This window comes from Telopea speciosissima, chromosome 7 (genome assembly GCF_018873765.1).
Source record: "Telopea speciosissima isolate NSW1024214 ecotype Mountain lineage chromosome 7, Tspe_v1, whole genome shotgun sequence".
Classification (NCBI taxonomy): Eukaryota; Viridiplantae; Streptophyta; class Magnoliopsida; order Proteales; family Proteaceae; genus Telopea; species Telopea speciosissima.
The window spans coordinates 1,403,606-1,536,977 of NC_057922.1; the positions used below are offsets into that span (position 1 = coordinate 1,403,606).

General features: G+C 40.2%; 5 protein-coding genes across 8 annotated transcripts in view; 2 read left to right on the top strand and 3 right to left on the bottom strand.

The window, feature by feature from the left end:
- The window catches only part of LOC122666749 (pentatricopeptide repeat-containing protein At4g38010), a 1,975-nt gene extending 275 nt beyond the window's left edge, over positions 1-1,700 (bottom strand). Inside the window, exon 1 of the mRNA XM_043862813.1 lies at positions 1-1,700. This exon is cut by the window's left edge and continues 275 nt beyond it. Coding sequence (XP_043718748.1) covers positions 1-1,570 — 1,570 coding nt within the window. The 5' untranslated portion in view covers positions 1,571-1,700.
- Positions 1,701-8,253: 6,553 nt separating this feature from the next.
- On the top strand, positions 8,254-58,530 carry LOC122667549 (GDP-mannose transporter GONST1-like). 2 transcript variants are annotated; one of them, XM_043863860.1, is made up of 9 exons: positions 8,254-8,476; positions 17,239-17,470; positions 17,608-17,747; positions 31,531-31,660; positions 33,121-33,219; positions 46,609-46,763; positions 56,929-57,045; positions 57,969-58,066; positions 58,142-58,530. In XM_043863860.1, the coding sequence occupies exons 2-9, from the start codon at positions 17,252-17,254 to the stop codon at positions 58,198-58,200; spliced, it is 1,017 nt and encodes a 338-aa protein (XP_043719795.1). In that variant the 5' UTR covers positions 8,254-8,476; positions 17,239-17,251; the 3' UTR covers positions 58,201-58,530. The 2 variants fall into 2 exon arrangements, with proteins under 2 accessions (XP_043719795.1, XP_043719796.1); XM_043863861.1 differs by lacking the exons at positions 8,254-8,476; positions 17,239-17,470 and having other exon boundaries at positions 17,625-17,754; positions 31,537-31,660.
- A 3,103-nt stretch (positions 58,531-61,633) lies between these two features.
- Positions 61,634-64,199, bottom strand: LOC122667281 (LEAF RUST 10 DISEASE-RESISTANCE LOCUS RECEPTOR-LIKE PROTEIN KINASE-like 2.1). Its single transcript, XM_043863533.1, has 3 exons — positions 63,365-64,199; positions 63,154-63,228; positions 61,634-63,017 (listed from the first exon to the last, which is right to left on the bottom strand). The coding sequence occupies exons 1-3, from the start codon at positions 64,197-64,199 to the stop codon at positions 61,774-61,776; spliced, it is 2,154 nt and encodes a 717-aa protein (XP_043719468.1). The 3' UTR covers positions 61,634-61,773.
- Positions 64,200-66,508: 2,309 nt separating this feature from the next.
- LOC122667547 (small RNA degrading nuclease 5-like) lies at positions 66,509-106,985 on the top strand. Of its 3 annotated transcripts, XM_043863857.1 has the most exons (14): positions 66,509-66,704; positions 68,357-68,413; positions 68,504-68,569; positions 70,938-71,068; positions 71,700-71,803; positions 76,263-76,355; positions 76,462-76,532; positions 90,547-90,606; positions 94,739-94,794; positions 103,600-103,653; positions 103,803-104,077; positions 104,889-105,070; positions 105,168-105,463; positions 106,526-106,985. In XM_043863857.1, the coding sequence occupies exons 1-14, from the start codon at positions 66,594-66,596 to the stop codon at positions 106,647-106,649; spliced, it is 1,680 nt and encodes a 559-aa protein (XP_043719792.1). In that variant the 5' UTR covers positions 66,509-66,593; the 3' UTR covers positions 106,650-106,985. The 3 variants fall into 3 exon arrangements, with proteins under 3 accessions (XP_043719792.1, XP_043719793.1, XP_043719794.1); XM_043863858.1 differs by lacking the exon at positions 90,547-90,606 and having other exon boundaries at positions 103,600-103,660; positions 103,810-104,077; XM_043863859.1 differs by lacking the exons at positions 66,509-66,704; positions 68,357-68,413 and having other exon boundaries at positions 70,981-71,068; positions 103,600-103,660; positions 103,810-104,077.
- Positions 106,986-108,288: 1,303 nt separating this feature from the next.
- LOC122667628 (scarecrow-like protein 1) lies at positions 108,289-110,504 on the bottom strand. Its single transcript, XM_043863987.1, has 2 exons — positions 110,013-110,504; positions 108,289-109,937 (listed from the first exon to the last, which is right to left on the bottom strand). The coding sequence occupies exons 1-2, from the start codon at positions 110,284-110,286 to the stop codon at positions 108,469-108,471; spliced, it is 1,743 nt and encodes a 580-aa protein (XP_043719922.1). The 5' UTR covers positions 110,287-110,504; the 3' UTR covers positions 108,289-108,468.
- Between the last annotated feature and the right edge of the window lie 22,868 nt (positions 110,505-133,372).

Consider the following 133,372-nt stretch of genomic DNA (forward strand, 5'->3'; position numbering starts at 1 on the left):
TGTTGGAGAGAAGAACATAGACCCCACTGTCATGAGAGTCGAGCTCAAGCAGCTTGTCCAATATATGTCGGGAAAGCTCAACATCTCCATGGGCTTTGCAAGCACTAAGTAGAGCACCCCATATTAGCTCATCAGGTTGCATAGGCATGGTCATGACAAGCTCTAGTGCTTCGTCCAAAAGCCCAGCACGACCAAGCAAATCAACCATGCATCCATAATGTTCTATCCTCGGAGTGAGATTATGGTCTTGATCAATCATCAGATAGAAGTGCCTGCGGCCTTGCTCGATAAGGCCAGAGTGGCAGCAGGCACTCAGAATGGCTAGAAATGTCACCTCATTAGGTCTCAGCCCAATTCTAATCATTTGATCGTAATATTGGAGGGCCTCCTTGCCAAGACCATGCATCGCCAGGCCTCCAAGCAATGCATTCCACGTAAGAACATTTCTCTGGCGCATGGCATGGAAGATGTCCAATGCCATCTCCACAGACCCACACTTTGAATACATGTCAACCAAGGCCGTTCCAATATGAATATCCCATTCAACGCCACAGCGTTCTATATACTCATGAACCCACCTTCCACACACAAACGCTCCTAGGCTTGCACAGGCAGAGAGGATGCTAGCTAGTGTCACCTTATCAGGCTCCACACCAGAGCCTTGCATGGCACGAAACAACTCTAGCGCCTCTTTGGGGCGTTTGCATTGCACTAAGCCACTTATTATACAAGTCCATGAAATGATATCCTTGTCGGGAAGCTCGTCAAAAAGCCGTTTAGCCTCATTCATGCATTCACTTTTGACATACATACCCACAAGAGCATTGCCAATCTCCAGACCCATCTCAAATCCTCCCTTGAAAATCAATCCTTGAATCACTCTACCTGTACCGAGATTCCCCAATCGCCCACAAGCGACAAGAACATTAACCACGGTCGCCACATTCGGCTCCACATCCATCTTCATGAATAAATTCATGGCCTCGCCAAAGAGCCCCGCCTTCACATATCCAGAAATCAGAGCATTCCAAGAAACGACATCTCTTACAGGCATTTCATCAAACAGTTTGGTTGCTTCGTTGCAGTCGCAGCATACACCATACAGATGGAGGAACGAGTTCTGCACAAAGAGATCACTTGAGAAACCCATCTTCTCAACCACACCATGGACCTGTTTCCCCTCTCCAATCCCCATAACCTTGGCACAGGACTTGAGAAGCACTGGGAAAGTGTACTTGTCAGCCAAGAACCCATTTTGCACTATCCGCTTATAAGCTAAAATTGCAGCCCATGGCGTGTCGCTCCCAGCAAAGCCAGCAATCAAAATATTAAAAGGAAAAGAACTTAGATTATACCGAATTTGATTCAGGAAGTCGCAGGCGTACTCAAGATTATGAACAGAACTGGCAAGAAATTCAATGCTCTGGTTCACTACCATGCCGTTACTGTGTTCATTGAGTCCTGAAGTTACTAGTTGTGCATGGATTTGCTTGAAGGATCTAAGGCTTTTGCATCTGCGAATGAGGCTTAAAAATGGCGCCACGTTGAGAAAGCCTTGAGTCCTACGCATGTTAAAAGCAACTGGATGCGGTCCTCCATATCCCTTCCCTAGTAACTCAGCAGCTCACTTCAGAATCTGGACCGGCACATATCTAGTAGTAGTACCATTGTCCTCTTTTAGCTGCTAACCGATCATCTTGTATACAGAAACGGCAACGGGACCAGTGAGGTGGAGACATGATCCAACAACGGTGTTAGACGGTTTCGATTGGTTCAAGATTTTTTGTTTTAGTAAAATCGAAACAAAAGCTCCCGCCTGAGGCTCACTAGGGCCCGGAAGCTCCCGATTCGGACGTGGCGCGGGGTCATGTACGAGTCCAGGGGGGATTTAGTCGACCTAAAGTTGGATACCCCTCCTGTCTCTATCTATATAATAAAAAATTAGAACAAAAATGGAAACCAGCTGTTTAATAAGAGTCCAAACTCCGGATCCTCTATACACAACGAGACATGCAAAGACCGCCTTACCCCCGCTTAAGCAGGGGTAAGGCAGTCTTTGCACACCTTATTGTGTGTAGAGCGCACACAGAAGTTAGAGCAGGTAAAAGTAAAGGATGTTGATAAACGGTTTCACATGTTCAAACCAAAATCATTTATAAAATGTTTCGGCTTAAGTAGTTTTGTAAGGTTTTTTTAATAAAAAACTTTATATTTCTTTTAATCAAATGACTACTTCTTTTAGTTTTTATTGAAATCTTATATATATTTTTTTAAATAATTGTTTGTTTGTACCATTACATATTTACTAATTATTTGTTGTTAGTGTTACCACTAATAATTATTGTCATTACATATTACTAATATTTGTCTTGATTTAAATTATTTAATTAAATAATCTTAATTTTAAAACCATTAAATGGTTTTATGGTTTCAATATAAATGGTTCGGTTTAATTTCGATATACGGTTTTCGGTCATCAGAACCGGTGGGGGTTTTCATTTTGCAAAAAATAAGATTTCTAATGTCACGATGATTGTGACGTCAAAATCTAATCACATGTTAGATAAATACTATTTAAAAAAAAAAAAAAAACTGCTCGGTCATAGGGACTTTCACCCTCAATGGAGGGCAATACAGAAGGAGAGAGCATAATTCCATTAATAAGAAAAAAAGAAAAAGAAAAGACATGAGACTATGATTATCAAACCATGCAATATCAGGCCCGAACCGATCCAGTTTTTGTTGTTAGATTTTCGTATAAAAATATGGTTTTATTAACTGAAGGTACTACCAAATATATGAAAGAAATGTAGGTGGGTCAAAACCATCATAAAAAAGAGAAACGATGCTCGGAAGGGAGATTGATCGAGATCAAGACCTACTTTGATACCATATAAACATTCACCTCAAAAGTTCAAACCATTAGATGTAAGACTCCAAGATATATGAGGCAACGAAAGGCTTTGGAATAACTCTGAAATATTTCAAGAATAATAAATCTATTTTGTAATTCAATTTTTGAGAATAGACTGTTTATTTTCTTTTGAATAGGTTAGGTTGGTGGTGGAAGACCTTCAAGAGAAGAAAAAGAAATGTAGTAATGTCTTATTTTTAATTTGAAAATATTACTTTATCGATCAAATAACATGTGGTCATTAAAGAGCAAAAGTGAAATCAATTTCAATTTTAAAATTGAAGCAACTCTTTAGTTATTTCAGAATTTATATTTCATTGAAATAAGGTGCAAAAATCAAAGCACCGTTTAATAACGTTACGTGTATTTCTATTCTGTGTCTCACCAAATCAAACAATTTTTGAGATTGAAATAAAAATCATACCAAATCAGAGTCAAATATATTACCTTGCTTCAAGTAGTGTTTTTGAAAAATCAGGATCAAATCCCATTCCAAAATCTAAGTTTAGGACTACTTTGGGCTTGACTTGACTGGATCTTCACCGATCCTAATCGATTGATCTGATTGGGATTGGATTTGGAATTGATCGGACCGAACCAGATCCCTAGACCAGGTTTTTAAACATTGCTTATTTGCTTGCTTCCAACCATTATGGGAACGAACTTAAGGGCTAAAATTGTGTTATATTTTTCTCATGAAGTAAAATATTTATGGAACTATATGGGGTCAGGTCATTGTTGGCTGCTGTTGTGGATCTTTATGGTTGGAGAAGACCAACTAAAGAGTTGTGGTTTTCTATCGACCTTTTAAAAAACGAAACGCTAATAACGACGCTGGTGAGCGTCCACTCACCACTGTTACTCCATCTAAAGTCCAAACTCCAAACCCAGTATCTGACCTATGTATATAGGATAGCCTTTGGTCATCATCTTTGGCATAAATAAATAAAATAATGGAAGGGATTCGTTCTCTAACATAAAATAATTAATTAGATCAATCACCAATTTAAAATGGAATATAAATAAAGTTAGGGGGAAACTTATAAAAAAACAACAGTGAAACTGAAACCTACCACGTACGCTAAGTAAAAAAAAGGGAAAATATCATCCCCTCCCCCCCTAGGTATCCATAATATCAACTCGGTACCTAAGTTTTGAATAATGATAATGTCCTCCTGTACTTTTGAAAGATTCTATCAACCGTACCTTAAGTGGTTACCGCTGTTAAAACAGCATATGAAAAGATGATATTATCCTTCTTCTTCTTCTTTCTGGTTTTCTAACTTTTTTTTTTTTTTAAATATTCAAGCCACACTTTTTTCTTCTTAGTGAATGGGGTTGCAGCGGGTGGGGGTGGGATGGGGTTCGGCTTGCCGTTGGGGAGGAAGAACAGGTGGTAGGGTGAGATGATGAATCCATTTCAATGGATCTGCCAGGAAGCTCTATTTCGTTTAAGCTCTATTATGAATACTTAAAGGGAAGGGAGATGATATTTCCCCTTAAAAAAATAACTAAGATAACAAATTGTCATTATTATATGTCAGCAACTATGAATGCCATGCAACGAAGAAGCTTTTTTTTTTTTTTTTAATTTGTTGAAAAGGAAATTCATTGACAAACAGAGTCATTACAAACAGGGATTCGACTCCTCTACTTCCATTGCTCCTACTTCCATCCTACTTCCATGAACTAGGATCGTGACACCTGGCCTGATAAATATCTAACGGTTGAGAATCTTTTAAATTCAAATTAAAGTGGATTTGGGAGGGAGTAGAGAGACTCCCTTAAACCCGTTTCATTCCAAACCAGAACCGGTCGGTTCACTCTTTCCAGAACCAAACGGATCATAACCCCAAACCGAGAGTTAGGGCTCATTCATTTAAGAGAAATTTCCTACTTCGGCTCTCTTGTTCTTCCACAGATGGGACTGAGACTAGACACCTGAAACGACTGAAACCATTCCTTCAAATCCCTCCCCCCACCAGATTTTCAGCTTCACAAGGTTCCCTCGCCGGAGGAACCACTGAAACGAGACAGGAAACCGGCCGAGAAGGGGCCAAGGAAGAACAACAAAAAGAGAAAGCAAATCAATGTGACCCAACTGTGTTAACCCTAATCTCCTTTAAGAAAGAGAGAACGGTTCCAAGATCGAAACAGGAGTACAATGATAACACGAGGGAAGAAGACTAAAAAATTTGTAGGAATCAACATATTTCGATTCTCAAACTGCAATCAATGTGACTAAGAGTGATGCAAGAGAAAATTGGGGGGAAAATTAAATGAAATTTTCAATCTCCGAGTCCAAGCAACGGACATTGAAGGCGGGAGCCGTATCACATTTTTTATTACACTCTTTTCTCTTCTGTAAAAATCTAAAATATTGAATACCAAGCTTTTCTCTTCCAAACTTTTTATTGGCTGGTCAGAATCAATTGCAAATTTCAGCGGTTTTCTTCAATTTATCTTCTCAATGACTCAAAACCCATGACCCAAATTTAGGTCTATACAGATCATGATTAAAATATTTGTGGTTCAATCTAAGAAGAAGACGAAAAACAAGAAAATATATGAATTTGAATAACTTTTGTTTGGGTTTGGATGAGGGAAATCTTTGTGAGATTCATACCAGATTATGTTTCTAAAAGACTAAACCATTTTAGGCTTCCGCTATTTCACTTTATGTCTATTCACTTTGACTCTTTAGAAAGGAGGGAGAAAGCCCCAATAGTATGTACATTCAATAGGTATTAAGCATAGAGAGGGAAGAAGAGGCAGAGCAGAAAGAAATTGATAACTACGAACAGAATAGATCTGAGTCTGAAGTTCTGAACTCTGAAGAAGTGGATATGATCTTCTGCTGTCCTAGCCTCCAATGATAAATTGAATAATTTAATGGATTCTTCTTCTTCTTCTTCTTTCTTCAGTCTTTACCATTTCTCCCTCGATTCACCATTAAAGAAATTCATAGTCTTCAAAGTCTCAAGTCTCTTCCATCCAAAAACGAAATGGGCAAAAAATAAAGTAAGGAACAATAGAAAAGGGATGAAAGGAGAAGAGGAGAAGAGGAGAAGAGGAGAAGGGAGAAGTTTCTTCATCGGCCTACAGCTTGGTGGAGAATATGAGAAATGAGCTCCGTAGAAGAAGAAGAGTGAGAAGTGATTTGGGATTTTCGGGAACCCTAACTCTCGATTGGAAGTAGAGTGAGCAACAGGGGTCAGACGGCTTAGTGTAGGGAGAAGTTTCTTCGTCGGCCGAGCAACAGGGGATTTGAAGGAATAGAGTTTAGAGATGGCAGCTTGATGGAGAAGAGGAGAACTGAGCTCAGTGGAAGAAGAAGAGAATAAGTGATTTGGGATTTTTGGTAACCCTCACGACTCTCGATTGGAAGTAGAGTAAGCCGAATCATTTTGAGAGTCAGTGAACCGGTCGATCGGGTGGGTTTACAATGGTTTAAGTAACTTATCCCATCTCCCAACCATTTTTCACTTTAATTCTAACAAAGCAGCCTTGCAACCGTTAGATGGTTGCCAGGCCAGGTGTTACCATCAAAAAGCTTAGAAGTAGGACGGAAGTACCGGTCTTGGAAGTAGAGGAATCGAATCCTTATAAGCAGTGACATCTTTCAAACAAAGATTCAGAAGCCACTGAGAGGCAACATGCCAATTTATCGGGGACTCAACCGACAAGGCCGATCGGGCCAAGAAGTCTGCAACAGCATTAGACGACCTTGAAATGAAACTAAACGAACAAGATGCAAAGGAGCTTTGAAGCTGCAATATGTCGAACCCCACACCCTTAATCTCATAGTCAAAGCACCTTGAATTGATTTGATTAATTAATGGCGTGCAACGAAGAAGCTCAACATCCAATTCCAGGTGACATCCCCCTACACAACAAAATAGGACCACTGATAGATTCATATTATTATGATTTTTATTTTTTTATGATTGTATCTTTCCATGACCAGATTCATCATGGTTCTTGGGGTGTGTATCTTGTCAAATTTCAGCCAAATCAAAGGTTTACTGGTTATTAGACCAACTGATAATAAATCGAACCCCATATCAAACTCACAAAAAATACTAAAAAAAAACAATAAATTTTTCCCCATTTGTTTATATAAATAAATCAGTATCGGATCAACATGATGAACCCAATAAGGAAAACCTGAACAAAGCTGGAACCAAATTAGACTTAAAACCATAACATATTTAAACCAAACTTTATTTACCAGCCGATTCGGCTTGGCCCAATATTAATCCAAAACTGATTCAGCCCAACGATACTGGATCAAACTGGCCGATGTACACGCCCTACTACTGGCTTAGAATCTCTTATTTTTTTTTATTTTATTTATTGGGGGTAAAAGCTTAGAATCTCTTATCACAATGCAAAGAAGTGTGCAAATCTCATGTTGGGCGTGTAAAATATAATGCTGGTTAAGAATATCTTATCTCGATACAAAGAAGTTTGCAAATTTCATGTTGAAGTGTAATATTTGGGTTAAAAAAAAAAAAAAAAATAACATTAGAGTGTAATATATAATAAAGGAATCAGTTCTCTGTCCGAAAGTGTGGCATAAGTCTATTTCTCTCCTCCTCAAAATAAGGGGGCTAAGGTGTGTTTTCATATAGAGAAGAGAGAGATTGGGTGTTGGCGTAGGCCACACTCCCTCAAAATATAATAAAAGAAAAACAGAGCTGTGTGGAGCATACACTAAGACACAAGGAAGAAGAAATGATCGCCTTCCTCCCATGAAATGAAAAAATCACACCCCCTATTAGAAGCTCCCGTGTTGGTGTAGGGACCATAAAGTTAGTAGCAATCCCCTTCTCAAAAAGGGAGAAAAAATGCGAAGCGGTCTAATGGTTCATTCCTAATTTGTAATTCCTATGCACAGGCTACCCGGCATAGGACTGGACAAAATTACCGCTCAATCCTAGTGAATTATAATATCCCATTCAAATGTCTTTGCACGCACTCTTATCGGCTTTTGCCTTGTGGAAATAAAGGGGAGGAGTTTTTCCAAAGTAAACAGCATGGAAAAATACACGAAAAGTAAAACCGAACCGTTTTTTAGACAGGGGCAGCAAAGTCATTTACTGCGTGGAGTAAAGAGAGACGGAGAGAAGTGCCAGGCCACGCCACGGCGGCTTTCCCAAAAATAAATTATTAATTATTATTAAATAAATAAAGGGATATGTAAAATTATATGATTCCGTCTCTCTTTCTCTATCGCTCTTCATCGCTCGGCTTCGAGTCCAATATTTATGGCCGTTTGAAGTTCAAATCTTTCTTACCTTTGACTTTGTTTATCTCTCTTTCGTGTAAGACTTCTCCGGCTCAAAATCAAATACCTTCGTGCCTTTTCTCTCTCCACCTTCTGTGTCTTCTATTTCTGCTTCTGTCTGAGGGTGTTCCCCTAGAGCCTCACGATATTGTTCCGCTTCAAATACTTTCAAGGTGGCTTGAAATGGGTAATAAAGCTTCAAAAGCGAAGAACATAATGGAGTTATAGAATTAGTCGTCTGTACTCCTATTGAAACAGCTGAGGTTAGCGAGGCAAGTTCTTCTCTTTCGTTTTTCTTGTTCCTTTTGTGTTATATCAATTAAGCTTTACTGTTTCTTATTGTTCATATTCTTCTGAGTTGACACTACAAAACTTTTTATTCTTCTGAGTTGATACTGAAAAAACTTTATTTTTACTTGTTTAATATTCTTCATTTATTCACTGAACTTGTTTTCCTATGTGGTGATATCTGAAGGATTAAACCCTATCATGTATCTCTTGCGTTCGAATTTACCAAACAAAAAATTATTGCAAGGGAGGATTCAAGGTTACCTTAGAACTGCGATTGAAGTTCCTCCCTCAGATAATAGTTCTTCCACACCTGACCATTGATAGAAATCGATGTGATCAACTCTTTGATCCGTCGAACTCCGATGTGCACACACTTTCTCTTCACAATTTAGGGTTTCTCAAACCCTGATCTCCACACACTCGCACACCATAGGGAGAGAGACCGAGATAGCTCGGCTAGGAGGGCGGGGGAGCCGGTCAAATCCTAGTCTGACGAGGAAACAAGTTTCCTTATTGCTATTTGCCTACTGAGTTGTGCGCAATCTCTTGGAGTTACCAATTCCTATATTGCTTCTAAGAGAGGGAAGAGGTAGAATTTAAAAGGGATTGCTTACCTAATTAAAATACATTGTCCATATATATTAATCTAATTAAAGATATAGACAATAATTAATTAGATAATTAACCTATTTAATTTTCCCATTTAATTAGTTAAGCACAATGAAACTCTTTTAATTACCTATACGGTCATCCACTAAACAATATCACATAATGAATTATAGGTCATGTAAATAAATATTTCCTGACCCCAATTCATTGTACAAGTCTGTACCGAGGACTCTATGATGATGATCGGACTCGAAAAAACAATTTAAAAAAACTTTTCAAAAAATAATAATAATAAATTGAATAAAATAAAATAACTTTGTAAACCATTTACAAAAGCAACAATGGATCCAGATTCTCGTCCGATCAAACAAATATATTCTCTATCCTTGATATTCCCCAATAAAGTGTAGTGGATTCCATGTTGAGCATCTCTTTCGTTCACGACACACAGGACATCAACCATTGATGTACAAAAGTCCACGATATTTCACCATAACGATAAGGATCTCTCAGGTCAAAGGGTCTGCAAATTAACTAGTGAAAATCTCATCCTACAACAATTGGCAGTAATACATGAGAGATTATCACATGATTCTTATTCTATACACATATTGTATGTGTACTTACATTTGTACTTTGGAATCAACATTCCTAGTAGCACACAATGCGACGACCATATGAATAGGATGCCCAATCCTATCCCTAGTCGAGAAACAATTTTAGGTGAAAACCTAAGGACAATCTTATAAGCCCGTGAAAGAATTATATGTCACTCATAAAATGATATTGAGTAAAACAAGTAGAAAATAATTTGGGTTTGATGGACACATAATTCCAACAATATCTTGGTCTTATTTGTTATGGTTTCATAATTTTCACAATATTTGTTGACTGTACTGCCGACCTTATATTTTTCAAATTGGTGGCAGTTTGGCCGTCCATTTACAGTGCAAAATGTCATTTTATGCGGGTTTCTGTTTTATGCTTTAAGATTTTTTAAAGCTCATCTAATTCATATGATTTTAATAACAAATTATTGAGTAGAGAAGAAATTTGCCCCCTTAAACAACACTGGACACTGTGTAACAAACCCTTCCTCTTGAGACAGTTTGATCATTTATTTATGGTGCAAAATCTGTGTAGAAATGTCATTCCAGGTAGATCCATGATAGAAGCTATCTACTTATTGAGGAGGCTCATGGAAGATATGGAGATAGCAAAAAAAACCTCCATATGGTCTTTATAGACCTAGAAAATGCCTATGACCGAGTCCCTAGAAATCTAATCCAACATGTTCCAGTGAAGAGAGGGTTGTCAAGTAATTATGTGGATGTCATTAAAGAAATGTATTAGGGTGTGGTGACTAGTGTGAGATTTGTGGGAGGTCAGGGCAAGGAATTCCCAATTACGATTGGTTATATTAGGGTTCAGTCTTAAGTCCTTACCTTTTTGTGCTTATCATGGGCAATATAATCGAGAGCATTCAAGACGAGGTCCTATGGTGTCTGCTCTTCGCCGATGGTATCGTTTTGGTGGATATGACAAAAGAATGGATTAATCCTAAGTTAGAGCTTTGGAGGTCAACCTGTGAAATAAGAGGCCTTAAGATTAGTAAAACGAAGACGAAGTATATGAGGTGTAATTTTAGTCACACTATAATGGATATCGCAGGATTTAAGATATGAAGGTGCGATGATATTTTGAGGATGAAGAGAGATAGTCGCAAACGATTCCTTTGATTTCACGGAGTCTATCATAAATAAAGAAGGTGTTTTATTTTTTTTTTCTATTTTAATGTGTTAATAGAGGATGATATTTCTATTGTTCTCAAGTTTTAGAAGAAAATTCAGAAATCAAAGAAGAAATCAAGAGGAGAAGAAATCAAAGAAATCAAGAGGGAAAGAAGACAGAAGAGAAATCAAGAAGAAGAAGAAAGAAGAGGGAAAGAAGAAATCAAGAGGAAGAAGAACAAACGGAAGAAGAAATCAAGAGGGAAGAGAGTCGAAGAAGTGTCGTGCGAGGTGCATGCAGCCTCCGCGGACGTGACAATTCCTTTAAAGCTTAAAGGAAAGTTCTATAGAATTGTTGTTCGACCGGCCATGATGTATGGGGCAAAATGTTGGGCAGTTAAGAAGTGTCATATTGATAAACTATGTGTAGCAGAGACGAGGATTTTAAGATGGATGTATGGAAAAACAAGGAAGGATAAAGTACGGAATGAACATATAAGATTGGACTTGAGAGTTGCCCCGATCGATGACAAGCTCCGAAAGAGACGTTTAAGGTAGTATGGTCATATTCAATGGAGGCCTAGGAACGCCCCAGTAAAGAGGAGTGATATGATTCCGATTGAAGCAGCTAAAAGAGCTAGGGGCAGACCTAAAATGACCATAAGAGAAGTGGTGAGGGAGGACATGCATAGTCTAGGTCTTTTACCAAGTATGACCTCGGATAGAGCCTATTGGAAGGCAAGGATCCATGTCGCAGACTTCATTTAGCTGAGATTCTCCTAACGTGCTGGCCTGTGCCTCTTTCCTCTTACTATCTTTCATTTGTCTTATTTTCTTTTTCATTTCTCACCTCTTTCCTTTTTTTTTTGGTTAGAACACTGTTTTCCCTACTTTGTTTTGTTTGGATCCATGTATCCAACCCCATTAAGTTGGGATATGGTGTTTGTTGTTGTTTTTATTTTTTGGAAGGGGGGATGTTTACCTCTGGTTGGCATAGGAATAGTTACATTTTACTGTCGTTGTGCAGGCTCTTGTTAGGGTTATGCTGATGGTGGAGAAGTGGTCTTATTGTTGTGGCTTGGGAGCTCTTGGTTTTTATTAACATTAAGCCCATTTTTGTATGAGAAGTTGATTGAATGATCTTTGTCAAATGGAGGTAGATGCTATCATTCCCAATCATGGAGGTCTAGAATCTTAGGCTGTTAGGCAAGAAAACCTAATACTTGCTTCCCTTTTTTCTATGATTCTCTTTGGTGTTCTTATCTACTTTTGGTGATCTTTAAGAGAAGTCTAAAGTTCTCACCATATGATCGCCATTTCTAGAGTTGGTATCAATTGTGCTCAATGTGATCATGTTGCGGATCAAATCCATTGGGAAAATGAATCAGGATCATGTAGTGGATGATCTTTAAAGTGAACTGGACATTTTGAAGAAGAATAATATGTTCTTGGAAAATTGGGAAAATCAACATCATCAATTAAGTATCAATTGTGCTCAATGTGATCATGTTGCAGATCAAGTCCATTGAGGAAATTAATCATGATCTTGTAGTGGATGATTTTGAAAGTGAACTGGTCATTTAGAAGAAGAATATCTTCTTGGAAAATTGGGAAAACCAAAATCATCAATATACAATTTACTTAATGGTTGTATACAAAATTTCCTTTGTGAAAACATAAACTTCCAATGGTTGTTACTTTCTACCTGATTGTCCACTTCAGGTAATTTTGTGCTCATTGGGATGGGAGGTATTTATCTGCGATGTTTAATTTAGTCTTTTATCAGGATTATACTGCATTGGACCTTAAAAGTACCCATGCAACAGTGATGTTAGTAGTAGTATTTTATCTTGTCAAAACAGGGTATTTGGTGTAATAAGCTGGGTTTATCTTCTGGTACTTGGTGTAATAAGTTGGGCCTTGTATCTATCTTACAGATCTGCCTTTAAGTTTGAATACTGTTTGGTTACATGGCACTGTGGGAGCACATTTCCATTTGATCCACCTAATTGTAATTCATTGGGCAACATGTTCATTCTCTCCCTCTTTATGCGGTATTCAATTGAGGCAACAGAAATAGTCATTTTGGGGTTTTTCTGTTTACTAAAATTCTTTCTTTTTTCTTGTTGGATTTTAACTGGTCATCAAAGTTATGACTTAATTTTTAGTACTTTTCTTCCTTCTTTCATTTATGCAAAACTTATATTGTTAAAAGAAGAAAGAAAACCCTTAAATGCTAAGTCTTCTCTACTCATATCTATTAAAATCACTGTTAATATAGTCTGTCTTTGTCCAACTTATTTTGAAAATTTTGGATTCCAAGATTCTTAAAAATCCTATTAGTTGTGCAAGTATTGACCTTCATGTTTACACTTTATCAATGCTGGGGTTATATTTTATCCGTATTTTATAGGTTTCTAATCATTGATTAGAATGGAAGGGAGAAAAAAGTCGTATTTACCATCAACTGCTAATCCTATAGGGTTATTATACAGTCACGAGGTCGTGTTATTTCGCCACATGGCAGACGTGGATGGGCAGGTGAGGCTCCACGTGATGGAGGACCTGAAACCCATTTCACAGTTGAAGCCTCAAATAAGCACCAAGGTGATCAAAAAGTGTATTCAAATTCAGAGTTTCAGAAAATTACAATAATATTTGTTAGAATGATGTACTCCAAAATACCGTGGGGGTATTCTGGTCCTTTTGGGGGTATTTTATGTTATTAAGAGTTTAGTTGGCTATGTGGGTTTAGTCCCACATCGCCTAGCTTATGTAAGTTGTAACTTCCCCTTTATTATAAATAGAGGGGGTCTTTCTCTCATTAAATCAATCAATTCTATATTATTTTTCTTCCGTCTCTCTAACCCACGGTTCAACCAACATGGTATCAAAGCTGATCTGATCTAGGTTAGAGAGAAAAACCCTATTTTCTCCCTTCTTTTCCTCCAATCAATCTCTCCTCTTTTTCTCCCTTTTTTTCTCGTTTTTTCCTGCTCCTGTTTTTCTCCTTTTTCAGCACAAAAACAGGGGCAACACTAATGAGGTAAACATCATATCGATGATTTAGTGCTGCCCCCTTTCTCTCCTGGTTTTTATTAAAAAACAGCTGGAAGCCTCTTCTGCGATTTTGGGGTTCCTCCTTCTTTGAGATCAGATCTCGATAAACCTGATCCTCTAATAGAGGAACACCCTAAGCAGCCTTTTTCCAGCCCTATGTTACCCTATTCCTCCATCAATTATTATTTTTTCCAGCCTAGATCTCCTAATCGATCTCAACTTGTTAGGATTTTGAATCGATTTTAGGGTTTCCCTTTTCAGATGCAGCTAATTTTTTGGGGGTGGTTCCCTATTACTACAAGCCCTACTCGACCTAAGTTTGGACCCTTTCTGATGGCTGGATTTGTTTCTACAGCAAAAATTCCTTAACCTTCTAATTTGGTTACCTGCCAAAAACCCTGACTTTCAGGTTTCAGTTTTTGCTAATTTTTGGAGGGTTGATCACTCCCACTTCAAGGACCAATCGACCTCAATATTGCACCTATCCAAGTTTTTTGAAGACCCCTACCCCAATCGATCTCTTCTTTTCATGGTTTTTCAAAACCCTGATAAAAATCGATTTGGGCCAGGGATGTTTGCTGCTGTTCGAGTGCTTTGGAGGTGGTTCTAACATTAAAAGAGAACTCTCCTTCATCAGTTCAAGGCTTGAAGAAGGTCCTTTATGCTGGTGTTGCCCTGCTCTACTTCTGCGATTTTTTGGAGTCTCTTCCCTTTGAAGATCAAGTCTCACTCTTACTGGAGATGGATTGTTCACCTTGGAGGTTCCATTCTAGCAACCTTGGTCAGCATCTATTACATGTCTACATCAGCAATTACAACCCCCTTTCCCTAAATCGATCTCATTTCAGGGTTTTCTAAAACCCTGACAACAATCGATTTTAGGGTTAGGGTTTTTCCTATCAAGCTCATATTTTGAGGAGAGTCTTATACATATCAGAGGAGTATTCAACCCATTATTCAGCATCTTACATCATGTTTTTTAGAAAACAAATTACGGTTCATTCTGTTGGCTTGGTTTCTTCAATTTACAACCTGTTTCCCTTACTCATTACTCTATGGCTGGCTGCTTCAACTGCCTATGGATGTGTCTGGTTATTTATCTTATTTTGCTGGTTATTTTTTTTTGAGCTGCACTACCTATCTGGCTGGTGTTATTGATTGGCTTCTGTAAGCATGACTGGTTGATATGTTACTGCTGCCTTCATGTGGAATCCTGCTGCCTTATGATTGTGACTGAGTTTCCTTTTATTGGAGATCGAATTTCTTTCGTTATTGAAGACTCGAATCTGCTACCCTGGAGATCAGCCTATTTGGGATTACACCAGTGTTCCACGATTTTTTTGGTTGCACCTACAAACCTATTCAGTCATGTGGAGCCTTTCTGGTTAATATCCGGCATACTTTGGAGCTTGCATACTAGCGTTGTTACAGATTCAGATCTGATCCAGTTTTGTTGAGGCTACTTCCATTCATTGCTGTCCGGATATCTTCTTAGTACTGTCTAGCATGTGGGCGTTTCTACCATGGAATCTTTTGCACAATTGCTCCTCCCTGTTTGAAGATTAAACAAGCCTTGACAATTGGAGCATTTCCTTACTTCGAATCAGATTTGTATCTTTTTCAGATCTGAATATTGGGGTTAGGAGTTTCTCCCCTGCAGGGGTTTCCATTCAAAGTGTTTGTTTGATTGATGGAAGATGGTTGGAGCTTTCTATGTTACCCAAGTTAATCCTACTCCATTATCCCATTGCTGTTTTTCTTTCACCACCTCCCAAAACATACCTTTGGCATTACCCATAACACCCTTGGAAGTTCATGGTATTCTCTTCTTTACCATTTCTTCTTTTTTCCATTACACTTGGCAGCCACTGAACCATTCTGGAATGTTATGTTTTGCCCTATCTCTAACCTAATCTTTCTTATGTCCACGTGTACTACACGTGAGGGGGGGGATTATATACAGTATACCTGCAGCCATTGCAGAGAGCAAAACATGCAGGGACACTTGGTGCAAAACATAGAAGGTCAGAGGTTTCACCATTGCCAATAAGTATCTACCTTGTTATTGGGTTACGTTTGCCGTAAGAGGGAGGCTGGTGTTAAAAATTTGAAGATGTTTGGTTATTGCCTGCCCATATGAGGTCCTACAGTTTGGTTGTTTCCGTTGCTTGATCTTTATTGCTGCCTGACTCATCTGCTTGCTGCCCTAGTTACTTACCTTCAAGATTATCAGTTAGAGATTCATCCCTGGACAATTGTTGAAGATTGGTAATGATTGATCAAGTCTGCCCAAGTTTGAAGGTCTATTTTTTTCAAGTTCTTGAAGGTCTATTTGGGAGCTGCATTCCTTTTGGAGCTGGATTCTGCTACAACTTATTTTTCCCATTTTTCATTCAAGTTGGGCATTAGGACCTTGTATGCGCCAACTTGAGGGGGAGTGTTAGCATTGTTATGGAGAGAGTTTTTTTCTTCTTTTAGTCTAAGCTGGATCTTCCTTCTTTCTTATTTGTACAATCCAGCTTGAGAGGGAGTGTTAGAATGATGTACTCCAGAATACCGTGGGGGTATTCTGGTCCTTTTGGGGGTATTTTATGTTATTAAGAGTTTAGTTGGCTGTGTGGGTTTAGTCCCACATCGCCTAGCTTATGTAAGTTGTAACTTCCCCTCTATTATAAATAGAGGGGGTCTTTCTCTCATTAAATCAATCAATTCTATTATTTTTCTTCCCTCTCTCTAACCCACGGTTCAACCAATTTCACTATAATGGAATCTGGTGGTTTTTCTGTAAATCTTGACACTTTTTACGCACTTCCCCTTCTTGTCTTCGGCTGAAACTTGACCATTGAGATGATTTGGGTTCCTCTATCATATGTTTCCACCCATGGTTGCTGATGTGGCAAGTTGTGATGGATACAAATCATCACAAATAGTCATTGCGTATATAAGAAGGAATTGTTTTTATATTGTTATGATCATATAAGAACTTCATTTATGTTTTATTCTGATAAACTTGCCATTACCTTTTATAAGATGTTCTATATTTTACCTTAACAAAATCTGTGATACGGTCAATGGGAGGGTGTAATTCTATTCTCTTGTGTTTGAAATGCTGACAAATTGTACCTTGGAAGCATGGGTTAGACGAAAATTGGAGAAGTTTCATAGTTTTTGGTTTTTTCATGTCTTGTATGCCTTTTGTTGCTTTTAAACATGGGAAGGATGATAAGTCATCCTCCTGTGAATCATGCTAGCATGATTCCATCCTTTGTGTATTATCTTTTATGCATGGTTCACAGTTATACCAGCTTGATTGCCAAATTAAGAGTGCTGCTTTTCTGAAATAGAGCACCTTCTGTAATGAAGACTCTCAGCAAAGATGAAATCGACTTGGAAGATGGGAAGGTGGACAGAAATAAAGAGAAAACAATACACAGCAACAGGGTAGTGAAAATTCACAACCATGCTTTGTTGTCTGGTCTTGCTTATTGCATATCATCCTGCAGCATGATATTGGTTAACAAGTTTGTGCTATCCTCCTACAATTTTAGAGCTGGTATATCTTTAATGCTCTATCAGGTGAGAAACACCACCAGTCTTATTCATTTACAGTTGTAGTTTGTAATTCTTTTATGTTCTTGAGTGACTCCGCCTGTTATTTCTTTTTACTGAAAAAATAAAATAACAAGTTCTTGATGTTTTCCTCTTGAATGCAGAATTTGATCTCTGTGGTTATTGTATCAATCTTGAGTTTTTTGGGCATCATATCAACAGAACCCCTTACATGGAGATTGATTCGGGTCTGGTTCCCTGTGAATGTTATATTTGTTGGGATGCTTATTACAAGCATGTTTAGGTCTGAGATTTATTTCTGTTCATGTTAATTTAACTATTTCTTTTTCTGCTAAATATATTTTTCATTTACTTGGTTTGAGTTTGTTCAGTACCGTGTAGGATCCAAGGTGTTGGATGTATGTATGCCATAAGGATTTCTCCAATAGTTTTTACCACCCATTTGTGATATATTTTTCATGTGTTTGGTTCAAGTTTGTTTGATATACTATAGGCACGCAAATCGGCATGGATTGAGGTTTTGGTTTTGAGGCCGGTTTCGGCTGAAACCGAGATATCTCGGGCTTCAACCAGGTTTCGGTTGAGGCCTAGGATATTTCTGGGCCAATCGATACCTAAGTTTCAAGGCCCAGAAAATGATTTTTTTTTGTGCCGCCTATTTTTACCATTTTACACCTATTCCGTGAATTACTTTCACATAAAAATCACCCAAAATGGTACTTGTGGTTTGGATCCAAGTTTGCTAGTGTACACTAACCCAACTATAAACACTAATTACATATAATTTAGCTACTGGGAATTTAAATAAGCAATTAAAACAATCAAAACATACATTAGGTTAGGGAAATATAAGTATGCAACACTCACCACTAAATACATGGAGTGTCTTGGTGGATCCAATCCACGAGCTTCGTGCCATTGCAGACACTCCTCCGAATGCAGCACATATGTATTGATTTCTTCCACTCAATTCAAGTTTCGCATGACATATTTTATGCCCAGCACTATTGTCTATATACTAATTCTTTCAAAAATTAGATTTGAGGAAAAAAACTATTACCTTTAAGCTCCAATCACGCAAATCCAAGCTGTAGAAGAGTTAAATGAGTGAAGCCCGATAAAAAACCATTCTCAAAGGCCTTCAGTGCCTCGCTTGAATCCATCATGCTTTGCCTTCGGCACTTTCATGAGCTCTCAGGGCTTCGTATCAACCCTTCCAAGTCTCTATTATTCTTTGCTGGGGTTCCTGACCATGACAAAGTTGGCTACCTTGCTATATCGGGCTTTCTTGAGGGGCATTTACTGGTCAAGTATTTGGGGCTCCCTTTGATTCCTGCCAGGCTTTTGGCTCATCATTGCACCCCCATGTTGGATCTTATCAGGAAAAGACTTCAACAGTGGAAAGGCAAGTTATTATCCTATGCAGGCAGGTTGGTCCTTATCAAATCAGTCTTGGAGTCCTCTTATATCTACTGGTCTGGCATCTATGGTCTCCCTCAATCAACTATTAAGTCCCTGGATTCTTTGCTGGCCTCCTTTCTTTAGAAGGGAAATGATTCTTCTAGATTCCTCCATCCTTTAAGTTGGGCTGCTGTTTGCCTGCCTAAGAAAGTAGGTGGTTTGGGAATAAGAAGAATTAGAGATGTGAACTCTGCTAGCATCATCAAGCTAATCTGGAAGCTTGTCTCAAAAAAGAAAAGTATCTGGGTCGACTGGGTTTACTCGGGCCTTCTCCGTCAGGACTCCATTTGGACAGCTTCAATCTCGTTTGATGCTTCTTGGGTTTGGCGCAAGATCCTTGCTACTCGTCACCTGGTGCTTCAGTACATTCTCTCTTGTATTGGTGATGGCCGCTCTACTTTCCTTTGGTTAGACCATTGGCACCCAAAGGGGATTCTCTTTCACTCAGTCACTCCCAGGATTGTTTATGCTTCCGGTCTTCACAGGCTTTCCCTAGTTGCTGATATCCGTCATTCGTCTGGCTGGGCTCCTCCCACTTCAAATGCTCCTATGCTGAATCTTATTTGGGATGATCTTTCTTCAATCTCCAGAAGACTCCTAGGTCGTGGTGATTGCGTTTCCTAGTCGTCAAACAATTCAAAGTCCTTCTCCTCTAAAGCAGCTTGGGAGATTATCCGTCAGAATGGTCCCTTGATTCCCTGGAGAAAGCTTCTTTGGTTCAAGCATCATATTCCTCGTCACTGCTTCACAGCTTGGAGGGTGATGTAGCCTAGGTGGAATAAGTCTAACTTAGGACCAGGTTGTGTGTTAGGGTTGGCCGAATGGGGCAGATTAGGGTAATAAGGGTAAAATTAGGGTTAGGAATTGGAGTTTGAGTTAGGGTTTTATTGGGTAATGGTATGCAGGTTTTTAGGAGTCTATTGGTATAGGTTTTACTTAGGTTTGAATAGGAAATAAGATTTCAGAATTATTAGGGTTAGGGTTTTGGGTTTTGGGAATGAAGGGAACAAAGGGATCTACGGTTTCTAGGGGGAGACAGGCCAAGGGATTCTGGCCGAGTGTCACAGTGGTGGGGGAAAGGGTTCGGTTGAAGTTTGGAGAGGTCTGGATGGTTGGTTAGGGCTGGGCAGAGTTTAGGAGTTTTAGGGCTTAAGGAAGAACTAGGGTTTGCAGGGAAAATAGTAGCAGGTTAGGGTTCAGCAATGGAAATAATAAATCAGATGTCACTTACTGGTTGCAGGTCTGAATGTGCAGAAGCAGCAGCAACTTGAATACTTGAAGAAGCCTCCTGACCTTCACAGTGCAAGGAGTCACAGGAGAACCCACCGTTAACCACCTTGAGTCCACAAGGATATAAACTCGCAGAAGGAGCAGATGCAGCAGTTCGAGTGCAGCAGTTTCAGATCTGAAATCAGAGAATTTTTGAAGTAGAAGTTGTGGGGGAGCCTCCCACGATTTATCTATTTATAATAAAAAGAGATGGCCAAAAGCCTTACACAAATATGACTTGGAATCCTAGTTCCAAGTCCTAAAACCAGTCCTAATCAGACTAGGACTAGTGACACTAATCTGAAATCTAATTACAACTGAATCACTTGTATTCTAACTAGGAATACAAGTTTCAACAAATAAAATAAATAATAAAAGAACAACCTATCCCTCTAAAATCGTGGAGGGATACTAAGCACACTAAAAGACTGTTTTACCCCTACTTAAAGAAAAACAAATTACAGAAAATAAAAGGCTCCAACGAAAATAGTAAAACAGCCACTTCATGGTTTCGGCTTCTTCTTTCTAGTGCTTGGATCTGCATCAGCTCTCCCCGGCTTAGAAATATTCATCTCCGATGAATGGGTGAATGTCATGTAGCGATCATATAACTCCGGATCGAGCCTCTTGAAATCATCCGCAGGTATCCAAGTACTATCCTGGCGTGGGCGACCTTTCCACTTGACAAGGAAAGAGTGATAACCGGCGCCTTGACGAGTCGTCTTGTGGATATCGTCCAGAACTTCTTCAATCACATCTTCTGGAGGTGGCTTCAGTTGGGGTAGCTGCAGCATGTGCTCTGAATCGCCATCATCGGAATGATGCCCCGTGTACAAGTATAGATCAGCCACGTTGAAAACATTGCTTATGCCCATATCATCAGGTAACTCTAGAACATAAGCATTAGGTCCAATACGTTTCAGCACCTTATATGGACCCATCTTCTTTGGATGGAGCTTACTGTTGACACCCGGTTGGTGTCTCTCTGGATTCACCCATACCATGACCATGTCTCCTGGCTTGAACTCAACGAACCGGCAATGCTTGTCGGCAGTGGACTTGTAGCGATCATAACTGAGTGCTATTTTGCGTCGAACATCTGCATGCACTTCGGTGATATGGCGAATGAATTCATCGGCTTCAACACTTACCCGAGCTTGAGGGGGTAAGGGAATGACATCAATCGGGCGGTGGTCATGTTCATGGAGCTGTTGTATGCAAACTCAGCAATGTCAAGGATAAAGGGCCACGTCTTCTCATAATCTCGGACCAAACACCGCAGCAAATTACCAAGGCTCCTGTTGACGACCTCTATCTGTCCGCCAGTTTGGGGATGGAATGCAGTAGAGAACAAAAGCTTGGTGTTTGTCTTCAGCCATAGAGTCTTCCAGAAATAACTCATAAACTTCACATCACGATCGGATACAATGGTACTGGGTAGCCCATGGATGCGAACAATCTCCTTGAAGAATAGCTTGGCAATGTGGGAAGCATCAAGTGTTCTGCGACAAGGAATGAAGTGAGCCATCTTGGGGAATTTGTCAACCACCACCATGATGGAGTCAAATCTTTCTTTAGTAGGGGGAAGACCAAGTACGAAATCCATACTGAGATCAACCCATGGCTGGTGAGGGATCGGCAATGGTGAATAGAGGCCCATGTTTTGCTTGGTCCCTTTAGCTAGTTGGCAAATTCGACACTGCTTGATAACATGCTCTACATCCTTGGCCAAGTGAGGCCAATAGTACTGATCAGTCACCTGTAAGATGGTTTTATCCTTCCCGAAGTGTCCTCCTAAACCTCCTACATGTAACTCCCTGATAATGTGGTTTCGTAAGGACGAATCGGGAATGCACAGCCGGGTTCCTAAGAACAAGTAACCATCATGTAATGAGTACTTAGGGTGTTGTCCACCCTTCTTCAAATCAGCATATAGGTCTTGAAAGTCCTTGTTACTAGCATACTCGTCTCTAATTTGCTCGATGCTAAGTGCATGGGCTGAGAAAGTGTTTGTTGGCAGAATCGTGGGCTAGAAAAGAGAAAATGAGAGAATAATTGCTTTTATTAATTGATAGGTAAGCCCCTCTATTTATAATAGAGGGGAAAGTTACAAGAGACTAAAATAGGCGACGTGAGACTAAAACCCACATAGCCGATTTACACTTAAGAGCATAAAAACTACCCTAAAAGGACCAGAATACCGTGGGGGTATTCTGGAGTACATATTCCAACACTCTCCCTCAAGCTGGATTATACAAATAATTAAAGAAAGAAGATCCAGCTTGAACTAAAGAAAAAAGAACTCCATAATAATGCAATAATGCTAACATGCTAACACTCCCCCTCAAGTTGGCGCATACAAGGTACTAATGCCCAACTTGAACAAAATGGGAAAAATAAGTTGTAGTAGAATCTAGCTTCAAGACGAATGCAGCTCCCAAATAAACCTTCAAGAACTTGAAAAAAAATTGATCTTCAAAACTTGGGCAGACTTGATCAGCAAATCGGGACTGGAATGTCTTCCAAAAAAGGCAGCTTTCCCAATCTTCTATTGCTGTCCAGTGATGAATCTCTGAATGATAATCTTGAAGATAAGTAACTAGAGTAGCGAGCAGATAAATAAGTAGCAGAAAAGATCAAGCAGCGGAAAAAAAATCAACCCAACTGTAGAACCTCATATAGGCAGGCAATAACCAAACATCTTCAATACTTTAATACCAATCTCCCCCTTACGGCAAACTCATCCCAATAACAAAGTAGATACCCATTGGCAATGGTGAAAACTCTGATCTTCTATGTTTTGCACCAAGTGTTCCTGCAAGTTCTACTTTCTGCAATGGCTGCAGTATATTGTACATAATCCCCCCCTCACGTGTAGTACACGTGGACATAACAGAGATGATGTAAGAGATAGGGCAAAAACATAATATTCTAGAATTTTCCAAAGGGTGCCAAGGGTAATGGAAAGAGAAGAAATGGCAATTTCGAGAATACGGAATACCGTAAACTTCCAAGGTGGTTATGGGTATATGCCAAAGGTATGGTTTGGGAGGTGGTGAAGTGAAAAGAAGCAGTGGGATAATGAACCATGGACAAAGCAACACAGTAATTTACAACCTTCTCTCAATCGATCAAACTAAGTCCAAAACATCAATCTCCAATGATCAGATCTGAATTAAAAAAACAGGTCTAATTTGTAGAAGGAGAAGGTACCATTCTGCAAAAACTTGATCGATCTTCACACAAGGAAGTACTAGTGTGCAAAATTCCAAACTATAAACTCCCACATGCTAAATAGAACTGACGAAGATATTTGGACAGCAATGGACGTAAGAAGCTTCAACAAAAGACTTGGATCAGATCTGAATTTGTGAACAATGTTAGGATCAAGCTCTCAAAGGGAGCCGGATATGAACCAGAAAAGCTTCACATAACTGAATAGGTTCGTAGTTGCAACCAATAACCTTGGAACACACTGTTGTAATCCCAAATAAGCTGATCTCCAGGCTAGTAGATACGAGTCTTCAATATTGAAAGAAATTCGATCTCCAATAGTGGGATACTTAGTCTCAATAATAGGGCAGCAGTAGTCCACATAAAGGCAGCAGTAACATGTCAACCAGTCATGCTTACAGAAGCCAATCAATAAAACCAGTAATATATGTAGTAAAGCTCAATAGAACCAGCAAATATAAGATAAAGAACCCGACAGATCCATAGGTAGTTGAAGCAGCCGGCCACATAGGAACAAGTAAAAAAATAGGTTGATAATTGAAGAAACAGAGCCATAAGAATGAACCTGAATTTTTGCCAAAAAGAACTGATGAATTTTGCTGAAATATGGGTTGAATACTCCTTTGATGGTTATAAAACTCTCCTAAAAAAATCAGCAAGAGAGGACTGCCCTAACCCTTAGATCGATTATAGTCAGGGTTTTGTAAAAAAAACCCTGAAAGTGAAATTCGATTGTAGGGAAGGGGTCTTCAACAAAAGTGATGATGACTTGTCAAAGGTGATGTCTTCTGGTAATAGATGCTGACCACAACTGCAGGAATGGATCTCCAGTTCGAATAACCAATCTCCTTGGTGATTGAGACTTGATCTTCAAGTGGGAGAAACACCAAAAATTGCAGAAAAAATGGGGCAGCAGCTAACTTGTGTAATAGAACTTCTTCAAGCCATGAATAGTTGAAGTAGAATGTCCCTCTTGATGGTAGAAACACCTCCAAAAAACTCCAACAGCAGCAATCAACCCTAACCCTAAAATCGATGTGTCAGGGTTTTGTAAAACCCTGAAAAGAAGGATCGATTGGGGTTAGGGGTCTTCAAACACTTGGAAAGAGGCTAAAACTGAGGTCGAGTGGTCCTTGTAGTTGGAGTAATCATCCCTCCAAAAATCAGCAAAAACTGAAACCTGTAACCCTAATGTCGATTTGAGTCAGGGTTTTAACAGGTACCCAAAAACAACAGGTTGAGAAGGTTTTGCTGTAAAAACAAATCCAACCATCAGAAAGTGTCTAAACTTAGGTCGATTAAGGCTTGTAGGAGTAGGGAATCACCCCTAAAAAATCAGCTGCATCTGAAAAGGGAAACCCCAAAATCGATTGGAATCAAGGTTTTGAAAAAAACCCTGACAAGTTGAGATCGATTTGGGTATGGAGGCTGGAAAAGTTAATAAAAGGTGGGGAGAAAGAAAGAAAGGGAAGAAAGACTATGGAATAGGGTAGAAGAGTGCTGGAAAAGGCTGCATAGGAGGCTCCAACAATGGAGGATCAGTCTTCATTAGGTAGAAATCAGATCTCCAAAAATTCTGGACAGCTCCAATATCGCAGGTATGGCTCCAGCAGATTTCGAACAGAATTGTTTTAGTGAAAAAAAAAGGTAGAAAGGGAGGGGGGCAGCAACTAAATCATTGGTATGTTGTATTTACCTCTTAGTGGTGCCCTTTTACAAGGTTGAGAAGAAGAAAAACAGAAGAAGGAAAAGCCGAGAAAGGGAGAAGAAGGGAGAAGTTGATTGAAGAGATGGATTAGGGTTTTCTTCTCTTTTTCTAACCTAGATCAGACTAGCTTTGATACCATGTTGGCAGAATCGTGGGCTAGAAAAGAGAGAATGAGAGAATAATTGCTTTTATTAATTGATAGGTAAGCCCCTCTATTTATAATAGAGGGGAAAGTTACAAGAGACTAAAATAGGCGATGTGGGACTAAAACCCACATAGCCGACTTACACTTAATAGCATAAAAACTACCCCAAAAGGACCAGAATACCGTGGGGGTATTCTAGAGTACATATTCCAACACTCCCCCTCAAGCTGGATTATACAAATAATTAAAGAAAGAAGATCCAGCTTGAACTAAAGAAAAAAGAACTCCATAATAATGCAATAATGCTAACATGCTAACAGTGTTCAAGGTCAGGACTTTTCTACTCAGTGCATCAGCCACTGTATTTTCCTTTCCTGACTTGTATTTGAGGGCAAAGTTGAAATCCTGTAAATATGCAACCCATTTAGCATGCTTGGTGGTAATGGACTTCTGTGAGTGGAGGTGCTTGAGTGCCTCATGATCAGTGTACAGGACGAACTCTTTGCCAATAAGGTGGTGTCTCCAATGCCGCAAGACCTGAACAACAACGTAAAGCTCTATATCATAAGTAGAGTACCGAGTCTTGGCATCATTAAGTTTCTCACTGTAGAATGTAATAGAATGCCCATTCTGCATAAGAACTCCGCCTAGACCAACATGGGAAGCATTAGTAGCAACTTCGAAAATATGGTCAAAGTTGGGCAGGCGTAGCACCGGAGCTTCAGTCATCTTCTTCTTAATCACTTGGAAGGCCTTTTGAGCGGCTGCTATCCATGCGAACGGACCCTTGTTTTGTTTGGTGCATTCAGTTATGGGTGCCATGATGGCACTGAAATTGCGAATGAATCACCTGTAAAAAGAAGCCAAACCATGGAAGCTTCGCACTTCAGTAAATGTCTTCAGAGTAGGCCATTCGACAACGCTTCGGACCTTTTCCGGATCAGCTTCAACACCCTTTGAAGAAATTATAAAACCAAGGAAAACAACCTTGGGCAGCATGAAGGAACATTTCTTTAAATTGATAAACAACTTCTCTTGCCAGAGTACTCTGAGAACTTGTTTCAGGTGGTCTATGTGCTCATCTGGGTCTTTACTGTACACCAAAATATCATCAAAATAAACAACAAGAAATTTACCGATGAAGGGACGAAGTACTTGGGTCATGACTCTCATGAAGGTGCTAGGTGCATTCGTCAGGCCAAAGGGCATGACCTTCCACTCGAATAATCCATCTTTGGTCTTGAAGGCTGTCTTCCATTCGTCTCCAGGCCGGATGCGAATTTGATGGTATCCACTGCAAAGGTTAATCTTGGAGAAGACCTTAGAACCAGACTGCATGTCTAGCATGTCATCAAGCCTAGGAATTGGAAACTTATACTTGATGGTGATCTTGTTGATAGCTCTGCTGTCCACACACATGCGCCATGAACCATCCTTCTTTGGTGTCAACAAGGCTGGAACAGCTCAAGGGCTTATGCTTTCTTCAATAAACCCCTTCTTGAGAAGCTCTCCAACTTGTTTATTAAGCTCTTCATGCTCAGAGGGACTCATCCTGTAGGCGGGTAGGTTTGGTAACATAGCACCAGGTACCAAATCGATGGCGTGTTGAATGTCTCTGAGTGGTGGCAGTTCTTCTGGTACTACATCTGAAAAATCCTGCAATAATTCCTTGATGGGTTGTGTAAACTCCTGTTCGGATGGGGCAGCAACTTCTTGAGTCACCAAGGCAAGAACCAGACCTGTATCACGGCTGGTTTGTTCGAATTCCCTTTGTGGAACAGCTAGCAATTTATTTTCAGATTCTGTCCCCTTTTGATTAGTGCGCATGACACGACGTTTCCGTATTTCTGTAGGCAAATTAAGTGGGTACCACCTGATTTCTTCTCCTTTATATTGAAATACACACAGATTTTTTCTTCCTAGGAGAGCAACATCATTGTCATAAAGCCACGGTCTCCCTAATAGAACATCAGTCATTCTCATCGGAATGATATCACACCAAATTTCCTTTGAATATTTTTGGGCTTGTAAGGGAACATAGCATCGCTTGTTCACATCAAACTTATTCCCATTCAATAAGGAGATTTTGTAGGGCATCGGATGCTTCTCAAATTTCAGATTCGCCTTCTTCACAAGATCTTCAGACACAACATTAATGCAGCTACCACTATCAACAATTATCTGGGCAGTGCGGTCACCTGCTCGCAAGCGGGTATAGAAGATGCAACTACGTCGCCAATCTTCACCTTTAGATTCAGCACTCAATATACGTGCTACTACGTGTACACCTCGGGTATCGTCAAGTTCATCACCCAAGTCGTCAAAATAGGCAGCCCCATCATCATCATCTTCAGGGGGTAATGCATAAATACCCTGTTCATCAAATTCATCAGGGCTGTCTTCTTCCTTGTCAGCTACATTGATTGGTCTTTGTCTTTGTGGGCAGTCCTTAGCATAATGTCCCTTTTCATTGCAGCGATAACAAGTATTTAAGTCACTAGTGGTTATTGGGGCTTTGCCCTTGTCCACACGTAAAGAGCTGCCAGTGTAGGGGGCTGTTCGTGTAGAACCAGCAGTGGTGTTATTACCTCTATTGTAACCATTGGTTGGTTTGGATGCTGGAAAAGATTTTCTGGTGTCGACAGCAATGGAACCAAACCTTCTAGTGGTGCTTAATAGGTCTTCAGCCTTCAATGCCTTCTCAAAGCAGTCCTTGATGTCCAGAACATCCACAACGCCAATAGCTCTAATGATATCAGATCTCAATCCCAACCGAAATCGAGATAGCATCTAAGTAGCACTTTCTATGGTGTCAGTACGAGATGAGAGAGAGTCGAACTTTTGCATGTACTCGGATACAGTCATGTTCCCTTAACGAAGGGAGTTGAATTGATCTTGCATCTGAGCTGTATAGTGTCTTGGTAAGTATTTCTCTTTCAGATCATACTTCATATCCTCCCAGTTGGTAGGTGCTTTGCCTTCACGTTCCATGTCCCTCTCTGTCTTACGCCACCATTCTTGAGCAGAGCCAATTAATTTAGTACGTGCCAGTCGCATCTTTCGGTCTTCAGGCAAGTCATACCAGTCAAAATAGTCATCTAGGGCAGCAAGCCAGTCATAGAATTTCTGTGGATCACCATGCCCATCATACTCTTTCAGTTCGAGCTTGACCTTCTGTGTATCAAATCTCCTATTATGGCCTTCATCTCCAGTGAAGTAGGTCTTCGAGGTGCTTCAGTAGTTCTATCCCTGTCTTCTCTGTAGTCATCTCTGTCATACCTACGTCGATCCCTTTAACCTCAGTCATGTCTAGACTGATCTCTGTGGTCCCTGTGACGTCTAGGATGATCTCTGTGATGTTCATCCCATCCCAGAGTTCCATGAACTTCAGAATGTACTTGTAATCGATCCTCCTCTACATATAGAGGGTTGTTTACAATAGGCACAGGCGCACAGCTGGCCTTTGCTCAACAATCTGTAACCGATCACTGATCTTATGGAGAATGTCGAGAATTGCAGCCATTGGATCAGGTGGGGGTGGCCGTGGTGGATCAACAACAGGGTTGCTTTGTCCTTCCATAGCTTTGATACCAATTTGATGTAGCCTAGGTGGAATAAGTCTCACTTAGGACCAGGTTGTGTGTTAGGGTTGGCCGAATGGGACAGATTAGGGTAATAAGGGTAAAATTAGGGTTAGGAATTGGAGTTTTAGTTAGGGTTTTATTGGGTAATGGTATGCAGGTTTTTAGGAGTCTATTGGTATAGGTTTTACTTAGGTTTGAATAGGAAATAAGATTTCAGAATTATTAGGGTTAGGGTTTTGGGTTTTGGGAATGAAGGGAACAAAGGGATCTAGGGTTTCTAGGGGAAGACAGGCCTAGGGATTCTGGCCGAGTGTCACAGTGGTGGGGGAAAGGGTTCGGTTGAAGTTTGGAGAGGTTTGGATGGTTGGTTAGGGCTGGGCAGAGTTTAGGAGTTTTAGGGCTTAAGGAAGAACTAGGGTTTGCAGGGAAAATAGTAGCAGGTTAGGGTTCAGCAATGGAAATAATAAATCAGATGTCACTTACTGGTTGCAGGTTTGAATGTGCAGAAGCAGCAGCAGCTTGAATACTTGAAGAAGCCTCCTGACCTTCACAGTGTAAGGAGTCGCAGGAGAACCCACCCTTAACCACCTTGAGTCCACAAGGATATAAACTCGCAGAAGGAGCAGATGTAGTAGTTCGAGTGCAGCAGTTTCAGATCTGAAATCAGAGAATTTTTGAAGTAGAAGTTGTGGGGGAGCCTCCCACGATTTATCTATTTATAATAAAAAGAGATGGCCAAAAGCCTTACACAAATATGACTTGGAATCCTAGTTCCAAGTCCTAAAACCAGTCCTAATCAGACTAGGACTAGTGACACTAATCTGAAATCTAATTACAACTGAATCACTTGTATTCTAACTAGGAATACAAGTTTCAAAAATAAAATAAATAATAAAAGAACAACCTATCCCTCTAAAATCGTGGAGGGATACTAAGCACACTAAAAGACTGTTTTACCCCTACTTAAAGAAAAACAAATTACAGAAAATAAAAGGCTCCAACGAAAATAGTAAAACAGCCACTTCATGGTTTCGGCTTCCTCTTCCTAGTGCTTGGATCTGCATCAGAGGGTCTTTACCAACTGTCTTCCAACTCAAGCTTTACTTCGGAATTGTCAGATTTCTGTTTCCCCCCTATGTGGTCTTTGTTGGAATAATGTGGAAGACTCGGATCATCTTTTCTTTGATTGTCCTACTTTTGTTGCCATTTGGAAGGGTATCCTCAACAAATGCTGGCCTGCTTCTAGACAAATCCACCCCTTCGCAAGAGAGTGGATTTGGATTGATTTGACTTATGGGGGCTCCTCTATCTGTGATTTGGTCGGAAAGATGGCTTTTTGTGCAGCTTTAAAGCACATTTGGATGGAGCACAATATCAGGAAATGGACCTTCCAAATCTCGATCCTATCAGCAGATTTGGGAATCCATTTCCTTTGAAATTAAAGCCAAGCTGGCTTCAACTCCTCCCTCTTCGTGTCCTGACACCCCAAGGAACAGGCTCATTGTCGTTTCCTGGGGTCTATCTTCTGTTTCCCTTGTTGCTTCTGCCCCTCCTTCCTGAGGTCTAGCTATTTATTTTTGTTGTTGCTCCCCTAAGGGGATTTCTGTAATTATTTTTTTCTTTGGTAATGAATATTTATTCACCAAAAAAAAAAAAAAAGAGTGAGGAATGCCAAAAAATAGGAAGAAATCAAGTGATAAGGCCAAAAACTACGAGTTTTTTTTGCAAAATCCTCCTTGGCAGTGTCAAAACTTGCGAAACTCCCAGCTCTTGGTCAAAATCAAGTGTCGAAACTTGTGAAACCTGGTACAAACCAGTTTCGACCCTGGTTTCGTCTCGGACAAAGTCAAAACCGAGTTGTAATGGTCGAAACTAAAAACCACGCTCCCAGAACTCTATGTGGTCCAATATGTAATATGTAGTCGTGTACCATGTAACTTGTACTTAAGAAAGTGTTTATTTTATATGTAACATGTACCATGTATTCATGTAATGCTATGATAATTATGAAATGCTTTTCAATATTATGTTTTTTCATTCCTAATGCATATTTTAGCTGTTTTAATTGAATTTTGAATGTTCTAGTACTAAATTATTTGTAGAATAGGTTGTATTAGAGAAAGTATATAGCATGGTACGGCATAAACTAGCAAACTTAAGGTTCGAAACTAAACTACCATTTTGAGTATATCTTTTACAATATAAAGGTTCAAATATGCTTAGAGATGCTTAAATAGGGTTTCCCTGAAGTTCCCGGCCAAAATATGGTCATTTGACCACTGAAATGGCCAACCGAAATACCGAAATCCACCCAGGCTGAAACCAAAATTCTGAACTTTGCTCATAATCATGGTTCGAAATTTCAATGTCAAAATTTCAGCGACCTATTTGGGTTTCAATGTGGGTTAGGGGTCTTCAATGTTTTGTATTTCTATCCAAAATGGATCATATGTTGGTGCCATTTCAAAATCCCTGAATTTGAATATCTTGATTGATGCATTACCTAATGATTATATTATGATATTTACTTTGGCAATAGTCTTTTTTATTCTTTGACTTTCAGATGGATGCATAAAAAGCTTGGACAAACTATCTGTTTTTATATCATCTGCATATAAAAAGATTGTCTGTTGTTATATCTCTTTGCTTTGATCCTTGTTTGCAGCTTGACGTACATGAATGTTGCTATGGTAACAGTCCTGAAGAATGGCACCAATGTGATCACTGCCGTTGGTGAAATGTATCTTTTTAAGAAGCATCATGACAGCAGGGTCTGGGTTGCATTGTTCTTAATGGTACCTTGAATGGCTGAAATTATCATCTTTGATTTAAGAATAAATAAAATATTCTTCTTGAAGTTGCATTTTGCATTTGAAAGCATCTTATGATTCCCTTCATTTTTTAGCATGTGTTACTTTAAGCCACTTTATTCTTGTACGGGCTGTGTTATTTGGTCATTGTGATTTTTTGTTTCATTTGTTCCTGTACATGCAGTGTGGGGATAAACTCAGTTGATAAAAACTGTTTGTTTGCAGACTTTTAGCACATTAAGTATCTCATTTCAGTTAAGAGGGGGAGGGGGGGATACCAGCAAACAAATCTGGTGAGGCATAAGAGATTTATTAAAATAATTAGAGGTTAGTGGTAGGTTTATGCAACTCAATTGCATGAATTGGATAGACAATTGAGAGTGGAATCAGAATATAGGGGAAACAGAAAAGAGGAAAATATAAAACAAAAATGATTACAAAAAAAAAAAAGAAACAAAAAGAAATACTTTTAATGCACAAAGATCTTTACATTGAGATAGAAACAGAATAAAAATTAAAAACAGGGAGCAACTTGTTCACTAATCCCAGCTAGTCAAAAGTTAACTCCTGACCATGACGTCAAACCTTACTCGTTAAAATAGAAGATGAAACACCTTTTCCAAATAAATGATCCCATTGAAAAGTGGTGATTTTTCCAAGAATTGCATCCTGAATTATACACATGCTTTCTAAAGTGCGACCTAATAATTATTCCGTGTGCATTATATTGTTTTCTACTATAACAATATCACATGCTTTCTAAGTAAAGTGTATCCACATTATATTGTTAATTCTACTACGAGTAGCAGCATGCACATAATAATCCGAGTATATGAAGCATCTGAAATAGGAAGTAAGGACATCTTGAAGAGAGACTTGAGAGAGTATGATGGCATGCAGGTTTAGTGTATTAGAATACCATTTGATCTAATTGACACTAATGTATGGTTAGGAAAAAATGGAAATAGTAATAGAAATATCAATAGAATACCAGCACGAATGTATTAGGAGACTTTGAAGGAGAATCAGTGGTTGGAGTGGCTTAGAGAGTTGATGTGGCTAGTTGGCTACATTTTTCACTTCTGTCTATCTCCTATTTTCTGAGATTTGCCTGAGCTTGAATTGTACAATTCTCTTGCACTTTCTATTAGCTTTTCTTTTGTTTCTTATTCCTTCTCCAACCCACTTCCCCCCCCCCCCCCCAAAAAAAAAAAAAAAAAAAAAAAGGATTACAAGATTAAACCTCAAGCTGGCATTTGTATGGTGATTGTACCAAGGTTACACTAAAGCTTTGTCATCATGTCAGCTGCCTAATCTCTTATATCCATTTTGAATATCATAGTACATTGCAAGGTCTCTCAGTCTCTCTTTACTTGAGTTGTGTTTATCCTTGTCACAAAAATGATCTGGTAAAGGCAAGAGGGTTTATCGTTTGGTTTGTGCAGATCATTTCAGCAATTTCTGGAGGAATTACAGATCTTTCTTTCCATGCCGTTGGCTACATGTGGCAAACTATTAATTGCTTCTTGACGGCATCATATTCGGTAAAAATATTATAGTTTATTCTAGAAGTTTACCTTGAAATATGAGTTGGTCATGCCTCTTAATTTCTTACACGTTAACCTCAGTATGTGATACTTTGTTGGAGCCAACATTCTTGTTGTTTATTTCAGTCTATTAGATTGATTTTGGAAAGCCATATTCTTCTTTTTCTGACTTCACATTTCAAGATTTTTAGGGTTTAGGGTTTAGGGAGTGTATGGTGGGTTGTGCACATCACTTTATTTATAACAAGGAAGAAACTTATTGGCCACACAAAGGGCTACTTTCAGAGAGGTTTTAGGAGAGATCAGGGTTCTAAACAAAGGACTACTTTTGGGTCACATAAGTACTAGTGAAGGTCTAGTTTCAAGAAATTAAAGGTGGCGTGCATTACTTGTGATAGGGTCAGAAATGGGTCTAGTGGCATGGGGTTGTGATTTGGTTAAGGTGACCAATTAAAAGTTAAAACAAAGTGAGGATTGTCTTGATATCAATTCTGCTCAAATGGGCCTTCATAGAATGTATGGATGTTGAAATTATTTATCCATCCGTGTCCTCATTTGGATAGTCCGCCGTGTTAGAGCTCCTATATGATATACATATTGTTTCCTCCCTTTCCTACAAGGTCGGCCTTTTAGAGGAAGCGGTTCCAACATGGTATCAAAGCAGGCAGGGTTCACGGTATCGAGTCCCTTTGGGAGCGGGTGGGTGTTGAAATTATTTATCCACCCGTGTCCCCCTTTGGATAGTCCTCCGTGTTAGAGCTCCTGTATGATATACATATTGTTTCCTCCCTTTCCTACAAGGTCGGCCTTTTAGAGGAAGCGGTTCCAACAATGGGCCAATGACCCAAGGAAAAGGGAGAAATTTTTTGACAAGCCCGACTCTGTGAATTCCAATTATTCATGGTGTATAAGGGGCACCTTAATAGAGTATTATTCCATATGAAGAAAAAAGGGCTGCTAGCTAGAAGCAAAAGTTTTTTTTCCCCCTTGGGGGTGGAGGTGGGGTTCTTAGCATTGTTTTTGTAACGATTTAAAAACCAAGAAACTAGTACCTACAAAGGTAAAAGAGAAAGAAGAAGAAAGGAAGAGAAACGGGAGAGAACATGATGGGAGGAAGAGAAATCCTCGTGCTCACAGAAGGATTCAGAATAACCTACAGTGAGCCTAGGTCCACCTACTTATAACTAATTAAAAAGGAAATTAGAAGGACAGAAATAGTCTTACATAATTACAACTAAACCTTGAACAACTAAACACAACTAATAATGGCATTACATAAAACCCACTACGCTATATTGTTTAACCTTCTCCCTTAAGCTAGAGCATACATATCTCCCATGCCTAGCTTGGAACAAACATAAAGAAATGCAGGCCTAAACAAAGCCTTAGCGAACATATCACCAAGTTGATTTCCAGAAGTAATAAGTGGAATAGAAATCAGTTTCTTCATAACAACACTCCTCACAAAATGACAGTCGACCTCAATATGTTTAGTCTGCTCATGGAAAACCAGATTACTAGCAATATAAGTAGTAGCATGATTATTAGAAAAAGAAAAAAGAAAAAAGTAGTAGCATGATTATCACAATACGTCTCCATAGGATATTTCAGCCACATCAGTTCAGCTGCAGTATGGGCCATAGCCCTATACTCGGCCTCTGCACTCGACCGAGCCACTATAGTCTGCTTCTTACTCTTTTACATAACAAGATTACCGCCAACAAACGTACACTATCAAGTAGTAGATCTGCGATCATCATCAATACTAGCCCAGTCAGCATCAAAGTAATCCATAATGTTAGTATGACCATGATACTGATAAATAAGTCCTTTCCCGGGTACACCTTTGAGATATCTCAAAATGTGACATTCAACATCCTAATGAGTCTGCTTAGGATTTTCATAAATGGACTAAAATACCAACTGTGAATGAAGTATCTGGTCAAGTAACAGTTAGATAAATAAGTTTCCAACCAGCTGCCTGTACTGATGTTTATCCACAAACTCTTTTTTTTCACATGCCCAAGTTTTAGATGAGGATCCATAGGATTATCAATAGGCTTAGAGCCCAACATTCCAGTCTCAGAAAGAAGATAAAGCACATACTTCCTATGAGACAAATTGACACCCTTTTTACTTCGAACAACTTCAATTCCCAAAAAGCATCTGACTTTCCCTAAATCCTTCATCTGAAAATGTTGATGTAAATACGCCTTGACATCTTCAATCCCAAAAGTCATTTACTAGAGATAATAATATCACCAACATACACGACAAGAATAACGACCTTAACACCATGACAACAAACAAATATAGATATAGAGTGATCAAAGAAGCACTATGTGAACCCAAAGCCACCAATAACCTACTAAATTTATCAAACCAGGCATGAGGGGACTGTTTGAGCCCATAAGTAGCCTTGTGGAGACGGAAAACCTTTGATGTATTCTCCCACTAAGCCACTAAGCAACATACCCAGGAGGTTGCTCCATATACACCTTCTCCTCAAGGTCACCATAGAGAAAATCATTCTTTAAATAAAGCTGAAACAAAGGTCAATTAAGATTAACTGCCATAAATATAAGCACATGAACAAAATTAAGATGAGCCATTGGGGAAAAGGTCTTAAAGTGCCATAGGTTTGAGTGTAACCTTGGCAACCAAGCGAGCTTTTGACTGCTTAACAAATCCAACAAGAAGATATTTGACAACAACACCGCACAAGCTCCTTTCTTGGGGGTCAGTCAGTTAGAAACCACATCTGACGATTCAACAAGGGATCCATTTCTAAATGCATAGCATTCTTCCAACCAGGATGCAACAATGCTTTCTGGTATTTTTTAGACACAAAAAATGTAGATAGAGACAGGGCAAAGTTGTGAAATAAATGAGGAATAAGAGAGACAATAACAAACTTAGAAATAGGATAAGCAATATTAGACTTTTGAGTACAAGTTCGAATACCTTTATGAATAGCAATTGGTAAGTCAGTGGTGATGGAAGAATCCCCAGGCAAGGAGTTTGATAAAGTAGAGGGCGGTGACAAAGGATTAGTTTTAACCGTCGAGCCAGCTTTGATGATGCGTGTACACCTGCAATGTTACTTGTGAGGAAGTAGTAGGTGAGTCAGTAAGAGGGATAACAACAGGAAAAGGTTTGTATCTATCCTAAAACTCTCATTAGAAAAGTACAACGTGGTTTCAAAGAAGGTGACATCAACATTACAAACTAATGACGTGTGACAAGATAATAACATCGATAACCTTTTTGAGTGCGAGCATAACCAAGAAGGAACACATATTGGTAGCATGTGGAGACAATTTGTTAAGACCAGGATAAAGAATGTGAACAAAACATGTACATACCATGGAACAAGAACTCGCCGAGATCTAGGTAATATCTTGGCTTTTTGAAAGCCGAGAGGAGAGGCTAGGCGAAATGAGAAGATTGCATTGTCTTGCCAAGATCTCAGTGGTTTCGATCATTTTGGTGGGAAACCTTAGTATATAGATAGTTATTTCATCAGAAACCAGGACAGACAGTTATTTATGCCTAATATCATTTATGTAAATGTTTTTATATTTGTTATTTCGTTTACTTAAGATATTATTCACAAATAAGTGTTTGTCCTGGTTTCTAGCATAAATAACTATCTGTCCTAGTTTCCCACTAAGTCAAACTCCTATTTGGACTTTGATTTTGGAAAATCTGATAGTGCCATTGTGTTTAAATAGCCCAAAATAGGTTGTATACCAAGTTTCATGACCATATTAGGTCAAAAACCCATCGAAACCATCAAACTAGTTAAAAAAAAAAAGAAGTGCACCAACTCGCCGAGATCTTGGTCCAACTCGGTTTTTGGCCTGACCGAAACTAGGTCCGAAACCGAGTTCTCGAACCATGATAAGAGGAAGAAGAAGAAGAAGAAGAAAGGAAAAGAGATGGGAGAGAACACAATGGGAGGAAGAGAAACCCTAGTGCTCAGAGTAGGATTCAGATAACGTACCGTGAGCCTCGGTCCACTTACTTTTTTTTTAGATGAATAAAAATTTAATTACGAAGAAAAGGGGGAGAGGGATATACAAGCCCGAAGGCCAACTAGCCCGAAACTAGAAAGGACTAGGTAGGGCGCAAAATAGTAGAAGAGAGACCCCAGGAGACAACAATACACCTGTTCCTTGGGGAATCTATGACACTAGTAGGGGGGAGGGAGTTAGCTTTAGATGAGACATCAAAGAAGATGGCCTTCCAAATCATGTCTAAAGAGCGGGAGTTGGACGTCCATCTTCTAAGGTTACGCTCCATCCAGATGTGGGAAATAGTAGCACAAAAAGCAAGCTTTCCAACCGTGTCACAGATCTAGTTTCCACCAAAAGTCATATGAATCCAAATCCATTCCCGAGACAGGGGAAGAGGCCTTCTACGAGCAGGCCAGCAATGATGAAGAACCCGGTTCCAGATGGAGGCAGCAAAGGGGCAAGTGAAGAAGAGATGGTCGATGTCTTCGTATCCATTCCAACAGAGGCAGCAAGTAGGGGAGACTTGCATGTGCCTGTGGATGAGGAAGGCCTGAGTTGGGAGGCAATTTGCAAGGGCGCCCCAAGCTGTGAAGCTCTGCCTAGGGATGTGGCCTTTGTACCAAACTACTTTGTGCCAAGGACAAGGGGTCCCTCTATGTCTGACCGTGTCCCAAGCAGAGTGGGAGCTGAAAGTGCCAGTGGGGGAGGGAAGCCATAAGATGGTGTCCCTTCTGCTTTTGTGGCCCGGGGGAATAAGGGAGAGGGAACTCCAGAGATCAGCCAAGGAGGGAGGGAGGAGGGGGGTGGTCCAAGAGCCATCAGTGATGACGGATGCTACAGGGGACAGCCTGTCCAAGCCGGACTCATAGATGGTGCGGGGGCTGACTAAGGAGGCCAAGACACCCGAAGGGTGCTAATTGTCTAGCCAAAGATAGGTCTGCTGCCCGTCATCAATCCTGCAAGAGATAAACCCTTTGGCAATGTGTCTCACTTGAAGAATTCTGCGCCAAATTCAAGAAGAGTCTGTGCTAGGACTGATAGTCCAAATTGAGTCTCTACGGAGAGGCCCCGCATACACCCAGGAGGTCCAAATGCTAGATTTGTTGGAGAGGAGTTTCCAAAGCAGCTTGATGGAACTTGCAAGATTAACATCTTTGATCCTTCTGAGCCCCAGACCTCCTTCAAATTTGGGGAGGCAAATGGCAGACCAGCTCTTGGGGTGAAGGAACCTGGAGGAGTCCAAACCTTTCCAAAGAAAAGCACACATGATGGATTCGGCAGCCTTGATAGTAGCCTTGGGAAGGCCAAAAACACCGCTCCAATAAATGTAGCAAGACTGGAGAACCGATCTGATGAGCTCGAGGCGGCCTGCATAGGATAGAAGTTTGGCTTTCCAGAGCTGCAATCTCTTGTGGAGGAGGTCTAGGATGTGGTTGCAGTGATGGGCTGAAAGTCTGGCTGATATTAGGGGGAGGCCAAGGTAGCGGACAGGAAGGGTGGCGATGGGTAAGCCTGTGATGTTAGATAGGGTAGTTTTGGTAGAGTCAGGAACCCCAGCAAAGAAGATTTGGGATTTTAGGAGGTTGATGCGAAGTTCGGAGAGGCCCTGAAAAAGGTGTAGGGAGGACATAATATGCTCAATGGAGGAGGGTATGGCCTTGGAGAAGATCATAGGATCGTCCACAAAAGCTAGGTGGGTCAGGTTGGTGGGTTTACACTTGGGGATGGGGGAGATGAAGTGAAGGTCAGTTTTGGACTGAAGGCTGTGGGAGAGAACCTCAAGGGAAAGACAGAAGAGGAAGGGGGAGAGGGGACATCCCTGGCAGATGCCAGCAGAGGAGGGGAAGAAACCCGCAGGGCTGCCGTTGAGGAGGATGGAGAAACGAGGGGTAGAGATACAAAAGTGGATCCAGTTGACAAAGGAGGGGGGGAAAGACATCTTAAGAAGGACTTGGGTGATGAAGTCCCAACGAATAGAGTCGAAAGCCTTGTGAATGTCGATCTTCAGAAGGGCTGAAGGGAAAGTGGTGTTCCAGTGGAAGCCTCGGACAATTTCATAACAGAGGATGATATTGTCCGAGATACTTCGCCCAGAGATGAAGGCGGACTGGTTGGGGCTAACAAGGGAGTCAATGACAAGTTGAAGGCGATTTGCAAGGATTTTGGCAATGAACTTATAGAGGAGGTTGCAGAGGGAGATGGGTCTGAAATCAACCATAGAGGAGGCACCAGAGGATTTAGGAATGAGGCAGAGAAAGGTATGGTTGATGTTCAGAATCTGATGGGGGTTGAAGAAGAAGCTCTTAATGGCGCCCATAAGCTCGGTTCCGATGATGTCCCAGCAAGCGGAGAAGAATCCCATACTGAAACCATCAGGGTCGGGAGCTTTACTGGCCTTATGGGAATGGACAGCAGAAATGATTTCGGAGTCAGAGGGGATGGAGCAGAGGGAGTTGAAGAGGTTGGGAGGAACGAATTTGTTGATGAGGTCCTCAGGGATGATGGGAAGGGGGGAGGGAGGGGGACAAAAGATACCAGAGAAGTAGGAAACAACTTCGGATTTGATGGCATCGACAGAAGAGAGAACCGAACCATCAGAGGAGGTTAGAGAGAGGATGGAGTTAGAGTTGGTTCTGGCTTTAAGGGAGCGGTGGAAGAAAGCAGAGTTAGAGTCGCCAAGGTCGAGCCATTTGATTTGAGATTTTTGCTTGAGGAAGCTCTCCTCCTGAGAGAGAGCGGAGGCGAGCTCAGAGGCAGCAAGGGACTCCTCCTCAGCGAGAGAGGGGTTAAGGGGATCTACCTGAAGGCGGAGCTGGATGGAGGAAAGGGTGGCACGACTAGAGGATACACGGGAAGAGATATTACCGAAGGTGGAGGAGTTCCAGGATTTGAGGGCAGCTTTGACATTTTTAAGCTTCTTAGAAAAGACAAGGAGAGGGGAGGAGAAGGACTGGACTGGAATATCCCAAGCGGCCTGAACTAAAGGAAGGAAATCTGCATGGGAGGACCACATGTCGAAGTATTTAAAGGGCTTGGGGCCAAAGGAGAGATAAGGAAGGACGAAGAGGGAGGTGGGGGAGTGGTCAGAGAGACCAGGGAGATCAAAAACGGCGTAAGAGGAAGGAAGGGAAGAGAGCCAGGAGTCATTAACGAGAACACGGTCAAGCTTACAAGCTACTTTGTCGACGCTAGAGCGCTTATTGTCCCAAGAAAACTCAGCACCTGACCAACGAAGGTCGTTGAGACCAACATCCTCAAGGCAGGAATTGAAGGCATCAACCGCTTGATGGTCGATGGGGGAACCACCAAGCTTTTCATGGCTAAAGCAGACGACATTGAAGTTGCCACCCATGCCCCAGGGGGCGGAACCAACAGAAAGAGAGATGGAGTGGATGTCGTCCCAGAGCGAGAGCCGATCCGAAGGATGGTTGAAAGCATAAACCATAGTGAAGAAGAGAAGATGATTGTGCTGGTGATCAGAGATACTAAGATGGAGATATTGGGGAGAGGCAGAGGAAGCCGACAAGTGGAATTTGGAGGGGTCCCAGAGAACCCAGATCTGGCCATTTGGAGAGTGGGAATAGTTGGAGAGGAAGGACCAGGAGGGAGCTATGGAGTGAATAATGCGAGAGGAGTTGGTTTCAAGAACCTTAGTTTCCAGGAGGCAACAAAGGGAGGATTTAGAAGATTTGATGCGGGCACGAATTTCAGCCTGTTTACCCGGGGCGTTGAGGTCACGGACATTCCAAATGGTCCAAGGAATCATGAGCGAGGGGGAGAGGGGGCAACCAACCAGCTGTGGGACTAACCCGGGAGCCCGGGGGGACACTGCGGGGCCTCGAACGGTACTCACGCAAGGGAGGATAGCGAACCAAGGTGGGGGGAGGAGGCAAAGGGGGGGGGCGAACCAAAGGGGGGGTGTCCAGCCGCAGTAACTAGACCGGGTGTGGAAAGGTTCGGTTCAGGTTCAGGGAGAATATTTAACGTGGGTTGGGTATGGTGGGCTTGGTATATGGTGGGTATGGGTAGAGATAGGTGGTTATCAGGGCTGGGTTGGTGGGTCGGGTTAGGAGGGGTATTCTTGTTAGTGGGGGCGAAAGGGGGAATATGGAGAATAAGAGGGGTTAAAGGGAAGTGGTCACGTGGGGGGGGGGGCTTGGTGAAAAGTTGATTCTGGTTGGGGTCAGAGGGTTTGGTGAAAAGTTGAGTCTGGGTGGGGCCAGGTGGTTTGGTGAAGTTTTGTGAAAGGCAAAGTGTGACAGGGGATAAAGGCGTATATAAGTTGCCAAAAGAAGGGGGATCAGGGAAAGGAGGGGGATCAGGGAAAGTCTGCACATCGGACTCGCAAAGCTCAGGAGGAGCAACGAGGGCTGCAACGTCACCATCAACATCGGTTTCCAGGGACAGGAGGGCTGCGAACCTATTGTGGTCAGGCTGGCGAGCATCGGGAACCTCTCCGTTGTTGGGATTCTCGCCAAGGTTCACTGCTGGTTCAAGGCTTCTTCTCCGGCGATGATTCCTGGTCTTCTTCTGGCCTCGAGAAGGTTGCAGAGGTCGCTCCGTCACCTAATCTGGCTTCGCCAGAGATTGAAGCGTGGCTAGGGACAAGGCGACAACCTCTTCTTCAGATATGGCAGCATTTGGGTCTTCATTGACTTCATCCGAATAGACTTTCGGCGCCTCTACTGCAAGCAGAGAACCATAAGAAGGATGACTTTTAAGTTCAGGCCTGGGAGAGCTGCACCTGTGATCATCTTGTTCGTTGGGGGGCTGCAATGGCGAAGAAGATGGAGCAGGGGTGCATTGCTTCGATGGATGACCAAAGGATTTGCACACAGAGAGTAGTGGGGGAGCCATTCATAAGCAACTCTCTGAGTGAAAACATGACCGTCTTCTTCTTGGATGGTGACAAATTCTGGCGGAGTGACATCAGCAGAGACTTCAACACAAATGCGGGAGAAGGAGAGGGGTCCATTTTTTTCGTTCGTTCATCAGAGAAGAGGGGGTTGCTGATAATCGAACCCACAATGCTGAGGCCTGAGGCACACCAGTAATGTAGTGGGAGTCCAGGCAGGTTTACCCAAACAGGGATGGATTTGAGGTCGATCTTGCAGAGAGAGGAGCAGTGATCCCATTGCCGGAGAAAGATCGGTTTCTTGCCAATTAACCAGGGACCACCCTCCAGGGCTCGAGATCTATCGACATCATCAGAGAATCTGAAAATGAAGATGCCACTGGAGAGGAGATAGGTGAAGACTGCTCCGGCTGAGCACCATTGCTTAAGCAGAGACACTTTCACGACATGGAAAGGAGGTCGTGCGCCGAGGAAGTGCCCCACAAGACAATTTTGCCATTGCTGATTTCGTCATCAAGCAGGCCCTTCGGACAGAAGCCTACCTTAGAATCATCAACAATGGAGGGGGGGACATAGTGTAGGGAGTGCCTGTCGATGGGGGTGTTGTTGGATAAAAGAGAACTCCAGGAAGGGGGGTTTGAAGCAGCGTTTGTGGTTGTTACAGTAGGTGAAGCAGAGGTGGGAGCAACAGGGATGGGTGAACTTCGGTGAGTAGGGGAAGGTTCAGAGTGCTCAGGGAAGGTGGGAGTAACAGGGCAAGCAGTGTGAGGGGAGGCGGCAGACAGGGCTGCCGGAGGGGAGGCAGCAGGCAGGGCTGCCGGAGGGGGGGCCGGCATGTTCACCTCATCGACCAACGTGTCCTTATCCGGCTTGTTCTTGGTGGTGCATTAAGCAATTTTCAAGGTCCACTTACTTATAACTTAATAAAAAGGAAATTACAAGGACAGAAATAGTCTAACACAATTACAACTAATCCCATAATGACTAAGCCCAGCCAATCATAAAGACATTACATAAAACCCCTTACACTATAATGTTTAATAGTTTTGATATGCAAGTTTAGAATAGTTCTTCTCCAAAACAAAGTTTCTTTTTCCTGTAACCACAACAAGAACTTTTCTGGTGGAGAACATTGAAGGGAGGCCAATTTTATGTCCAGCAGAACTGTATGAAACACAAATTTTACTTAGTCAAAAAGTCAAAGTAACCCAGCTTGTTGCAAGTGGGCTGATTCTATTCTCTTCGAGTGAGAACAAGATTTTCATGGACTATATTACCAGAAGCATTGGCAGGACATTTTCAAACTAAATCTTTAGATGCTCGTCCAATCAATATGGAGATAATTAGCAGGGGCTTGACTACTTTCTGGTATTAGGATGCGGGTTTTTTTCACTTTTCTTCTTTGTTTTTATTGGCCAAAAAAAGGAACTTTCATTGAATGTTGAAAGTAGGTTCAACCGTTCAACTTAAGTGTTTATATCTCACATGTTTACCTTCCTATCCCCAACCTTCATAAAAACATGTACAAAAAAGAGAGGTGCATAACTTACTGGGTCCAAAAGAAGCACGATTGGTGCCAACTAAGACTTTACACAAAAGGCTCAATTGCATATATCTTTGAGCATCTGCACATGTTCAAGGGATCAATCTGTACTTTACCTTGAATAGTCTCTTGTTTCACTCCTTCCATAAGACCCAAGAATATGTAGGTTGTTTACCATGTTTAGAGACGAGGTCACGTATCAGGAATTGTTGTGCAATAGTGTATTATGAAGAAATGTCAATAACTATACACTATACAGCAGATCAAAGGTTGGGATGTATTATAAAAAGCATGGGGACCATTGTAAGTTAAAAGTTATGTTGATAATTGGGAGGATAGATAGGCTTGATTGCTTGAAGAGGCCCTCATGTCTCACAATTTGGTAAAAATAGATGTGGAAACATGGACTGATTGTCCCAAGGTTTAACCTCGTGTAAAGTGCAGACCATTATGTCTTCAGGGCAAAAAGGATTAATTGTGGCAAAGACATTTATAATTGCTTTAAAAAGGAGATGGGATTATAGGTTATTATCCAAGCCCCCAGCATGCTGATTGAAGGGTTTTTATCTCCAAATTTAGATGAGACTGTAGACTTTATAAAATCCGTCAACATTGGGGGAATGGCTGATGTGTGTAGTCATAACTGTGTCAAAACATATTTCAGACATACCAAACTATGTTGCACCTGTTGAAAGAAGGATGTAAATGCTGTAAAGATTGTGAACTTATAGATTTTACGGTTTTCAGTGATGTTAGCGGGAATACCCTAGTGCTCTATCATGCTTGTACTTGTACTTACATGGTTCTCTGTCTAACATGATGGCTTTCTCTGTGAAAATTAATTGTCCCTCTCTTTGCCGTCTGCCTGAAATTTCTTGACTGGTGGGCTCCATCCCCTGTTTTAGAGATCGATCCTTTCCCTGAAATTCATGACTGAAATTCCCTTCTTTTTATAACTGAGATGTTTTATCCCCCCAGGGGGGGTCTTACATTTAAGATTGCTGGCCAAAAAGATTACTTTTTTTTTTTAGAAATTTTGGCCAGAAGGAAATTGAATTTATGACTTAGATGACAACTAATTACTGACTTTAGATACTGCATCTGCATTATCACTTTTAGAACACAAGTTTCCCAACCCCCCCCCCCCTCTAATGTAGAAGGGGTTCAAGTAAGAACCACTCTACAGTAGGATCGATAAAACCCACAAATCCAACATAGAAACAGAACCAGAAATTAGATGGATAGGGTTTTAGCCAAACCAGCCAACTGATGGACACCTCCTTTGGATCGAAGCTAGAGAATGCTAGGGAGAGGCTGTCTTCAAAATTTGGTTCACTTTTGATGGCTCGATGTGAAGTTATCAAGGAACCACCAAAATAGAAGGTTAAGGAAAAACCTTCCAAATCAGGCTGTGTTGGTCTCCAGCAACAACCGAGTGTGAAACTTGTTGTGTAGAACTTGTTCTGCAACTTCGAACCAATTTTGATGGTTGGAATGTAAGATGGAAGGTCGAAGATAAAAATAGACTGTAATGAGAAGATGGAAATTTCAGGCCCTGGAATGGAGATGGAGATGAGTATCGAGTGGAGGGAATCAGTTTCAAAACCCAGCAAGGTTGGTGGTGAATGGAGGGTGATATGGAATTAGAAGGTTCAGTCCAGAAGAATTGCAGAAGTGTCACATTCAATCGATGGAAAGAGTCTTCAACCCTGAGAATGGATCTCTAGCAGCAGCAGCAACAACTTAGAATAACTTGGAGCAGCAGTAACAGATCTTGGATGGCTTTCTGTGCAGTAGAGAAGCTTCACAGCAAACCAGATTCGATGGAGAAGAAGAAGAAGAATGGAGAAAATAAGAAATAGAAGGTTGGGGGGGATAGATGGATTTAGCTCTCCCAGCAAGGCTCCTTCAGTCCTTAGGTTTCGGCTCTCTCAGCTAGGCCCTCTGCCCTTCAAGCTTCACAATCAAACTTGAGAATAACCATGCTTGCAGCAAGAAAATAACTTTCATTCATCTTAGTAAAATCGTGGGGATGGCTATGTCAGCTTTATAAATAAATAGAAGCAATACTTGCTTCCCAAGAAAAGACAGAAATAGAAACTAACTTATTGATTCAATCTTAAGAATTAGAAACTACTCTAACTAGGACTGAAATATAAATAGAAACATAATAAAATCTTCTAAATCTTCTTAAGTCTTCAAAGCTCCTTGTGGGGCCCACTTGGATGACTTAATTGTTGCAACCGAAGTCTCCAGCCTGTGGTCCCCATCAGTTCAACTTATTAGTTTTAGAAGAATGACAAAATTGCTCTTCACTTAAGGACTTGAATAACTAATACTTAAAAGACTAATCTGCCCCCACAATTTTTCAAGAAATATTCTCACCAAGCCAAAAATAAGGGGCTGTGACACTGTTCACGTCAACAGTGTTTTGGCCTCTTTATCTTCATGTTTTGTCTTACATCATCACCCCCCCCCCCCCAGAGGGTTGGATGATTATTTACTCTATTTACTAACCAAAATATACAGCAACTGTATACTGTAATAAATAGGAAAATTAATAAATGAAAGAAATTCCATTGATGTTGCAGGTCCTAAGCATTGACAAGGATAACTAATTTAAGGAAATAAACTACAGCATGGGTCATGGGGTCAGCATGTTGAATGAAAAACTTGTATCTGTACTGTTGTTTCAAGCTTGAGGAATGAAGATTTGTATCCTTGTTTCTTATCTGCATCATATCTAAACATCTTATCTGAATTCAGCTTTATAACCTGTTTAGCGCTTGCTACTGTAGCCATGTTTGAAACTGACACTTGTACCTTCTGCCTACATAGCTCTGAAGCACATGAGTCCTAAGCTTTCTAAGAAGTTTCTCTAATAGTATCTGTTTTTCTATTTCGATGACTTGATTGTGGATGCAAATGGTTTTAATTTGTTTTTGAACGATGCTTTTGTTTTTATACAGTTAATGCTACGCAGGGTCATGGATACAGCAAAGCAAGTCACCAAATCTGGAAACTTGAATGAATTTTCAATGGTGTTGCTCAATAACATTCTTTCTTTGCCTCTGGGCATTCTGCTTATTTTTCTGTTCAATGAGGTGGATTTTCTCTATAACACGTGAGTTTTTTTGTTTTTTCTAGTTTTAATATTTAAAACCCATAAAAAACAGTTACTTGGTTTAAACTTCCACCCCAAACCTTTCTTTTTCCCCACAGTTTCTTCGGGGCCCATTCTAACTAACACATAACCAGTCTTTATCTGATTTATAGTCTGATATATCTATCTTTTTTGAATGTAAGATGATTACAACTTGACTTGATCAATCTTCTTCTTCACATCGTCACAACAATGACATACGGAATGTCGGAAACTGCAACCCTAAAATCCATTAATGGTGACATGGCTATGTGAATTTAACAGATCACCACTCTTGGCATATGTTTGATTATCTCCATAATGAATCATTCCAAGTTCTTGCTTTAAGGTTAAAGGATCCTAATTTTGGGTCTATCTAATGCTTAGAATATGAAAGAGTACTTCTGTTTGTTTGCCTCTTTTTTTTTCTTTTTCTTTTTTTTTAAACCCGAACTTTACCTGGGACCCGGGCCGACCCCTAGCATTTTATTAAAACCAATAAAAGAATAGGAGCATACACGGGGGGGGGGGGGGGGACATTCCACCTTAACCCCAAAACAAGGAGCTGTCCACACTGGGCCTCTCAAACAGAACCCTACCCGAAGAGCGAGAGCAAAACAGCCCTATTTCCTGAGAACTGGAAGACCCGCCTTGTCCTCACGAAGAATAACCTGAAAGCCACCTGTAGGCAAGCCACCCTGCTGAAATGTGACAGAAGTCCCAGAGTCGCAGGTCATGGTAGGTCAACCTAAGGGGCAACACATAAATGTTTTTATGTTTTGTGTTATTATGTGTGTTATGATAAATCCTAATCAAGCAAGTTTAAAAAAAAAAGAGAATTTAGACCAGAAAAGAAATGTAAAAATACGACCACGTCAAAGCATGCTATCAAAAAGGAAATGCCAAGTAGCTTATCCAAATGAATGTCTAACTGTGTACAACAGGTGTCTTACACAACACATGTAGATGTGCCTACATTAGAGTGGTCTTTACTCTTTAGGATATAGAAAGTAGTTTTAGGCTAACTATTGTTAAGAGGTTACTTACTATTGCGATGCAAACTTCTCGCTCTGTAAATTTTATGACTTTCTAGGGTTTCAACAATGTGATATAGGTATTGTGTTGCTCCCTCCATCAATGTTATTGGATGGTTATATGACTAGCAATGATATATGGAGCTGAATGCTGGGCAGTGAAGAAACAATATATAATAGTGTGGCTGAAATGAGGATGTGGAGATGGATGAGTGGTAAAACTAGAGATAGAATAAGGAATGAACAAATGAATGCTTATTTAGTAGTAGCTCTGATATATGATAAGTTGCGAGAAAATCGTTTGAGTTGACATGAACATGTGCAATCATAGTTCTCAAGGCGGTGAAGGGGTGCCTAAGTACTTAGGCGACCAAGACCCCCAAGTATTATTTTTTATTTACCCTCTTTTCTAACATTATTTAGTATGCTACAAGATATATCTCATATCATCAAAAATCAACATTAAGCCACATCAAGTCATCGAAAATCAACATTAAGTCCTCAAAAATCAATATTAAGCCACATCAAGTCATCAAAAATCAACATAGAACTAGAAGACAACAGAACTGAAGAAGCAAGCTATTGGAAATTTGAAACAATCAAAACATACATTTGGTTTATACTGTTCTTGGAATTGGTCATTGTCCTGGTACACCTAATCTCACATTTGGTTTTTATTGTTCTTAGAAAATATGGTATTATCTATAAGTAATTAAACTAATCTTGATTTAAAGAAGTGTTCTTGTTCTTTAAGAAGTTTGACTGGTCAAATGATTTTCTTTTTACATGAGACTTCTTGTATTAGGTAGAGCACAAAACCAGTTTTCCAACAAATCCAGGATTGCTTACATCTGATTATATTGAAAGAGTTATGTTCTGGTCAAACCTTATTTGGTGTGTGCGAATGCTATAAAAAACGCTCTGGATGAAAATAATTTTTTTAGATATCAAAATAAATGAATATTTTACTGCTCTTTTGCTTTTTAGCAGTGTTTACTATATTAAGATTTATGAAATTTTAAGATTTGAGAAAAAACTCAACATTAGAAAATCAAAAATTTCACCTAACATCGAAAATTCAGTTTTTGTTCTTGAACTGGGGGGTTGACTTTTTCTCCTTTTGGAATTTGATTGTTTAACTATTTTTATTGGATTCAAATAGGGGGATATGTGCTTATTTATGAATAATATCATAAGTAAATGAAATAATAAATGTAAAAGCGCTTTGGCAACTCTGTGTGCAATGGAGGCAGTTGAATGCTCCAATACGGAGGGGTGATTTGATTCAGATTGAAGGAGCTAAAAGAACCAAGGGTAGGCCGGAGAAGTGAGGATTGAGAAAAGACATCTATAGCTTAGGACTTGTAACAAGTATGGCTTTGAAAGAGCTGATTTGGGATGGGGGGAGATCCATGTAGCGACCCCATTTAGTTGGGACAAATCTGAGTTGAGTTGTGTAATCAATGTGAGAGGAGAAAAAAGTAAATTTATGGAAACTCTTGACCCCCCCCTCTCTGAAATTGACAATTTGGGACAGAAAAAAATGGAAGGACTGTCTTTGTAGCAAGGTTGTCAAGGCATCGCCTAGGCGTCCAAGCGGTTTGTTTTGGGGCACCTGGGTTGGTGTCGCCTTAAGTATTTTCTCCCCTCGACCACCTTGATTCGCCTATCGCCTTGACAATTATGCTTTGCCGGATGTAGTAGAGAACTCATTTAGATCCTTAAGTAACTGTAAACTTGTAACAGATTCAGAATTAGAGTATAATGCTTGGCTGATCAATGACTGATCCCAAGCTTTGTATTTATAATAAATAATCAAGATTACGTGGACAGAATTGCCCCTAGAATATTAGAGTTGGCTGTACATAAAGAAAAACATAATGAAATGATGAAAAGTCTAGAATACCGCCACAGTATTCTGTCCCATACCAATCCAACACTCCCCCTCAAGTTGGTGATGTGTCACACATGCCCAACTTGACTAAGATAGGATGAAACACTTTACCACTCAACCCTTAGTGAACACATCGACTAACTGATCAGTAGACTTCACAAAGGGAACACAGATGAGACCGGCTTCAAGCTTCTCCTTGATGAAATGTCTGTCAACCTCCACGTGCTTAGTACGATCATGCTGGACAGGATTATGAGTAATGCTAATGACAGCCTTATTATCACAATAGAGCATCATTGGGAGATGGACAACAACACCAATATCTTGCAACAATCTTTTAGGCCATAACAGTTCACAAATCCCTTGTGCCATGGCACGGAACTCTGCTTCAGCATTGGATCTTGCCACAACATTCTGCTTCTTGCTACGCCATGTGACAAGATTCCCACCCACAAAAGAGCAATATTCAGAAATGGACTTCCTATCGATAAAGCCAGTCCAATCAGCATCAGTGTAAGCTTAAACTTTTAGATGACCAGTGGGGGATATTCCTTTTCCTGGAGCAGACTTCAAATAGCGTAGAATGTGAAGAACTGCCTCCATATGAGAGGAGTAAGGATCATGCCTTAACTGGCTTACCAAACTCACGTCAATAGCTATGTCTGGCCGTGTATGAGAGAGGTAGATTAGTTTGCCAACCAATCACTAATAGTGACCTTTGTCAACTGGTTCGCGTTCTTTCTCCTTGAGCCTTGCAATAGCTTCCATAGGAGTGTCTGCAAGATGACACCCTAGCAACCCAGTCTCGGACAATAGATCTAGAATATTTCCTTTGAGAAAGGAAGATGCCCTTTAAAGATTGAGCAACTTCAATCCCCAAAAAATATTTTAGAGGTCCCAGATCCTTTATTTCAAATTCACGGCCAAGAAAGTGCTTCAGTTTGTTGATCTCATTACCATCATTTCCGGTTACCACAATATCGTCCACATAGACTATGAAAATGGTTATCTGATCACCAACTCGTTTGATGAATAGGGTATGATCAACATTGTTTTGTTTGTATCCCACAAAAACCATTGCCTTGTGAAATCTGCCGAACCAAGCTCTAGGTGACTGCTTCAACTCATAGAGAGCACGCTTTAATTTACAGACCTTACTCCTGGTCTTGTCATCAAAGAAGCCTGGTGGAATGTCCATATATAGCTCTTCCTCTAGTTCTCCATGGAGGAAGGCATTCTTCACATCCAGCTGTTGAAGATCCCATCCAAGATTAACAACATAAGATAATATCACTCTTACAGTGTTGAGTTTCGCCACTGGTGCAAAGGTCTCCTGATAGTCAACTCCATATGTCTGAGTAAAGCCCTTTGCAACCAGACGTGCCTTATATCGATCCACAGTCCCATCAACCTTCTGTTTGACCACAAACACCCATTTACATCCCACTGATTTTTTCCCTGGGGGAGGAGCCACAAGATCCCAAGTATTATTTTTTTTCAATGCTCTCATTTCTTCCAACGTTGCTGTCTGCCACTTTCCATCTGTAGAAGCTTCCTGCCAATTTTTAGGAATGGAAACAGAAGAAAGAGATGACACAAATGCACGAAAGGATGAAGAAAGAGAACCATAAGAAACAAAACGAGAAATGGGATGCTGAGTGCAAGTTCTAGTACCTTTGCGATGAGCAATAGGTAGGTCGGAAGGAGAAATCTTACCAGGATAAGTAGTGTCTGGATTCAGAGTCGGCAACTGGATAGGTACTGGTGCTACAGTGGATTGAAGCTAAGCTGCCCTTTTCTAGAACATCCCCTTTGATAGGTTAAAATGTTAGAGTCATTAATCCTCTTTTGAAATTCACCAATGGTTCTCTGGACTGGAGTCGGCTCCCCCTGAGTAGGAACTTCACCATCACTATTTTCCATGATATACCCCTGTATAGGATTCTCTTTGGCTAAAGGGGCAACAGGCAAAGGAGTAGGGGAAGGAGTAGGAGCAGCAGCTAAAGGAGTAGGGGCAGCAGACAAAGGAGGAGAAATGTCAAGAGAAGGAAACATATCTTCACCCCCTAAAGAGGTGGTGAAGAATAATAGGAAAGGCCTTCTTGGAAAATGACATCCATACTGACCAGAGTACGACGGGAAGGGGGATGATAACACTTATAACCTTTCTAGGTTGGAGAATAACCCAAAAAAATACACCGTAACCCATAGGGTTCAAGTTTGCTAGGGGACTTTGTATCCCTAGCATAACACACAGCCAAACACTTTGGGTGAAACCACAAAGGAGGAATTCCCAAGTAAAACCTCAGCCGGACTACGGGAGTCAAGAACCCTAGTAGACAATCGATTAATGAGATAGGCTACAATGAGAACAGCATCCCCCCACTATTGGGAAGGAACATGTCGAGCAAACATCAATTATCTGGCCACCTCTAATAAGTGAGGGTTCTTCCTTTCAGCCACACCATTTTAGGTAGGGGTATTGACACAACTAGCCTGATGAATAATACCATGGTCAACAAGATATTTTTGGAAGTGGCCTTCCTTATACTCTGTTCCATTGTCACTTATCAAAATTTTGAGTGGTCTGGAATTGAGTTTGAACCATCTTACGGAAATGTTGAAAACATGAAAAAACCTGATTTTTTGTGTGCGTAAGGTATACCAATGTGTTTCTAGAGTGACAATCAATAAATGACACAAACCAACGATGTCCAGAAATAGAAGTCTTAAGACTAGGACCCCAAACATCAGAATGAACCATATGGAAGATAGAAAAACTTCTTTTATTTGAACTAGAATAAGTTGAACGTGTCTGTTTGGCCAGAACACAAGCCTCACAAAAAAAAATCATCCTTATTACAACCCTTGACTAAAGCAGGAAATAAATGAGATAAAGTTCCTAATGGGGGGGGTGACCTAATCTAGAGTGCTATTGGTAAAGTTCAGAAGAGACCAATGAGTGTTAGTGGAGTGGAGAATATAAGCCTGGTGTAGAAGGACGACCATCATCAAGCAGGTATAATCCACAATGCACTTTACCACATCCAATCATCTTCCCTGTCACCAGATCCTGAAAAACAAAGTAAGAAGGAAAAAAGATTACTTTGCAATTAAGATCACGAGTAAGACTACTAATGGATAGAAGGTTAGTAGTAAAATTAGGAATGTGTAAAACAGAAGACAAGGTAAGAGAAGAGGTGCAGTTAATGGATCCTTTTCCAGAGATGGAAGAAAGGGAACCATCAACTACCCTGACTTTGTCTTTCCCAGAAGTGGGAGAATAATGATGAAAAAGACTAGAAGAACCAGTCATGTGGTTTGTAGCACCAAAATCTATGATCCAAGGATTGGATGCTACAGAAGCACAGTGACCACCAAATGGGATACCTGACCGGGCAAAATATGAACCTGAAGGAGCAGAGGAATTGGCAGTAGCAGATGTAGTAGAAGCGGCACCAACTTAAGTCTTTAACATATGTAGGAATGCCTGTAGATCATCCTGGGAAAGACCAATGTCAGTAGCAGGGGCTGTGGGAACAGTCTCAGTGTGATGAGCCTTGTTTTTTTATTTTTTTCTTGACTGCCCGTTTTGCTTCAAAGCCAGCTGGTTTCTCGTAAAGCTTCCAACATTTCTCTTTGGTATGGTAGGGCTTGTTACAGTACTCACAGGTAACAATGCCTTTAGTAGAATCACCAAGAGAAGGATTCCCAACAGTTGTAGGAGTAGCCGGAGCAGCGGTATGGAGGGCTGATCTGTCGATAATAGGAGGGTGCAGCATAGCAGCCCTACAGTTTTCTTCAAAGGAGACCAAAGCATAGGACTGTTCAAGTGTGGGAAAAGGAGAATGGTCTAACACTTGGACACGAATCTGGTCATACTCCACATTCAATCCAGCCAGAAAATCATAAACCCGTATCTCGTCCACATGATTCTTATATGCAGCAATATCAACAGCTATAGTGGGTGGAAATCAGAAAAATGGTCCAAATGTTGCTAGAGCCTGCGGAAGGTAGCATAATATTTGGAGATAGATAATTCTCCCTGAATAGTGTGAGTGGCCTTTTTCCGGAGTTCATAAACTTGTGCATCATTACCAAGCTGTCCGTATGTTTCCTTGTAGGCAGACCAGATCTGATGAGTTGTATCAAGGAGTAGACAACCACTTGCAAGGTCTGGTTGTATTGAGCCAATTAAATAAGACATGAGTACACCATTATTGGAGATCCACCTATCCTGAAGAGAACCAGGTTCAGTCGGCATAACAGTGGTACCATTAATATGGCCAGTAAGTCCACGGCCAGCAATGGCAAAGAATGCAGATCAAGATCATATCAGGTAATTGGAGCCATCCAGTTTGATAGGATTAGGAGGAAAATTATGGTTTTCAGTCCTACCATGCCCATCAGCAGCAGAATTGCCAGTAGAGACTTCAGAGTCACCCATAAGTGCAGCGGAGAAACTCAAATCGCAGAGAAGGGCTGTTGTGATGAGAAACCCAGTAAATACTCCAAGAGAAGGGCCAGAAATTGAGGGAGACACTTTTTTAAGGGTGATAATATGTGTCTCCGAAAATCAGCAGCAACAAACAGGCCAATCCCCTAGATGAATTTTTTTAGGATTTTGAGAAAACCCTGATTTTGGTGAGATCGATGTAGGGGAGAAAGCTTCAAAAAAATCACTGGATGAGGCTGAAACTTGGCTCGAGTGTGTTTCTATGAGGGCTTGATCACTCTTCCAAATATCAGCACCAACAGAAATCAGCAACTCCAAGATCGATATGTGTCAGGGTTTTGGAAAAAAACTTGAGAGGGAAAAATCGATCTATGAGGAGGTCTTCAATACGGCTGGAGATAGATACTTGTCCAAAAATCTGCTGCAGTTCTTGATCTTCAATAAGATGAATTGATTCCTTACAGTTGAGATGGAATCAATCCAAACAATTTGAAGCTTCAAATATCCCAGGCAGGGTGTAGGTTCCTATCGATCAGAATTTTTTATCATTGAATGAGGTGATGGAGGGCAGCAACTGGATCGATTGATCACCTCATCAGTGCTGCCCTATTGTGAGAATAAAGAACAAAAGGAGAAAAGAGAGGAGAGGAAAGGGAGATCGAGAGAGAGAAGGGGAAGAAGAAACCGAAAATAGAAGAGAGGAGAGACCCTAATTTGAAACCTGCTCTGATACCATGTTAACAGATTCAGAATTAGAGTATAATGCTTGGATGATCAATGACTGATCCCAAGCTTTGTATTTATAATAAATAATCAAGATTACATGGACAGAATTGCCCCTAGAGTAGCCAACTCTAATATAGAGTCGGCTGTACATAAAGAAAAACATAATAAAATGATGAAAAGTCCAGAATACCCCCACTGTATTCTGTCCCGTTCAATCCAACAAAACTGTAGTTGGACATGATAGTAAATAGTCACCTAGATTAATGTTTATCCTCTGGGGTTAATTTTTATTGTTCAGTGCTGAACTTACCAGTAACCCTTTTTTTTTTGGGTCCTTTGATTTTGTTGATATTTTGTCAGGTTAGAATAACTTTAGTTCTTTAGTTTTCACATTTATCCTTCACTGAGAGAGTCCTTTCTTCAGTGTTTGCTATTGATGAATTTATTATCATTTGTGTCTGATCTATACTTGATTCCAAGTGATAATATCCAATATCCATCAAGGCCTTGTATGATTAAAAGCATTCTGATTTACAATCACTAAATCCAGTTTAATCAATTTTAGTCTGTTCTTTCTTGGAAAATCTATTCTATCTTCGACCTTCTTATTTTCTTTCCTTGGCCTGTCAGTCCTCCTATTGACTTTCACCTGTATTCATATTTGTATTTCCTCCTAAACTTTAACTTTCTTCATCGGGACAATTAAAAAAAAAGAACTTCCTTCATCCAGTGTCTCCTTTTTTTTTTTCTTTCAAATTTGTTGTAATATTTGAAACTTTGACTATTTCCATGCTTTATAATGTCCGCATTAGAAACCTGAATGTGCTTGAGGGTCTTTCGAGGGCTGAGGTGTCTCTCAGGCAGTAAAGCCTATATTCACAAATCTTCAACATGGGTTGGTTATCAGTGTTGTGAAGGATGTGAATGTTGGGTTGTGATAGTACCAAGGTTTTATGTATCCTTCTGTATCCGCCAATACTAACCGATACGTATCGTATCTTTAAGGTACTGTACCGATACAATACCTAATAAAAATTGGCATTAGTACATGTAAGAAACCTCAATAACCACAACAACATAGCCTTATCCCAACTAAATGGGGCCGGCTACATGGATCCTTGCTCTCCAAACAGCTCTATTCAAAGTCATACATGATACAAGGCCTAAGCTATGCATGTCTTTCCTCATCACTTCTGTTATGATTATTTTAGGACTGCCCCTGGCTCGTTTAGTTCCTTCAATGTGAATCAAATTTCTCCTCCATACTGGAGCATCCCAAGGCCTCTGTTGCACATGTATGCCACCTCGAACGACTTTCTCATAGCTTATCATGTATCGAAGCTACTCCCAAATCAGCTCTAATATGGTCATTCCTTACTTTATCCTTCCTAGTTTTTTCACACATCCATCTCAACATCCTCATCTCCGCTGCACTTATTTTATCTATTTGAAGCTTCTTAACTACCCAACATTCTGCACCATACATCATAGCTGATCATATGACAATCCTATAAAATTGAATACATTTGTCTCGTCGTTCTTTGTTCTCCTTTTTATACATGATATATTTTATATATTACCTATTTATAGTGTTTAATGCTTCAAAACTGTATATTGCATATATCCTAAGCATTTCCGTACATTTCTTTAATATTTCCATACATATCTTTAGCGTATCTTGCATCTCTCTTATATGATATGATATATCTCTTAAAACCACCCTTCCAATATGATACACGATACCGATACTTTAAACCTTGGATAGTACTATGATTAGAGAGTATCCGACCCTTGAATACTTTCAATTTAGTTTAATAACTAATTCGGCCAAATTTTTCCTTATTCCATAAAAATATGGTACTGTGAACCACATAAGCTGAATGGATTGTGAACTGGGCTACTACCATAACTCCACTAGCTTCAAATGAATCCATCTGCCATGAATGCTACTTATGAATTTATGTACAGTTCTATTTTAGGCAATATATTTAAAGGTTATCTTATTGGGCCTTACATATGTGTGAAGTGAATTGGCAGGCCACTTTTGAAGATGCCTATGTTTTGGCTGGTGCTGACATCAAGTGGATTTTTGGGCCTTGCGATCAGCTTCACTTCAATGTGGTTTCTTCATCAGACTGGGGCGACAACATATAGGTAGTGTTGCACATTCTGTTGGCATTTGACTTTTATAAATTTGATGGCTGTGACCTAAACTTTCTGCTTGAAATTCTCTAGTTTGAAATCACTTAGGTGGCAATGGATTGACTCAAATTGGTTTAGCTGTTCTGCTTAGAGTGTAAAGCTAGGTATCCACCCCAATCCTGACCCATTTATTTGTCAGTTTGAGAAATTCCAGCAAAACTTGGGAAAAGTGACAGGTTTTAATCCAATTTGGTAGGTTCTTTAGTAAATTATGGGTCAGAATAGGTTGAATGCTGAGAATAAGAGCTGAGGATGTCATAAAAAAAAAGAGCTGAGGACCTAACCTAAACCTAACTTGTTTGCCAATGGTGTTGAAATTATTATCTCAACTCCACTAAGCCTTATTTATCCCCTAAATTAAAAATAAAGAAATAAATAAAATTTCTCTACTAATCATTGAAATTGCCATCCTGAACCCGAATCCTCTGTTGCTAGCCCTGCTTGGGATTGCCCATCCATGGAGAGTTACAAGAGATATTGATGATGTGTTGGACTTGTACTAACATTAGGACTATGGTTCAAGGATTTGCTTCATGATTGGTATGTGAACTTCCATGATCCATATTTGAGGTTTCCATCAAACAAATGGAAAAATAAGATTCATGGAAATGGAATAGGACCAACTGTTTAGGAAGTCCTGCCTGAAAACCTCTTGAGCTAAATCCAGTGTCATCCAATGTACTTTCTCAGCCAATCGTTTGGACAATGTGGCAGATTGGTCCTGAAAGATAAACATAATCCATGTAGATATTTAACTATTTTTAAGCTACTTTATATGAAAAATTGATTTCTACTCCCGTTTAGCTAAACTGTAAATTAGTTGAGAAACAATTCTAGCCAAGGCCTTTCTGGTTGACTGTTTGTTTGTTCTGCAGCCTTGTGGGGTCGCTGAATAAGATTCCTCTCTCCATTGCTGGGATAATGCTTTTCAATGTCCAAACTAGTCTGGAAAACTGTGCAAGCATTCTTTTTGGTAGGTTCTCAAAGATCAAGTGATCAACAATATCTCCGTGTCATATTTCTCACTTTCTTGAATTGCATTTTGCAGGTCTTTTGGCAGGAGTGTTTTTTGCCAGAGCCAAAATGTTTGAGAAATCTCAGTCCTGAGATTGAGACTGCTCTATTTCTCCACGCTGCTTTGCAGTGTAGTTGCAGCTTCTGCACCCAGTTATCTTCGATGCATATGACCCTATATGGATATACTGGCAAAGATTTGCAGATCGAACCAGTAAGGATTCAATCAAGACTTCGGGGAGAAAGAGTTTGTCTTTGAGATGAAAATATCATAGTTACTCATCAAAGATATCCTCTTTCTTTTGACTTCTACCTGTGTTGTACAATGTGAGTACTTAGATCGCGTTACCTTTATTTTCTTGGTTTTGCTAAGAATGCTGTAATTTGATCATCTGCAGAAGTTGGGTTTATGAGATTTTTTTTTGTATGCTCTCTGTAGAAGACCTTGTTACAAAATAATTAATTTATATTATAGGAAAAACAACGTTACCTGGTCATGTGGTTCCTGCGCCCAGACACAGAGGCGCTTGAAATTAGCACTCAGCCCTTGGTGAAATTTAAAAAAAAAATCTCATCCTAACAAATGCTCCTGAGAATGCGCACACTCCCATTGCGGGCACTACACGACCTGGTAGTGATCTCTTGACCTTATATTATACATTATTTTACCACATAATACCTTTCCCCTTTCTTTCCCCCCCCCCCCTCCCCCACTAAATGAAACAACAGCAACTCAGCCTTTTCCCGGCCTAAATGAAAATGTGCCATAATACCTTAACATGGTTTAGGTTATATGGTGTGTAGAGGGTGAAGTCCCAAAAGAATATGGTAAGATGGGAAATATGCGTACATTTCACACTTAATCTATCCAACAGTATTTCGACCCCAAAAAAAAAAAAAATCCATCCAACAGTATTAATTGTAGGTAAATCGGTGTGTTTGTATTGAGGGTAGTATTGAAAATTTCCTACACCTCCAAGTCCCATCCCAACCCTTAGTTTGTTGGAAGCTATAGTTCGTCCCTGATTAATTTGTTACTTTTCTGCTGGTGGTCTCTGCCCATTGGGGGTTGGCGGGGAGAATTAAAATCCTCTGTAGTACCGGTGGGGCGGTGGTGCACATCCAATGGCACAGCTGAGGCCAGATGACCGGAAGGGATTTGGGTCCTCTGTAGCGCGACACAAAGTGTAGCGCACCATCCAACGGCCCACAGTGCTTGGGCACGCAGCCCAACACACAGGCGGGGTGTTGGGCTATGTGCCCAATCCCTGTGGGCCGTTGGATGTGCGCTACACTCTTTGTCGCGCTAGAGAGGGAGGAGAGCTAGCATAGCGTTTGTTCTTCTGGTAACCAAACGGCTCCACCATCAATGATCGTGAGGAAGAAGGAGAACCTCCCTAGAATGCCAGGTAAAGTTGATAGACGAATATTCTAATTGGCTTCTTAATGGTAAGGGATAGGGTTCTCTAAGGAGCATAGGAGAACGCACCAATGATGTCATGTGTGACAAGATGGTATTGTATATAGAAGACGAGGATGATCATTTCATATAAGAAGGAAAGGGGTGTTTCTTCCCACCTGGTGATCCGGATAATGAGGTGACTAACTTTTGTCCCAGAAAACTTTAATACCACAAACTGCTGCTACTATGAGTGTGAGATATACTCTTTTTTTTTTTTTTTTTTTTTTTTTTTTTGCTCCTTATAATGATTCTGTGAGTTTTGCAATGAGCATGACCAGGACCACCACCAAGGCCATAACCTTGCGTGGAAGCTCCGGCAACTCAACAGCACCAATAATTTGACACTCTAAAAAGAATGTGAGTTGTGGGCCCAATATATTTGATCATTAGAATGTGACTTGGTGAGTTATGGGCCCAATTTATTTGATCATTGAATGTGACTTGGTCCGGCCATGGAAAGGTTATGGGGAATTGAAGACCGTATGGAAAAGGTAGAGATGGTGGTTGGAGTCCATTAAAAGACTCTCTCTCTGGCAATAATGCAATATCAATACCCATACCGATATATTCGTATCAGGCTGTATCAGTTGAGTATCAGATGAAATTTTCTTTTAAAAAACAAAAGACCACTTTTCTATCGATACCACTAATATGTATACCAATACTTCATTTAGGAAGACCAAATGACCAACTTCCTAGTTGACACGTGAACAGATTGTCATGTAAATCCACAAAGGCTGCACAGATTGTTAAATAGAGGATTAATATTGTCATGATCATAGTTTTAGTGCATGGTATCGGAACGGGTATCAGTAACACACAAAACCGATAGCCTAATTAGCTGTATCAGACAAAATTACCCTTAAATTTTCTTTTTAAAAAAAGCTTTTTTGATCATTTTACCCCTTACCCGTCCCGTCCTACTGATACGGTATCGGCACGATATCAATATCGGTGACTAACAAACCAGTACGTATCGTCCGATACAATACCGATACTTAGAACCATGATCACGAACTCATGATACACCATACTAATGAGTCTTTTGGGCTTTCCTTGAAACTTTTCAGATTCCCTTGAAAGCAACCCTGCAATGGCTCACATTTGTACTTTATTTTTACTTTTTATTATTATTCAGCTTCAAAATTAAAATAGTCAATTGACTCTCTCTCATCTTCTATGGACCATTAATGAACACACTAAGATATGCACAGCCCAGCAGTGTTCCTTGACCCTTTCAACAAGGCAGAAAATGAATGATGTAGGCAAAGGGCTTCTTGGGCTTAGATTCAGACCTTCATAGAGCAAAGACAATTGCACTGGCCAGCAATCTTCCTTGATCCCTTCTACAATACAGACAAAGATAGAGGGAAGGGGCATCCTGGCTTGGATTCAGACCTCCATGGATTGCTTTTAGTAGACTCTCAACATAATATAGATGGCGTTTGACTGCAAAGGATAACTCTATACCAAACTAGAGCAATTGATTAGTGCAATTGGAACCCAACTTCAGAAGAATGCCATTTAGTTTGAAGACAACATTAATGATTAAAAATAAACTTGCTTAAATATCACAAAACAAAATCATCCTTATCTATGACTTGTAGGTTGTATTACCATGACACAATTATCTGTATGGTCTCCTAGAATAACTTCTTTTAATTGGGAAACACTTTTATTCTTTTGCTTTTTACAGTGAATGAATACCTACAGATTTGCAGTAAATGATCCCTACAAACAATGTGAAGTGATTCTTTTTTTTTTTTTGGGAATTGGGAGCTTTATATTTATATTTTGTATAGATGGGGAGATCGAACCGGGGAGCGGGTAAGGTACCACCCAGAAGACTCGAACTCGAGACCTCCTGGTGCATGAAGCGCACCACGGCTCACCAACTGAGCTGGCAGTTGTTGGTATGTGAAGTGATTCTTATCTTAGCACAAGAAGCAAACAAACTTTGAAAAGAAAAAAATGCTCAAAAATAGCAAAAAAGACTAAAATTTAAAAATAAAATCATAAGGACCCTTTTGATGGATGATCGACTCCCCCCCCCCCCCCTCTTCAAAATGACTTTGGAGAAGGGATAGCTAACGCACCCGAATATGTTACATTTTCTGCTTTCCACTTGTGTAAGAATGTACAACATTACAGCCAGCCCCAGATGCATCACTAGAAGAAGCAGCCACACTTGAACTTTCTTCTGTTCACCTGCCCAACATAGGCCCAGATGCATCAATAGAAGAAGCAGCACCAGCACTTGAACTTTCTTCTGTTCCACTGCCCACCTGTGGCAAAACTGGCATCCCACTTCCCCTACCAGGGTTTGTGAAGCTAGTAGACGGCTGGACTGGTGAGGGAGGAATCGGAATCTCCATATTTCCCTCTAGCATCTCAATCACTCTCCTCATTGATGGTCGCCTAGATTGATGGAACTGAATGCACCATAAGCCTATTAACTCCATTCTTCTTCCCATCTCCTCTTCTTCAATCCCCTGACACTCATGCCATTTTGAGCCAACATTGCCACCCTCACTAACGTTCATTACATGGTGCTTATATACCCATTCAGGGAAGTACATCTCACTTGATTTACTAACATCACGCTTGAAATTCCTCCTCTTCCCCACCATTTCCAATATCACCATCCCAAAGCTATAAACATCAGACTTATCAGTCACAGGACCACAACTCGTCCACCACATTTCTGGTGCAGCATATCCCGGAGTCCCTGCCCCATGTGCAAGTGAGGCATGACTCTTCTCCCTATTCAAAACTTGTGCCAATCCAAAGTCTGCAACCTTGGGCTGGAATTTATCATCCAAGAGGATGTTATGAGGTTTAATGTCACAATGTAGGATCCTAATTCGACACTCTTCATGAAGGTAAGCTAACCCCTTTGCCGTTCCAATTGCAATATCAACAAGTTGACACCAACTCAACTTTTCCACAGCATCCTCATTTTTACCATGAATGTACTTGTCAAGCGATCCATTTTTCATGAACTCGTACACAAGAGCCTGTTTTGATTGCTCAAAGCTGTAGCCGAGAAGCCGAACTAGATGGTTGTGGTGGATTTTCCCAATGGTTAGGACCTCATTGAGGAATTGAACCTCGCTATGATCAGTCTCATCGATCAATTTAACAGCAATGGGGAAACCATTGGGAAGTTCGCCTTTAAAGACGGAGCCGAAGCCGCCTTGTCCTAGCTTGTGATTGAAGTTGTTGGTGTATTTCTTGAGCTGTTTAAAGGAGAACCTGGTCGGCCTTCCTGATGTATAATTGAGCAAGAAGGTCTCTACAGAAGCTGGAGTGGTGTAATCTCCTTGAAGGTAGCGATTCAGAACCTGCTCATCTTGGCCATTTAAGAGTCTTCTCCTCTGTTTACGCTTTCTATCTAAATAAACATAAAGTATAGACGCAACAGCCAATCCACCTCCCAGCCCAATACCTACCCACCAAAAGAAAGCAAAAAAAAAAAATCAAAACTGACCCAAATAGCATTTGAGTGTTTTACAGTAGATGAAGTTCAGCCACACAAACTTAATCCAAAAAAAAAGTTCAGCCACACAATATTTATCTCATACCTAAACCAATGATCAAGTGCAGAATCCAATTCTTCTGTCGATGCTGATAAACCCCATCAAGTTTGATCAATTGCCCTTTTGTGAAAAATATATATTAAGAATTTAGGTTTAGAAAAAATAAATAAATAAATAAAATTAATAAACAAGCCAAAACGAGAAGACAGATTCATGGATGTGTTTTCAGTTTTTCATATACAATTCAACTACTAACCATCGGAGCAATTGTTTGTGTGAACTCCATCACGACAGAAACAAACCTCGTTGCCTCTCCTCCTGTCTTGGTTAAGATAGCCACATCTCCCGTCGTCTTTCTCAGTGCATGAATTGCAGTTGTTATCCCACACAACCGTAAATCCCTGTTGAAGCACCCTTCTAGGATTTCCAACAGCAGTTACGTTGTTTAAGACCTCGACGGGGATGATAGCTTTGTAGACTCTGCAATTGGAAACCTGATCCAAGTAGCCGTCATAGTAATAGCACAAGTTATTGCTGCTAGTCGTCTCAGCACACTCCAAACAGGGAGCCTTGGTTAGCTGCTTCAAGGTCTCAGTATCAGGCTCTTGAGAGCAATTGAAATAAGTGACAACCCGATAACTGTCGGAACTCAAATAGAGAGCCCCAACAGTGAGCCACTTCATGGAATTGGAGGTTTGACCGGAGAAATCAGGGATTGGGCCACAACCCAGAAGGGCGACATCGACGATCCTGACGGAGTTGTTGGAGTAGACATCGTGGGTGAGGTTCTGGAGGAGCTTGTATCTGAATCTGGGGTTCTCGTCGTCGGTGAGGAAGACGGTTTGGTTGTTGCAATGGGTGGTTTCATAGGCACCACGGCACAATGAGTTGAGGCCGAATGGGAATTGAAGGATTGATCGGCCGCAAGTGGACGGGGAGCACTGGGCATAGTAGGAGGAGATTACGGAATTATTAGCCGAGAAAACAATCTGGATATTATTATTATAATTATTGAGAGCAAAGAGGAGGAAGAAGATCCTCCTCATGGGGAAGAGCAGGAAGAAGGGGTGGTGATTTTCCAGTGTCTGCATTTTATCTCATCTCTTGTTGTCTTAACACCAAAATCTAACCCTATATTGAAAAAATGGCCACACCAGAAAATGATTTGATCCATGGCCTTCGCTTACACAGCAGCTCAAAGACGAGCCACCAAAAAATCCTAAATAAATAAAGCCACGAACCGATCCCAAATCCAATCCATCCATTATGATCGATTCACACCCAGAAGGGTCAATTCTCGAGTTCTTGGGATCAATTCCAATCAGAATTAACTGAGATCGATTCTGTCCCCGATTCCTTTTTTTTTTAAACCCGGGGTGGGGTCTCATTGTGAAAATCAACGCAACCGTCACAACTCACAATTCACAAGGTGTCTGTCACAGTGTCACTCGATTCCTACAGAAGAAAAATACACACTTTTTTTTTTTTTTTTTTTTCCATCAACAAAAAAAGATGATTCGAATGACTACAATGCTTTTTAATGGTATCACCTTCCATTCAAAGACTAATTTTGTATTGTCTTTTGTTGTTTTTTATTTATTTGATCGTTTTATTTTATCATTCATTTATAATTTTTTAATGCTTAGAACCCATATCATAACACTCCATTTTTGCTAACTATCATTTCAACCCCCCAATAAAAGTAATAGTTCTCGATTTACCTGTCCATTATCGGGTTTTAATAGAACTGGTTACGTTTTGAGCCACAGGCCATATCATGAACCTTTATAATGCTTTGCCAATATTTTTGTCAAGTTTATTTATTGGAAAATAATGTTTTTTTTATTTAATTCATCAATTTCAAAAAGACCTGGTGAGTCGTGCAAGTCAAATTCGATCCAAGTAAACTGTTTTTTTTTTTTTTTTAAATAATAAAAAAATATATATTAATTATAAAGATAAGATAACAAATAAAAATTCTAGAATTTTATTTAGTTATAGATCAAGTTTTTTTTTTATGAATATTATAGATTGGTCTAAAATTAATAAAGACTTGAATTTGGTCTCAAAATTGACAACCAACCAGCATAGTGTGTCCTCTTATTCTTCAAGGGTTGGAATTTACCCAATGGACATTGCCACATGCCGGAAATAGGCTTACAAAAGTTGTATCCACTGAATGGACTTGCATCCATTTTTCCTTGTCCTTAGATGCTCACGAGTTACTATTATTATGCACCCTCAATTTTGTTTTTTTTTTTTGTTTTATTAGCAACTATGGAAAGAGAACTATTTTTTCGTAAAAACTATGGAAAGAGAACATGGTTAAAAAATTGTTGACAAATCTTTATTTTCTCTTGAGTTTACTTCTTCTGGCATTCACATTCAGGTGACGACGCTACTAATCTATCATTTTTAAGTAGCATTATGTACACAATTAATTAAACCAATCACATTGTATGGTAATGAAAATAACTCTCAGAGCTCTTTGCAATTTGTTCATCCTACCTTTAGTGCACCTTGTGATCCTTGTTACAACCTCTGACGTTTACATCATCAGTGCATCATGTAATACCATAATATATACAAACAACAATAATATGTTGATTGAAAAAAAAAAAAAATGAAGCCCGCTATGTCCCTGCACCAATGTGGGGGTCAATGAGAACACGCATAAGAGCATCAACATAGATGAGATTTTTATTTTAAGAGTGACAGGATAATATTTTCGTACGCTCTTGTTTATGAGTGCAAGTTCCACATGATGAAGCAACGATCTTTTTCTCCACTAATATTCTCTTTTTATCGTGGGCGAAGGAAGACACGGTCTCGATGAAAAAAAGACTGAAAGACCTATCGAACGAATCAACAAAAATGTGAAGATTAGTAGATCATCCCCCTATTGAGAGTTGTAATTAATGGATAAAGTTTTTCTTCACATCAAGGTTTACCAACCCATCTTAAGGTTCAGAAATTCCTATACAGGATTCTAGGATGGCAAACAGATCCCCATTCACCATCGATCCATAGCTAATTATTTAAGAAAAAAAAAAAAATGTGTTTTGTTTGTTAGTTTTTCTCAAGAGAAATATGATCAATAGATCTGGATCCTTTATTTTCGAGCTACCCCTACTTTCATGCGCTCCACACACAATAAGGTGGCAAAAAGACTGCCTAACCCCTACTCGAGCATGATGAAGGCAAAAATTTTCAATTGCCAAACGGTATGATGAAAAGTAGGGAAAGTCAAGTTCTCCAACTGAGGGAAAAAACAAAAAAAACCAAACCTACAATGGGAAAGGAAAGACAACTAGAGAAGTACTACATTCCTAAAGGGTGAAGCCTTGATAAATTGCAGGTATCGTCGTGATATATATGTATATATTATGGTGTGGCCTCTCACTGTTTCCTCGTACACCCCTTTGGCACAATCCTTTCCCTCCTCTAAATTTAAAGACGGGGTTCTCTCGGGGCCAAGACCAAAGATGGCTTCTGCGTGCCTCAAGCGCGAAGAGCAGACAACCAACGATGACAACGATATTATTATTAGAAAGAGCAATGGCACCACAACTTACTTCGATGTGTACGGACCTCAAGTACGTCTTCCTCTCTCTATCTCTGGAAGAGTATCTCTTTTTTCCTTTTACCTTAATAGTTTTCGTTTTGAGAAAATGGTTTTCTCGTTTTTTTGTTTTCTAAATAATTTTTCACGTTTGACGAAACTATGGAATAGTTGAAATTATCACAGAAGTCCTGCAATAGTGTTGGAGCAAACCCATTTTATGATTTTACTTTTTTTTTTTTCTTTTTTCAAACATGCCATGGAAAATGGATAACATTGTCTTCTCTATCTCTCTTGTGATGGGGATAGATTTTAATGTACAAGTAAGTTTATCTTGCTGAGATTCCCTTCTGGGACTGGAAGCAATAGAGAAGCATTTGAAGATTAGGATGTTCCATTTGCAGGCTAAAATACTGTGATTATGTGAAATGTAACTTCAACTGGACTTTGGTAGGCTGGAGCTTTGCTAGAGCTAAATCACCGACCATTCTGTTACCTTTAGCTGTTTGGAAGTGAAGAAATACTTTGCAAAGACTTAGGGCATTGTTATATTAGTTAATTAATGGAGTGACCCTAAGAAAAAATTTGGGAGTTAATATGTAATGCTCCTACTTGTGCAGATGAGGTTTGTGTTTCACTGACCAGAGTGAGGGTATGTTTCTTATGTCTTCTAGTCCCTTTTCTAATAGATATGTAGAGTCGGTCATAGTGAATTCACAACTAAAAGCTATGTGAAGTCCTAACTGGATGATTGAATTGGGATAGGCTAAAAGTAGATACTGGACAAACGTGCCTATGTCAGTTTTGCAGTCCAAGCTCCAAGAGAAACTAGTGAGGACTTGACTGAAGACCCTGGTGAATATCTTGTTATCATTTATAGTCAATCTTCGATTATTCTTTTAACATGGCCTTTCACCTCCTTTAGGAGCTTTTACACTCGCAGAAATATAATTTGAATGGGGTGGACTCGGCATCTTGGGGTATCCAATGGTTGAATAATTTGATAATAGAAAGGTTTATGTGCAGTCGATTTTTGTAAACTCAGCTTGTTTAAATGATACTAGTAATTGGTACCATATCTGTTCCCTTTTTCCTGAATCAAGGTGTAATTACATGTCATTATGATTTCCTGTAACATTATTCCCTCTGAGTGTCATGCTGATAATGGATGCATCATACCATGCAGAAGTGTCACCACTGCAAGAGAAAGTCCCCTTCCATATGATGGGCCAGTACATGTGATGTGGTACAATGAATGATCTTGTTGGTATCCAAAAGCGATGCATGCTGTAGTCATCAACATACAATTGGGTTTCAGAAAGTTTGGGTTAAAATTACTGAAAGCTTTTGTTTTTTTATATGGATTGAGGCCAAAATGTTCCGTGATTTCATTGAAGTAACCGAAGTCACATGTAATTTAGAGTGCTTTAACTGAAATCACCAAAATATGGTTATATTATACCCTATGCTTTGTATGTTGATTTTTTCATTTTAGGTCATTACTTGGATAATTATATCATATTGCATTGATATGGCTTATACATTGCATATTAGCATATTATATAAAATTATCATTGTTATATTACAGATACTGCCCGCCTAGGCGCCTATCCAATGCCTTGTGTTGTATGACTATATTTCGTCTTATCCACTGATGAATATAATATTTAACCTGATGTTTCACAGGGGAAGGCAGATGTTGTTTTTAAAACTCCTACAGCTGACTCATTATTGAATCTACAAGTAGGTTTCACCCATTCAATTTTCTTAAAATTCTTATCAGTTCCTAATTGAAGTGGAAACCTCTAAAGTGATTTTTTTATTGTGAAACAGGACATTCAGGGACTTGTCACCTGGGTGCTTGGTGAAGGATTTATGCCATCTTGGGTCTTTATCAAAGTAAAGAAGCTTATTCTCTTACTTTCTTATTCTTGATTCTGATACAAATAAAGCTGTTTTTCTATAAGGTTAAGTCATTGTAAGAAGAGAGCAAATATCTTGAACTATACTGATGAAGAATCGTTGTTTTTGTCATCACTGAATAAAATTTAGAGAGAATACTTTGGTCAAGAAGGCTGTGTAAATGCTTTCTTGTGATCAGAATTTCAGGAGAACTGTTGATTTCTAGACAGAAGACTAGCATCTTTTGTCATATACAGAGAAATAGTTTCAGTTTTGGAAAGGGAAATAATGATTTAAGTTTAAACATGAGCAATCAGGTGGACTCCCACTGTGCATATAGCTCTAGGCACCACCAGCTGAATCTTGCAGCCACCTAACCACCGTGCGAGAGTCTCTCTCAGCAATGGTACTCAACAAGTTAGTGGCGATGAAGATCTCCATCCCTTAATAAAAGCTTTAAGCTCTACCATGGTGGAATCAGACGTGCAAATAGGCCCAGAGGAGACTAACAAGGTACTTCCTTGGTTGATCTTAGCCTCCAAACAAATTGGATCTCTTTGGAGACTAACAATATACTTTCTTGGATGATCCTAGCCTCCAAACACATTGGATCTCTTTGGATGGATTAAAAATATACTGACAACATATTATAGCAAAAATTCTACTCATCGAAGATTTTCTAAGTATTCAACATTGCGACCACTGGTTGCATGTTTCAAATCTGAAAATCCATGTGCATTTGGCTTATTTATACTAGGTCCTATCATTCTTAAGGTTCCAAAGGGAATGTTTTATGATTCTCCATGATGGCTATGTTTTAATATTCTGGGTAGAAAATTATAATCCAAACGTCGAAAAAGGTGCATCTATAAGATGATGAATGAAGACTTTTTGCTAGTCTGATGAGTTGACAAAAGTAGGCATATTCTTAAGGATGAGCTCTGTCATGGCCCCCCCCCCCCCCCCCCCCCCCCCCCCCCCCACCCCCCCCCCCCCCCCCCCCCCCCCCCCCCCCCCCCCCCCCCCCCCCCCCCCCCCCCCCCCCCCCCCCCCCCCCCCCCCCCCCCCCCCCCCCCCCCCCCCCCCCCCCCCCCCCCCCCCCCCCCCCCCCCCCCCCCCCCCCCCCCCCCCCCCCCCCCCCCCCCCCCCCCCCCCCCCCCCCCCCCCCCCCCCCCCCCCCCCCCCCCCCCCCCCCCCCCCCCCCCCCCCCCCCCCCCCCCCCCCCCCCCCCCCCCCCCCCCCCCCCCCCCCCCCCCCCCCCCCCCCCCCCCCCCCCCCCCCCCCCCCCCCCCCCCCCCCCCCCCCCCCCCCCCCCCCCCCCCCCCCCCCCCCCCCCCCCCCCCCCCCCCCCCCCCCCCCCCCCCCCCCCCCCCCCCCCCCCCCCCCCCCCCCCCCCCCCCCCCCCCCCCCCCCCCCCCCCCCCCCCCCCCCCCCCCCCCCCCCCCCCCCCCCCCCCCCCCCCCCCCCCCCCCCCCCCCCCCCCCCCCCCCCCCCCCCCCCCCCCCCCCCCCCCCCCCCCCCCCCCCCCCCCCCCCCCCCCCCCCCCCCCCCCCCCCCCCCCCCCCCCCCCCCCCCCCCCCCCCCCCCCCCCCCCCCCCCCCCCCCCCCCCCCCCCCCCCCCCCCCCCCCCCCCCCCCCCCCCCCCCCCCCCCCCCCCCCCCCCCCCCCCCCCCCCCCCCCCCCCCCCCCCCCCCCCCCCCCCCCCCCCCCCCCCCCCCCCCCCCCCCCCCCCCCCCCCCCCCCCCCCCCCCCCCCCCCCCCCCCCCCCCCCCCCCCCCCCCCCCCCCCCCCCCCCCCCCCCCCCCCCCCCCCCCCCCCCCCCCCCCCCCCCCCCCCCCCCCCCCCCCCCCCCCCCCCCCCCCCCCCCCCCCCCCCCCCCCCCCCCCCCCCCCCCCCCCCCCCCCCCCCCCCCCCCCCCCCCCCCCCCCCCCCCCCCCCCCCCCCCCCCCCCCCCCCCCCCCCCCCCCCCCCCCCCCCCCCCCCCCCCCCCCCCCCCCCCCCCCCCCCCCCCCCCCCCCCCCCCCCCCCCCCCCCCCCCCCCCCCCCCCCCCCCCCCCCCCCCCCCCCCCCCCCCCCCCCCCCCCCCCCCCCCCCCCCCCCCCCCCCCCCCCCCCCCCCCCCCCCCCCCCCCCCCCCCCCCCCCCCCCCCCCCATACATGATTAGCTTTCATCACAATGTAATGTGGTTGTTACTTTTGCAAATTGCATATCATTATTCAGTCTAATAAATGAACTCCCCTATTTGAATTGAAATTTCGATTATAATTCCCTTTTGTAAGTTCTGTTGTGGTTTTTGGCGGAAACAGTGATTTGCAGTAAAACATCTCACTGTCCTCACCTCAGCTAATGTTCATATTCTTTGCAGAACAAGCCTCTGATTCCGAAAGTGGTCCTGCTTTATGTTCCAGGCCTTGACGCTGCGTTTTACATGTCCCAGTCCAGCCTACTTCTTGGCCTTAAAGAAAATTGTGGCAATCCAAGGGAAGTTTTAGCTCTTAGCCTCTTAGGTATGTTTTTGAAACTTTTGTAGTTTCCTTTTGTTTCTCTGATATTATTTATGTTTATATTTAATTTAATTATTTGAAAATTTCTAGGTAATACTGACAGAAAGAATCCTATCCCACACTCACACACAAAAGAAAAAAAAACATTATTTGATTTGTCTATCGATCAAATCTGTAATAGATAAGAGACTCATTTCCCACTTCAGAGACTCACTTCCCACTTCTTAGAAGTATATCATCTTCAGAGCATTCAAAATTATAAAAATAACCCATATTATCATCTTTGAATACAAGTTTTAGTGGTTCTTTTGTCATTTCAATTCCCTAGCAATTGCAGTTGTAAAAATGAGGTAGAGGTAGGATTTCTCAAGGGTGTAGCTAACACTTAAAATTTGATTTTTAGGTGTGCCTTTGTTGTTTGAATGCTAATGACTGGAAAATGTAAGAAAGGAATAATAGATAGGTTCTTGTCTTCTACAGTTCTGATGGGTATACGGATTAACTGGGGTTGATTTGGGAGTGATTTTTTCTGTCAGGATTTCTAGATATTTTTCCTTCAGTTTCTCAGTGCCATTTCTGTTATATATATTTGCTGATATTCTTTCTTTCTTTATGTGGGGTGCTAGCTGTGTATCAGATGGAATGCAGACAATAGATGCGCTTCTAACTTGCAAACTGAAAAGAAAGCGGGAGGAGATCAGTGCAGTTTCCAAGTGTCCTGAACAAGGTCCATGACATACTTCAAAAGGATCTCATTAGTCCAAAAGAATGGCTTATTTGTCTATACATACATGAGAATGTTTTTATGTTCTCCTCAAGGAAGCAAATTTAAGATTTCCCTTCTTTTTTTGTGAGGCTGTTCTTCTTGCATTGTTCACTAATCGAAGAGTTACTCAGCTGTATTAAATAGACTGAGAAATATGAGGCATCTAGAAGTATGGTATCTGTTAAGAAAAAAATTATTGACAGAGTAGAGAAGAAATAATAATTGTCAATAAATTTTTGTGAGGCTCCTCTTAACACTTCCTGAAAGTAGAGAAGTTTAAATCTTTTCTAAGGGTTACTGAATACTGACAATTTTTTTTTGGGGAATGAGGCTCCATTTGAATTGCTAGAAGTTTAGATCAATGTGCTATATAGAGTGTAACGGAAATGGGGTGAGATATTGGTTGAAGTTGGGTAGCCTCAATAAGAAACTTCCTCTGATTTCAGATCTTCTGTACGGGGATTCTTTGGTGCCTTTTGTTCTGGGTTTATCAGATTTGATGGAGTCTTCATAGTGAGTTTTTCCTTTTGCTGTTTCAGTGAATTCCATGGCTCACTGTGTGTATTTTTGGGTACAGTTTCTGTTTTATGTTAGTAAATTATTATTTTGCTTTCTATAGAGTATGATGATCAATTGTCCCATTTTAATTTGGAATTCAGCAATCTGTCACTGCCAATTTTTATGCCAAATTTATATAGATAATGCTTCAGTTATACTTTGCAAGTGATATCAACTTTTTTTTTTTTTTTTAATAGAAATATTAAACATCCCTTCCTTTCATCTGAATATTTTTTGTTCGTCTCTTTTGCCATCTCATTCCTGTCATTCTCATCAAACTTCCTCAAGGTTGGAAAACCTGAAAAGGTTACTCCGTTACTGGTCTCGGTCATTCCTGAAATCCTTGGCTTGTGCGAGTCAAAGGTGAGTTACAATTTTGAGATAATCGGATAGGAACATACGAAATCTGAACTAACCTTTGCCATCCCTTACTGGAGACTTGCATCATGGTCTGTATGATAAGACGAGAATACTCTCCCACAACCATATGGCTTATGTTATGTTTCATTACAAGAGAAAGGAGGGGAGAGAGACACCAGATCAGCCAAGCCAACCATCCCAAATAATTTACTACCAGCGAACTGTCTCAAATTAATCCATAAATCAACTCCATCTTAGTGGGGGTGGTTACATCTATTCATAGAAAGAAATAAAAGAAATCAAAATACGTACTTGATTAGGACTCGAGACAGCTAGCTTATCTTCCAAGCTAAGGACTCTTAACATGGAAACCAATTTAGGTCAGCATTCCTAACGTCACTGACATAGGACTCTTTGGACAGCTAAGACTGATTTCGTAAACTTGGACTCTTGACATGGGATACAAAACTAACTAATTACTCAACAAAATACTAATTTTTGTGCATCCCCTTTACAGCTAGGTTTTGGGCTTTATATTTGTCACACCTCGGCCCGGTTCTTAAGGGTCAAGGGTGACGGGATGTCTCTAACATCCAACCAATCCCCCAAGGATCGCGAGTGCAGTACCCTATTTACAATCATTACTCACAAATACAGTAATCAGAGGCAGTGGAAACAATTAAATAATAAAGATAACAACAGTAATAAGAGAAGTCTAAGTGATATGCCATTTATATAAAAGATAAGTTTGTGAATACAACTATAATTCTCAAAAGTACCACAAAGTAAGAGTATACAAGAAACTATACTATAACTATATAAAGTGTTTATAAAGTATAAAAGAGTGGGGAGGTAGCCTGGACTGTCAGGCCAAGATCAGGAGAATGCACAATCATCACGTGCGCACGAAGTATCGTGCACTTCAAACTCCAGTGCCGCAAATCCAACATTAGAAGTAACTAAATCACCTGAAAAATAAGAATATCCACAGGGGTGAGCTCTCCACTGAGCCAAGTAAGGGAATGCATGCATACAAACACAATAAATTCATGATGCATGTCCTAATCTAGCATGCTCTTAGCAATCTAGCACAGATGCTAAGTCTCATGAGGTTTAAGTACTACTAGTGGTAGATGCTAACCTTGGTCCCGGAACTAACACATCGGTCACCCGAGTGAAACCATTCTACCACGGTGGGGACCCGCCAGTTTCGGAACTAACACATCGGACCCCAACAGACCCCCAAAGACCAACCCTGACTGTTTATTCCCACAGCGGAGTACACACGCTAACATGGGACAGAAGATGGCACCCCGGCATTATCCCTTCGGCTGTACCACGGGTTGTCCAACACCTCTTCCCCTGTTGGTAAGGGACGTAGTACTGGGTGATGATTAATAACCTAGCCCAGTGCAATCTATTCATGATGATACAAGCATGATCAGCTGAATTATAGAGTACTGAATTCCACCATCAACAATTCACAATAATAATAACATCAATGCAATGCAATGCAATATGCTGATGTGCAATCCTAAATCATATGCATTCTAATGCATCAAAATACAAGCTAAGAAACTATATGCATCAGAGTAGTTTCAATGATGCATGATATGGCATTCAGCATAACAACAAATTAAGATGAAAAACACGCCCAAATTAAGTTCAAAGTTCCCTTACCTGAGATAGTCGATAAACTTAGTCAGATGGAAACCCAAAAGCCCAAGTAATCCTCACAAAAAATGGAGTAAAACGGTCCTAAATAAACATCAAAACATCATATATCAGTGAGGGTAATAGTCTAGGTCAAACCCTAAGGAATCAGTCCAACAACCACATAAAAAGGGGCAGCCGGATGCAGACTTCCAGGGAGCCGGTTAACCGCCCCTAGGCCTGCAACAGCATCCGGCTGCTTGGCCGAATTTGGGGATTTTGTTCCAATTGCATGGATCCTTGCATGCAAGGGTCCAATTTGATGATTTAGACCCAATTTAAGGTGGGTCAATAAAATTTGAGTGTTTCAATTCGATTTCACAAATCAATTTTGGGGATTTGGTCAATTTAACCTAATCTACCATTCTAGGGTTTGTAATCTAAACAATTAAGTTGGGAAATGGGTTGCTATGGGGCTGCTTTCAGGTCACAGCCAAATCTGAACCAAAATTTGGTTCAAAACAGGGTTACATATGCTGGAATTGGTTAAATAAGCTTAGGGAACCAAGCTTTAATGGCTGCTAAAGGTCTAGGCTGAAACTAGAGAGTATTTGGAGAAGAAATAGATGGGAGAAGCAGAATTTTCTGAGACTTACCTGATACATTAGTAAGGATAGAAGTTGCAGCCTTTGATTTTATGCTCCAAGGTCCTTTAATGGAGGTCTCCAAGCTTCCAACTCAACTCCAAGATCAAAGACTCCAAGGTAAGCCCTCCTTTCCCTTCTTCTTCTTCTCTTTTCTCCTTTCTTCCTTTTCTTTCCCTAAGGTTCTAAGGCTGGATCGATTCTTTTAGCTTAGGAAATGAATGAATAGTATTAGGATGTTGTATTTATAATAGATGGTAACTAAGTCATGTTTGCCTTAGTCAACATAGAATTAGTTTTAAGAAACACTTTCCTAATCTGATTTTTATAAAATTAATTACATATTCAGCCTATATCTAAGTCATACAGGCTATGTCATGTGACACAATTAGTGATCCAGCTGAGGTAGACTATGGGAAGCTGAATCCTTCACTGGGGACTTGGGTCCCCCAAGAGAAAATTACCATTCTGCCCCTACTATACTATTTAAGTAAAAATACTATATTTATAAATACAAGAGGGAATTCTTACCCATCAATAGGCCAAAGACAGTGTGAGGTTCCGTAGGCTATCAATCCAGCATGCCAAGCTTATGTGTTGTCTTTCGCTAGACACCTCAGACTCCTCTAAGGCCAAGGTAGTTGGCTATTCGATATGTCTTTATAGACGAGTCATGAGATTAGGTCTGAATTTCTTAATCGAGACGGCCCACAACTTAGAGGCTAGCATGGCCAAATATTGAACCAGAACCTGAAATCACACAGGTTCCAAAAGTTTTTTTTTTTTTTTTTTTGCAGGTTTCACAATATTTCAGTACATTACATTGAAAATACCTAAAGCTAAAGCCCAAACCAATCTATTTCTAAAATCAGCGCCTATTTTTTAACCGGGACAGCATTGGAAAACTGATCACATATCTGAGTTGCTGAACGAAAATATCAGGGTTAATCTTTTGTTGTCAATTTTGCCTTCTTCAGTGCACATGGAGAGAAAAATCTCAGGTGTTCTTTCAGTTGATTTGGGAGATCATTCCCCGCTCAATATCTCAATTTGATTGTTTGTCATCAAAACTTGAGTTTTTCTTTCTTCTAAATGAATGGTGGCTTGGTTGGGTTTGTACTATAGTATTGAATGAATTATGTTGGAGCCTTGAAGGACCTTTGACCTTTCATCACACGTAGCTCATGAAGATTTTTATTGTGCAGTAAGTAAGGAACATATGAAGCCATTTCCAGTTTCTTATTACACACTTACAGCAAAAGAGCTAGAAGATAATGGGTACTATCTAACTCAACCAGGTAACTTAAGTTTTTGATCTTGAACTTTTTCAGTAAAGAACTATTGTTAATTAGTTAATCTGTTTTTGATTGTTAGGTAGCCCTTAACTCAACTTACTTGGTGCAGATTTTATCTCCACTCTTCCTTCTCCTTCAGGATCTCCCCCTTGTGAAATGCTGGCACTTGACTGTGAGATGGTGAGGCTACAATTCCAAATTTTCCTCTTTAGAATTAAATGAAATGTATGTTGCATTGAAAACCATGTAAACTTTAAAGGAAACGGAGAAGACATATATGACAAACTCGAGAAGTACTACTGTCATATTGCTGCGATCCCAGGGTTTGGAAACCCTATTAGGTTCGCTATGGGTCCACCCAATCACCGAATAGCTCAAATCAAGAATGGAGTGGTAGAATCGTAACTAATATGAACAATAAAGGGTCCTTGTTGACAATAGGTACTAAAACTCGGAACTCGGTACCAACTTAGTCCCTTGAAAAATCGAGTCGAGTTGAGATCTTGCTGAGTTGGTGCATTTTTTTTTTTTTTAATCGAAGCCTAAACTCGGTGGGTTTTAGACCTAGTTTGGGTCTGAAACTTGGTATTCAGCTTATTTTAGGCCATTTAAACACAATGACACTATCATATTTTGCAAAAACAAAGTCCAAATAAGAGTTATATACCTATCAAACTTAATTTGGTGTACACGAATGCTGTCAAAATCGCTTTGAATGAAAATATTTTCTCGGACATCAAAACAAATGAATATTTTACCGCATTTTTTGTTTTTAGCAATGTTTTACCATATTAAGATTTATGGAATTTTTAGATTTGAGAAAACCCCAACATTAGAAAGTTGCAAATTGCACCTACCGCCGAAAATCCAGTTTTTGTTCTTGAACTGGGGGGTTGACTTTTTTTCCTTTTGGAATTTAATTTTTTAGCTATTTTTATTGGATTCAAATAGGGGGGTATTTGCTTATTTATGAATAATATCTTAAGTAAATGAAATACAAATGCAAAAACAAGATCTCGAGATCTGGCACTCATATTTAAGTGTCTGTCTTAGTTCATGGCCTAAATAAGTGTCTGTATACCACGGTTTGGATAGATAGGTGTCTGTATACCAAGATTTTCCACCAAGATCTCGAGATCTGACACTCATATAAAGGAGTTTGGGTCGAGATTCTCAAGATCTTGAGAACTCGGCGAGATCTCGGTCGAGTTGTTGCACTTTTGAAACTCGAATGCCAATTCGTCTCGGTTTCTCAAAAAACCGAGAAACTCGCCAAGATCTCGAACTACTTGACATAAGAAACAGAATAATACCCAAGTGTACTAACCATTCATGTATGGGGGTATTTCTGGAATTTTGAGGAACTAATAGGGATAAGGAGGGAAGTAGGGTATTAATTATTATGGTAATAAAATAAAGATTAACGCTATCGAAAGGAGGGGGGAGGGTAAAGGAACAGTCGTCTTCTACCTCTAGACACAATCAAGAGTTGGAAAACAGCAATGGTTCAAGTCAAAGGACTCCTTCGATATGCTTCTGTTGGTCCTGTGAATTCACGGGAAGTCGATATTGAAGAGTTCTTTTGATGCATACCAATTAACAATAGCCAACCCAAATAACAAGTAGAAGGGACTGAACTGCTGAAAGCCTGAAATCGAAACCTGGCGGACAAAAGGGAGTTGCAGGTTTGTTTCCCACTTGGTTCTCAGGGTTGGGAAGGTTTTTGGGTCTGATATTCAAGGGTTAGGGTCGCCTAAGGGAAGGTAACTTACAACCCAAATCTGAGAAGAAAAGAGAGGGGGACTAGGGAGATTGAAACAACCTTGCTGCTGGCTTTGTTACCGCCAGAACAGGGAAGGACTGAATGGATTTATGTACGAAGATAAGGAAGAAGAAGGAAGTAAAAGAATAAGAATAACAGAAGAAGAGAGATGGAATATCGACAAGATGAACAGAGAAGATGGGAGAAGCAGCGAGAGAATACAGGGACGAAGAAGAAGTAGAGAAGGAAGATTGGAAGAAATTGAAGAAGGAAGGAAAAAGGGGGGGGGGGGGAAAGAGACTGGAGAGGATGTATGCCAACAGCAACTCACCACACGATACAACAATTCTGCTAATCTCAGCTCATTCAATTTTCATTCATCCTCAAAAAAAATAGGGCTGCGGGGTCTGGGAAGGGTCATAATGTATGCAGCCTTACCCCCACTTCGCGGAGAGGCTATTTCCTGACTCGAACCCACGACCACTAGGTCGCAATGGAGCAACCTTACTGTTGCACTGAGCTCTGCCCTTGTATCATATTACATGTCCAATATATATATATAAAAAAAAGGAAACCAACTCAAAGAAGAAACTAACAAACTAAGCCATATCTAAGAAAAGGAAACTACCAAAGTAATCCTTACGTAATCTACCCACCCATCTAAAATAAAACAAAATAAACTTAAAGATTACTACGAGCCCCATTTAGACCAGAGAACCGGGTTGGCCTGGTTTTGTCTCGGCTTAGGTCTCCAAAGAGGGTCATTCCGGTCCAGCCAAGCCAATGCAACTGCCTCACATATGCTCACCTGGCTTTTCATAAACACCAAACACCAAACACCAAACACCATCTATTAAAAGTAAGTAGCCCAGTCAGTGTCTACCTATGTAGGATGGGTTCAGGACTTCAGTTATGTGTATCAGGTTTGGGCATGTGACGAGGACAAGGAGCCTGACCACCTTGCCCCCAAGACTTAGGATATAGGGATGTGCCCAAAAATTGGTATGTTGACAGGGATTCAGCTAAAATATGTCAAAAAGGCAGATTTGTGTGTCAAGGAAGGGGTGTAATACGTCATAAGGATACTGAATGTTCTTCTTCAAAGCCATATTCAACTGTCCAGCTTTTGGGTGCACGTCAGACACATACCCCAAACCCATATCCATGTCCTGTCATGTCAGCTTGGGACTCAGGTTTACATGAAGTGTCCAGGACCCCAGGTAACAATGGTGTATTGTCCAAGACTTGAATTCTTTAAAACTAGTTGCAAGAAAAAAAAAAACCAATGGCTTCAACTTTACAGCTACTTCATAAGCTGGAAGAGGATAGTTCTCGTAGAGACTAGTGTTGAATCCACCATATAATCCACAATGTGGCTGGCAAGATGATCTTTTACCCCCTGTTGCTGATTCCTCTTATCTATAAAAAAGAGATTACCCAGTGCACGAGGCTCCCGCTATTGCGGGGTCTGGGGAGGGTCATAATGTACGCAGCCTTACCCGGTTACCCCTGCTTTCACAAAGAGGCTGTTTCCAGACTTGAACCCGTGACCACTTGGTCACAATGTAACAACCTTTACCGTTGGACCAATGCCCACAAACAATGGGTCCAAAGCTAACAGGCATTACACAGTTCTCCATGATGCAGGCAAAGGTTAGTTAAACCCAATTCAACCCGCTCTAATGGATCCAGAAACAAAGAGAGAGGGAAAAGAACAGGTTTGTCAAATATAGAATAGAGAATCTGAACCTGGTTGCAGATATGGAATTGAAGAAGCTTGATGTTGCAGTTAATAGGGAAGAAAGTTCTTCTAGCTGCAAAAGAAGAGGGTTTAACTTCCAGCCACAGCTATTTAGGTTGTAGACAGTCATACCTCAATATCCAAAACAAAATTCCCTAAGAAATCTGCAAAATTCATAAGGACAGCCCTATATTTGATTCACTTTAGGACTCCTATTCAAACCGAACAATTGCCTCTTTAAGTTACTAAACAAACGGTTACAAGAATAGATCTTATCCATGTTTTTCCCTTACATACTCGTAAATAAACCTAAAAGTGTAGGAAATTGAACTGCTAAGGCTCTAGACATCTAAATGATAAGGCTACGACTCTTTCCCAACTAGTCCTGTTCATATTCAATGACTTAAACCGAAAGAAATAAGACTCCAACTCCCTAAAATTTGGATAATTAGTAATTCTACCATTAGGCTTTTATATTCCACAACAGTACAAAATAAAAATCAAGAGCTCCCCCTTGTTACCTCCAGGGAAATTCACAGATTGGGTCTTCACAAACACTCTCTTGTTGCGGATATCATTTGTCATGATGACTGGATCCCCCTCTCATCCCCCCTCCTTGCAGCAATATGGTTTGGCCTCTCCTCCTTCACTAGAAGGCCTTCTGGTTCTGGTGACAGAGTTTGCTGGACTCCTACTACTTCAGACATGTTCATCACAAAGTCTTCATGGGACCTTATCAGAACAGGAGCCCCAACCTCTCCTTGGCGAAAGATTGTTTGGTTCAAAGGTCACATCCCCCGGCACAGCTTCTGTGTATGGCGAGCTCTCTCCAACTGCCTCCCTACGCAGTCGTTCCTTCTCCACCATCATATTCCTGTGCTCCCTATCTGCTGCCTCTGCCGGACTGCCACTGAAGATATCGAACACCTCTTTTTTGATTGCCCCTCTCCTCAATTTAGGCAGGAGTTTTGGAGTGCTGCTGGCCTTGGAGACAAAGAATCCTTCCTTTCAACAGGGAGTGGATCTGGGTACACATGACATTCTCTGGAAACTCTATTTGTGATATGATTGGGAAGCTTGCTTTTGGTGCAACCATCTCTTCTATTTGGATGGAGTGCTATTCTAGAAGATGGTCCTCCAACTCGAGATCTCTCTGTCAGATTTGGGATTCCATCTTCTTTGATGTCATAAGCAAAATTCCTAGGCCCCCCTCCTCTTGTATTACCTCCCCAAGGAACAGGCATATTGTTGTTTCCTAGGGCCTTCCCTCTAATCTCTCCTCCCCTCCCATTGAGGGCTCTCCTCCTTGTAGGTAGCATTGTTTTTCTTCCTTTGCCCCCCTGAGGGCTTCCCTGTTTTTTCTTTTCCTTTTGGTAATGAATATTATTCACCAAAAAGAAAAAATAAAGATTAGCAAAGCCCAATAATTCCTCTTGCAAATGCTCTCCTGCTTCACTCTAACTTCAATGTCAAAGCAGCAGTGTAGGGAGAAGCGATGCACAGTTTCTGCAGTCTATATTCATATAGAAAAGGCATCATTCAGAATACAAAGCCTCCAGTGGTTCTATAGTGGACTATCGAGCAAGGATGGGAGTTCTCAAAGGTTCTATGTACATTAGTGTTGAATAATGTAAACCAGAATACCGTGGGGGGTATTCTGGTCTTTCTAGTGTTTATTTTTATGTACTGCCTAGCTATGTTGGCTATGGCAGGGTTATTTTTGTCATGTAATTGTAATTTTAAAAGTTATAAATAAAGGGCTTGGCTGATCACAATCGATCATACAAGCATTCTTCAAATTCTGGTTTTGATAACATGGTATCAGAGCACTCTTCTCTGATCTAGGGTTTTCAAAACCTTCCCTCCTCCATCGATTTCTTCTCTTCCATCCTCTCCATCGACTTCTTCTCTCTCTCTTCTTTCTCTTTCTTTGGTTCTCTCAATCCTTCAAGGGCAGCACTAATGAGGTGATCTTATTATGGTTTAAGTGCTGCCCTCCATTACACCTCAATTTTAATGCCATAAATACAGATCAATAGCTGCTGTATTTTTTCTCTCTGCGATTTGGAACTGCTCCTAATTTTTTTTGGAAATCGATCTCATAGCCTTGGAAGATCGATTGTTTACCTTGGAGCATCACTGGCAGGACTTCAGACAACATCTATCACACCTGCATTATCGTCGATTGAAGATCTCAAAGTTACAGCCCTTTTTTTCTGTTTATCGATCTCAACTGTCAGGGTTTTGAAAAACTTTCAAAACCCTGACACCTATCGATCTTGGCTTTCTGGGCTGCTGTTTGAGGAGTTTTTTTGAGGGATATTTCCCTGGTTATTCTGCTGCACTCGACCTGTTTTTCAGCCCCAACTGCTGCAGTTTTGTTGAAGATCTAATTTTTTAGTTTAGAGGATCGATCTCTATTTGGCTGCAATATGGGTGACTCAGAGATTACTTCGGCTGCTTCTGGAGGAGATCAGACTAGGACTGATTTTCTGCCCTATGCTGCTGCCATAAAGCTTGATGGCACAAACTATTTAATTTGGGCCAGATCATTACCCCTGACAGTGGCTGGTAGGGGACTCATTGGCCATCTTACTGGCACCACCAAGCAGCCTACTGAAGAAGGTGCTGCTCGTACTAATTGGGCTGCCAATGATGCAATGGTGATGTCATTTATTCTGAACTCCATGACCACTGACCTTTCTATTCAGTATCTTCTCCTTGACACTGCTACTCAGATATGGACTGCTGTCAAGGGTACTTATGGTCGTTCAGGAAGTGGGGCTCAGGTTTATGAAATCAGGAAGACACTTCAAAAAACTACTCAGAAGGAGATGACTGTCACTAAATATTACGCTGCCCTCAAATGTTTGTGGCAACAATTGGATCACTATGCTCGATTTCAGCCTACTACCAATGCTGACATTACTGCCTACCACACCTATGTAGATTAGTTTCGGGTCTACGACTTTTTGGCTGGCCTCAATGATGAGTATGACCCCATTCGGGTGCAGGTTCTTGGTTGGGTTCCTTTCCCCACTTTAGAGGAAACCTTTTCTTATGCGCATAGTGAAGAGACAAGGAGGGCTGCTATGATGATTGCTCCTAAAGTTGAAAGATCGGCCTTACAGACTACTGGCTCCACCTCGGATACTTCTTCTGATAGTGTTGCTGCTGCTACTACAACTAAAGAGCCTGTGAAGTGTGATCATTGCCACAAACCATATCACACTAAGGCTCAGTGTTGGAAACTACATGGGAAGCCTGCTGATTTTGAGGCTAAACGTGGTCGTGCCAAGTCTAAAAACAGAGCCAATCACACTGAAAGTGTAGCTCCAGCTCCCACTACTGATATTGGTTTCTCCCAGGAAGAACTTCAAGCTCTCCGACGTCTGTTGAACATATACTGCTGCCAATTCAGGTTCTTTCTTTGCCCGTACAGGTATTTCCTTTGCTGGTCATTGTGCATCAGTAGTTTCCACTCCTTGGATTATAGATTCCGGGGCTACTGATCACATGACAAGTTCCTCCAGTCTTTTTAACACATATTTTCCTGCTTCTGGTAAGGACAAAGTTAAAATTACTGATGGGTCCCTCTCCTCCATATCTGGGAAAGGATCCATTGGCTGTTCCCCTTCCCTTACATTATCTTCTGTGTTGCATATTCCCAAGTTTACCACTAACCTTCTCTCCATTAGCAGTATCACCAAATCTCTAAACTTTAAAGTGACTTTCTTTTCTATTCATTGTGTTTTTCAGGAACTAAACTTGGGGAAGACGATTGGATCGGGTAAAGTGCATGGCGGACATAGTTTGAGAACTCGCGAGATCTCGCCGAGTTTCTTGGTTTTTCGAAATCCCCAGTCGAGACTGCCTACGAGTCTCAAAATGTCAATATCTCGCCGAGATCTCGGATCTCGGTTTGACATAGGAAAATGCCCATCTAGGTCCTTTATATGAGTGCCAGATCTCGAGATCTTGCTGGAAATTTTTGGTATACAGACACCTATCTATGCCAGGAACCAAGACAGACAAGACAGACACTTATTTATGCCTAATATCATTTAAGTAAATGTTTCATTTACTTAAGATATTATTCATAAATAAGCAAATACCCCCTATTTGAATCCAATAAAAATAGTTAAAAAATCAAATTCCAAAAGGAAAAAAAGTCAACCCCCCAATTCAAGAACAAAAACTGGATTTTTGGCGGTAGGGGCAATTTTCAATTTTTTAACGTTGGGGTTTTTCTCAAATCTAAAAATTCCATAAATCTTATTATGGTAAAACATTGCTAAAAACTAGAAGTGAGGTAAAATATTCATTTGTTTTGATGTCCAAAAAACTATTTTCATTCAGAACGATTTTGACAGCATTCGCGCACACTTAATTAAGTTTGACCGGTACATAACTCTTTCAATATAAATCAGATTTAAACAATCTTGGACTTGTTGGAAAGCTTTCAAAACAAATCTTTCCAACAAGTCCAAGATTGTTTAAATCTGATTTATATTGAAAGAGTTATGTACCGGTCAAACTTAAATGATATTAGGCATAAATAAGTGTGTTTGTCCTGTGTCTGTCCTGCTTTCCTACTAACTGAAACTCCTATTTGGACTTTGTTTTTGCAAAAACTGATAGTGTCATTGTGTTTTAATGGCCTAAAATAGGCTGAATACCAAGTTTCAGACCCAAACTAGGTGTAAAACCACCGAGATGAGGCTTCGAGTTGAAAACAAAAAAAAGTGCACCAACTCGGCGAGATCTCGACTTGACTCGGTTTTTCAAGGGTCCGAGTTGGCACCGAGACCCGAGTTTTTGAACCTTGATGGCGGATTGTACCTGCTTGATGGAAATCCTGCATTTACCCAGGCTTTACCTTTTAGGCTTTGTTCCCCAGCATCATTCTCTTCTGAACTACACATATGGAGCTCTAGACTAGGACATCCACCTTTAGGTACTTTATCTACTTTATTTCCAGCATTAAGTAATACTTGTAATAAAGAAGACTTTTTTTGTAAGCCTTGTGTCTTGGCCAAACAGACACGTTCTAATTATCCCATTTCTAATAAAAGGTCATCTTCTTTATTTCATGTTGTTCATACTAATGTGTGGGGTCCTAGTAGAAAAGTTTCTCTTTCGAGTCATCGGTGGTATGTAACCTTTATTGACTGCTATTCTAGGTTTACTTGGGTCTACCTTATGCACACTAAAGGGGAGGTTTTTTCATGTTTTCAGCACTTTCACCAGCTGGTTAAAACTCAATTTAATGCCACTATTCAGATTTTGAGGAGTGATAATGGGAGAGAGTATATGGAAGGTCAGTTCCAAAAATACCTGGTTGCCCATGGAATCCTCCATCGGACCAGCTGTGTTGATACTCCAGCCCAAAATGGTGTGGCTGACAGGAAAAACCGCCACCTCTTGGAGGTAGCTCATGCCTTTCTGTTTGCTCATAATGTCCCTTTCGTTTATTTAGGGGATGTTGTCCTTACTGCAGCCTATTTAATTAATAGGCTGCCCAGTCGGGTCCTTAACTTTAAACCCCCTGTTGAGCTATTACTTAGCTCTTCCTCCTTTATTGTTCCCCCTAAGGTTTTTAGCTGCGTTTGCTATGCCAGGGATACAAGGTCCCCGGGAAAACTTGATCCACGTAGTCTCCGGTGCGTTTTCTTAGGGTACTCTGCTACACAGAAGGGGTACAAGTGCTATCACCCTCCATCCCGCCGGACTTTTGTCAGCATGGATGTCGTGTTTCATGAGAGTGTTTCCTACTATGTGTCCCCACCTCTTCAGGGGGAGAGTGTTAGTGAAGATGTGCTGACTATAGACTCTCCACCTCCACTCCAGTCTGTTTATAATGAGTCTGAATTTGTTCAGCCTGCTTCTAGTCCTTCCCCTGAGTCAGGGGGAGAGGTTCCTGTACAGGGGGAGATCACCTCCATTCAGGGGGAGCAAACCACCCCAGCCCAGACTCCTGTCCAGAGGACCATTAGTGAATTTCAGAGGAGGATTGATGCTAGTAACATGAAGACCTATGCAAGGAAACATAAGCAGGTTCAATCAACTGTTGCTCCCGTACCCATCCAATTGCCGAACCTGGATCCAGAACCTGCCTCTCCGCCTGGTAATGTTCCCTTTCCTGAGTTACCTATTGCTCTTCGCAAAGGTGTCAGGACTTGCACTCAGCATCCCATATCTCATGTTGTTTCTTATGACTCCCTTTCCCCATCATTTCGTGCTTTTATTTCTTCTCTTTCTTTTGTTCGTATTCCTAACAATTGGCAGGAAGCTCTATCAAATGGAAAGTGGAAGGCAGCCATGATGGAAGAAATGGAGGCTTTGAAAAAAAATAACACATGGGAGCTTGTGGTTCTTCCACCTGGGAAAAAAACCGTTGGCTGTAAATGGGTGTTTGTGGTGAAACAGAAGGTGGATGGCACTGTGGATAGGTATAAGGCACGGCTCGTGGCCAAGGGTTTCACTCAGACATACGACATTGATTACTAGGAGACCTTTGCACCTGTTGCAAAGTTGAATACCGTCCATGTGTTGTTATTATGTGCAGTCAACCTTGGTTGGGATTTGCAGTAGCTAGATGTTAAAAATGCCTTCCTAAATGGGGCACTGGAGGAGGAGGTGTATATGGACATTCCACCAGGGTTCTCTTGTGACAGAAATAAAGGAAAAGTGTGCAGGCTGAAGCGTGCACTGTATGGGCTGAAACAGTCACCTCGAGCTTGGTTTGGTCGATTCCACAAGGCCATGATTTCTGTGGGCTATAAGTAGAGTAATGCTGATCACACACTCTTCATCAAGAGGGTTGGTGAAAAACTCACTGTTCTTATAGTCTACGTTGATGACATAGTGGTTACTGGCAATGATGGTGATGAGATCAAACGGTTGAAGACCTTCCTTGGCCAAGAATTAGAGATTAAGGATCTAGGGAAATTAAGATACTTTCTTGGGATTGAAGTGGTCAGATCTTCTAAAGGCATATTTCTCTCCCAAAGAAAGTATGTCCTAGACTTGTTGGCTGAAACAGGTTTGCTAGGCTGCCATCCTTTAGATACTCCTATGGATCCCACTGTTCGGCTCAAGGAAAATGAGGGTGAGTCTGTTGATAAAGGCCGGTACCAAAGGCTTGTTGGGAACCTGATTTATCTTTCACACACTCGTCCTGACATTGCTGTTGCTGTGAGTGTTGTGAGTCAGTTTATGTATGATCCCTACACTTCTCATATGGAGGCTGTTATTCGCATTCTACACTATTTGAAGTCAGCTCCTGGAAAAGGCATCCTTTTGTCTGCACATAGTCACCTACGGATAGAAGCATACAACGATGCAGATTGGGCTGGTTTTGTATATCGCAAGTCTATTTCTGGGTATTGCTCCTTTGTAGGTGGAAATCTTGTCACCTGGCGTAGCAAGAAGCAAAATGTAGTTGCTCGTTCTAGTGCCGAAGCTGAATTTCGAGCTATGGCACAAGGAATTTGTGAGTTACTTTAGCTTAAAGGTCTGCTACAAGATCTGGGTATTCCTATTCGTCTTCCTATGATGTTGTACTGTGATAACAAGGCTGCGATCAGCATAGCACACAACCCAGTACAGCATGACCGTACCAAGCATGTTGAAGTGGATAGGCATTTCATCAAGGAGAAATTAGAAGATGGGCAGATCTGTTTTCCCTTTGTGACTTCTGATGATTAGTTTGCTGATATCTTCACCAAGGGCCTGCCTGGAAAGTTATTTCATCCTAATCTAGTCAAGTTGGGCATGATCGACTTCTTTGCTCCAACTTGAGGGGGAGTGTTGAATAATGTAAACCAGAATACCCTACCCCCCAGGGTATTCTGGTCTTTCTAGTGTTTATTTTTATGTTTTAAGTATTTTTATGTACTGCCTAGCTATGTCATCTATGGCAGGGTTATTTTTGTCATGTAATTGTAATTTTAAAAGTTATAAATAAAGGGCTTGGCTGATCACAATCGATCATACAAGCATTCTTCAAATTCTGGTTTTGATAACAATTAGGCTGTGTCTGGACCCTGGATGTGTGATTTGTATTTTCTTGTTTTGATGTTTTGGGAATCTATAAGACATAACAACCATTCAAAGCACACATAACAAGCATTCGGAATACAGATGGCTCCAGTAATCCTATAGCTGACTCTCTAGAAAAGATGGGATCATTGAGACATCCTATATACATTTGGCTATGTCTGGAGGGTGATTTGTATTTTTCTTGTTCTGTTTTAGAGGTGTTGTAAGCTGCTGTACTCTGTAGTGTTGTGATTTCTGCATGCTTGTTTTAACAAAGTTGTCAACTATTAAAAAATAAAATAAAATAAATCTAGGAATCAGGTATGTTGAGGTCAATATACTGTCCAGGAAAGAAGCCAAAACAAAGAATTGAGATTCAATTGGTGCCCCTTAGGATTGAAGTGGTGTGAGCAAAGAAGAGGAGGACTTCTACCTGAAGAAAGCTTCATGCGAGACTTTAAAGAAGTTCCCCAAACTATTAAACCAACAGATCTGTCTATCATCCCTATGGGAGTTTATATGTTTGATAGTGTAATTGTGATTTCCAAATCTTGATTCATATCTCAACCACTTGTTTTCTTTTCTATTTCTTTTTTGTTTTTTAATTTGATATCTTAATTTGGGTAGGTTTTTATTGGTATTCTTATGGTAACAAATATTGCATAAATCGAGAACAGAGCATTCCAAGAATTGAACTTGGGATCCCTCGCGCTATAAGCAAGAGCCGTACCACTAAACCCTGAGCTCTGATTCAAGGGCTGAACATTTTTTTCTACGCAATAATGTAGGAGTGATTTGAAACAATCAAACAATCCCCAAATTAGAGGATCTTGTTTCAAAGAAAATTCCAGATTCTAGGTAATCCTAGGACTGAGACTAAAACAAGGTATCAACATGGTATTCAACTGAGGTGGAGTATAGCAACACGGAGAAGTAATGGTTATTAACTTATTACTATTCTGAACCTGTAATATAGTTCAAAACGATAATAGGAGATGGATGAATATCGGTTGGACAGAATAACAATTAGCACAGGGAATAGAATAGGCTAATAGAATTCAAAAGTTGAAAACATATTAAAAATAAGTCTGAAACAGAATATAAATCAGTACCAAAGATCAATATCTAATCAAAAAGCTTATAATATTCCTACCAATTTCAGGAAACAGGTCTTGATCTTCTCCAGATCAGCTTCCACACCTTTTGCCGAGACAATAAAGTCAAGGAATGTAACCTTGGGCAGCATAAAAGAACACTTTTTGGTTAGATTACTGGCACCCTTTGGGTATCCTTCTTCATTTGGTGGATGACAGAAATGTTCATAGATTGGGCTCACACAAACTTGCCATGGTCTCAAATATCATTCGAGGTGCTTCTTGGGCACCTCCCTCCCCTTCTCCCCCTCCCCCCCATTTGGGCCACTTATAGTCTTCCCTCTCTCGGGCATCCCTAGGAGACCTTCCGGCAGAAGCGATCTGGTCACTTGGTCTGCTTCCTCTTCGGGCCTGTTCAGCTTGAACTCCGTTTGGGATCTTCTCAGACCGAGAGGATCGGTGGTCACTTGGTGCAATATGGTTTGGTTCCCTAGTCATATTCCCCGCCACAGCTTTGCAGTTTGGAGAGAGCTCTTAGATACCGCCTGCCGACACAATCTTTCCTCATTCAGGGGCTTATCCTTGTGGCCCCTTCTTGCATCCTATATTGAGAATGTTGACCACCTCTTGTTCAGCTGCCCATTCTCCTCTAGGATTTGGACTTCACTTCTTGCTCGTTGTTGGCCTGTCAGAAGGCACATTCTTCCTTTTCAACGGGAGTGGATTTGGGTCGACATGACTTTGGAGGCTCCTCAGATTGTGATCTTGTGGGTAAACTTGCTTTTAGCGCCACCATCCATCTATCATATTTGGATGGAGCACAACCTCAGAAGATGGACTTCCATCATCAGATTTGGGACTCCATCTCTTTTGATGTTAAAAACAAATTATCTGTGATGCCTCTTCGATTTATGGACTCCCCTAGGAATAGACATATTGTGTCTTCTTGGAATCTCCCCCTCTAGCTCCTTTGAGGGTGTGCTGTATTTTTCTTTTTTCTCCCCTTCTTGTATCTTGCTTCCCCTTTGGGGCCTGTTTCTCTTTGGTAATTAATTTTTATTCACCCTAAAAAAAATTTCTGTTACTTCATAAAAAGCTAAAGTTGCGATTTTTCCCGTTCTTATTTCATTCTTTAGTTCTATTTGAATTTTCTTGAAAATTTTCCACCCACTAAATACTGCTTCCATATATGTCTATAGCATCCTTAAAAGACCAAAACATTGTATGACGGCAGTATTTCAGACCTTGCAAAAGCATGGAATAATTATTATGTATCATTCTGAAGTTTTTAATCAAGGATATAAGGATTAGTGGGGGGCCAGTCTGAGCCAACTCTATGTAAGCATCATCCAGGATCCTGCTGATCCAGATGGATCAAGGTTGGGATTGGTTTGGACCAGTATGATTCCGATCCCTTAATCCTTGTTTTTAATCTGGAAATAGGTTACATCTTTGTTTTAAATGATCATCCTTTGAGCAAGAAATTTTGGGAATGTAATCTCTTTCTGGCAAAATAATTAATTGCTGTGTGTCGGAATCTTTTTTTCATGTCAGTGTGTCACAATCAATGGGTTTGAACTCACAAGGCTGACGCTAGTAGATGTTGATGGACAGGTACAGACTATCTACTTTACAATTGATTCCTGCTTTCAGAAGGATTCCATAATTTGTTTCAGCTTATTCTTCTCGCATTCTTCTCGCATTTGATTCTTGAAACTGATTCCACAATAACATTTTTTTAATGAAAGGTTCTAAAAGAGCTGAATAGTTTGAAGTTCTTCCTTATGCCAACAATAGTGTATGTAATATGAAGGGTCCTTTGATTTCACCTGTATTTGCCAGTAATAGGAAACAGTGTCTGCAATTGGTTGATGGTTGGGAGTTCACATTCTCATCATCCTTGGTAAAATGATGTCTATTGCAAAGAAATCCATATACTATTTTTTTTTTCATTTTTTTGTGGGTAGAACACTGCTTTCTATGTTGGCAAGCTGAAATACATTCAAATAACATTTTTACCAACCCATGATTTGCTCATCCTTGCTGCATCAACATTTTCTTAGAAGGAAATCTTAGCATGCCTTTATGTACTATGTATGTGATTTTGATGTAGCTTTTTTACCAACCTTCAGTTTGCTCATCTTGCTGTGTGTTGGTAATGTACCTCTAGATAGAAGAAGAATCCTTCTAGAGGCCAAGCAACAGGATCTAAAAGGGGCTGCTGGTTCGAATGGACAGAACTAGGATTTTAGGTCAATTTGTAGGGTTAAGTTTATGAGAATGGGGTTATATATGGTTTTAATAGGCAGGTCTAGGAGAAGCTAATAGTGTAGGTTTGAACAAGGTTTGAACAAAATTTAAAAATTTCAGAAATTAAGGTTAGGGTTTTGGGTTTTGGATTTTATAATTTAGGTTGAAATTAGGGTTTAAACTTGGAATTAGGGCAAGGAGCTAAGGTCAAGTGCTAAGGGCAATGAGAGGGATGTTCGGCTGTAATATGGTGCAATTCTGATGGCTGGTTAGGTCTACACAGGAATTTGGGGTTTTCGGGGTTTTACAGAGACAATGTAAATTAGGGTTTGAGTGGTTGGATGGGACTGAGATGAATATCGAGTGGAGGGGGAGGCCTAAGGGGGCTGTGGTTGAATTTTGAGGAGATTCTGATGAGGGGTTAATACTGGACAGGGTTAAGGGTGAGTAGGGTTTATGAAATTCAAACAAAAAACAAAGGGGAATCGATTGGGGGGGGGGGGGGAAGTAGAGGGTTAGGAACAGAATTGGGTCTCAAACTTACAGTAGAATCCACTAGCAGCAAGCTTGGACAGTAGAGAAGGATAGAACTACCTTCAGATTCAGGGATCCTCCCAGCCGTCACGGCGTAAGGAGTCGTAGGAGATCCACCTACCCTTTCTTCCATGATAGAACCACAAGGCAAACACTCACAAAGAGCAGCAGCAGCAACAATGGCAGCAAACGATTTTTTAATTCATAAAACTTGTGGGGGACCCTCCCACGATTTCAATATTAATAATAGAAGGCCATAGGCCAAATCCTAATCCAAACAAAACACTACCTCACTAAATCATGGAGGGATGAACCTAATTAAAACAACTTAAAATTTTAAAAGGGTTAAAAGACCTATCTACCCCTAATAACTTAAAGCAAAAGACACTTAATTAAATCACTTAAATTGAACCATGGTTTGAACTGGTTCAATTTAAGTTTACAAGTAAGCTGAAATAAAACCTAAGCTATGACCATGGTGCTGTATCAGTTGGTATGCTTTTGAAATTTCATACACATCAAGCATTTGGTTCTGGCTAGTAATCTGGTCACAATATTCCCAAATTCCCTACAAAGACTCTGAAGTTTGACAAGTCTCACTTTTTAAGGAAGATTTGATATTACATTAATTACTTCAATGTTTTCTACGAATCTTCCAAATTTGCTGTCCATAATTCTCCCTCTTTAATGCACTATCCCTTCTTCTTCCATTAATGTCTTATGTCTCTTCTCCTTTATTGCTTTACTATGTCATGGGTAATATAGGTATAAATAAGGTATAAATAATTAAACTTTTAAGGCAATTAATAGTGTCATGAATGAACAAAATATGATATAAAAAACTTTAGAAGAAGTTGTTAGGTTGTGTACATAACTACATATACCGTAGGGGTATAGTAGCAGCATAAGGTTGTTGGGGACCAAGTAGCAGCATAAGGTTGTTGGAGATCAAATAGCAGCATAAGGTTGCTGGAGACCAAAAAGCAGCATCAAGTTGCTGGGGACCAAGTAGCAGCGTCAAGTTGCTGCCTTGTTGGGAACCGGAAAAAAGAATGTTGTTTCTGAAAACCATAAATAACCATCTTCATGAGACAAAATGGTTGCTGAGGACACGAGCAGATGGCACGAACAAATAAAAAAAAAAGCAGATGACAGTATGACATTAATCCCATAATCAAGAGCAGCCGCGAATAAGATCCGAGATAAGTCAGATTTAAACAAATCTGAGCAAATAATCTCCAATAATTAACAGCAACAAATATCACTCTATTCAATACACATTACATCCACCAGACAAGCAGGCAATCATATTGTCATCCACAAGCCAAGATCCAATCATCAGGGGAAGTACTGTACACTTTCCCCCAACAAGAACAACACAAAGAGCAGTCGAGACAAATTCTGGCCAGCAAATATTGATCCCTCAAACAATCAGATGTATGCAACTTAAACTCAGATAAAGGCCTGGATATATGTAGTAAAGTAGTAGGGAACACAAACCCCACACTTCAACACTAATCGGATGAGAACGCAAGAACCATTGTGCACAAAATTCATAACTGAATTATGACAAACCCAGAAAAAATGAGATTTCAAATAGCAGCAGATCCTGGTGCCTGATGGACACCAGATCAAGGTTGGATGACCTACCAGAAGGGGGCAACAGTGCCCCAAAAGATCATACGAATCTGATGGTCAGATTCAATTTAATTTCAGAAATTGATGTAGTCAGAAAACCCCCCAAAAACAGAGTACCGCAGGTGACTTGGGAGAAATTCTCTTAGACAAAATCAGAGGTTCTGATGAGTCTCAAACCGTTATTGAGTTTATTCACCAAAGAGGCCAATAAAGTCCTAAATTTTCAAGATGATCCGATGGCCTGATGCACATAGAGACATAGTTTAATTCTGCCAGAAAAAAAGGAAAATAGGATGCCGCCAGCCATTGAGTTGATATAAATTCTTCCTGTAGATGATCTGCTCAATGGAAATCCAGAAATAGGTAGGGTTGTTCATGTAGATAGCATAGCAAATAGAAGACATTAGTTTTCCATTGATATAACTAGATCTCCATGGTAAAAATTGCAGCAAATTGGTGGCTGCACACCACAACGAAAAACCCTGAAAAGGACTCTCAAAACAGCGGAGAGATTTGCATGTATGATACCAAATCGACTATCATCCTTTATTTATAATAGCAAGCCAAATAGACTCCTAGTAGGAGTATACACTATACAAGACTAAGACAAGGAAAAAGAAACATAAGCATATCACGATAGGGACATCACCAACTAATCCTAGTAGGAGTATATCGCAGGGGATTTGACAACCATACCCTTGCGGTATATTTCTGAAACAGAAGTCTTCGAGGGATGAGGGAGTATGTGTACAGGCATGGATGGTGAAAGAGAATGAATAGAAAATACCACCAAAGATAAAAGTGCCAAGCTTTTCCCAAGGCCTGAAGCCACTCTAAAAGGATCATCATTGTTGAGGGAATGTGCCTTTGTCTCTTGGAATCTAGAATTCTAGACCATGAAAGAGATTGACCTTTGTGGAGAATTTCCTCCATTGGTTTTAGGTGCCTCTATGGCCGATGGTTGGAAAGGGGCCGAGGGACATCTCTGAAAAAGATTTAACAAAACCTTGCATGCTTTTAGACAAGCAAACATGCATATCTGGATCTATCATTAATCATTCTACCATCGTCATGCATCTTGTAGTTTTCTTAATCTCAAAAAAGGAAAGAAAAGTCCCAAATATGTGTAATATTTTTTTTCTTATGAGTTGATACTTAGCTCCCTACTTTGATTATGTTATTCAGCTGCATTTATTTATTTGATTTTGGATGCATAAATTTTAAGGATTCAACTTTTTTGGGCAGAGTTGTATAATATCATTGCAACTTCATGCTATTTGTTATATTCTTCTATGAAACTAATCTTCTCCCAGTTTTTCCTCAGGTTATGTTAGACAAATTGGTTAAACCTTCCAATGCTATTCTTGACTACAATACTAGGTACATTTTTTTTCTTTCAAAATTCTGACTAGCTACTTTCTTGAAGAAAAATTTCTTTTGCTTTCTTGAAAATCTTTAAGAATGTGCGACTTAGGTTTAGTGCTCCTGCTTTTGCACTTGTTATGTTGTTAAGTTGCAGGTTTGATATGACATAAGGTTTTCCCTATGGAATGTAGTCTATTCTGAAAGAAAAGGCTTTTAATATTTTTTTTTGGGTGAATAAGAATTTCAATACCAAAAGAAAAAGAGAAGAAATTACAAAAGGCCCTAAAGAGGAAGAGCCCAACCAGCCAGCCTAAGCATTAGCCAGAGCAACCAAGGAGACATTTGAGAGACCCCAGGACTGAACAATGGTCCTGTTCCTACAGGTGTCTTTACAAGTAGAGGGAGGGAGTAAGGATAGTTTTGCTTTAATTTCAAAAGAAATGGAATCCCAAATCTTTTGGAAAGGCCGAGAGATGGAAGTCCATTTTCTCAAATTACGCTCCATCCAAATATGGTTAGGAGTACATGAAAGCCATCTTCCGACCGTGTCACAAGTAGAGGAGCCATCGAAAGTCATATCAATCCTAAATCCATTCTCTAGCGAAGGGAAGAATACGCCTTCTGGACAGCCAGCATTTAAGGAGAACACCCTTCCATATTGCACTAGGACAATCAAAGAATAGATGGTTCAGGTCTTCATCATTGTTCCAGCAGAGGCAGCAAGCACGAGGAAGCGAGATCCGCGGCTGCGAAGAAAGGCTTGAGTAGGGAGACAATTGTTGAAAACTCTCCAGCCGTAAGCAATGCCTAGGAATGTGATGCTTGAACCAAAGGAGCTGTGCAAGGGACAAGGGGCCTTTCAGCGAATAAAATTCCAAGCAGCCTTGGAAGAGAAGGAGCAAGAGTCGTTGGAGTTCCAATTGACACAATCACCTCTCGAGGCAACCCTTTTAGTGACCGGATGGAGGTCATTCCGGATAGGAGTGAGGATAGGACTAGAGATGGGGAGCCCACCATTGTGGTCTAAAATATCAAAGAACCAATGAAAGCCTATGTAAGCCTCGAGGAGTAGATGGATCCGAGGGTAACCCGATGAAGCGAATTCCCATAGGGTGCCGGTTGTCAAGCCGTAGGTAGGTAGACCGACCATCACCAATGGTAGAGCGAATGACTCAAGAGCCAAATGACACCGCAATGATTTTCTTCCAAACCCAGAAGCATCGGAACCCACAGAGGCAGTCCAAATGGAATCATGGCAAAGGCGGCCCGAGTAGATCCAATCAACCCAAATGCTCTTCTTTTTTGAGGCTATCTTCCAGAGGAGCTTGAAGATACCAGCTGAGTTCACTTCTTTGATACGCCGAATGCCTAGACCTCCTTCCTTCTTGGGAAGGCACACTGCAGCCCAACTCAAGGGATGAAGAAACCTGGAGGAGTCAGAGCCCTTCCAAAGGAATGAAGCCATAAGAGCTTCCATGGCCTTGATAGTAGATTGAGGGAGTCCATAGATACCCGACCAGTAGATATACGAGGCTTCCAGAACTGATCTAATGAGGGTTAGCCTGCCAGCATACGAAAGAAGCTTGCTTTTCCATAGCTGAAGTCTCTTACGGATCATGTCCAACAAAGGGGTGCAGTGATGAGCAGAAAGTCTAGCAGTGATCAAAGGAATCCCCAAGTATTTGGACAGCAACCGACCTTCAGGTGAAACCAGAGATGGCTAGGAAAGTTGTTTGTCACCTCAATAACTCAACAAAGAAGATGAGGGACTTGGATGGGTTGGCGCAAAACCGAGAGCTCTTTGAATTCTTGGAGACAAAGTAAAATAGTCTCTAAGGAGGCAAGCGAAGCCTTGGAGAATATCATCAAGTCGTTTGCAAAGGCCAGGTGGGTGAGCTTGAGCCCTTTACACTTGGGCATAGGAGAGATGAGCTGCTGGTCGGTGCAAAGTTGGATCTGCCTGGAGAGGATTTCCATGGCAATAGTAAATAAGTAGGGGAAAGAGGGCATCCTTGCCGAATCCCCACATCAGCTCCAAAGTACCCTGCCGGACTGCTATTAACTAAGACTGAGAACTTTGGGGAAGAGATGCAAGAGCTAATCCAGTGAACAAAGGGAACAGGAAACCCCATCTGAGTCAACACTTGACCAATGTAGTCCCATCTAAGAGAATCAAAAGCTTTGTGGATGTCGATCTTCAGGAGTAACGAAGGAGAGTGATTCTTCCTATCAAAGCCTTTGACAATATCATTACAAAGAAGAATGTTATCGAGAGATGTTCCGCGGGGATGAAGGCTGTTTGGTTATCACTCACCAAGATGTCCACCACACTTCGAGCCTTATAGCAAGAATTTTAGCTATGAATTTGTATAGAAGATTGCAGAGAGCAATGGGCCTGAAGTCATTCATAGCAATTACACCTTCCTTTTTGGGGATAAGGCAGAGGAAGGTGTGATTAATACCCTTGACTTGATTGGGATTAAGGAAGAAGCTCTCTATGGCAGCTATAAGGTCAGCTTTGATGATATCCCAAGCAACTAAAAAGAATCCCATACTAAAACCATCCGGCCTAGGAGCTCCATTGGCCTTGAGGGAATGAATAGCTTTCACAATTTCATCTTCTTTTGGAATAGTACTTAGGGAATCCAAGAGTTCAGAAGGAACAAACTTGTTGAGCAATTGGATAGGGACAGACACATCTCATGAGGCCTAGAGAAAATTCCTTTGAAGTCTTTGAATCGCCATGTCCTTAATATCCTTAAGCGTGTTAGCAACAGTGCCATCCTGCCGAGTGAGCTGAACAATAGAGTTAGAATTAACTCTAGCTTTCACCAACCTATGGAAGTAAGCTGAGTTGGAATCCCCCAAATCCAGCCATTTGATTCTTGATTTTGCTTGAGGAAACTTTCTTCTCCTGGCTAGTAAGGTGGAAAGTTGAATAGAGACCTCTTTTTCTTCCAAAGCAAGGGAATCATGAGCAAGTCGATCGCAGCCTAGATTGAATGGAAGCAAGTCTATCTTTGCAATCTTTAACTTGGATGGTGATGTTGCCAAAGATGTTTAGGTTCCATGAGCAGCCTTGACATTTTTGAGTTTCTTGGAGAAGGCAATGAGAGGGGTGGAAGAAGGAGAAGGCTTTGCAAGCTTCAAGCACAACCGGGAGGAAGGTTGGGTGAGAGGACCACATGTCAAAAATTTGAAGGGCTTGGGGCCAAAAGAAGTGAAGGGTTGAATTGCGAGAGAAATGGGAGAGTGATCGGAGATGCCTGGGTTTTCAAAAGAGGCATGAGAGGAAGGGAAGGAGTTTAGCCACCCTTCATTAACAAGAACTCGTCTAATTTGCAGTAATGCGATCAGTTTCCAGCCCTTTTATTGCTCCAAGTAAGGGGAAACCGTCCATCGAGGTCATTAACAACTATATCCTCAATGCAATCGTTAAAGTCATTCATAGAACACTGGTCACAGATGGTCTCCCCCTGTTTTTCAAGGTGAAACGAATAATGTTGAAATCTCCTCCAGGCCCCAAGGCCCCAAGGCTGGGACCCAACTTGGCTTACAAAGGTTCTAAGATCAGCCCAAAGAGAAGACCTGAGAGTTGGGCAGTTTTCAGCATAGACCATAGAGAAGAAAAAGGAGAAGTGGCCTAAGGAATCAGAGAATTTGGTATGCAGGAATTGAGAGGAGGAAGTCGAGAGGAGATGGAGATTTTTGGGGTCCCACAGAGCGATTCGGCCATTGGGGTGATGGATGTAGTTGGAAATCAAAGACCAACCTGGAGCTATGGAGGCAAGCATTTTGGAAGAGTTGGGCTCCTTAATATGGGTTTCCAGGAGGTAGCAAAAGCACGAGCGAGAATCTCTAATACGCATACAAACGGCAGCTTGCTTCGCGGGAGAGTTGAGACCGCGAGTATTCCAGACAAGCAGTGAATCATTTGGACAAAGGCCGAAGGCAACTAAGGCTCTAGGAGCCTGGTCAACACTGCCGAGATCCGGTTTCACTATGATGCCGCGATAAGAGCCGAGAGGCGGAGGGAGCGAGAAGGAGTGAGCGAGGGAGGGAGGCCGACGAGGTAAAGCAGGGAAGAAAGAGAAGCGGGTGTAGAAGACGAAGTTTTCATCGGAAGCCCTGGTCGGTCAAAGACTCCAAAGGCAGAGAGTTAGACACCGCCCGAGAGAAAGAAGGGGTTGGGATGGAGCGGCACGAGCATAAAAGAGAAGGGAGAGAAAGTGGGATGGGACAACGGGCCAGAGGAAGAAAGGAACCCGGTTCGGAAAGGTAGGGCAAGGATCGGGGAAAGGCCCAAGGTGTGGCTGGCATGGAGGAGGGGGTCAACCGAGGAGGGGCCCACATGATTCAAGATAGCAAAAGAAGTTGTCTCGGTTCAATAAAGAAGGGGAAGAGAAGGGTCTTCTCCGTTATCGGTAGAGACAACTCGCAAGAACCGTGAGGTCGGGAGAAGCCGCACATCCTGAGGAGTGCATTTAAGGCTTCAAGCAAGAGCAGCACCATTTTCTAAGCCAGAACCTAGAATAGAAGTCTCGGCAGCAGGATCTTCTGTCATGCGAGATCTGCTCCGGGGGAGAACCTCAAACTGTAGCTTCTCGGGACACGAGATAGGGTCAGAGTCTTCAGACGAAGCCAGGAGGCTAAAATGATTGTGTCCGTCTGACCAGGCCTGCGGTAGCGACTGAGACAGTTCCGTGGTGCTTTCCGGCGGTTTCTTTTTCTTCCAATGATGGTTCAGTTGCCGGAATCTGGATCTTGAACGGCCTCAAGAGGCGGAACGAACATCCCTATTGAGAAGATTCAACGACTCAGCTCTAGCAGTGGCCAAACTCGCAGGCCTCTCTAGGGGAATATCAACAGATAAAGCAGGTCCAACTCCCCCCGAAGGAAAAGAATTGACTCGAAGATCAGAGGTTTCAGCAACCAAGGGCTGGGCAACAGGAGTGCAATGCTGGGAGCCGTGGCCGAAAGTTTTGCAAACCAGGCAATGAGGTGGGAGCCAATCGTAGTGTATTTCCTGGTTGAAGGAATAGTTCTCGCCTTCGTTGGATGATGAACGAAGGGAGAGAGTCCGCAGCGGAAACTTCAACACAAATTCTCGCAAAAGCTAAACGATCCTTCTCGCGAGCGCACATCGAGAACAAAGGTTTTCCCAATGCGAGCCGATCGATCGAGACCATCGCAGACACCGTAAGTGAAGGGGCAGTCCTGGCAAAGTGATCCACAGAGGGATGGAGGAAAGGTCCAAGCGCCTGAGTTGTAATTGGCGAGTCCACTGACGCAAGAAGATTGGCTTTTTACCCACCAGCCAAGGGCCACCTTCCAAGGCTCGAGCTTTGTCAAGAGAGGAGGAGAATTTGAAGATAAAAAACCCATTGTCAAGCATAAAGGTATCCAGAGTACCATGGGGACGCCATTGCTTAGAGAGGGAAAGCTTGACAATAGGAAAAGGAGGTCGAGGACCCAGAAAATTGCCCACAAGGCAATCTTCCCAAAGTGTTGCTTCATTCAAGAGCAGATCAGGAGGGCAGCAGACCACCTTCGAAGGGCCAGTTGAAGCAGAAGGAACAAAGTGCAGGGGAAGTCCATCTGAGCTGGGAGAGGAACCTGCACCAAGGATGGAACTCCAAGAAAGAGGCTGGGAAACAGGGGGATGCAGAGTAGAAGCAGGGGAAGGAGAGTGGGAAGCAGGGGCAGGACTGGAGGAGGCCATCAAATGGGTACCTGAACCTTCTTCTTCCTCTATGACGAAGGATTCAAAGTTTGGAAGTATTTTTGGCTCTGAATGATTCTGCAGAGTGACCATCAATCATTCTTGTCATCACCAAATTTCAAGGCTTTTAATATTGATTGGTAGTCATCTAATATTTCAGATTAAAAAAGGTTGACTGGTATCCATTTAAGGATATCTAAAACTCCAAGAACAATAAGAGAGTAGCAGCACTTCTCAAAGAAGCTCAGTTCTATTCCCTACATATCAAGATGTCAGTACAGTGTGGTTTATGTAGAAAACAAATTTCAAATTAACACAGATAGACTAATAGAAATGAAATTCCTTCATTAACACTAAAATCAACCTCATCAAAACCATTAAGTTTTATGAAAATATTTGATAAGATCTCGGAGTGGCTCTGGTAGAAGATAAGTTGAAGGAGAGATTTTTGATGTGGTATGGACGTTTACTATGGAGGCCTTTAAGTGCACCCGTAAGGAGTGATCTGATGCAAATAAAACAAATTAAAAGACCAAGAATAGGCTGAAAATTACTTGGGAGAAGCAATGAGAAAAAATATGAATGGCTATGGGTTGAACACAAAAACATGGCTTTAAACAGGGTTGATGGAGAACAGGATGTCTGTTGCCAACCCATTTAGTTGGGCAAACACTTAGTTGAGTTGAGTGGAGTGGAGTTTATCAAAATCATGAAGTTTCTCTCCTAATTATTTCAAAGTGGATATAAGGCCCTCCACTAGACTGATATACCAATATGAGCATGAATTACCAGAATTGCCCCACAGACTATATTAAAAGGTGTGATGATATAGGGGCTTGGAGACCTTGATGCCCTTGCACTAATAGTCTAATACATTAGAAGAGTGATGATCAGTGAAATCTTTCTTTCACTTTTCTTTTCTATTGTGGGCATTAGGTCTTGCAGTAGGTGGCCTCATATGGGATCACTTGCAAATTCATCCATAGAACAGGGACAAAATATGGTCTATGATTTTTGCCTGCATCATTTCCAACTTTAGTTCAAGAGTTAGTCATGAAATATGTTGGATTATATGGGCCAGAATACCGTGGGGGGTATTCTGGATTTTTTACTGTTTTATTCATGTTTCTATTATGTGGGTTTTAGTCCCACATTGCTTACTTGTAATTCTGTCCTCTATTTTCAATAATATAAATAAAGAGCTTGGGGTGATCATTAATCATCCAAGCATTCACTCCTAATTCTAATCTCTCAACAAAATGGGTGATTCCCCAACAATGAGGATGTTTCTGTTCATTGGCAAGCTAGGGTCTCGAAGTGGGTTTGATGGACTCAACCCCCTTTGTTAGTTTTCATCCCGATGGATCTCTATCGAATAGAAAGGCTGGCTTTGGGTGTCTTGAGAAGAATGGACGGTTAGCCCGTTACGACTACAGGTGTGCATAGAGAAACTATATTAATCCATCAAATCCTTGAGGTGATTTGTGGTATTCAAGAGGCTGTGCAGCAAGGCTACACGGTCCTTCAGGTTTCTATGAATTTTCAAACGGCCTCAAATTGTATTATGGGAGCAGCACCGTAGCCATGGAAGATTCTGCTGTTGAAAGAAACTCTTCATGCTCTGTCTTCACATTTTCGGATGGATTTTGTGTAAAGATAGCATACCAACGACTACAAGTGGAAATCTCCCTGGCGATCATGCTTGCGATGAACTCGAGCCTGTTAGCAAAATAAATATCTGGAGGTTGTTTGCTGTGCAGATTGAGGCAAGATGGTCACAACATTGACACATGGGGGAGTTTAGATGCTGTCAGTTCAATGGGGATTTGGTTAAAACTTTTAAATGGCCAAACACATCATAGAAAAAGTGTTTTGAGGCTCCCACCCCATCTTTGGTATCTTATCTACGTAGGTCAAGGTAAACCCCCTCCCCCCTCCCTCCCTCCCCCTCCCTCCCTAAAAAAAATAAAAATAAAAGAAAGCAAAGCATCTCTGCATTTAAAAAAAATAAATAAATTACAAGCCACCTTTGGTCTTTGGTTAGCATTTCTAGGTGTTAAAAGCCACCTTTGGACTTGATTATGGAGCCAGAAAGTTTACTCATCCGCATCTAGCAAGCCAAGTATGTTGCAAATTATGTCATTTGGGACTATTATCAGATTATGACCAGATTACTGGCAGGAGGTGCCGTTTGTTTTTCAGTTATTTTTTTAGGTTAAAGAGTATTTTGTAGGTAGTGCCCTAGTAACAAAAATCGTTTACAAGTTCTACACTTAATAATTAAGTCATAAATATGGGTGGAAGCTATGCTGTTGATATAAGTAATTATTGAATAAAGGTTTAATTGTTGTGCTTTCTGTTTTTTTTTGCATTGTGATGGCATGTTTTTCTGGGTGGAGTGATTCCATATAATTACTTGTTTCATGGAGTTTTTTTGACTACTAATAAAAAAAAAGTTAAGACTCACCTAATCATATCTTGAGTAGTGGTTCTATATCCTGTTTCTCAGTTTCTGATTTCTTGATTATTGGACCTTTTCTAGATATGTAGCTCCTCATTGAATCAAGATCTTTGGTTTTTTAGCCCCTGATCTCCATATGTACCTGACCATCTGATCCAGTTTCTCCATTGACTTCTCCATTTTTATTTTCATTTATGTATTTTTCTCTCTTTGCTGTTGGTTGTGCCCACTGGGGGGGTGGATGGGCAAGTGGTTAGGAAACAGTTGATGACAGGTTTCAGACCCTGGTTGGTGGTGCAACTCCCTCATAATTTACCAACATAGTGATCTATATTCTTTATTTAGGTATGTGTGAAAAGGGCTCAAAACCTTTACAACTTGATTCTTCTGCCTAGAGCAAATCTTATTTATTTTTCTTTTTAAAAAGCCCTAAATTTCCAAAATGTAGATTCTTGTACATAGGTCCCCATCCAGAGGACCTTATGCTTTCTTAAATCAAGCACTCTGTATGTAGGATCTATCCTTGCAAGAGAGTTCATATAGAGCCAATAGGATTCCAACAACAAGAGAAATTCTCATGATTCAAATGAAATTATAGTTTTCTATGTTTTAAGTATTTTTACACTGCATTCTGCAGGTATAGTGGAATCACAAGTGAGATGCTGAGTGGGGTGACTACAACTCTTAAAGATATTCAGGTGCAGTAGTTGGTTTTTGTTCCTCTATTGTTCATTGCATGCTTAAGTCACAAAAAAGGATTTTTGCATGAGTAATCTTCGTTTCTTTCATATCCAATGTATTTGGCATCAATTTATTGATGATTTAATGTTTAGTTATTTCTATTCAGGAAGAGTTTCTAAAGCTTGTTTACATGGAGACCATCCTAATTGGGCACTCTTTGGAGAATGACCTATTAGCCTTAAAGATCTCCCATGATTTGGTGATTGATACTGCGATATTGTATAAAAACCCTCGTGGTGTACGCTACAAGACTGCTTTAAGAGTGCTTGCCCAAAGATTTCTTTCTAGGGAGATACAAGCATCAGGAAATGGGCATGACAGTATTGAAGATGCAAGAGCAGCAATGGAATTAGCACTGTTGAAGATTAGACATGGTAAGTTGTCAGACGCATTTACATCATGTTATGCAAGAAGTTGTTTTTAAAATGTTATTTTAATCAGTTCCAGCAATAGGTCTGATGCATGGACATATACGAGGACTACTTGTTGCCTTAAAATCCAAATTAAGAATACCACTGTACACGTAGTTAGATGGTATCAACCTGTCAGGAGTTTTTTTTTTTGGTGAATAAATATTTATTACAAAACCCCAGGAGGGGGCAGGAAGCAAAGGGAAAGGGACATACAGAAAAGAGGGGGGGGGAGAAAAACAAAAAGCCAACCTATGCAGAGGTGGAGGGATGTAAAATAGACAAATCAAGACCCCAGGAGACAACAATATGCCTGTTCCTTGGGGAATCCAACCTGGCAGGAGTTGATACAAAGATAATGTGTACATTAGTGTCGAAAAGGAAAATTCATTTGTTTCCCATTCCACGGTTTTTGGAGTTATATTTTCATATAAAGTGTGTATAGACTTTTCTTTTTCTTGGGGGGTTTGGGGGGGGGGGGATGGGGGAGGGAAGACATATGGATGGCCCAGGAATAATGTTGGACTGTGCTTGTGGTGAACCATTTATTTGCCCTGTCATTTTGAAAAAGAAGGGTTTCCTTGAATTTTGCTTATGGTGTAGGCTGTTGCTTATTTTAGCTTTCTTTGATTGAATTTCTTCTCCATTTAGACAGAACTACGTATAATATCTCTGCAACTGAAGCCATTCTTTTATGTCCATTGATGATGTAGAAGCATAATTAATTTGTTATTTAAGCCTTGTTAAGATAATGGTTCATTTGCTTTGGTATTAGGACCTGAATTTGGTTCACTGCCATCATTCATGCGGAAGAAACTGGTTAGTATTTTGAGTGAGAGTGGCAAGACTTGCTCTTTTATTGATGATGTTTCCATAGTGAAGCGGTATGCTGCAGGATCTTGCCATGCATTTCCTGTATCTTCAGATGAGGAAGCACTTTCAAAGGCCAGAAAGGAGGTTGATTTTATAACAAGATATTCATCTGTAACATTACTCGAGATTCTAAATGAAAACACTTGCAAATTCTGATGTTTCTTTTTATTTGTTGTTTTAGGTGAAGAATGATAATGTACACTTTGTCTGGACCCAATTCTCGGAGTTGAATTCCTATTTTCGGCGACAGGCAGAGGATGTGGAGAAGTTGAATGAGAAAGTTGCAGAGATGATTTCATTGCTTACGTGTCATAAGACATCTACAAGAAGTAAAGGCATCAAATACACTGTGACCCCTGAATTGGAGGACATACTAACTCGTATGGATGCTCGAATCCAAAGCGTCTATGCCATGTTACCAACAAATGCCATGCTTATTGTTTGCACTGGTCATGGAGACACAGCAATGGTCCAAAGGTACGTCATAACTATTCCTCACTGCTATTACTTCATGTTTCCTCTGTGCTTTTGTGAATTTTTTTTTGCTAAACGTGAAAACCCTTTAGCCTACCTGGTTTACGGTTCAAGCCCTGGGGAAAACCTCGGTTACACAAAGCCTTCCCCACCCCGTGTAATGCTTCATCCGTGGGGACTCGAACCTGGGACCCCGTGACCGAAGCACATCTTTCTAAACCAGCCGAGCAAACCCACCGGGGGGGGGTTACTTATTCTCCTATTAGATTATTTTAAAGGACACTCTGCTTTTGTCATTAATCTTTCTTTCAATATCAAAAAAGATTGTGCTATTGAGCAAAGGACCAGAACACAGCCTTGGAAGGATGAAAATTCCTACAGTTGATAATGTTCAATCTTTTCAACCCTGCCTCCCTCCCAAACCTTTCCTTTTACAGTCAAGGAATTTAGTTGTTTCACCTTAAAGTACTTGTGCATAAACTTGGAATTCGGCTAAAATTTTAAACACTTAATGTGGTTCCAGTGTAATTAGGCTTGGGAATTATCCTATTCTTGTCATGTTAGTAAGAGAGGCATTGTAGTTGAGAATATTTAATTTGTGCAAAAATAGGTGGGACACCCAAGTTATACTTGTGTGTATTCGGGTGGTAACATCTTGATGCAATGAGAGGGGTTAGAAATGAACCTGTCACCTACAACCTGTGTTGTCAGGTGCTACAAAATGTATTAGTTCATACAAATTGGAGCAGATTGGTACTGTATTCTGTGTGATTGTTAGATGGGAGTTCTGATACATTTACCCCAATTTTATTTTTTTTATCATTCCAAATTAATGAAATAATAGTTGTGTCAACTCATTAATGGTGCAAATCATTAACCCCTAATTTTTTTCTTGATCCAAATCTTTTATTGAAAAAAGAGGTCCCATCTATTTTCTCTTAGCTTTGTTTTTCCTAGTTTCCACTAATGTTACTTCAATCCCCATGTGGTTATCTTAATAGAATTGATGCATTGTTCTCAAGGTAACACATTTTCTTGCTTGCTTGTTCTTGTGCATGGATGAAGGTTAAGGAGAATGATTTCAGAGCAGGAAGAGACCACAATTTGCCGTGAGAAACTTGTGGGGGTATTGGAAGAGGTCCAGGCCCAAGCTGAACTGGCTCTATGTTTTGTTGGTGTGAAGCATTGATCAATGCGGACAGTTTCTACTTCTCAGCTTTAGTGATCTTTAGGTTCAGGGAACACTCTTTTGTGTCGTAGCATTCTTTGTATTCTGTCTTTATTGCAAAAAGCTTTATACTCAAACCCGGCAAAACAGCAGGGTCCAAAGGATTGGGGAGTGCAAAAATCTTGTATCTACTGAGCTGATTCTTTTGTCAGGTAGGAGAAGTTGGGTAGGGATCCATGAATAGGGGCAGCCGTAATTTTGAGTAGTTTCCTGGTCCTATCAACAGGTTGTTGTCAATTGTATCTGCTTTCATTAAACCAATGATCAAAAAACAATTTACAATTTTAGATTGGCAAAGCAATTTCATAGAGACTCTGAACCAGAAGCCCCCCCCAAAAATATTGTGTATAACCAAGAGTTCCAGACTCTCAAAAGGTCATAGAAATTGCCCAACTCACTAAACTGTGGGATAACCCAAAATATCCCAATGATCTGTACTATTATTTATTGTGCTGCTTCCCACTAACAAATAATTAAAATTTCTATAACATCAAAAAAAAAAAAAAAATTTAATTTCTATAAGGTATTGAGCAATTGCGTAGTGATTGGGGTTTATTCTGCAAATAGAGTTGCTTTTGGGATGCTATGTGTTCAATGTGCCACACATGCAAAAAATCATATTTAGTTTAATTGCCCAAGTAATCACTGAACATGCGTTACAAATGGACTAATAGCACTCAATTCTAATGCCCGAATCCACATCTTACTAACACTAATAGAAAGCAGTCGTTCATGTCAGGCACCGAAGGAGTTGTTGATTTCGTTGTTTGTACTTTTTTTTAATTCAACGATTGTTGTTCAGTACTTCAGTGTAACATACTGTTTTCGAAAAGAATGCATTGGAGGGGGTTCTCTCTTCCACTCTTCCCCGGTAATTAGTCCAATTTTTCATTGTCAACACTGCTCCGCAGGGATGAAAGGCACAATCAAGGACAATCCTATAATCCTATGCGGTGGCAGGGATTGCCTTAAATCATCCAAAGGAAATATTGTTGTTTTTGTGAAAGATAAGTCACTGATAGTGAGGGAAACGTCAGTCATTTTCTTTTTCTTTTTGGTTCACAGGGTGTTTGGGATGTGATCTAATGGAATCCTCGTCTCAGGAATCAGGATTGGCATGCACAGCAGCACCTGTGTCCAGGCATGGTTACACTCTGCTCTCACTGCACAAGCATGAAGGGTGCCTGTTGTAATGTTAAGTCTTCAGATCTAGCTAATGTCAACGAATCTCCTTTACAGCCTGAGTTTACACCTCGCTGTGCATGACGTGGTGCTCATGTGTGGATTTGAGATCTACCAAATTCAAATACTAAGAAAGTTTCTTTGCCTACTGTTATTTGACTCGTGCCATAGGCCTTAAGAGAAGACTTTTTCGATTTGCTTGGAGTTCATGTGTTCCAAAACCAAGTATGGTCACAAGAATATGATGTGAGAACTTGATTTGAGCTCCAGAAATTCTATCGGAAGAAGAAGACACCAAAACAACGCGAAAGACACTCATGTAAGAAGGGCTCCATTCTTGGAGTTGGCAAACAGTGGCCATTGATACTTGTATGGATGGAAAGGACAAACAGTACTACACTTTAAGAGCACGCACGGGTCATACACAATGTCGCTCTGTTCCTCAAGCGTTCCAAGAACAGAAAACTCTTATTTCCTCCAACCTACCCAGATTAGACCATTCTAACCATCCTGGATCCATGCATAAAATATACACAAGATATAATCAAAAGCAAACATCGAACAACAAAAACCTGTGATCTAGTAAAAGTAAAGCTCATCATTTCCATGCCGAAGCAACAACCAGTATTTTGTCCTCCCATCCAAAGTGAAGCGCACCGCCCTCCTCCTTTACCTTGTACCTGTCACAGTACTGCTTCAGAAGTTTCCGGATGGCATCATTCACATATGCACTCAGTGGACATGACTGGAATCCAGCCATCATCATTCTTGCCCTCCATTTCCCAGCAACCTCATACCTCTCTATCCTTTCTTCACCTTCGCATGCCACGATATTGACAATTTCTCGTGCCAGGCACTGCTTTTCCACATTTATCCTGTCTGGACTCTCCCTTGGTAATGTTGCATCAAGTGATTCAAACACAGCTGAATAATAATTGTAGGCCTCAACAAACCTTGGGAAGAATGGGGCAGTGTTAGTGTTAACATCTTGCTCGACCACAGTCACTAGTTTTGGATTCAAGCTCTTGATCATGCGCAGGAGCCGGTCCCTTTGGTTCACTGTCGAGACACTCTCATCAGGCATGTGGTGGAGCTGGAAGGCAAAGTTGACTACAAGAGCTTCACTGGGACGGCAGTCGAGCATTGCTGGGGTGACATCAGCAGTGTTGGCTGGTACAGCTTGGAACTCAAATGGCACCCCAACTGCCTTAGCAAGCTGCTCAAGACGCTGACCAACAATCTCTAGGCCACCCACAGTACGTTGCACCGACTCTGGGTCATCAACTCCAGTAACCCTCACATGGGGTGGCTTACCCGGTTGAGCTGCAACAGCTTGTATCAGCGAGATGTACTGGCTCCCCTGGTTTACGTCGAAATCTATAATATGGACTCTTTCTTCATCTTCGAATGCCTCTGCTATTGCACCATTGGCAGCCATGAACCCAAACTTGAAACATGGACAAACTTCAAACAGGATCTGCATTGCTGAGAGGCGGTCCAAAGTGGGTGGCTCCTTACATTTCAAAGCCTTGTATAGGCATTTTCCAGATGCAGCCAAGCGGGCTGCAAGGCCTTCAACCATGTAGGCTGCTATCCTATGTGCAGGATCTCCTTGGATTGAGACCATCTGTCTGAGCTCAGTTATCATGGTTGATGCTTCTAACATGTTGCCTTCTGAAATTGCTGCAGCACATTCAAAAAGCAACTGCTTAGCACATAGGGTTCTAGACAGATTTGGGCTTGAGACATGATTCAATGGGGATATCTCCTTGTTGCTGCTGATGCAACTAAGATTAGAGTCTGAAGATGATGATTCTTTTGGTGAATTGGGCAGTAGTAGATCCTTGATAGGGTCAGCCCATTCACCATCAATGTCCATGCACTGGTCCAGAACAAATGTTTCGTCATCATCATTGTCATTCAGGAGTTCCCTCTCCAGTTCTTGAAGTTTAAACCTGATATCATCATCATCATCATCATCATAGTCTACTGTTCCATTTCCGGGGCTCTGTTCATACAAGTATTCAGATGATGATTGAGATTGACATCCACCAGGGTTTCCAGTGGCTGCAAAAGAGTCAAATGAGTTCTGTGCAGCAATGGAAGAACATGAGACAGTCATCAGCTGATAAGATGAGGCACTTTGTGGAGAGAACACACTTTCTGGAACATCAGTGCTTGATGGATGGTGAAACTCAATCCTTGAAGCATGAAAATCATCAGCAGGGGATTCAGAGTAGTACTGCTGATTGTAGCTCTCATGACAGTAAGATTCAGGTCCATACTTGAACTTTCGTTTATCTGAACGAAATGCTTGAGAGGATAATCTGCTGCTGTCACTGCTGCCATTAAGCATGTAGAGTTGGGATCTGCCATACGGAGAGGCGGATGGGTCTGCAGGCTTAACCAAAGACATTTTATCCTTTAAACAACTAAAAAATGTTGAGGAAAGGTGTCCGTACTGTATATAATTTGAATATGGTGTCCCCAAAATCCAAGTCCTCAGGTAGTAGTTCCAAAAAGAATTAACTATGCAAAACCCTGAACAGTTCTCTCTGTCTTGTCATGTCAGATTCTCAGAAAGTACACCAGTGGTCAAGAATGATCAAAACACCACTGAAGCCGCAAGAACACCTGGATTAAGCCAAAGGATGGACAAAGTGATAGTTAGCAGATTGCAATGACTAAACAATATAAGAAATAGTAATTAAAATCCTGCTCTGAAACTGTTCAAAATCAGACTTATGAATGAGGACGCGTAGGACAAGTGCATCTGTATATTCCAACACCAGACTTCTGTACAGATGGAAAATTATCTCCTAATTAAAACCAAAGCTGAATTAATCCTTAACGTCCATACAGTGTGCATGCTGGATTTATCTACACTTCCACAGCCTAATAGTACTAGCCCCAAAAGTCGCACCAACTGATGATTAAAAGCATAAGTAGATTATTTTTGTTTCTTGGGTGATCATAAATTTATTATAAGATAGAAGAAGACGAGATATAAAAAGGAGCGGTTGAAGGCTACAAAAAGTGCCTGTAAGATTTCACACAGAAACTCGCAAGAAGCTCGGTCTTCTCTTATGAGAAGCACCCGGTCTAATGAAAGTGATTATTGATGTTGATGCGCATCTTTGCAAGTTCTTTTTCTCAGATACGTCAATGGTGTGGTTAGTACAATAATTGGTGAAGACAAGTTTTGAACAGATCTGTGGTTTCCACACACACAAAAAGAATTCATAAACAATAGTAACCGGCCTTCTTTCACAGATTTTGGAGTCCACAGGTAAAACCCATTTTTTTGGATGCTGTGAAACCACCACCAAGTGTCAGAACAAATACAACTCAGCTGAATAAATATGGTGAAGATGGATTCCTGACCCCATGTCCATGCACTAAATATACACCCACGGTACCAACTTATGAGAAGATATCTATGAAATATAGTAGCATATGTTTCATTGCACCTTAAGTCCAGTCCTTTGCAACTTAAAAGCAATAATCCCCAGCCATCAACCAACTATGTCAAATTTTTTTGTGCTTACACCAAACAAAGCCTGACGTGCCTTTACCAGGTTTAGGAAATCTGATCTACTCTAACGGGCCCTCTGAAGTCAGTTCGAAGCAAGATTTCAGGCTACCGGTACCCCTACCTTAACTGACTTACAGAGGAATAAGGCAGCTATAGTTGACATGTTGAAGAGGAGATTCTAACCAGAAATGAGTTGAACAGTCCCCCCTAGCCCCCAAAGGGAGAACAGAACACCAGCAACATGAAAGCCTTCCTCCCCTGACTCTACTGCCCCTTTTTCAAGGGTACCTTCTCTCCACTAGCCTTAAAGCAAAGCACCTAAAGGCAGACATAAGGAAGCATCCACCCTGCCCCCCCACACACACAATAGGAAAAAAAGCGGCCACTGCATGTTGGTGCCATATAAAATTCTTTGTGGTCCAAGTTAATTCAATCCTGCTTGACCCATCAACGAAATGACAGCACAAGCAGATACTAACCAATAACCAAGAAATAATTTTTCAAAGAAGAAAACATGCAAAAAAAAAAATGTTTTTGTTTATTAATTTTATTTTTGTTGGGAGGGGGGGGGCTGGCTAGGCTCAGTTTGGATTGAGAGTCTCCAAACAGATGGGAATTGCCAAAATTTACTAGAGATAATCTAGAGACACCTGGCCATCATGGAAATGTATCCTCAATCTTAGTGCTTCAAATCCCATAATCAATAGGAATCAAGAACTCCACCTCAAGTCGTGGAGATTGATTTCTATTGAGATTGGGGAATTAGTAAACCAAGTGGGTTAATGTGCCGATTGGGTTATATATCACAACAAAAACAATGTAAAATGATGCCAAGCAATGGGTGTTTGGACTCTAATGATGCAAAAAGAGCTTTATTAGCATGTAGTTGGAGTGAAGATGAGTAATGAACCCAGGTCTGTGGTCTGAAGCCCAAAGACTACCAACTTAACAAGCTGGAATGAACTGGATCTTGTATCACCAGTGAAGGAAACACAGAGAGAATCAACGACAGTATGAAGCAGCAACTAAACAGAGGGAGAATAAAAGAACAAAACACAATACAACACCAAAAGATGTTCATTGTTTGTCTCGGAGTGACTACATATGACAGCATTAAACAACTCATCCACGAGGAAGTTGTACTTCCTTATAGCATATGTTCAATGATCCTACTTTTTTCAGACTCCATAAAATCATGTTAGACACAGCCATGCAAATTGATCATTTTAAACCATATATGACAAGTGTAAAAGGATCTTTCAACTGGAACGAGAATCAGATGTTAGTATCACACTATTAAATGAATATGACGACCTTAATCTGGCCCTCTTTTAATCCCCGTTATTACCAGACATGATATACGATAGGATGCAAATACAAAAAATGGAACATAGGTATGGAAGATAGCTGTGAATAATGCCCACTTTAGCCCAAAAATATAGCTTAGGAAACTTTTCGATTTCATTACTCCTTTTTATAGATCACCATATCTATTACAATCCATGAATCTAATATAGTGAATACGTTACAGCATCACTCAAAATCAGAGCAAGATGCCTATAATGAAAACCTGCAATTTTATAGGAAAATTATAAAATAAGATTGTCTTCTTCAATTGAGAAACAATAAGTTAGTCGGTGAAGGGCATGAAACCTTTCTTTTCTCTCATTTTACAAAGTATTGGGAAATTGGCAATGGAAGGGAAGGGGCATCCTTTCGAAACATTATGTTCAACCTATTATTCTTTTCATTAATGAAACATTAGATAGTCCACCTTTTGTTTAACTGTTTCTAATAACAAATTATCTTTCATATGGTAAGAAACTCATTCAATATGTGAATAAATAAACAAAAAACAATATCATTCTCGTTCAGCAGACACCAGAAATTCTGGATTTTGATTGTATGTAGAGAAACACCAAAAAAAAAAAAAAAAAAAAAAAAAAAAAAAATTCCGGTGGGTAAAACCGAGTTGTTTGCAAAAAGATCTTTTCCCTCAAAGATTTCATCAACCAACAAGGCCCAGTGGTAAGGCTGTTCAAAACATAGTAACCAACGGATAAAAGCTTAGGAGAATTAAAACAAAAAGAGAATGAAACAAAACAGTAGCTAGTAATGAGTTTTGTCGATCGTTTATACAAAAGACAGAGAATCAGAAAATCCACATTAAACAATACCTTAACCAACAAATGAAACCTAGCGGAATAAAAATGACAGAAGAAGCAGATCAAAGAATATACTGCTTTTCTAGGTCAGCCAGACTACCAAGTTTAGAGAAATAAAAGGCTGGGCTTTCTTGGTATGAGGCAACAAGTTAGAGATGGGTAGAAAAAATTCAATAGTATGCTAATTTGAAACATAAATATCAAGGCATAAGAACAGAAACATATTTGTCTTGTGGAATATGTAGATTTACCTTAAAATTGAGTTTGGAATACCAAAAAAAAAAAGTATCTTGTTAAAATAAGATCCAATCCAGCAGAAGAACTGAAGGAAAAAGGAAAATTATACTGAGATAATAACACCTACTGCAGAAGGTAGAAGTCAAGAGAAAGCCAAAGAGATCATCATATCACCAGTCATACCCTGAAAGAAATAACCGCAAGGAGAAAAATCTCAGACCTGGCTACGAAGGAGAGAAAGTTTGGGAGTTAAACCATAGAATCAAAAGGAAACAGAGCAAAGGTTGAAGCAAGAAGACATTTTTCTGGTACCCTTACATTAAAAATAGCAGAATTCTGGGCTTCCAGGAATGGTTGGCAGAAAGGAAAACAAAGAGCATAAAAGAATAAAAACAAAAGGGCAGATGAAGAAAACCGAAGAGGCGAAGAAGCCAAATTTTCCCAAATCTGTAAAAGAAAATAAATAAAAAATACTCAAAAGATGAAAAGAGGAAAAACAAAACAAAGTTCTTTCCTGGAGGGTCCCGGCAAGTTCCAACTCCCAACAGCCAAATTCAAGAATCTGGGTTAGAAGTCTGAACGGTGGTTCAAAATTTTCTAAACTGAAATTAAATATAATAGATAGTGTGGAAAAAATAAAAATCAAATCTTGGAAAAAAAGAATGCGAAAGAACTAACTCACCCAAACAACCAATTCAGAGAATTTTCTAGTATTCAACTCCTCTCCTCCTTCCTCTCTTTTTAGCTATTAGAGGGTTTCTTTCTTTTGATCATTCTTCTTCCTCCGCACATCTCTACTTTCTCTTTATCCTCAATAAGTTCCTGTTCTTGTTCTCTGCAATTCTGCATGCATAGCCAGCCCACTTGTCTGATCTCTCTTTCTCTCTCTTTTTTTTTTTCTTTTTGTTTGTTTTGGTGTGAAACAAACACTTGTCTGATCTTGTTGACTGTAAATATATAGTAGGTATGTAGAATACCATTACCATATATTATTCACTTTCAAGCTTAAATATATGATAGTTGACTACAAATCACCTCTCTCTGGGCAAAAGGGAGGCGGCCCTCCGCCACATGGTTTAACTGTTTAAGGTATATTGTATATTGTATTATGATACCGATACCGATACGGATACATATCATAACGGAGAGTAAAATTGTTTCTTTTTTTTTTTTTTTTTTTCTTTTAAAAACGAAAGGTATCAGTAATATTTTGAGGGGCAAAACGGTCCCATTTGGCCTGATACACTCGATCCATATTAGTGTCGGTCGACACAGATATGGGTACTGATACCTAAGACCATGATGTTCCGCTAGGGGCCTGGGGCTAACAAAAAAAAATCCAAACCGTTGAATCAGTGGACCATTTTTAGATGTTGCTACAGTCTAACAATCAGGCTTTCAGGGTCCACCCATTCAGATGCCTAGATGCCTTAGATGCAAGGGACTCGTTTTTCCCGAGTTTAGATTGGATTGCAAAATATGCCCCAGCCCAAGAAATTTAGTACAAATCCATTCATCTGGATTGCCTAGAATCAGGATCAGTAACGGTCAATTCTAATCTGAATTACTCTATCCGATCCCAATTTTTAAAACTTAGTGGTTATGAATTATGATCGGCAGTATCGGATTGTGGGTGATTGCTTTGCTTAATCAAACTACCTGGTCCCATGTCCAAACAAAAAACAACTACTTGAGCTATATGAGATTTTTTTTTTAATTTCCCAGCGGTGGGGTAGTAATTTAGCATACTCTTCTATTTGGATGCAGGATCCACGCGATCACAACTTTAAAAAAAATTCTTAAAGTAGATCTATTTTTATTTTTTTCTTGAAAAAAAAAATTATATTCGAGAGTGTGGCCTACGCCAACACTTTCATGAGTCTATCTCTCTCCTCTTCATATGAAAATATAACTCTCCCCCTTGTCATAAGGAGAGATAAACATATGGGAGTATTGGCGTAGGCCACATTCCTGGACAAAGTTCTTTTTTTTTTTTTTTTTTTTTAACATGAAATGACATATCTACTTTTGCCGAAAAAAAGAAATGACATATCTATACTCCTGTAGACTTTATCATTCTGATTCATATCTATTCCAAAGTTTTTTTTTTTTTTTTAAGGGAGACCATTCTTTATGGGAGAGAATAGGATCCACACGAATGGTACCCAATGAGAGCACGCACTGGCATTTCAAAGGTGGAATTTTCCTCTTCCATGAAGGGCAGGGTGGTCATTTTGACCCCCATTGTGTCTAGACATGGCGTGCCCCCAAAGAACATTTTCTTTTTTCTCATTATTGCTGCGCTTCCTGTGCGGCTTGCTAAAAACACACCTTCTCCTATTTGTTATTACACTTTTGCCCTCTATAGAAAAACAAAAGTCAGAGGTTAGGATGAATGAAATTTGGTGTAATGCACCATTGCTACGGCTGTGACTGAACGCTTTCCAATTTTTTCCGCTCCGCGTGCAGCTCCCACTATCAGACTTTCAAAAAGTATGAAAAGACCACAATGTCCTCAAAGCTTTGCCAAGTCTTGGTATACCTAACTTTTCAACTTGTTAAGATTAGGATAAGAAGAATGAGTCAAATGACTCAAATCCACTCTCTCTAGGATCTAGGCCCCATTGAGCTTCTAGAAATTTGGCTCACTTTGTAACTTACCATCTGGCGCATAATAATAAGAGAATATAATGGTTGATGGACCCACTTAAGAATTCCTTTGTTTTTGAAAAGGTTTCCCACGCCGCGGCTCGAGAATGCAATTTCCTTCGCATATGGATTGTTTGCACAAGGCATCCGCGTTTACTATGGTCTGGGAAAGGTCAAATACTGAAATGTACGAACCCTTACTCCCTATTTTCATAGACTTGAACTCATGACTAAGCGTTTAATAAATGAGCATTTGATTAGCATAACTCTTATCCACAATTTAAAATAAAATATTTAGAAATACTCATTTTATATCTAAAGCTCATTGCAAGATTTTGATTGTGATTTATCATGGAAAATAGAATTACAGGATCTAATAATTAAAAAATGTAAAAGATAAATTTCCCTCAATCGATTTTCATTTTTGTTTTCATGACAGATACGGCATGTAACACAACAGTCTAAGATACAAAATATGCATAACAGGATTAGAAAATCAAGGTTTTTCTATATTTTTATCGTATTTTTATTAAAATAAAATTTTGTTTGGTTGGAGCTCATAGTGTTAGTGTCGTCCAAGCAACAACAACTTGTTATGTTTCTATGTGATTTCAACCAATGCTCTTTTTAAAATAAGCAAAACTTAGTTTCTCATTTTGAGTAGGAAAAAACATGTCTTTGGTAATCAATTTTGGTGGGAAAATCAATGTCCATCAAGACTCCTTGTATACAAAGATTTAAAGACAGTTTTTTTTTTTTTTTTTTTAAACCAAATTTAAACACAAAGTTTACTCCACGCATAGAGGATGGTTCATCTACTATCCTAGAGTTCACAAACTCCTATAAGGTTTTAATTTTTTCTCCAAAACACCCTCGTGATGCACTCTTCTGCTTATCCAACACCTACGTTGAATGGATGGAGGAAAACACGATCCAAAATTTAAATATGTGTGAAAGAATTAAGTTGATGAGGATAAAACCAAAAAAAAAAAAAAAATTTTGATAGAAGGAGAAAACAAAATCTTACATCTCTTTTTTGGTTGATTATATATATAGATATATATTGTAAAACAAAAGAGGATAATATAAGTGCCATCAAATCATTCTTACATCTTTTTTGAAGACTAGGTCAACGTTTAAATGTATCAAAAAGTGTACATAATTCAGTAAAAATACAGATTCGACTCCTCTTCAGGGAGCTCAGCGCCTAGGGAGTGCCCAGGGGGCATCCAAGGGTTGGGTTGTACCACACCTATCTCGATGCACGTCTAGGGATGTGTGTGGCACAGCCCAACAACTAGATGCTTTCTAGGAGTGCTGGGCTCTTTGGAGAGGAGTTCAATTAAAAAAATACACCCCTTAAGGACAAAAGGAGTTTTAGTTGTCTTTCAGATATTTGGGGGAATTTTTTGGGGAGATGAACAGGCACACCAAATATTTGGTATCAAATTTCTTCATACCAAGGGTCAAACCCTAAACAACATAGTCTTGGGAGCTAAGAATTGGGTATCTAACTGGAAAAAATCAATTTATTGACCTAAGCTAGAAGAACAGTTCTTGTCAAATCAGTTTTTTGTTTCATACCACCGTTTTACATGCCATGCTTTGTTTATACCTAAAAAGATATGCAGATAGTTAAGTTCTATCCTCATTTTTTTAGGTAGAGTTTTATCTATATTTTGGATTTGTATGTTTGCAAGGGAAATTAACGAAATAGAAAGGAAGTAAAATTTTCAAACTTAAAATAGAAAATTTTATAATCATTATCCCATGGCCCATGTGAATATATCATTACCTTCAAATCATTTCATATTTGATAATTAAATTTTATTTACTTTGCATCTTTAATGATTACAAAAATTTATATTTTAAATAACATAATCTAACTTCCTATATTGGATTTGCAAACCTAATATCTTAGGAACATTGGGCATCAAACCGTGTCTAACACATAACAAATCTTTCAAAATTAAATTAGGGATTTTTTAATTGACACCTTTTAAGGTGTCAAATAATTTATAAAATTACTTTTTTGTCCTTTTTAGATAACATATTTTTTTTCTTCTAATGCGAGTTTATCTTGTCATTTCACATGTGTACTTGAAAAATATGCAAAAACAATGACAATTTTTGAGAATGATATAATGATAAATTATTTTTAAAACCCTTTTTTATACATAATCTAAAGAACTTTTGGAAATAAGACTAGGCAATCAAAAGAAGGTTACAAGTTCTAAATACACTTATAGAGGTGTCATTTAGACAGTCTCAATTAAATTAAGATGACGTCTAATAACCCTTTCATCACACCTCTAGGCTTGAGTTTTGAATTTAAAATATTTAAAATATAATCACCTCCTTGATAGATGGTCTCAACAAAAAAAAAATAAAATTGTTACGAATTTGGAACTGCTTGGTGAATGTTTACCATATTTTTCATGACTTTGATTTGTTTGTGAATATACTCAAATTTGGACAAATGCTATATTATTTATGGAAAAAGAACAATGCTTGATTGTGTGGATCCTACACCCAAACACAAGAGCGCACCAACTTACCATCCTGTCCTCATGAAATAAAAAAAAAAAAAAATCTCATTTATTATTATTATTATTTTTTTGTTGGTGAAAAATCTCATTCATTTTGATGCCTTTACATGTATTCTCATCGGCCATTTGGCCCCACATTAATGCAAGGGCTACACATTATTTATTTAAAAAATAATCACCTCCTAGATAATATTGGGCTTTGTTGGATAAGGCAAGAAAACAAGACTTTCTTGTTATTGATATTTTTCCAATCCACTTGCCCTTCAAGTTTCTCGTAAACTTAGCACTTTCTCGGCACACCTTCACTTAGAAGTAAGAAATTGCTTCCTCTAATACTATTTCGTGGTAGTTCAGGTGGATCTGAAAATTTTGTGTATAGTTAGTTGTTCACGAGATACTTCTTCTCTCCCATAGAATTGGTCAGAGTAAGTCAACCATTGACACCCACATTTGATTTTGGTTAAAATTTCAGAAATTTCTCAATTTGGGCAATAACAAATTCCATCCCATCCATACAAGGTTTCAAGCGGTTAATTTCAGTTAGTCGGACCATAGGTGTCCAAAGTAAATGGGCCAACATAGAAATTGACCGATTAACTAGTTGTGTTCTATACATCTCAGATTAAAACCATTTAATGTTTGGTCAACATGGTTCAGCTTTAAAACAAATCTTGGTTCGGACCATAATCGTTTTGGAACGGATTGAGTATCCATTAGTCCCATATTTGATTTTCTTTGGTTTTACCAAGAACAGGCCCAAAATAGAACTTAATTTGTAAAATCCTAATGAAGAACAAATAGGCCCAAACAGATGTCAAGGAGAATGGGCCTTACTGGGCTGTGCCTCGTTTCTCCTCTTACTTCCCCTTTTTGTTTAGACTTCAGTTTTCTCTATTTTATTTTGTTTGGATCCATGTAGCCAACCCCATTAAGCTGAGAGACGATTGAGTTTGTTGCTGTTGTAGTAGTATTATGGGCCAAAAGGAGAATCCAAGGAGATTGGGCCCCAATCGATCAGTTGGTCCTCCATTGGACTCTCCGGCCGGTCGGAATCATTAATGATAGATCGAATTCCGTTTGAACATATTCTTGTGATCCACTTCCACTCTCCATCCAAATCCTTGTCCTTAGGCTATCTTCTGATATCAATGTAACATTTACTCATGATATATTCCTTCCCCAATTCTCAAAGAAAAAAAGGGCATCTAAAGAATATGTCCCAAATGTCCTGGGATAAACAAAAACAGCAAGAAGAAGGCGAGGATCGGAGGACACTTGTGTTTGACAAATTAAGGAAGTCCTGAGTAGGCATTGTCTGCTTTGTAATTGCCCTCCACACAACGAAACCATGCCGGGGGGGATGTGATTCTAAAACTTGCATTGTAATCTAAATTATTCTGAAAATATCGTATTTATGATAAGATAAACATGTATTTAATATGATCATAGATTAGAAATGACTTAATTATTATTAGGCTAATCGGATAGCCTACCTGCATTATTTGAGCCTTATCAAGGATTTACATAGTCAATTCGATCAGATTGGTGGATAGGTGACACGTATTGAATTGAAAATTTTATCATATGGCTGAAAATGTACATTATTTCTTGAAATAGTAGTTTTTTTTATAGGTATGTTTGATACGATGTTCGGAAATATTTATTAATAGTAATTTTTTTTTGTCTATTTTTGGAGATGTCTATTAAAATACGTTAAAATTAATTTTGCTTAAATTTTCAAGGAAATAAAATAGTTTAAAACAATATAAAATATCCAAACAATCATAGTCCCATCTAATTATGAATCAAAAATTTTTTTTTCTGTGGGGGGGAGGGGTGGGGTTGCTTTATTATGGTATATATACTGTGTAATGGAACTCAATGTATGTATTGGTACAAGAACAAAAAAGAGGTATATATATTTAATAATTTCTTTAAAACCTCGATCATGGACTGATCAGTTGAACCAGCTTAAATTTGAACAATATCAATTGTGTATATATGAGTGCATCATGCTCTCCCTCCCTCCTCACACCTCCCCCACCCCTTATTTAATTTTTTTTAAAAAAAAGATCCTTGATCTGCCTATGACTAGTTAAATAGATACCAATTGCGGTAGGAACATTGGCAGGGCTAAGCAACCACTATAGCTAGATGTATAGCATGTGATGGCTTAATTAGCAACCCAGATTGGTGCATTAGTAGGTCCCTTGTATATCCCTCACGTACATCAAGTTTCAAGTTTCAAGTTTCAACCCAAAATGTTAAAGTCCATGAAAATAGACTGACCCATGCATGCATGCATGCATGATAGATACCAATTTATAAGGCTCCTCCACACTGTTACCAACCATCGTTTTAAAGTATGTAATCAAGCCTTGTAGGCCATGGCATGAATATGAAAATGCCTTTTTGTTCTGTTGGTCGGTTACAACTTAATTACATGGTCTATAATCAGGCCGGGCTATGATTGGGCTATAAACAGATCATAAATATTTATTGGGCTATAATCCTAACCTGCCATGCATATGACATACTGGGCTTAATTTTGCTTGTTTTTTTTTGGTGTGTTTTTGGTGTGTGCAAATAATCCTGGGCCAAGCTAGCCCCTTCTCAAAGCCTCTAATATCGATCCATTGATCGATCAGCCTGGACTAGCTTGGACCAGCCTTTCAAATCTCCAACTAATTGCATCGATCACACCTTCTTCATTAGCATGAGCTGGTCTAGCTTGGACTTTCATTTGCATGGTTAATTGATCCATATTAATATATAGATATATATATATATATATAGACCCTAACTAATTTAACATTGTAGGTAGCTAGATTGTATATAAGGACTTTCTAATTAATTAGTGCATGTTAATAGTAGGAGAGCTTATCAGGTTTCTGGTTATGGGCTCCATAAATCAAGCTTCTCAAACTGGAGCTGGGAAGTTATTTCAAACTGTCCACAGCATTCCCATTGGTCTTGCATGCATCCTGGCTTATGGAAGCCCATAAGAAGAAGAAGAAGAAGAAGCCCAAAACCTTAATTAGCCGGCCCAAATAAAATGCTTTTCAATAGTGGTCCAGTACTCCTCCAGTCTAAAAGTGTGAAATTAATTTGAACTACGGAAGGAAGGAGGGATGGTCATATATTCACTTTGCCCTTCAATTCGTTACAAAATGATTTTCAGTAGTACGTGGTCCAGTCCTTCTCCATTTCTGGACTCTAATAACGTCAAGCAGGCGGAGCCATTTTTGAGCTTAGCTAGCTAGCTACTCATACCCAAAAGTAATATATATATGATGAGTTGAAAAGGTTGTTCAACTTCAGCCACGGAGGCAAGCTCTGCTAGGGACCATCTATCCATGCATGGAAATTAAACTATTTAACAAGATCCGATGGATGGGACACGTACGTACAGGTCCAACCTTATGACAAGAATACAATCCAGCCCGATTCCACCCTTTTAATTACTGGATCAACCAAGATAACACGCAGGATTTTCCCGTGTAAGCAAGCGTGCACATTAGTTCACCAACAATTCCAATTAATATATAATAGTTTTGTTCTCCGGCCATCTTTAAAGCTTACAAGAAAACCAAAGACAATCTATATATATATATATATATTAATCTCATCCCGGCCCCCCAACTATTATTCAAACTAATTACAATAACTCATTGATCCTAGCTGCTAATTAAGTTGTTAGTTTAATTATATGATTGTCTAAGTATGTAGAATTAGACCATAGCTAGCTAGCTAGCTAGTGTAGTGATTCCATTGGATCAAATGGAATATCAACATTGAGTATCAGCTAATTAATTTGGTCAGATATATATATATATAGATGTGGTGGGTCAGGCCCCCTGGACTAATATTGGTAGTTAGGACGTAACGACTAACTAATTAATTAATTAAATATATATATAACCACAGAATTAACAGAACAAAAATTCCTTGAAGACCAATGTAACAAGTAAACTTAATTATTAAAGATGGATATGTGATTGAGTCTTCTCATCCTAGTCTCTATCAGTAATGTACCAAAATTAATTTATGTTGGGGATCATCTATCGATGGCTTGATATATTCTCTCTCCAGCTTAAGATTAAGATTAAGATTAAGATTAAGATGAGACAAAAGTTGAGCAAGTCTAACTTGTTGTTCATGGTTTAATTTGTTCATTCACAAATAATCTTCTATAGACAGTGATGGTTCATTAATTAAAAAACCTTAAGAGTAGCTAAGATGTCGTCGTCGTCGTCATCTTCATCGTCTTTCTTATGACACTAGCTAGCTAGCTATTAGCTAATTGGATCAAACATTACTATATATGTGAGTGAGTTAGGGTACAATGGAGAAATGAACATAATATAGTTGCCGGTAATGGAGATTTGTCTAAATTTATAAACACCTTTTAATTAAAGTTCCTTAACCAACTGTACTTGACCCCTTATTGAAAGCTAAATATTTTAGTTGGGATTAATTAGTGTTAGTTCAAATAAGTAGGGAATTAATAAGATCGGAAGAAAGAGGCAATTAAGAAGTTAATTCTTAAGGGTTACTTTGCATGACCCACCTACGACCATTTAATTAAAGACACCATTAATTACCATTGGAGGGGGAGGGGGGATGTTTGTTGGAGTGGATCTCCAACATGAATTGGAAATGGAATTGAAATTGAAAAAATACTAATAAGAGATTTAATGAACCCCAACACCAAGAGCAACTAAAATACATGGTACTAATTAAAATGCAATAAATCAGTTAAAGAGGATCGACGACCAGTACGTACTACAACATTATTAATAGAGCTATGTGTGTTACGTACGTAGTTGTTGATATCCCCTAAAAGTCTAAAACTCACTACTACTTATAATGGAGAATGTTCTTTGTGCCGGTTGGCGCAGGCTGTGCCCAGACACATGGGGGTGGGTGCAATGATCACCCTGCCCCCCCTAGTGGCAGACCCATGTATAGTCTAGGCACAACCTACGCTAAGGCACAGAGAACATGAACCCTTATTATTAAGGTGAGGGAAGCCCAAATCATATGGGATCGTAACAGAGTAGACGATCGATCCTCATAAATGACATGCAATGATATGGAGGGTTCAGCCTCTCATATGAGTAATATGGGATCATAAGAGTGAGTTGTACGTGTATGAAAAAAAGTAGGTACAGAGACCGTTCAGGGATCTCGAGAAAGCCTACAATTAATTAATATTGTTGTTTGATACTTACTTAATTTGATGGGTTGATGTGTCAAATTGGTTTCTTGATGTTTTCGATGGGTGTCCGTGTGTTGATGTCAAAATTAAGTGGTTGTGGGGTTGAGAAAAGATGGGTTATCTTGATCGAAACAACAGTACGTACTTATTCCTTATTATTATTATTAATAATTAAGTGGATTAATCGATGGGGCCGGGCATGCACAGATGATGATGGTTGCTTTGTATATATGCAGGTTTCTTAATTGGTTGGGTAAGTATATATGTAGATGTTAATTTTCATGTAAAGAAGACAAAGTAGGGAGATGGCCGGATGTTGCATTGTGTAAGTAACTGAAATATTGTTTTTGATGTACTGTTTGAAAGCTATTTTAAACCTTTCTGTTTATGATAATAGAGAGAGAGAGAGAGAGAGAGAGAGAGAGAGAGCAGGAAAAACATTAATTTGGTGAGTGAGTTTTACATATATATATATATGTGGAAGAGTTCTAAAATAAAAACGGTAAAATATATGAGATGGACCTTCAGACCTTACTCTTCTATCATTATTTAACGAAAATAATCTCTACCATCAATCATGGCATCATACATCATACATCAAACATGCATGGTGAATTTTGCAGGTTATTAATTGGTATAATTGTTTAATTAGAAACATGTTAATTAATTGGTGGATCTTGATCCTCTATTTCTGAGCTGCCCCACTTCCATGCATCCCGTACACAGCAATGCTGAAAAGATCGTCTTATCCCTGTTTGAAAAAGACGTTCAAATAGGGATAAGATGGTCTTTTCACCGTCTTACTATGTCTGAGATGCACACGACAATAGGGACAACTCAACAGTAAAAGACCCCGATGCGTGATTTATGTTCTTACTATCAAATTAAGTTTTTTCACTCTGAAAGTGTTCTTACTATCAAATTAAGTTTTTTCACTCTGAAAGTACGTCCTCGCTCTCTCTCTCTCTATCTCTCTCTTTCTCTCTCTCTCTCTCTATATATATACACATCTGACGAACTATCCACTATGCTGAGACAGTTGGGAATGACAAGAATGTGCAGCACCCCATTAATTCTGTAGGCCACATTGGCATTGAAATGATGTAAATTAGCTTTCCCAGAGAGGATTGTTTGTTTTAATTACTTGGTGTAGAGAGAGAGAGAGACATCTCTTTTCTCTAACGGTTTCATGGTCAGAGAGATCTGTTAATGATGATGGCGTGGAGAACCTGGAGCAACTGGCATAAATTAACCAGCTCACATTTGCCCAGAAAAGAAAGGAGAGAGAGAAAAGGCAGGGCCACTATGAATTTAATAAGTGAGCACCAAGGCAAGGATGGGTTGGTAAGGTTACCCAGTCTAATTAGGCTTCTCCGGTTCTATCAATAGTATGGGCACCTTAAAACGAATCTTTATCTTCTCAATTACATTGTCCTTTATCTTCTCAATTACACTGTCTGTACTTGACTCAAGTACATCTAACAGAGAAAATAGAAATGACTATCCTACCCCCTGTCCAAACACACTCCCCGAGATAAGGTCCACCTCCTTCTATTAGATGTACTTGACGGTCAAATACGGATAATGTAATTGAAAAAATAAAAATCGCCTTAAAACAGCATTCATTTCATATAGAGACTTAATTTTAAGTTCAATTAATTAAGTTAATTAACAAAACATCTCCCTTCACATCTTTAATTAAATGGTGCATTCCACATGTGTTGAAGTACGAACACTCAACACCTACACATACATTAATTATTAACAACCAGGTTCCCTGGCCTGGATCTTAATTGATGAGTGCATGTCTACCTACCCCCATGGACGTCCACGTACGCGTACACACGTAGAGTTTTAATTCCTTATTAAAAAAAATGACTCTTAATTATCAATGTATTTATTCTCTAATATAATCATAAATTCTTTCTTATTAATGACTTCCTTATTTATTTGTAAAATAAATTTGTGAATATCCATTAATTATTTTCATATTAAGACGTATTTATCTATCTTGTATTGACAGTATTTTCAGCTTCTCAAAAATATATTATGCGTATATATCTTTCCTAATATATATTCCCTTTGAGGGATAATAGAGACATTTCAAAGGATGGAAGAGAGAGAGAGAGAGGGTGCTAGCATACGATATATCTCTAGCATACTTATTCCTTTCCTATATATATATATATATATATATATAGGGATAAAATTCTCTGCATTGGAGGCATAGAATATGCCCAGACACATGAGAATTGGGCGAAATGAATAACCCGTCTCCTCAATAATCCAAACCCTGCCCCATATATTTGGATGTAACCTATACCCAGATACACTCCCAAACAGAGACTATGCGCCCATATATATATATATATATATATATATCAAATTCTGAAGTCTTCAGATGGACTTATCTTTTTCAAAACACTTTTACCATTTTTTTCTTCATTTACTATTCAAATAATAAAAAAAAAGGTCATGGTGTTGTCATACTTGTTCAAAATAGTGAGTGTGTAAAATAAAATGATCATTGAAAGCAGACAACATTGCGAGACAAGAAAGTTAATAACTGGGTAGTGAGTCCACTTTATATTACTATTTCAAATTTGTCGGCTCCATGTCCAAACTGTCCAACTACTAGAATCTTCTTACTTAGAAGTTAGAATCAAGTTTTTGTTTCTAATATTATTATTAATAGGTAGGAATGATATGATATACTACTACTTCAACCCAGCCCACCCCAAAGTCGTAAGCCCAAACATCAAGGTATTATTATTGGTGGGGATCGGATTGATCCCTTCAAACCAATTGGTACAAGCTAGCATGCTAGCAACATCTCAAAAACTAAAAGTGGCGGGGATTGAAGAAGTACTCTCTTCTTCTTGCCTTGCTTTCCTTTCCTACCTACCTATCTGCTTATATATCGAAGAATTAATGCAACAATCCGAGAGAGAGAGAGAGAGAGAGAGAGAGCAAAGAAATTAGTCAATTCGTTCGGTTAACCCCACTAAGTGGTATCCCTCCTCCTCAATTTGTTCAGCATAAGAAAATTTATTGTTCTAACACCCCCCAACGCCCCCCACCCCCATAAAAAAAGAGAGAAACCTGATTTAGCCAGCTAATTAAGAGCCTGGTGAATCTAAGAAATTCCGGTGGATTAACTCACAATCTGGACCTAATTAAATGATATTCTTAATTCATTTTTAACTTTAATTTTCTACATCAATTGATGTTACCCAGGGACCAGTACTACTGCCTACCTACTGGGTTAGAATGGTCACCTCACCAACCATTTCAATTACTTTCCTATCCTAATTTTAGAATTTTGGTCTATAACCGATATGTATACAACTATTTTCTGTTTAATTTGGAGAAAGTTTTCATTCACCATTCGGTGGAGGTTCACCACACCATCCTAGGGTTCACAAAACCCTTATAATGGTTTTAGTATGCTCCCCAAAATACCCTTTCGATTGTTGGACTTATTCCATTGTATGACCGGCCTTGTTTCAGTGTATAGTATGTATGTCTTGTCATTGTTGGTACTTGTACAATGTTTGACATGCTTGAGCTGTGTTTACAACCAATCACTAGGTTCTGGTATCGCAAATGATGTGTGCAGTCTATGATGATGTGGCAGACATGTTGGTAGATGATGTGTACGTTCTGATATGTTTGGCATATGTGAAAATGTGTTTGCCATGTGGAAGCATGATGGTCCAACACATGAAGGCACAAGGCCAATCTGGTTTGATGCTCAAAGTAGAGTGTTGAGCAAATACGAAACCCTAAATGGGTATTGCTCCATGGATGTAGGCAAATTGCCGAACCATGTAAACATTGTGTTGTGGTTGTGTGAATTTGCTTAGAAGTCGTGTGGTGTGTGTAGAATAATGGGTGTGCATCTCCTGATAGACCTGACTAATCTTAATTGAAAGCGGGAGTGTACACGAAATGTAGCTGGTAAAATTGGGATTGCCCCAATTAGTGATGTATTACAAGGTGTGCTCAACCTTGGCAGTTCAATTTTGTGAGTAAGGGTCTACCATTTGGGAAGAAATTTTAAGCCTATTGATTCACCTCTCTCTCTCTCTCTCAGTAGTGAAGCTGATTCAACATCGATACCCTCCCGTGTGCATCTAAAGCCCCGCAGTGGATGGATTTCCATTCACCATGGCTCAAGGAAAACTCGATCCTTCTATTTAAATATTTGTTATTTCTTCATAATATGGACGGTTTTGTTCTTAGCCATTTAAATAGTCTTAAATCGTTTGCATAACAGTCTCCTTTCACCAAGTAGTAGAACTTGCCTTAAATTATCCTCTTTCTGTTAATTTAAAAAAAAAAAAAAAAATAGATAGAACTTTCAACACCATGAAGCAATATGAAGTTTTGCAGTTTCGTTTTACATCATTTTCAGCAAAACTAGATATACTTAGCATACTTGGCCTAACATATATAATGGTTGCATAAGTTTTGCATAAATATTTGCTTTTTTTATGTGGCACCTCTTCCCATTACTTTGATAAATTTAAACAATTTCTGTGTGTAATCCATCCCTTTTTAATTTCTTTAGTTTCAGGTGTCTTTGGTGATTACTCACCATTCTTGGATTGCATGAACTCAAAGCAATGTTCTAAAATATAAATATCTTGAACATACTAATTAATTAAAAAGAAACTAATAATTAACCACGACCAATTCCCAATTACCTGAAATTAACACATTTAATTAATTATTATGATATGTAGCCCTAGAAACTGGTAAAAAGCATCGGTTACCCTATATTTGATCAATAATTTGGGTGTGGTAATATAGTGTATAACCAATCAAAAGAATTAAAATTTAGTATGTGAAAAAAAAAATTACTATATTATTAGTTCCCATACATACGGATCTTAATTTATCGCCTCAATTTTCCTGCCCCTCAATTTCCTCAATTTCGTCTAATAGAGGGGCGGAAATGACCACCTTACCCTCTGCCCAAACACACTGCCCAAGGGGGGATCCACCTCCCTCTATTAGATGGAAATGATGAAATTGACAAGCAGGCAAATTGAGGTGATAATTTTCCCATGTGTACATGCCCATCAATTTTTGGATATAATATTGTTTCGTCTAATAGGTTAGCCGCCTCGTCTTGAATGCATCAATGGAAGGGAAAGTAAAGGAGAGCTACAAATGAAGCAGACCATTCTATTTCCCATCACTTTCATGTTGTTTCTTTGGATGCCCATTTTTGAATTTTCGCTGAATTTTTTTAGGTAGGTTACCATACGTAGACGGCCTATTATTGGTGTGATGATAATAAGCAAATTAATCTGTGGTGCATTTTTTACCAACAATTGCTTAGCTTAGTTGGTGAGCCGTGATGCGCTTCATGCCCATGCTCACCAAGAGGTCTCGAGTTCGAGTCTCTTGGCTGGTATCTTATCCCCTCCCCGACTCGATCCGCCCCCCTTCTATCAAATATATATGTAAAGCTCCCAATTACCAAAATAAAAATCTGTGGTGCATTTTTCAGGAAATTGGTATCGTTGATTGGGAGTGGAAGCTACGTACTAATATATTGATCGATGTGCAGTACTGGTACTAAGTTATATATGAAACTCCGGATATAATGATGGGCATTGGCACTTGTTACGAAACAATAATATGCCTATTTCTATCCATGGGGAGCAAATAGGAAGGGCCTTCTGCCTCACTTCAAGGCTTATGGAGTTCCAGATCGATCTGTTGATATAAATGGGAAGAATTGGAGATTTCATCTTCTCATATTCGTTTCCCACCAACTGTGGTAGATCATATATGGCACAGATAGCAATCCTACCAACAACATCACAGACCAACCTCCCCCCCCCTCCCAAATGGGGAGAGCATCCAAGCCCATTCCTGCAAGAAGAACCCTAGCTATATATAGGCCTAAGAGAAGGACAACATTTTGCAAGAACACCCTCCCACAATAGAAGCTATCTACCTACTTAGGAGAATCATGGAAAGGTTTAGAGTTAACAACAAGGATCTCCATATATATGGTCTTTATTGACCTAGAAAAAGCTTACGATAGAGTTCATAAAGATTTAATTTGGCATGTGCTAGGGAAGAGAGGTGTTTCAAGTAAATATGTGGACATAATTAAAGATATGTACGATGGTGTGGTGACTAGTGTAAGAATCATAGGGAGTCATGGTAGTGAATTCCCAATTACAATTGTATTACATCAAGGTTCAACTTTAAGCCCTTATTTGTTTGCGCTTATCATGGATGAGTTAACCAGAGACATGCATCCAAGATGAGGTTCTTTGGTGCATGTTTTTTGCTAATGACTTTGTTTTGGTGGATGAGACAAAATCTAGAATTAACACTAAACTAGAGTTATGAAAATCAACCTTGGAATCAAAAGGTTTTAAGATAAGTAAAACGAAGATGGAGTATATGGTATGTAACTTTAGTAATTCCAAGACGGATAATGAGAGAGTGAAAGTTTATGAGATGGAGATGGCGATATAGAAGCTTGTGTCTCATAAAGAATTAAAGTATGATGGATGAAGTGGAGAGGAGCATCTGGAGTGATATGTGACCGATATATAGATTCCTTTAAAGCTTAAAGGAAAATTTTATAGGATAGTCATAAGACCAGCTATGATGTATAGCGCGGAGTGTTTGGCAGTTAAGAAGTGTAATATTGATAAGTTAAGTCTAGCGGAGATGAGGATGTTGAGATGAATGAGTGGCAAAATCATGAAGGATAAAATAAGGAATTATCATATTAGAGCTGATTTAGGAGGAGCTTTGATCCAAGATAAGCTATGTGAAAGTCGTTTGAGGTGGCATGGCTATGTTCAATGGAGGCCTTCAGATGCTCCAGTTCGGATGAGTAACTTGATTCAAATTGAAGGTCTTAAAAAAGCTAGGGGCATGTCTAAAATGCACATAGGAGAAGTGGTGAGGAAAGACATACATAGACTAGGCCTTGTGATCTCAAGTATGACGTGACTGGAGGGCAAGGATCCATGTAGCCGATCACATGTACTGTGTATATGACTGATCAAGTGTAGTGTAGCTGTTGTGTTCCTTTCCTTTTTTTTTACTTTTATTAATAATATTTGATCTTTGTAAAGATCCATGTAGCTGACCCCATTTAGTTGGGATAACGCTGAGTTGTTGTTGCTGTTGTACCCTCCCACACATCTTAATTTAAAGAAAGGACAGGTGAAAAAGAGATGATCAGTATCCTCCAGAGCGTTTCAACAAAAACAACAATTAGGGAAATTTATTGTTTTGTGTGTGGGGCAGAGAAAACTTGAGTAGGAAGGGTGACATTAATAGCTCACCAAGCAATGAATTTGTGTCTTGGAAGGATCTAGATCCTCTACTGCCAAGCTGCCCATACTGCGCCTCGCACCCCAGACACAGCAAGACGGCAAAAAGACCGCCTGATATGCCCCTGCAATCACGTCATACTTTGACAAACACCTTGCCCAAGTGGGGGTAAGGCGATCATTGCGCGCAGCACTGTGTCTGGGCAGCACGGTCCTGGCGGGTAGCGCAGCTCGGCAGTGGAGGATCTCTGTATCCCCAAGGAATGTATGAGCTGCAGTCATCGAAAGAGAGAGAGACAGAGAGAGAAAAAGAAAAAAAAAATAGGAGCCTGGGTGGGCCCTCAGCTGAATAAGAATATTTGTCCATAACCAAGATGAGGAGGAGTCCAAATTCAAGTAATTGCGTTAGATGCATAGAATGGAATGGTAGAAATTTGATTTCGTGGGATATAAAAATCTCATTCGGTTAAGAAATCGATCATTTGAATTAATATAACACTTAATTAATAATGTGATCTGCAACTTCTACTTTGACATTCCATCTACATATATAGAATGGAAGAAATTAATAAAGCAGGAAAGACGGGCTACCCCCCTCCCCCATATATAAATATATGTTTCGATCTGTTGATATATGTTGTGGTAATTAACACGGCATGTGGGTCGACTCCCCTATCGATCTCTTGTTTGTGTCGTGTTTGTTCTGTTGCTTGCTGTACGTACCTAAAATATTTGAATTACATAAAATGGGTAACCGTATTTGAATTACCATCTTTTCAAGTAATCAAATTGATCGAGTTTCCAATTAAGTTGATCGATCCTAATTTTTGTCATTAGTGTAGTTAAAGGAATAGTTAGAGTAACATTTAAACAAAGAGTTGGCACATCTAGTTGATGGTGCGCAAAGCAATTTTGATTTCGATTCGATCTCTCATATCCAAATATATATATACTACCTAGCTAGCTACTGGAATATACATATATATATACGTACATCTCTTAATTAGTACATACGTACGTACTGTTGAATCAATATATATATATATATGGTGGTGGAGCAAACGTTTCTGATGGATGCAGACAACTACTTAATTTCCTTAATTAGTATCGATATATAAACTGTTATCAGTCATCATTAATGTAATAATAAATATATATATATATATGTGAGTTGTAGTAGAGCATTCAGTTGAGTGGTCGGATTGGCTCAGTTTCGATCAGCTTTATATCTCAGTTAGCATTAATAATGTACGTACGTACTAGTGTGATATGGAATATTTGGCCGGTTTTATACCTTGATCGACCCATCCTTCTCCAACCCCATCTCGATCTGGGCCATTATTTGCAGCTTATTAATTGATTTGGGATATATATCTCTACAGATTTGGAAAGAACTAAGCTAGTTAGCGGATCAAAACATTGGATGCGGGTGATGTACGTGGGTCGCCTCGCCTTAGGGTTTGCCACTAATTAATACACAATTACAGTTTAATCTGTAATATATATATATCTTGATTTAATTAATTTTTCTTTTTAAAAAAAAGAAGGTTCCTAAATATATATAAAAATGGATCTCCCACGTAAAGTATATAAAATTAAAAGAATAATCTCGGCAGTTAAATGCATTTGTATATATTAAGCAATTGAGTATAGGGATGTAAATGGATAACCGAAATCCGAATCCGAATTCGCATCCGTATTCGTTTAGGGGCATTCGTATTCGTTTAGAGATATCCGGAAAATAATCCGAATACTCCGATTAAAATCCGTCCGAAAAAAAATCCGAATACTTAATAATAAAAAATTAAGTAAATAATGATTTTTAGG

Coding starts and splice junctions, on each gene's coding strand:
- LOC122667549 (XM_043863860.1), top strand. CDS start 17,252: ATGAAGACTCTCAGCAAAGATGAAATCGACTTGGAAGATGGGAAGGTG. Junction 33,220..46,608: donor TCTTGACGGCATCATATTCG/GTAAAAATATTA, acceptor GTTTTTATACAG/TTAATGCTACGCAGGGTCAT. Junction 46,764..56,928: donor GTGGATTTTCTCTATAACAC/GTGAGTTTTTTT, acceptor GTGAATTGGCAG/GCCACTTTTGAAGATGCCTA.
- LOC122667281 (XM_043863533.1), bottom strand. CDS start 64,199: ATGCAGACACTGGAAAATCACCACCCCTTCTTCCTGCTCTTCCCCATG. Junction 63,229..63,364: donor CACAAACAATTGCTCCGATG/GTTAGTAGTTGA, acceptor TTTTCACAAAAG/GGCAATTGATCAAACTTGAT. Junction 63,018..63,153: donor GCACTTGATCATTGGTTTAG/GTATGAGATAAA, acceptor TTTGGTGGGTAG/GTATTGGGCTGGGAGGTGGA.
- LOC122667547 (XM_043863857.1), top strand. CDS start 66,594: ATGGCTTCTGCGTGCCTCAAGCGCGAAGAGCAGACAACCAACGATGAC. Junction 68,570..70,937: donor CATCTTGGGTCTTTATCAAA/GTAAAGAAGCTT, acceptor TATTCTTTGCAG/AACAAGCCTCTGATTCCGAA. Junction 76,533..90,546: donor TGGCACTTGACTGTGAGATG/GTGAGGCTACAA, acceptor TTTTCATGTCAG/TGTGTCACAATCAATGGGTT.
- LOC122667628 (XM_043863987.1), bottom strand. CDS start 110,286: ATGTCTTTGGTTAAGCCTGCAGACCCATCCGCCTCTCCGTATGGCAGA. Junction 109,938..110,012: donor AAGTGTGTTCTCTCCACAAA/GTGCCTCATCTT, acceptor ACTCTTTTGCAG/CCACTGGAAACCCTGGTGGA.